At 43.0% G+C, this 144,179-nt stretch overlaps 4 protein-coding genes and 1 long non-coding RNA gene across 6 annotated transcripts in view; 2 read left to right on the plus strand and 3 right to left on the minus strand.

The window, feature by feature from the left end:
• Positions 1-10,581: 10,581 nt before the first annotated feature.
• LOC125394547 (uncharacterized) lies at positions 10,582-17,165 on the minus strand. Its single transcript, XR_007230259.3, has 2 exons — positions 12,041-17,165; positions 10,582-10,866 (listed from the first exon to the last, which is right to left on the minus strand). It is a non-coding gene; the product is annotated as an uncharacterized LOC125394547 (long non-coding RNA).
• A 5,697-nt stretch (positions 17,166-22,862) lies between these two features.
• On the minus strand, positions 22,863-40,723 carry Adat2 (adenosine deaminase tRNA specific 2). Its single transcript, XM_048425452.3, has 6 exons — positions 40,553-40,723; positions 36,293-36,397; positions 29,755-29,905; positions 27,875-27,981; positions 24,251-24,323; positions 22,863-24,149 (listed from the first exon to the last, which is right to left on the minus strand). The coding sequence occupies exons 1-6, from the start codon at positions 40,646-40,648 to the stop codon at positions 24,106-24,108; spliced, it is 576 nt and encodes a 191-aa protein (XP_048281409.1). The 5' UTR covers positions 40,649-40,723; the 3' UTR covers positions 22,863-24,105.
• A 60-nt stretch (positions 40,724-40,783) lies between these two features.
• Pex3 (peroxisomal biogenesis factor 3) lies at positions 40,784-74,436 on the plus strand. The gene is made up of 12 exons (XM_048425451.3): positions 40,784-41,102; positions 47,548-47,679; positions 52,552-52,633; positions 60,093-60,136; positions 61,700-61,824; positions 61,956-62,022; positions 62,119-62,173; positions 62,951-63,119; positions 65,769-65,839; positions 66,795-66,917; positions 70,811-70,907; positions 73,613-74,436. Exons 1-12 carry the CDS (start codon positions 41,030-41,032, stop codon positions 73,694-73,696), a joined length of 1,122 nt encoding a protein of 373 aa, XP_048281408.2. The 5' UTR covers positions 40,784-41,029; the 3' UTR covers positions 73,697-74,436.
• A 1,881-nt stretch (positions 74,437-76,317) lies between these two features.
• Positions 76,318-98,962, minus strand: Fuca2 (alpha-L-fucosidase 2). The gene is given in 10 exon segments (XM_048425450.3): positions 76,318-76,777; positions 80,088-80,126; positions 81,253-81,420; positions 82,541-82,649; positions 90,075-90,265; positions 90,555-90,765; positions 93,722-93,783; positions 93,785-94,062; positions 96,674-96,861; positions 98,404-98,962. Coding segments are annotated over 8 exon segments (1,395 nt in total). The 5' UTR covers positions 98,619-98,962; the 3' UTR covers positions 76,318-76,777; positions 80,088-80,126; positions 81,253-81,279.
• A 25,329-nt stretch (positions 98,963-124,291) lies between these two features.
• Positions 124,292-144,179, plus strand: part of Phactr2 (phosphatase and actin regulator 2) — a 269,580-nt gene continuing 249,692 nt past the window's right edge. The window contains exon 1 of one of the 2 annotated variants that reach the window (XM_085688639.2): positions 124,292-124,891. In XM_085688639.2, the coding sequence (XP_085544765.1) occupies positions 124,669-124,891 (223 nt within the window). In that variant the 5' untranslated portion in view covers positions 124,292-124,668. The remainder of the gene's footprint in view (positions 124,892-144,179) is intronic. The other variant, XM_085688637.2, reaches the window with a different exon arrangement.

Genomic DNA, 144,179 nt, shown 5'->3' on the forward strand with positions numbered 1-144,179 from the left:
GGTAGAGGGCTTTGCATCTCTAAGGGAAGCAGCCTGCTGCTAGGAAGACTTCTAAAGAGTGACAGCAAAGAGATGTTGATAATGAAGTTTAGAAAAGAGAAAGAAAGGATGAAAGGAAGAAGGGAGAAAGTGAGAACAGAAAGATTCAAGCAGTATGCAAGGGAAAGCAAACGTTAAAACTAGTGAATGCCTGTATTTGAAATGTTTACTGGCTCTATAAACTAATTAATGTGTATTAATTTTCATCCCAATAAAAGTATATGACTTTTCACACATCTGTGCTGACTTTAGATATTCATCTTTTACATGCGAGAGATTCCGGCAATGGTTCGCCTTAATTTTCATCAGCATGTCCCAAATGGTTTTGGAGGGAAAGTGTGAGTCACGTGCCTGTGCCTCCATCTAGAAGTCTCTTGAGGTTGGAGAAGGATCCTTAAAAGACACGTGAGTGGCATTTTCTATTGGGGATCAACCGATTTGATATTATGACATTAGACTTTTCTGGCATTTTTGATAGCATCTGCTTAGTCATCAGAGATAGAGTGACTTTTGAAAATGACTATAGGATCAAAGCTTTGCTATGAGGATTCTTCAACATGGAGTCATCCAAAGACACAGACAAGGAAAGAAACAAATCTAAGAAATCATAGAAACATAATTCAGGGCCAGATATTCCATGTATGATGGGAAATTTTTTTTAAAGAAAATATCTTTGTTCTAGGAAAGTTTGAAGATAATTATTTAGGGGTCATACTTTGAGTCTTTGAAAGTCCATGGTTGAACATCACATGAGCAAGCAATCCTTGGGCATCTACATGCACTGTTTGCTGTCCTACTTGCCAAGTAAATAAAAAAGCACCTTAATTTATCATGAGCTCGGGGACAAACAGAAGTGAGAACAATCCTGAATCGCTCATCACTTCGGAACTGTGTGCCTGTGCGGTTCCTAAGTGTTATAATCATTGCCTGAAGCAAGGGCTAATCACCTGCCTGCTTAGAGAGCCAGGGCTCTGCAGTCCGAGATCCCTTCCCCTTCCTTCCACTTCTCTCTACAATTAATCTGTTGGCATCAATCCTTGATAACCCAACCGTGCAATGATTTGGAATGCATCCATTATGACCTAGCTGCTTTGGGCTAGGAGCAAGATGGGATGCTGCATAGGGTTAAGGAAATAGTGGGCTTCCTTCACGGGAGACCAGAGGTTGTTATATACCTGTCTACAACCACACGCCATGCTGGCTTCTGCGCAAACCGAGTAAGTGTCATTCCACAGATTTTGTTACAGTGTGCAGAACATCTGAGTCTGCTTTTCTTTGGGGGGGGGGGAGAGGAGAGGACGAGTGCAGTGCGTTTGAGTCAAGAGTGGGAATGATGGAGCCCCACGAGCCAGGAGTCGGGTGAGAGTGAGGCAGAAGCCACAGCTGATGCTAAACTACAGGTCCTCACTTTCCACTCAGAACTAGGGTGGTTTCTTATTATTAAAAAAAAAAATCAAAGCTGAAACTGTCACCCCAATTTTTTAAGCCAGAGTTGTAATTCCTTTAATATCTTCGCTTAACAGCCACAGCGCATTAAAGAAATCTCTGGCAGGGACACCATGCTGAAGGGTATTTGAGGAAAGGAACCCTTCATCATCTCCCCGAGGGCTGAAATAACCCAAATGTGAGCATTTGCATCACTCTCAGCCCTATGCAAATCAGAGAGAAGCCTGCTGGGTACCCTTGTTTATTTTGGTAAATGTGTGGGCAGCTAAAGGAAAGGGGCTGTTTAAAACGTATGCGAAACTTTTAGTTTCAAGTTGTTAAGCTCTCCAAGAAGGAACTTGGATTCCTCAGGAATAAAATCACGCCTTACTTAAGAAATATGTAAAGCATAAACATTCTTAAACTCTCCACTGAATGTTTTATTTTTAAGTATGTAGCGTGTTTTGTTAGCACATGTGTGTCATATGTATGGCTAGTACCCAAAGAAGCAAGAAGAGTGTATCTAATCTCCTGAAACCAGAGTTACAGGCAGTTGTGAGCCACCCTGTGTGTGCTGGGAATCGAGCCTGGTATCTCTGGAAACGCAGTCAGTTCTCTTAACTGCTGAAGCATCTCTCTTGATTCCACATTTAAACTCTTTTAATGTCATGTTGCTGGCAGTTTGAACAAAGAATTGGGAACTTTTTCTTCCAAATGTGTAAGATAATGTATCTCACCTGAAGGGAGAATATGTGTGCTCCTACGTAAAGCATGCTGGCGCCTGAATATCATAATTCTAGGTCCCGCTTTTTTTGTCCTTCTAGGCCTAGGCATGGTTTCTGTTCATCTAACCTTGATTCTCCAACCAACCATGACTTCAATACATAGAACTTCTCTGGAGTTTGCCTCCTGTCTCTGAGGTTTCCCTCACTGTATCTGAATTACTGATGTTTTGTCCTTTTCCCTTCTCTAACACTGAATTCCCGTTGGTTTAACTAGTCACTATTAATAAAATATGTGTTTTTGAAACCCAACAGCAGCTTCCTTCAAATTTAGCATCACATAATTGAATTATATGAAGGTTTAATATCAAGTTGTTATTAACATTAATGGGGGTATTAGTTACTTTTCTGTTCTGTGATAAAACACCATGAACATGCTGGGTAGTGGTGGTGCACGCCAACTAATCTCTGCACTCAGGACACAGAAGCAGGTGGATCTCTGTGAGTTTGAGGCCAGCCTGGTCTACAGAGTGAGCTCCAGGACGACCAAAGCTATACAGAGAAACCCTGTCTCGAAAATTAAAATAAAAAAAACACCATACAGAAGGAAATGTATAAAGGGAAAAATCTATTCGGGCTTCCAGTTCCAGAGGAGTAAGGGCCCACCATGACTGGGGGGCATGGTATCAGGCAGCATGGTGGCTGAAGCAGAATGCTTACATCTTCAGATGAGAGAGAGCAAGAGAAAACGATAGGAGGCTTTAAACTCTCAAAGTCTGCTTTCAGTTCATACTTCCTCCATCAAAGCCACACCTTCTATACCCAAACAGCACCATAGCTGAGGACTAAGGGCTCAAAGACAGGAGACAGTGGGGCACATGCTCATCCAAAGAACCACTGTAAGGAAGACAAACAGAAAAGAACAGATAATAAACCTATTTAAAGAAATAAATGGGGCAGGAGAGATGGCTCAGCAGTTGAGAGCACTGGCTGCTCTTCTAGAGGACCATACCAGATTCCTGACAGCCACATGGCTCAAACTGTCTGTAACTCCAGTTCTAGGCGGTTGGATGCACTCTTTTGACCTACAGAGATGCCAAGCATACATGTGGTGCATAGACATATACGCAGGCCAACAACTCATACATATAAACTGCAATAATATATATTTTAATTTAAAAGAGAGCACTACAAAAAGAAATTGATTCAACCGGACCTATGACTATTGTAAGGTTTCTGCACTTAAAGCCCCTGGTATTGGTCATTGGATGAGATGTGCAGAGCCACGGGATAGAGTAAAAATCCTCCCAGGAAATCTAAGTCATAAGGAAACTCTGTGTGTGTGTGTGTGTGTGTGTGTGTGTGTGTGTGTGTGTGTGTGTGTGTGTTTGTGATAGAAGGGTCATATTAAATTGCCAAGACAAAATAGAGGAAACTGTAACCACTAAAAGAAAGATAAAATGTGTATCTCACACCAAATACAAGAATAAACTCCAAGCAAATAAAAATCTCTACATAATCATTTAGTGGATACAACTACCAGAAAAAATAAGGGTGAGTTCCTGTTTAACCTTGGTATAAAAAGCAAAAAAAAAAAAAATCTAGAAAAAAAATAAAAGACTGAAAACTAGGGTTTCATAAAACTAAAAAGACCATGTACAAAAACATCAAAAGAAATAAGGAAAAACTATTTGTAACATATACCACAGGCAAGGGACTATAAGAATTCATGAACTACCAGAACCAAAGCAGCAAGCTCAGGGCCTACACAGGTTTGAACTGGGTCCTCTGTATATATGAGTGTATTTAGCTCAGGATTTTTATGGTACTTGGTATTGTGAGAATGAGTGAGTCTCTGATTCTTGAGTCTGTTCTGGAACTCTTTTGCTTATGTTGGGTTGCCTTGTTCAACTTCACTATGATGGTTTTTGCTTTACCTTTTATTTTATTTTGTCATGTTTGCTTGGTGTCTCTTAGAAGCTTGTTCTTTTCTAGTGAGAGATGAATTGGAGTGAATCTGGAAGGTAGGGGAGGTGAGAAGGAACTTGGAGGAGTAGAGGGAGGTAAACTATAATCAGGATATATTGTATGGGAGAAGAATTTATTTTCAATGAAAGGAAAAATGAAAAAAATCTAAAAAAGAATCCATGAACTATCAAAGTAAGTAGAAAAATAAGAATAGATCATGCAAAGACAATTTCAATGTATTTTAAAGGATACATGACATTTAGGGCAATAAATACAAGCTATATAATATAAATACTGCTGCTTTTCTCATCAGGAAAGCAAAATTAATTTGAAGTATGACAACACATTCCATTGGCAAGGCTAAAGGGAAGCACGTACGTGGGGACAGCCACGTGTGATAGCTGATACAGCCACGTGTGATAGCTGATGCAGGTCCACTTAGCCCTTTCTGAGAGAAATTTGGTAGTGACTAACAGCAGGATTCACACACTCACCTTTCAAATGAGCACTCCCACCTCTAGGAATCTCCTCTGAAGGTACATTCCTAAAAATGCAATGCTTATGCTTTGCAGAATTGGTTGGAAACGGATCAGATATTCATGAGACAAGGTGAATAAACTCCACATACAGACAGACAGTCAACAAAGTGCTATGCAGCTGTGAAAAACACGTGGTAAGTATCCTGTGACGTATGCTGTGCTCAGTAGGATATGACGCTTAGAGGAAAAGGGTGAAACGTTGAGCAAATGGACAAAATGGGCAAATCAATCTCTTTGCAACAGATGGAGACCACAACAGAAAACCACAAGCAAACACAACGCAGAGTTGTGGAGCCTGTTCCTAATGGATACATCTTCAAAACACGCACGCACCCCAGGCTCGGGTAATGCTGCAGAGGAGGGAGTCATGGAAGGATTGTAAGAGCCAGAGGATCAAGGAGTTTGCTGTGAGACTTTGTCTTGTAGCAATATCAGAAGCTACATCCATGAAGTCTCACCAACATGATTGCTCAAACATGACCTGAACAAGGATGGCACCGATGAACAGGCCAAACTGGACAGAGAAAAGCCCATGAGACCTCAACCCTACATAAATAACTATAGTCAAAACCGAGGAAAGACAGGAGTGGAGAAGTGGTCTTCCCAGTGACAGAGAGTCATCCCTGGAAACGTGCCTACAAGCAGCATTATATGGACTGAACAGGCTATATTAGGAACATCTGTGTATATACATATACATATACATATACATATACATATATGCATGCAATAAAAATTAGTGAAAAAAAGAGGCCATGGATTTGAAAGAGAAGGGAGGGTCATATGGGGGACTTAGAAGGAGGAAAGGACAGAGAGAAATGTTTTTATTAGATTATAATCTCAAAAACATTTACATAATGGAGAAACTATCAAAATGAAACAGGAATACCTGAAGGGATTATTATATCCTGAATATGAGGGAATTTAAACAGCATAAGGTTAAAAATAGGCTGTTACAGAATAAAAACATCCATGAATTTTGCCAGACATGGTGATGCATGCCATAAAACCAGCACTCGGGAGGCAGAGGCAAGCAGACCTCCCTGAGTTTGGAGGCCAATCTGGTTTACATAGCAAGTTCCAGGTCAGCCAGGGGTACATAGTGAGACCCTGTGTCAAAAATACATAAATCCACGATTTTGTTCTGCCATAAATAACTTTTTTTTTAAAAAAGGCAATAGATAAGGGAAAGCTTTCCTGCACAATAGGATTCCAGTTAGTAAGCACAGAAACAACAATGAGGCAGAAGACCAGTATCTGTAAACCCTCCCCAGCACTCGAGAGGTTGGGAAAGAAGCATCAATGAATGATAGAATTAGAAGGCAGGACAGTCACATGGCCTCAAAATATGTGCCCCACAAGCACTCGCCAGTTACAGGGAAAATGCCACAGCAGAGAAATGCAGCTGAAACCACTTTAACCAAATGATCAGCAGCAGAAGCAGCAGTAGAGACTGAATGAGTTAAAGCTGGACAAGCCTTATGAAACAGTAAGGAACTCCTAACGGGACTTCAAGAGCAGTTTACAGAGGCATGGCCCAAATTTATTCACGAAGAAACCTTAGACAAATCTAAATTTTAAAAAAAAATCGGTTTTAAAAAACAAAACAAAACCTGTCCAGTAATTTTCAAAAGAGTCGTGGATGATAAAGGAAGATTGTGGGAGCCTTCTGGACTTCAGCAACAGCCGGAGCGAGCAAAGCAGCCAGGGCACAGACTGAAGGCGGCCTTCGTGCTCAAGGCCATGCACTGCAGGACTGGTCTTGAAGAAGACCTGACAGGAGCACGTCATTCCGGCTGAGAACCGGGGATGTAGTGGGGAAAGTGGGAAAATTGGCGTAAGGCGTGCTGGCCCGGAACAGAATTGTATCAATATTAATTTCCTGGTTTTGATCACCGCAGTTATGCAAGATGTTAACCTCTGCTTACTATTTGTATGACTTTTTTATATGGGTAAAACTCATTTAAAATGAAAGTTTCAATTTCGATTTTAAAATTCTGAAAACAGCAGCAAGGTGAATAATTTCTTGTTGAAAATCTAGCATAATGGTATATATGGGGCTATTTAGTAAGAAAGTAATGACGTAGGGGGATGGGCTGGGCTTTGAAAGCGTCCAGGTGCAGGCTGGACTCAGGCCTTCTGGGATGCAGGCTAGTTCATCTCTATAAGCCTCAGTTTCTGTGCCTGTGGAAGGGTCGTCATAATAACACCTGCTGTATAGGATTCATTCTTACTGCCAATATTTATATCTATACGATGATTCTTTATAATAGCTAATGTTTGTGAGGAACTTATTGTAAGCTTAGCCAGCAGAATTGTTAGCAGTTGTCATTGTGATAGTGGTCGATGACCAGCTGATTCCTTATAAACGAACTACCCGCTGTACCGACAGGTCTCTTAAAGCCAGAGAGATAACCCATAAATTATGCTTCTAATATTCTGAGGTACCTCCATGTAACTAAATACCATAGGTGGACACCTGAACTTACAAAACTCACCAAAGTTGATTGTATTTCTTGAAACCTGATTTATAGGCTTCTCGTGAGGCAAGCAGCATCTGGTTTGCTTTTAATTTTGGAGTGACAGATCCATGCCTCAGGACAATGGTTTATGTATTTACCTAAGCAGACTGAGAAAGGGCCACCACTGGGTGATTTAAGCCTGTGGAGATGCTGGCTTAATACTAAGTCTTCTCGTTGACCCTTTCAGAGGGGCAAAGAGAAGCCAAACTCCCTGGTTTGCCTTTTCTAAGCAGGACTCTGAACTCCTCAAGTGTGATGACACAGATTAAATATTTGAGGTTAAGGATTGCTTGTAGGTTCATGCTTTCTCCTTTAATCCATTTCTTGAGGTAAGTCCAGGATAAATAATGAGCAAGCACAGAAGGGTGAGTGTGGCTAAACACGATCCTGCCTCAGTGCTAAGTCAAACACTGAAATGTCTGGTGTTTCTAGCAATGCACTCATTTCCTGAGGAGGACAGAAGATCAAGGGTCTTCCGTGGCAAATAGCCCATTTGTAAATGAGGAGTGCAAACCATCACAAGCAAAACATACCACTCCGCTGTCTCGTAAATACTTCCAATAACAATTTAAGGTTAAGAACAAAGGCTAAATTCCTGAATAAATCCTCTTATCTTCCAAATCTGATCTAAGGTTTTAGAAACCCTCCCTTCTGGATATTAACCAAAGAGAGTTTCCATCCAGTCCCTGAGAAGGGAAGGTCAAATCGATGCTAATTTTAACCTAAGCAGAGACATTTTCTAATCCCTGAGTCCTTGTTGATCCCTGTACTCTGATGGTGGATCCCAAAGCTCCTCTGTGTGCCTGGAATGACTTCTAACTGTAGCTAACATCTGGGGTATCAAGCCAGGACCATCTAAATTGTCACCCCCATCGCCATGGTCATCCAACCTCCCGGTTCTGTACTCTAGCCTCAGAAACAGCAGAATGTCACATTCACCTTCATCTTGGCTTTGAAATTTCAAAACTAGAAGCTTCTTCCAGTGGGTCCCTTGCTTTCCTGATTATCACCTTTCGTCTTTTTGTTTCATTTTATTCTACCTATTGCTTTGTTTGCTTGTTTCAGACAGGGTCTTGTTATGTATCTCAGGTAGGCCAGAAACTAATTTTTCAGCCCAGCACAGGCTCCCGTTTGTGGCAATCCTCCTGCTTCAGACTCCCAACAAGACTCTCTACTTGTTTGTTAGTACTGTTTATGTTCGTTGTTCGGTTTCATTTGAGGGAGAAAAGGTTGATTGTGAACCACTAAGGTAGGTTTCATAAGTAAAAGAACTCTGCCTTATGTAAATTATGTATATCATAATTAGGGTATAAATTTTCACTGAATCAGCAAATAGTACTATATTCACTATTACTTCAGTTAAAGTCCATCTTGAGCAACTCAACAATTTATGTAGTTCCTATAAACTGCACAATAAGTGTGAAAATCTTCATCTATAAAACAAAAGGACTGTAGTGAGGAGCTGCGGGCAGGCCTGCTTTTCGCCTCATCCGGCTCCTGCACGGCTAGCTTAGTCCCAGAAATAACAACACACAAATTGTATTCATTTAAGCACTGCCTGGCCCATTATCTCTAGAGAGTTAGTTCCTGACTAACTCTCATATCTTGATATTAACCCATTTCTAATAATCTGTATCACACCATGAGGTGTGGCTTACCGGGAAAGATTCAGCATGTCTAACCTGGTGGCTGGCTCCATGGCGTCTGCCTCAATTCCCTCTTCCCAGCATTCTGTTCTGTTTACTCCGCCTACCTAACTTTCTGTCCTATCAAGGGGCCAAGGCAGTCTCTTTATTGACCAATGAAAATAACACAATAGACAGATAACCCTCCTCCATCATTTCCCCTTTTTCTGTTTAAACAAAAAAGAAAGGCTTTTATTTTAACATAGTAAAATTACATATAACAAAACAGTTATCAAGCAAGAATTACAGTCATAATATTTATAACTATATCTTTATCATAATAATGGAAAACTATAACTATGACTATCCATTCTTTAACTCCATCAAAGACTCCAGAAGGATATATTACCTAAGTAAACAAGAAGTAAGCAACTTCCAAAACTCTAGAAATGACAGAGACATCTCGCTACCTGTACAGTCACCCAAAGTTCCTCTGTACCGTTGGGGTATCCATCTTTAGCCATCAGGCCCATAGTTCCAGCAGACATTTCCATGAAGCAGGAACTTTTAAAGACAGTTCAGTCATTATCTGCTGTGTCCTGCAGAATGTGTCGTAGACTCTTTCATGAATCAGGAACCCCGAAAGATCATCTCACCTTTAGGCAAGTTCAGCAGTCCTCTCTCTGTGGGTTCTCTGTGTCCAGTTTATACAACAGTCCAGGCAAGAGCAGTTTCTTGCCCAAATGGCTAAACAACTCCATAAGGAGCCTCTTCGATGCCCATCTTCCTCTTAAAGTAGATTGGTGCTGCCAGGAGCAGACGTGTTTTATTGTCCTAAGTTATTAAAACATTAAATGCTATGTTCTGTAGTCTTTGAAAGATATGAAGAATGTCTCTTTGAAATATATCTATGCACATCTAGAAAATCAGACTAACATTACTACAAGCTTGACTATTATCGATGATTATCCATTAACAACCTATATTTTTAGTTATACATTGCATTTTTAAATGAACTACATAATCAAAATCAGAAATATATACACATATAACAAAATTGACCTTAAAATCCATACCAATGCAAATTATTCATATCTATATCATATCCCCCTTTAAATGTAAAAGAACATTTATAAGCAATATTTGGGAATATGGACGTAGTGGGCGCCATCTGTAGTGAGGAGCTGCGGGCAGGCCTGCTTTTCGCCTCACCCGGCTCCTGCACGGCTAGCTTAGTCCCAGAAATAACAACACACAAATTGTATTCATTTAAGCACTGCCTGGCCCATTATCTCTAGAGAGTTAGTTCCTGACTAACTCTCATATCTTGATATTAACCCATTTCTAATAATCTGTATCACACCATGAGGTGTGGCTTACCGGGAAAGATTCAGCATGTCTAACCTGGTGGCTGGCTCCATGGCGTCTGCCTCAATTCCCTCTTCCCAGCATTCTGTTCTGTTTACTCCGCCTACCTAACTTTCTGTCCTATCAAGGGGCCAAGGCAGTCTCTTTATTGACCAATGAAAATAACACAATAGACAGATAACCCTCCTCCATCAAAGGACTAATTACCTCAGACAGTTTTCATAATTCTCTTGCTGTTGAGGATCACTCACTAATTTCATCCAAGCCTTAGCCCCACCTTTCCACCCCTGCTCTGCCTTGAGTAGAGAGTTTCCTTAGGTTATCCGGAGCTGCTTTTTGCAGTTTGTTTCTTACATAATCATAACACCTGGGCTTAATTTGGAACTTTCATTTCTGAAACATTTTCAGATATGGCAGACAGCTTGTTATGCTGGTTACACACATGGAGGAACTACAGGCGAGTCACGTGACCGGGATCCAACTCAGAACTACAATAAGAAGGAAAGTCCTTTAATAGCCATGTTCTTTCTCCTTCGCCATAATCAGTAAGCTTTCCTTCGCGATGCAATTAACTATTGGAATTGTATTTTATTGATCTCCTACACTGTTCAACTTGTGGGCACTCCTGCTGCACGAGGCGAAGGACGTCTCTGAGTTTCTGCGAGAGGAAGACAACAGAAGCAATAGTTGGTTACTGTATATTTGCCAACAGACATACAGCGAGTGCCAAGGACAACACTTTGAGCCACCTTCAGACAGTAAAAGCATTCAGATTTACACAGCTCTTGCCCTAACTGCGGAAGTGCAGGCCAGTGCTACACAAGACGGGAAACCAGGATGAGCAAGCGCAGCAACACACTGGAGTGGCCCCGATGTTTATAGCCACCAGGACACAGAACTGAATTTCTCAGATTCCCTCAACCGTTGTACACTGGCTGAAACTGATCAGCCTTGCTTTTCCTCCTCATTCTGCAGGTGGCATCCCTTCATTTTAAGTTATCTCTTCCAAACAGTTCTGCATGTCAGGGGTGATCCCCGACACTGCCTTAGGCACAGACCACTCTCAAAGATCCTGAGAGATCCTCGGCAGTCTACTTAGCTCGCTAAAGTTATCCTTCCCTGAAGAAGCAGACAGTTGTCTCTGTTATATTGTCAATGGTGCAGGACAGGACCAGACAAACAAGCACCACAGGATACATGGTGAATTTCTTCCTTAGAATTACACTTTGGGCAAGCAGTGTATCTTAAAATGCTCAAGTTCATGCTATTTTTGCCTCCAGAGTCAACGGCAGCATATAAAGAATTCCAACTTTCTTCAGAATATGTGCCATGAAACTAGCTTAATGAAAAAGAATAACAATATAACAGGCAAGTTATACAGCAAACCTAGACTAAGACACTCGCAGAAAGGGTGTTTGAAAGATAAATATAATGCCATAGGCTCATGGTGCCAGATCTTGGAAGGTAGAAGAAGAAGGATCAAATGTTCAAGGCCAATCTGAAGGAAAGAAAGAGTATTTGATAAAGAGACTGGACTTCCAATCAGCTCAGAATCCTGCCTTTATCGAGTGGCGAAACGCATAGCATTGTGGACTGACTTAAGGATGCTGCCCTCATTTTTTTCTCAAAAGAGCAATTTGTGCAGTGTCTCTTTTTCCTGTATAGATACTGCTAATATGGATGGATTGGAGAATTGCTGAGATGACTGGAGAAAGAAAAAAGAAGTCATCAGATTTTATCCACATTACATATCTGAGCTACCACAGGTAAGAGGCAAATGAAAGGATACAACATGCAAAATGAAGGAGGGCAGTGATGAAAATTCTGTGCACCTCTTTCATCATCACGTTTTTTCAGAGACGTCGATAAGAGCTCCTCACAGCGTTCATATCAGGCACATATCAAGCGACAGACACTGTCTCCATTTGTGAAGGTATGAAAGGGAGTGAACAGACTTGCTACCTGGAAAGGAGTTGGAGGAAAAAGTCAATTTCTAAAACCTTCATTTGGTGCACATGACTAAGAGCTTCTGGTCTGGAGAAGGGAACCCATCCTTTCATATCCAGCCCTGCAATTTATACCTCTTGTCACAAGGTTACCTAATTATGGAAGTCTCAGTTTCTTTATCTGCAAAGTGAAAATATGCTAGAGATTGAAAGAAAAAAATGGTTGAATTGTTCACCATTCTTGGTATTCATTCTTTTTTATTATTCATCTTTATTGCCTTTAATCACATATATAGTGTGTGTGTGTGAATGCAGTTGCCTCCAGAGTTCAAGAGGATGGCAGATGTCTTGGAGCTGTGATGTGGGATTCCCCTCTGTAAATACCATTGGTTAATAAAGAAACTGCCTTGGCCTGTTGATAGGACAGAGTAGAACCAGATGGGGAAAACTAAACTGAATCCTGGAAGAGTCAGTGAGAAGCCATGTTGCCCCACCAGAGACAGACGCTGGAACTTTACCCAATATACCACAGCCTCGTAGCGATACACAGATTAATGGAGATGTGTTAATTTAAGATATACACTTAAGCTACTGGCCAAACAGTATTGCAAATAATATGGTTTCTGAGTGATTATTTCAGGGCTGAGTAGCTGGGAACAAACAAGCAGCCCCCTACAACAGAGCTAGAGTTACAGATCCAGTGTGGGTAACTGAGATTTGAACTCATGTCCTCTGCAAGAGCAGTGCCTGCTCTAAACTGCTGAGTCCAGCCTTGCCAGTATTCGTTCTTCTGGCATGCTATTTTCCAGTTCTTCTAAAAGGAAATTAATGGGGCATTTATTAAGCAACTAAGCTACATACACACTAAGCCTTAGTGACGTGGCTTGGTTTAGCTAATTAGCTATTAACATGGATGTGACAAGCAAAAGGATGGAACATATCACTAGATTATTCAGTGCTTGAGAGCAGAGCCTATACCTCTGCAGTAGCTTACTGAACATAACCAACCAGCCCGGCATATTGGAGGATGAGGGACATGGAGGAGCTGACCAGTTCCGGTTGCCCCACCTGAAACCAGGCTAGATCGCACTGCAGCGAGCTGAACTCTTCATAGTGTAGGTCAGCCCAGGCAAGATCAGTAGATCTGCTCAGCCCAATATGCCAGATGTGCAATATGACCACAAGGTTCTATAAGCCTTTTGGTAAGTAGTATTGGCGTTATGGTAAATCACTGACATCTGACACTAGTAACTACCAACTCTGCATCTATGTCATAATAATAGTAATATTGATGTGCTATTTCTTTCAATGAACAATTACACAATATGCAAATGTATGGGAAATTCGTCTATGAATCTAAAACAGACAAGTATTCCAAAACATGTCATTTACCAGTTTTTGTGAAGGACCAAGAAGATTCAATTATATTTTTAAGCTAATAGATATCCTGAACTCTGTTCTACAAGCAGTTCATTCCCTTCTACAAGATTTATATTGTTAAATATTTTTAAAAGCAAAACTAACCAATATCCCCCCCCAAAATGCATACACCCCACAAAGACATTCAAACCCACAGTCTACCAAGAGAAGCAGGGCCTGGCTTCATGACTAACCCTGAGTTAGAGGATTTTGCTGCATGGGAGGGATGGGCAGGAAACAGTGTTTATCACCATCTTTCCTTGTAGCCTATTTGGGCAATCCTCTTGAGGTGGTTTAATATGATGGGAAATGGGAGCTTTGGATCCTAAATTCTGGCTCTGCCCCCTCCGTGATCTTGAGCAGGTTAAACCTTGGAGACCTGGATTACCTCATTCCTTGAATGAGAATAAAAACAGGAACCTCCTCAGGTTGCTGCAAGGCTCATATAAAGTTATAGCTGCAAAGCCCGCACAGCTGTGCCTGCACACAATAAACAGTCAATAAATACCTATGATCACAAGCTACTCCACAGTGGAGTTTGAGGTCCTGCAGCTCCATTTCGAGCCGTGCTAGGTTCTGTGGGCTCCACTCCTGTCTATGGTAGGTGAACCTAAAAGGACTTGACTCCAGACAGGTCACCAGCACTGTGGCTGTCACCGTGCTCACTTCAGAGGAAGAGCCACAGGCAAAGGCATAAAAGGAGAAAGGGCCAAGGAGAATTCGGATAAACGTCAGGAATGATGCTTTTGTTTTCATGGATTCTAAGTCATCCCACCCAGCCTCTTGGAAGAAAGAGGAATTCAAAGAGACGTTCAACTTCATGCAATAACCGCCCGTTACCACTCAGACAAATCAAATGACCTTCGCCTAGCCAGCTAGGCAAGCAGAGAGACCAGTTGGCCTTGCTGGTGTGAACTACTTCTCTCATTGATTCAGTAAAACTGATAACTGGAGCTATAACATACTCTTAGCGTCGCTGTGCTTCTCATGTAGGGATCAGAAGGGTCGCCACCAAATTATACTTTCTTCTTCACCCTAGTCTTTGCATCTCTTTTCCAACCCCTCCCCCCCCCATATCAAGGAGATGACTGTTCAGCCTCTACAGGGCTTTAGCAAGTTCTCTTGCTGTGGTCTCTAGATGCTCAGGGAAGTCAGGACATCAATGCCAGTGCCACAGATATTGCCAGTTCTCCTTCTGAATCCTGCTCAGCTAATGCTCCACAGCCCCGCAGGATGAACAATGAGTACCAGATGAAAGTGGGGCCCACATCCCATGCCAACACTATAAAATTCCTGAAATCACTGCCACCTTATAAAAGTTAACAATACAAACGTTCTCCCGTTATCAATTCAATCTGTTGCTTCCACAGGCAAACCTTGGTCCAGAGTTCGGCTCCACCATTTCCCCTCCCTGGCTCTGTCACGGGCAAAGAAAGCATTTGGGGATCTGGTGGAATCCAGGGGCCTCTGGCAGCTGTGCGCTAGGCTGCTTGCCAGTGTAATTAGACTAGAGACTTAACACTGGCAGTCACTGATTATTTCAACCCCACATCCCTTTTCTCTATTCTCTAACATACCTAAGGGTCAAAAGTACACACAAAGCTACCACAGCATCAGCCTTCACCCCTCCCCCAAATTCAGAAGACAAACCCACTTCCAGTTCATAGCACAAACACTGATTTCCATCTGATGACAGTTCCCAAGCAGGACAGACTTTCCTAGAGTCCAGCACAGGTCATACACCAGATCCCTACTTGAGGGCCAGTAGCGGGCCATTGTACAGACTTGGGGGTGTCCAGGTTTTCAGGGGAACAAATGAAGAGGCATCCACTTCCTTGCACTGATTCCAACCATGGAGATTGTGCCAACTGTCTGAATTCAAGACTTGGGAAGTCACGTGGGTGAAAGAGAGCAACTTCATCAATACACGAATTGTGCCATGTGCTCCTGGCTGAGCTTTGCCAGCATAGCTGGGCTTCCAGGCACTATGGAAATAACAACTTGAAAGCAAAGACTCAAGATGATCTGCCGCATCAACTGCCTGCTCCACTGTTGCCAAAAGTGATCAGCACGAAGAGATAACGCCATTGGTATTCCCATTTAAATGTTACAATAATAATAACGCCTATGGTCGCCTTCAGGTTAGTTTATAATAAAAACAGCTTCTCGATCCTGGAAAACTTATCCAGTTTCTTTCTCCTTCTCCTTCTCCACTTAACGACTGAAGCTATTATTTCCATGGTGGTCTCCAAAACCACATTTGGTTTCTATGTAGATTGGCATGTCACCTCCAGCAATTTTACTGGCTGACTTTCTTTCTCAAGAGGCTATGATTAAAATATCAATCCAGTTTCTGAACTAAGTTAGCAGAAGAGTTATATAAATACCTAACACGGAAATTCTTCACTAGGGTCCCCTCTTCTTTTTTAATTGTCTCACGGGAAAGTTACCAACGTGGAAACAAACATTGCGCATCTCTGTCCCCCTCTCCTTACTGTCCTTCCCAGTGCCTCCAGTGTGAAAACGGGAGTGAGAAAACTCACCTCCCGCATGTAGGATTCCAATGAGCATAAACGAACTGGAGAACATCTGGAATCTAAGCCATGCTACCTTGGCTGCTCAGCTGTCTGGCAGCGGTGGCCTCTGCGAAAAGGGGGCATTAGGCAGAGGGCTTGCCCAGTAATCCAAAAGGACAGCAAACTCTGGTAGTGCTAATTCACCCATTTGTCCTACTGCCTGGAAACCATCCAAAAATGCAAATCCATCACTCAGCAAGCATTAACTGAAGCTGCCTCTGGGCCTAGTATTGGGCTAAATCCTCACTTTTGAGCAGCTTACAATCTAATTACTGTAATTAGAGACCAATTGAGTATTAAACTATGTGACAGTAAGTAGGAGTTTGAAGCAAATGATCACAGTGGGCTGGGGTATTTGGGAGAGATCTCAGAGATTGCAGGCCTGTGAGAAAAATAACACAATAATGCTGAGGTTTCCACTGCTGATAAAGAAAGGGGCTTGGGATAAAAGATCACCGGTGGGGTGTTGAGTAGAGTGGAAGGGACCCATCAGGGAAGGTAGATGCTGGCTCTCCTGGTACCCTGCCAGAGTCCCTCTTTACAAAGAAAATGGAAAGAAGTTCAGGGGAGGGGAGTCAGAGAGACAACTCAGCAGTTAAGAACCTGTACTGCGCTGACACTGGGGACTCCCAACTGCCTGCAGCTCCATCTCCAAGAGGATCCAATCTGTGGGCACCTGCACGCAGATGTACATGCCAACACACAGATAAACATGGACAAACATGAAACTAAAAAAAAAAAATGAAAGAGGAAACACAATCTCTCCTGAAACCATTTATCCTTTGAATCCATGTTGGTGACATTGCTAATTTATTTAGCTTCTCTTATAGAAATAGCTCTGAATGAAATGACTTCCTACCAATGCCCGCACAGGCTGCGGGCAAAGCTGAAGGCATGTTGCTGCAAAGTCAGGATGGGTCATTCCCCAAGGGGCAAAGGGGATGAGGGAGAAAACGGGTGAGACCCTGGGTAAGGACCAGCACGTCCGAGCAGCAGGAGTCCATCTGCGCCAAGAATTTTCCAGAGCTAGCGTGCGAGTTTTGAACTAATTAATTAATGGAAGGAGCAATAGTTTATTTCCCTTTAATTATGAACTTTGCATTCATCAGAATATTTTAAATAAATTATGAGCATTATGTGAGAAACTCCCATCTGATGAGCACTGTGTGGTATGGTTTCGGTTTGCTTTTAATTTGTCTAAAAAAAAAAGAAAGAAAGAAGAAAAGAAAGCTGAAAAGATTTGACACTACAGCAACTGTCGTTAAAGAGGACAAATGCTTGAAAACCTTTTGACATAACTCTAAGTAAAATGCATGTTCTAAACCCAAATAAAACAGTACATTATCTTTTCTCCTTGCTACTCTTTAAAAGTAGTATATAAAGAAATAACATGGTTAAAGCCAAAATAAATATTTCAGTGTCTCCAATCTCACATCGATATTTATAAACAAACTTTGAAGAAGTCATGGTAACGAGGTAAAGCTGCACTCTGAGCCACATAACCCAGCTGCAAAATCATGGAACTTCAATGAGCAGTGCGGAGATCCAGCCTCGTCACCTTTCCCACCCTCCACCAGGAGACAGGAAACGCTTTCCGAAGGGCCAGACACTATTACAGACCTTGTGACCGGAGTTGCCCCTTCTGCTGTATGTGTCCTTGCAGTACCAAAGTCAGCACAGACAGAAGCAAATGGGAGCTGCTGTGACCCCGGGAAGATGTAGTGAGATTTTGTTTTCATCTTAAGTTCACAAGCCCCTAAATATTATTCAATTGTTTTTTTTTCAACCACTTAGAAATGTAAAAACCTGTCCAACTGAAGAGTACACAAAAACAGGCCCTAGAGGTGATTTGGTCCACGGGCCATCATTGTGGGTTCCTTCTCTAGATTTTAGTTAGCGCTCTCAACTTGTTAAAAGCAAAGTTTATCCTGGCACTTGTGAAAATAGGAAAGACAACTTCATTCGGGATTAGAGCGCTATCAACACTACTGCATTTGTGGTGTGAGACTGAGCCCAGACAGAAAAACAACAGGGACTTTAGAACCAGAGAGCAGGAGAGACAGGTGGGAGGGGGAAGAGGAAACAACTGTTGGCCCGCGGACTCCTGCTGAAGGTAAGACAAGATCACTTACACCAGCTGTGGGGGTGAAAAACTGAGCTTCCTCTTGAGAGTGGGGGAAAGGGTCCTCTAAGGAGAGCTAAGAGGACCCTTATAAAAAGCGGTGCAGACCCGACAGGCAATGCAGCCGGTGTCGTGGCCTGCTTAAGAGGCCTTGGAACCTGACCAAAGCTTGGCCAAGGACAGCCTTCGTCAAATCAAAGGTTTCTCGCTAGTTGGCATTGATAGGTGGTACCTGCCCAGTGTGTGAAAGTCCCCTTGAAAATCAGGTGAGAGACGATCGCATAAGCCTGTCTTTATTAGCTCAACACACAAAAATGTAGGATCCTAAAAATGTCAAACTTTCACCACAACTCATGCCCGTCTGACCCATAAAAACAACATCACCCATCAGGCCTTTCCTCACTACTCACAATTAGCGCCCTGTGGAGTAAGGAAATAGCTGGCAGTTGTCTGCGTGGATGAAGTCAATGCAGTCTCATTCCTTTGCCAAAAGGCAGGGAAATCAATTGCTGATGTCTCTCCTCAGGCTTACTCGAGGTCAGCTGATGTGGAACAACCAGGCAAGACAGGGTTTGGCTTCCCCAGGGCCTTTTTTTTTTTTTTAACAGAGAATCTACACTGCTTTTTAAAAGAAATGAAAAAGGTTTTTAGAGTTGCAGCTTTTGCTTTTACCTACCTGCCAGTGGTGGGGCTTAAAACATTTTAAGTTAAGATGTCTCTATGGAAACACACAGACATACACAACTTATATTTTATGGCCAGGTGATTATCAGCCTAGACTTCAATGTCCTATTGTATTACCATAGGCCATCGGTGATGTCAGCAACACCCTGGACAATTTCCCACAACCCTATTAGTTATAATGGAATTTATGTAACTATTTCTTCTACTGAAAAGAAGTCTAAAGTACTTCGCCCTGAGGTTTCCTTTTAATTTTCATTAACAGTGTATTGTTTAAAATATTCCTACCAAAAACATTTTTTATGAATTTTGGGACATACAATGAAGAGGGAAAAATGAAATCAAATAATTCAACAGCAGCTTTTGGATTTACATAATCAATTTTCCTTCCGTCCCTTCCATCGGGGTCAACATACTTTGTTAAAAAAAAAATTACAAGTTCTTTCCCCCACAGACTGCGCATTCATCACAACCAAGAGGGAAAAAACTTAGTACGCCGTGAATAAATCAGACATCTTGACCAAGTGACTAAAACTAATGTCACCTGTAGAAACTGCTGGTCTTTGTGGGCCTCCACATGAGAACGCAGCAAATAAAAAGACACCTCTGTTGTGCAGAAGATGGATGACAAACCGCAGCTGTGGCGACAGGCGCAGGACAGGTATGAAAAAAAAAAAACCTGTCAGAGTCAGCGAGGAGGGAGGTGTGGTTCAGCTAAGAGCGGGAGAGTGTGCAAGGCCCGGGCTAGCCCCTGTGGCCCCTGGGAGCACTGAGGAAAGAAAACAGTGGCAATGGGAAAGGCAAAAGAAAAGTTCTAGGTTGGGAGGAGATGAAAACACAGAGCCCAAGCGTGGGCCCAGGGTTAGGGGCTGGAGGAAATCCTCTCCAGGGTTTAGCTGAGCCAAGTGACCCAACCAGAATGCCAATGCCAGGTGAAAGCATAAGAAAGTTAAACTCATGGATCTTTAACCACAGAGTGATGATGGCACCCGACCAAGAGCACTTTATGCTTAAAAACTGAAGTGCTTAGGGGTAAAGGACCCTGAGGATGTATGCACAACTGCCACCAAAACAAACCAAACAAATAGAAGTACACTGAAGGAGGGCTGTGGATGTAGCTGGAGTGCTTGCCTGACAGTCATGAAGTCTGAGACAGATTCCCTGGCATTCACAAACCTGCCACAGTGGCAATCACCTATAGTCCTAGTCTCTAGTAGAGAAAGGGGAATGTGAAATTCAGAGTTACCCTCAGCTGTACAGTGAGTTTGAGGCCAGCCTGGGCTATGAGAGAAATAAAATATGGGGTGGTGGTGGGGGGGATTCTTAGAAAAACAAGCAATCTTGCCTACATTTGAGACTGTGTTCTCCGTATTTGAAACATATGACAGGAAGAAAAGTGCAGATATCTTGACACATATGACCTTTCATCAATGACATGCATGACCTTTCATCAGTGATTGAAGCCTGTCACAGCATGACATAACCGCCCATTCTCAAAATTTGCTAAAATTATTTTATTTCATTTATTACTTTTTATTTTTGCTGGGCACTCCAGCAGCTTTGATGTAACCATTTCTCCCTAATTCCTCTTAACAGGACAGTGGCTCTACAGCTACCCTGTGCCCTGCGCCTTCCTAACCATCTCATGCACAAAGAACGACTCAGTCTCTTCTGAAGGCACAACCAGTATAGTTCTGTTGGATATCTGGTGCGGGAGAATTGTCTGTATTCTGTCAATCATGTATTTTAATAAAACGCTGATTGGCCAGGCAGGAAGTATAGGTGGGTCAACCAGACAGGAAGTAGAGGCAAGGTGATGAGAACAGGAATATTCTGGGAAGCAGGAAGCTCCCTCCGCCATTCCTGCCCAGACCACCAAAGAGGCAACATGTGAGCTGTCACACTGAGAAAGGTACTGAGCTGTGTGGCTAACATAGATAATGATAATGGATTAATATAAGTTACAAGGACTAATAAGAAGCCTGACCTAATGGGCCAATCAGTTTATAATCTTATGGAGTCATGTGTGTGATTGATTTTCTCTGGGACTTGCCAGTTGTGGGGTACCGGGCGGGAACAGATACCCCAACAAGCCGGCCCTCGTGCTACAAATATCAACTTTTGAGCTGGTCTCTTAATATTTTAAGATATGGCTAAGACTGCTGGAGAGAGCGGCCCTCGAGACTGTTTTACTAAATATACATCTATAGTTCCTCACCATCACGGGGATATTGCTTTTTAATTCTGCAGATTTGGTGGCTATGACATACTAGCGATACTGCCCGGCAGTGGCAGTGCTGGTTCCTAGTCTACAACAACCAATGCAAAGTGATCTTTCCCATAGGAAACTATGCCTGTGTCCAAAAACTTTTTGTTAGTGACTGGAAAGAGAATGTTAAAGGTGGTAAAGGGAAATTAAACCTTTCAGCCCTGCTTAGGAATCAGGAAATGTCACTTAGCCATCTGTTAAAATCGAGAAGGGAAAACACGCTCACAGCTTTACTTTCTGGTATTATCTCTTTGCTTCCTAAGCAGGGCTTGTCTTTGGGATAAAATGCCCACACACTATTTCTGGCCCTATGCTTTTAGCTTAGTCTTTTTTTTTTTATGAATTTCTCCCTAAATTCAAACTAATCACTTCATTAAAAGCTTACCATAAAGCCACAGCCAGAAAGACCCGGTGGTACTCTACAGAGGAAAGATCCCGGGTTGCTTTGCCTACAGGTAATACCCAGAAAATGATATGAAGTCAATAAACGATGTCTGCCTGTGGGAAGGCACAGGAGCCAGGGTGAATTATGGCCAGCTGCAAAAAGGAACACACTAGTCAAGGCACTAAAATTTAATGAGAAGACAATTTTTAAAGTAGATAGAACCGAAGAGAAGGTGCACAGACCATTATTGTAAATTTAAAATCGTGCGTATTCTTCGCCCATAAAACTTCTGAAATGCCGTTAAAAAACACACACGCACAAAACCACGCAATTATAAATCCTCTGAAGCATGTAACTGTGATTAGCTGCTCCCCCCGGCAATATAAAAATACTACCGCCACAATCACATTCCTGCCTGTAATGTAATTCAAAACAAACAAGTCGGAGACAGCGCTCAAATGGCAGAGTCAACAAACACAGCCGCTTTGCATCAAGGGCTTGCGCTGGCACTGTGGCGGCGCGGGCGCTGGCACAGGCCCTGTGGTGGAACGGCGAGGCCCCCTGTTGGGCAGAGTCCCGCACTGCGCCCAGGGAAGCTCAGAAAAGCTGCACTTTGCATCAGTGATCCTTCTTGGAGATTTTGTTCTAAGGTCAAATTTTTAGCCACTCAATTTAAATTTTATCAGTTGTGTTTCAAAGAGTAATGGCTTTGTCATTTCGGATTACATGGACCATCTTATTCAATCCCATAACCATCATTCCTGCATTCTTATTCCAAGTATCACCTGACGGTAATTGGGGGGGGTGGGCAGGGTGGGTTCCTACACAGCTCAGGCTTGGCTTGAATTCCCCATCCTCTTGCTTCGACCTCCTGGTCAGTGTGTACCATTAGCCCAGTGCACCTACCATTCATTCTCCTGCAAGTCATATCACTTTTCACTCGTCTCTGTGAGAACGCGAGGTCTTGGTTTGGAGAGTACAACAACAGACTAGTTCCTCTATTATAGGAAACTACTTCACTTTTGGTTTTAGCTTTTAAATTTTTTTGTGTGTGTAAATTGTGGAAATGTGTGCATACTTAAGTGTGCCCTTGGAGTCCAGAAGAGAGTATTGGAGCCCCTGGGACTGGAATTACAGGAGGTTGCGAGCTGCCCAGTGTGGGTGCTGGGAACTGAACTCGTATCCTCTGAAAGAGCAGTGTTTATCCTTAACCCCTGTGCCACCTCTCTAGCACCCACTATTTAAGACCACTCCTCTTCAAAGAAGGCATGAACACAATTTTATTGTAGCAATATGCTAGGATTCAAACATGACTCGTGGGCACTTCCTTTAAAAGCATCCATTTTATCTAAATACTTCTAAAAAAAAGTTCTAGGGTTGGAGAGAAATCTGTCAGTATAGTGGCAGAAGGACCTGAGTTCACTCTCCAAAACTCACATTTAGAAGACAGGAGGGAGGGAGGGAGGGAGGGAGGGAGGCTTCCACAGGTGGAAGGAACCCTGCACATCCTGGCTAGCCTGTCTAACTGAATGGAAGAAAGAGAGAGAGAGAGAGAGAGAGAGAGAGACAGAGAGAGACAGAGAGAGAGACAGACAGAGAGACAGAGAGAGAGAGACAGAGAGAGACAGACAGACAGACAGAAAGGCAGACAGCAGGAAGAGGGTGGCTACCTGAATTGTCCCTTGCTTCCACACCCACACGAACCCCCAATATGCACGGTTGTATGCATATATAAAGTCATATTACAAACTAGCACGGCCCCAGGTCTCCATGCCCTGCTGGAGTCGTGGGCAGAAGTGGGTTTGAATACACTCAGTAATAAGTCGAAGGCTTCCTTTCCTTCTCCTTCCTCTGTGGGTCTTGCTCGATCTTCCGAAGACTTGTCTTTTTGTTCGTTTGCTTTCTTGCATGTGCATGTGTGGTGTCAATGTGTTTGTACTTGTGCTTGGGGGTGCATCGTGGGGTCCTCCTAGATCACTCTTCATTTCACTCATTGAGGCAGGATCTCTCATCTGAACACGGAGCTCACTGATAAGGGATCACCTAACTAGTAGCTTGCTTTGGGATCTTGGAAGCCCAACTCTGCCTTCTAAGCACTGGGGTTACAGGCAGGCCGACAAGCCCACCCGACATTTATGGGTGCTGGGAACTGAGGCCTCTTGCTTGTACAGCAAGTACTTTGTCACCCAGCCATCGCCCCAACCCACAAAGAGCTTCATTAAGATGGGGCTGAAGCTGTGGCTGATCTCTGACCTCAAGCCTGGATTCCTCTTCCCCGTCCGGAAACACTCTTTCAGCTTGGGAAGAGCTAATAGCTGTTTACATTTGTCAGACTTTAAGAAGGGCTCATTTGTTTCCTTAACAGAGCAAATGACATGACGAGAGACACCGTTTTCCCACACAGAAACAACAACATATAAACACGGCCAGCAATGCCAACAGCTCTCGATTGGGGATTCTCTGCAGGTCTCCTAAGGCAACGAGGCTTTCGTCAGAACATCAGGATTTCTGACAATCCTTTTTCCGAACTTTTGATTTTGGTGCTGAAAAAAAAAAGAGGGAGAAGCAGGAAATGAGGAATGCCAAACTTGGCTCACACCGGGTTGTTTTAAGGCGGGACACTGTGCACCTGGAGAAAACTGACCATTTGGGTTTTCTTGTTTGTAGAAGGTCTTTAGGAGCTCCACAGCCTCCTCAGCACGGTATCCAGGGACGCACTGAGGAAGGGAGGAACATGAGGTGAGTGTAGGCAGCGACCCAGCAGTAATGTATACAATTACAACACGAACAGACTCCACACACTGACAAGTCAAATATTAGCATGGATAAAGATACACATTTCTAAAAGAATGGGTTCCCAGCCTTAGCTCCCATGTCTCTCAATCAGTCACTACTGTTGGTACTTAAAGTCTCTACGGTATGTAACAGGACTGCAGAGAAATGCTGTACTGATCACCTGAGATGCTAAACAGGTGCTCATGGAGCCTGAGCTGTTTTCACCTGCGATTATTTTCTAGCGTTTCACCAAGCATGGGCTGCTATTCACCTAGGGCAGGTAAACTATTATTGGTGGAACAAATCCAGTCCACAGTTAAGAATGACAAGCTAGCAACTGTTTGTACTTTTAAGAGTTTGTCTATCATTATTACTATTATTAAACAAAACACTATATCACAGAGACATGTTTCTCACAAGAGCTAAAAATATTTACTATCCGGTCATGTACAGGAAACACTTTTCAAGTTTTGCAATGGAGGATTTAAGAAAACTGCTGAGTTTGTTCTCGCTCTGGGATCTGGGCAGAGGGGACGACAGTGTGTGGAAGATCAAAGGAGAAATGAGAGCTGCAAGGAGCAACGAACGACGTTCTGGAGACGAAGATGAACTGGACATTAGAGAAGCAAGGAAGCCGCTTTGGGAAGAGTGGGGGAAGCATGGGTTGTGTGTGTGGATGCAGGCTGAAGGGCCTGGTAGGGCAGGGGAAAGCAATCAAAGGCATCTGAGATGGCGCCAAGTGCTCGGGGGTTTTGGCACTAGGCTGGAGAGACTGGGAAGGCTCTAACCCATCCTGCTGAAGTTTATGGAACAATTCAGTCATCCCTCAAAGTGGTGCCCAGCCAAGCACCTGCAGACTGGAGGCCAGCCTCTCTGGGGCATTGCTGAGAAGGCACAACCCTTCCTGGATCCTCAGCTGATGCCTGGCTGGGATCTTCCCCCATGGTAACAGAAATCTTCTTCTCCCTCCGCTTCCAAAATATGTCCCTGCTCTGGCCTCAGAACATTCCAGACTTCACTGGCCATCTCATTTCCTTTTCCTCTCATCTTTACTGTCTCATGCTCTCAAGACTCCACTGTGGCTGCTTCCCAGGCATCACAAGGCACTCACTGAGGCAAACATGGCCTCCTTCCCACCCCAGCTCTGTGGTCACATGATGACTGGACACACAAGGTTCATTTAGAATCCTGTCCTCCCTTGCTTTCTCAGTCTGCCAGGCTGGCACTGCTGCTCTGGGTGTGCAGGGACTGGTGCCCTCTCGCACCTCTACCTTCACTCTGCCAATGTCCATCCAGCCCACCAGGCCCTCTTCTCCAGGGACTGGTAATGCACTGTTTCTCCATCATTGCTCTCCAGTATAATTACATTATACTGTGTATAATGCTCTTCCCCACCTTTTTGTTCATCTGACCCAAGGTCTGAGCACAGAGAAATGCAGAATCCCTCCAGGAGATTCCAACCAAGGAGAAACACGGACAAACACGGAGGTGGTAAAAATAATAAAAACTATGGGTCTAGATAACAAGATGGTATCCTAAAATACCAACCAGAGCTGCCCATGTGTGGCTTTTATCAAAGATAATATTCTTATAAAAATAAATGTTTTGAACAAAAGAGGTAATAAAATGAATAATGAATAGGCATTTTTTAAAACAATAGTTCCACAGAATTCTCTGTGAATTTTTTGCTGCTTTTAACACAGTATTATATGCAAAGAATCCTTAAGTGTGATGTGAGATGCCACCTCCCCTCTGTCCTTTATACCATGAGCTCAGCCAAAGAAAAGGAAGAGAACACAGCATCCAGAAGCCGGGACTACTAAAGCCTGGCTTTAGCACTGCAAAAGACCTCCTTAGGACATAATTTGGCATTAAGCTTTGATCTATGCTTTTAAACCATGGGCATTCATTTTCCACTGAGCTGGTACGGCCATATAGATGAACTGTAAATAAGTTTTCAGGTTGAGAAAGATTGACTGCACTAAGATCCCTGAGAGAGAACTGCTCAAGACTTCATGCCACCAACATTCTTTTTATTTGTGTGTGTGTCCATGTGTATGTGTGTGAGAGATGTGCACATGTGTGTGTACAGGCTAGCAGGCAAGTGAAGCCCAGGACAGCAGTTCTAGTGTCTGCTCTCACATTCCAGCTTACTGAGACAAAGTCGCTCACTGTTTGTCACTAAGTACAGCAGGCTAGCTGGCCAGGACTCTCCTTGCCTCTGCATCTCATCTTACCACAGGACCCCTGGATTCCAGATACCTGCTTCTGCATCTGGCCTTCAGTGGGATCTGGAAATCCAAATTCAGGTCCTCGTGCCATGCAGCAAACACTTTACCCACTGACTGAGCTAGCTCCTCACCTACATTTTAGAGAATAATGTTCCACCCATGTCTGATCCCCAAGGACACATCTTAGTTTTGTCCAGAAACTCTGAGAAATTACTTAGGCCGTTCTCACAGAGGAAGTACCACATGTACAGAGCCAGCAATCCATGCACAGTTATATAAGCAGTGTTCGGGCGGCTCCTAGAAACAACTGGAAAAATGAAGTCACTCTGCAGCCGTCTTTAATAATCAACCTCATTTACTCCCCATCACTCTGTTACAGTCTCTTTCTGACATGATGTTAAAGACGCCTGTTCTTAAACACAACAGTAGCTGGGAAAGCTTCTACGCAGCTGGAAAATTCAAGGCAGAATGCTTTACCTGACTTGCTCTGTGCAGGATTAGGGCTCTGTAAGTCCTCACCACAGCCTGCAAACACATGAGGCCTTCAAGGGAAACTCCAACTGAATCTTTTTCTTATTTGAGTATAATGCTGTGGGATTAACCCTCCATCTTGGAGAATGAACCAGTAGAGAGAATTGGGTATGCATCCTGACATGTGGGTTCCTAATGCTCACATTTGCAACAACAGAGCTTCCAACAGTGTGATAAAGGTTCAGAGGAAAGTAGAATTTCTATCAGCTAAGGATGTGTAGGTTCTCTGGTCTAAGATAATGAAATTGCAATGATGACCGGATGGTAACCACGGGATGTGACAAAGTGATGGAATTTGTGCCTAAACACTATCGGTTGTGAACAGCATCCTGGCTGCTGACGCAGGCCGAGTTCCATCATCACAGTTACAGAGCTAGTATTGACTCCAGCAGAGAGAGAGTCTCTAAGCCCACACAAAGTGCCGAACCCCCTTAGGAGCTAACAGTTCAGGAAGCTGCAGACTGCCCTGCAGGACAGATTCTCGAAATGGAGAAAGGAACACATTTTCCTCCAGTGAGCGGTAAAGAACTCAAGTCACGGCCCCGAGGTACTGTCGGATGCTGCCATGGCTGTTTGGAATACTTACAAATAATACACAATTGGTAAGTCCATCTGGAGATGAATAAACAGAAGAAAGTGGATGGAGATAGGGAGGGAGGAGGGGAGGGAGAGAAGAAGGGAAGGAGGGAGGGAGGAAGGGACAAAGAGAGGGCATACACAGATTCTATTACCTGAAATGGTCTCCCAGTATTGGGTAGGTCAGCAGAGGCAATGTTTAGGACGGAACCACAACCACCAAACCGTTCATTCTGACAGCCATAGACGACCAGCGGGATTTATGGTACAGAATTAAAGTCTGTCACAGTATGCAGAATCATGGCAAAGAATAGGCTAATGCTAATGACCTAAGAAAACTCAGTCTAGACTTAAAAGCAAAAAAAGTTCATGGTTTAAAACAGTACAAATCAGTTGTACAAACGAAGAAAAAGGGGTTTTAAGTATTGAGAAATCAAAATCTAGCATTCGTGGGTCAGCAAGACAGCTCAGCTGGTAAAACCCTCGCCATGCAAGCATGACAACCTAGGTTGATCCCTGGAACGCACGTAATGGTGGAAGGAGAGCCAACTCCTCAGGATTCTCACCGTTGCATGATGCCATGGCATGTTTGCCCACATAATAATAATAATAATAAAAAACATAATTTCAACAAAAGACGAAAACCTGGCTATTGTAAATAGAACAGAAACTAAGGGTTTTTACTTAATATGCAGTTTAGCCAATTCTCTGCTCTTTCCAAAATCACTTTTTCAGAATCATTGTAAAATTAAAAATTTAATTCAAGAATTTCACCTTTTAAAACATGTAGTTTAATCCCTGGAGCCCTCTGCAGAAGAAGAGAACAGACTCCTAAAGGTAGTCCTCTGATTGCCACACAAATGCCATGGCATGTCCATGCCCCTCATAATAAATAAATAAATTCAATCAAAATGTAAAAAGGTGGATGGTAGCCTGGGGTGGTGGCATGTGCCTATATCCCAGCACTTTGTGGGTGGAGAATCCCCATCTTTAGGGCAACCACCACTGTGAGTGCCATGCCAGCCTGGGCTACATGAGAGCTAGCCTGGGCTAGACCAGTCTCAAAACAAAAATACAAGTCAAACCAAAATAATCACCCAAACAAAAGCCAAAGACCCAGCCTCATTGTTCCCTGTTCTTTCTGCAAGGCAGGATGAGGAAAACGGCCTAATAACTCCTCTAATAATGGGGTCAACAACTCTTCTCACACAGAGACAGTATGCTTTATTGTACCCAAGAGGCCCTCTGCATTGTTTTACGTGATAAAACCGCACATAATTTTAAAAGCAAGTGAAGACGCACGAATAAAGAAGAGTTTGCCTAGCATTCCCAAGGCTCTTGGTGGTATAAAATAAATAAACAAACTGTAGAGATGGACGTCAGTCAATATACACATTGCTCACTCTGTGCAAGACACAATCCAGCCACGGAACACTAGCTTACTCATGTCCATGCATGTACAATGATAACATCCGATGACATTTCCACTTCTTAGTTACTTAATGACTTAGTTACTTAATGACTTAGTTACTTAAGTTGAACTTAATCTTTTTTTGTACTTTGTGATAGGGATTCATGACAAAAGCAGGTTGACAGAAAATATTTAAATTACCCATAATCTGTCATCCAAGGGCAAAGCATATGTTCCTCAGAATGTGTCCTGTGCTCTAACTTAATTTAAACAGAGTTTAAGTTGGTTCCAAGCATTGCTTTCTGTAGCGTATGGGTTCAATAGTTTTGAGGTTATTGATACAGAGAAAGAAGAGGTAACTTCACTGTGTAAAAATCCTCCTTTGTTTCTGGCTGAACTTTCCAATGTGTTCCATAACTGTGTCCACACATGAAGAAACTGAAAGCTGGGGAGGAGTGCAGCTCCATGACAGAGCGTACACTTAGCACGAGCAAGAGCCTGGTTTCAATCCTCAACACTGAAAAGAAAATCAAACAGTGAAAAGAGAAAAGACATGTTATGGATCTGGCCATTTTCTTTCTGACAGGTGAGGTAAAGACAGAAAACTCAGAAGCCAAAGGATACTCATGAGGCGGAGAGCAGCTGCACACATGATACACGGCTCCACGGTGACGTACAGCACGGTGTGTTCAAACACGTCAGCAGGACGATGGCTGTGTTGATGGCACCAAGCCAGGACCTGATCAATGGCCACCATTTCAGCATGCCGTGTAGCCTTGAAAGAGAGAGACCAGTATTGATATTGCTCATTTCATAACTCATGTCTTTAAAACAAGCAAAACAGAAATTCAAAGAGCATTCCTATCATTCTGTCTGAACTGGAACATTCCTGGTTCCCCAGTTCACAAATCATTACCTCACCAATGGGGATAACTAATCCGAGATAATATACAAACCTTGCTCCAGTTTTAGGGAAATTCCCACGTAGCTTGGGGGACAGTTTTCATTAAAATATCATAGAGAAAATAGGTCTCAAAAAAAAAGATGTCTATGGTTTCTGAATATTTGAAGGGAAGGTTGAAATTTTCATAAGCTCATGCCCTCACTTCAGACAGATCTTCAACTGAGCTCACTAAAATATCACCCTGTGCACAGCAGGGGATGAGATTTTCTAACACAACTGGCTCCATAAAAACCACAGACCTGAGATCTCAGATAGTTCGTGGGAGACGGCGTACTACAGGAGAAACCACCCAGCATGTGGAATCAATCACATTGACATTTGAATCCTGACAGAGACGCTCTGTTGGTCTCAAGCTTTGGATCCTCTGGGTCTCGAGTTTACTGTTATCTCCACTACAGCTCCTAGAGCAATCTGAGTCTCCCCAGGCACAATGTGGCTTGATGCTATTTAGATTCTCCTCATCTCTTTCCCCCTTATTAAAACAGTTTTAGAGCAGGGGTGAAGAGGCGGCTCAAAGATTAAGAGCACTTGCTACTCTTGCAGAAGACCACAGTTCAGTTTCTAGCATTCACACTGGGTGGCTCACAACTGTCCCTAACTCCGGTGAGCTCCAACATCCTTTGCTTGTCTCTGAAGGCACCTGCAGAGACACATGGTACATATATATAACACTCAGGGGCACTCATGTGCATGCACACACATACGTGCGCGTGTGCGCGCACACACACACACACACACACACATTGTCGTGTACCAGTTTCGGCTGAGATCAAGCCTTCTACTTTAGACATGAGTTCCTGAGGACACAGGATGTTCTAGAGCAGCGGTTCTCAACCTTCCTAACGGTGCAATCCTTTTATACAGTTTCTCATGTTGTGGTGACCTCCGACCATAAATTACTTTCATGCTACTTCAGAACTGTAATTTTGCCACTACTATAAATCATAATGTAAATGTGTTTTCTGAAGGTCTTAAGCAACCCCTGGGAATGGGTTGTTTGACCCCCAAAGGAGTCGTGACCCACAGATTCAAAACTCTAACCTGCGAAGAAGCTCCTTAGACTCAGGAAGTAAACAACTCAAAGTCCCTGAAACCTGTCTAGACAGCCCCTCCTTCCTCAGGGGTGGTTAGGCTGATAAGAGACACTCTTAAAACCAGGTGCTGGTGACACTCCTTTAATCCCAGCACTTGCGGAGGAAGAAACAGGCAGATCTCTGTGAGTTCAAGGCCAGCCTGGTCTACAAAGCTAGTTCCGGGACAGCCAGAGAAACCCTGTCTCAAAAAGAGAGAGAGAGAGAGAGAGAGAGAGAGAGAGAGAGAGAGAGAGAGAGAGAGAGAGAGAGAAACTCAAGACTCTTAGGCCAGCCATACTATCTAGAAGAAGCTCAGCACACCTGAGGCACTTGAAAGACATGCTCTCCCACCTGCGGAGCTGTCTTAAGCTAGTGCACAGTCAGGTTTCCAGCTCTCAGGAGCTATCACATAGGCTGGGGCAAGCTTTGTGGTGTAGCTGTTACAAGTCATTTCTGCTCTTGTAAGTAACCCAAACCAAATTAATAGGTTCACCAAGTGTTGGTGATGCCCCTATTTTTGGTGTGTTGCTGGTTTCTTATCTGAGGTGAGCATTTGTTCACATCTCCCCAAAGGAGTGTCACACAGTGCACGCACGCGCACACACACACACAAGCAAAAGAAAATAAAGCTTTAAAATAACTTAGTGCAAACTCCTAAACACAGGTAATTAAGTCAAGAAGATGTAGACAAATTAAACATATAGTAAGTAATGAAACTGAAACAATAATCAAAAGTCTCCCATAAAGAAAAGTCAGTAGACTCATGGCCAAATTCTACCAAACTTTTAAGGAAGACCTAACACCCATATTCGTCAGACTATTCCACAAAATAACGGGAAAAAACATTACTGAACAGCACAATGCCAGTCTCCTCTGATATCAAAACCAGATGAGGATACTGCAAAGAAAGGAAACTGTATATCACCCTTCTGATGAACATAGATGAAAAGTTTCTCAACATTCTGACAATCCTAATGTGAGAACGTAGTAGTTTGCACATCACAATCAAGCTGGATTCATTCTAAAGGTGCAAGGTTGATTCAACATATACAAATCGGTAATATACTTTATAAGTATATTATAAAATACAATATACTTTATAAGTAGTCTTAAAGATATAAATAACACAATCATCTCAATAGATACAGAAAAGGAATTAGACAATGTTCAACATACATTCATGATTTAAAAAAAGTCCTGAAGAAACTAAATCTTTATAATAACTGTCATATATGGCAAGGCTACAGCCAACAAACTGAATGAGAAGAAAACTTAAAACAAAATCACACCATGAGACAAGAGTGACCACTTTCTTTCCTCTTATTCAAAACAGTGTTCAAAGTCTTAACTAGAGCCTTGCTTACAGTTTCAGAAGGTTAGTCCATCATGGCAGGGAGCATGGCACCGGGCAGGCAGACACAGTGCTGGAGCAGCAGCTGAAAATGACATCCTGATCCACAAGCACAAGGAAGTGTGTGTGGTGGTGGGTGGAGAGACTAGGTCTGGCCTGGGCTTTTGAAACCTCAAAGCCCACCCCTACCGACACATCACCTCTAACAAGGCAGCACCTCCTGATCCCCTAAGCAGTTCACCAACTAGGAACCAAGCATTCAAATATTTGACTCTATTAGGGACATTCTTATTCAAAGCACATAAGTGCATATATGTGAAGGTGCACCCATCTGCACGCATATAGAAGTTAGGAGAAGACGTCAGCCGTCCCATCCATCACTCTCTGTCCTGATCCTTTAAGATAGAGTCTCTCACTGAACCCAGGCATGGCTGCAGCAATCCTCGTTACCTCTAGCCCCTCCCCCACAGCTCTGGAGCTACAGGCACCTGCACGGCTACACCTACTTTTTTAATTGACTTCTGAAATTGAAATTCAGAGACCTTGTGCTTGCACAGCAAATCATCTTACCACGTTTTCCCAATCCCAAAAGTTTTATCTTACACAGAGTCTCCCAGATTCGAAATAGATGTTTTCTTTCAAAGATGGAACAAAGATTTAAAATTTCATATATGTATACATGTAAGGGCACAGACCACAAAACCATGAAAGGAAAGTAAGAGTTGTTAAGGGAGAGTGAATTGGGGCAGAGGAAAAGGAATGAAAAAGAGAAGGTGCACGCTTTTAATCCCCGCGTATGGAAGGCAGCCACAGGCAGATCTCTGAGGTCAAGGCCAACCTGGTCTACAGAGAGAGTTCCAGGACAGCCAGGGCTACACAGAGAAATCCTGTCTTGAAATACAAAAACAAAATAAACAAACAAACAAACACACACACACACACACACACACAAAAGGATCAAAACCAAAACAAAACAAAACCCAAAACCAAAACCATCCAGAGGGCAACAGACTACCTGTGACAGAAAAGCCAGAGTGGGCGAGCTGGCTGTGGAGGGAGGGCGAGCTGGCTGTGGAGGGAGGGCGAGCTGGCTGTGGAGGGCGAGCTGGCTGTGGAGGGAGGGAAAGCTGGCTGTGGAGGGAGGGCGAGCTGGCTGTGGAGGGAGGGCGAGCTGGCTGTGGAGGGAGGGCGAGCTGGCTGTGGAGGGAGGGCGAGCTGGCTGTGGAGGGAGGGCGAGCTGGCTGTGGAGGGAGGGCGAGCTGGCTGTGAAGGGTGAGCTGGCTGTGGAGGGCGAGCTGGCTGTGGAGGGCGAGCTGGCTGTGGAGGAAAGGGACTGGAACTAAAGGCTGGGAGGAGGCCACTAAAGAACATGTATAAAAATCTCAAAAAACAAAACAAAACACGTATTACTTTGCACAACTAATTTTAAAAGAAAACTAGCAAAAGAGTCTAAAATAAAAGCAGTTTAATGCAAACCACCTATGCAATAATTTATAATATCTGTGGCAGTAACACTTATCAACAATTGATACTGAGTGTTAACTTTATACAGGCTAACTAAATTCTACATGTGATTAAAAAAAAAATTCTGTCCTCAACAAGCACACCACTGAGCAAGGCTAAAAGAAAGGTGCTCATTTTCCTGTGACCTGGAACACAGTGAGGAAAGAGTTGGCAGGGGCCCACAATGCTGTGGTAGCCAGTGGCAGACAGGAGCTAGCCTGAGTGGTTACAGAATCAGAAACCCAGGGACAGAGGACTTTATAGAAGAGAGTATGTTTCTGGATGCATACCAAGACAACAAGAGAAGTTAACACCAAAGATTCTTCCAAATGGAGTCTTTAAAGCTCAGATTCACTGAGAGATGGTGTTCTCACAGCTCTCGATAAATACCAGTAGAACTGAAATCACCTTGGCCAAATTGCTCTATTACCGCTAAAGAAACACAAGCTAAGCTGTCTTACCGTGCACTGAAAACACAGGGAAAGGGGAGCAACAGAGCAGGGTTGATATCACAGCCCAAAGCAGAACTCTGGGCTCCTCACACTGGAGTCCAGGGACTTCCTATGCTGCATTCAAAGGGCGAGTCTATGAGACGTGACAGTCGAATAACCTTGGTTAATTCCAAAGTGTCTAAAAAGTCAGTTAGTGGGGATTAGGTCATGAGTTCTCATGTGAAACACATTATATCAAACCATGCAACACAAAGTAGACACTGTGGCAATTATGTAAAACAGAACTTGGAGGTGAGTATCAACATAACCTCTACCTGCAGCATGTATATGATCTGTCTCCAAAGCTTTTATGCTGTCATAACTGCTGTGTGCATCCGGGTTCCTACTTGCCATGAGTTTTGCTAAACTTCGAGGTTATAAAGGCTCACAGCCCCAGTGCCGACAGTAGACTGGTCTATGCTGCAGAGGCACAGAAGATCAAAGTCCGTGGGAACGGCATTACAGTTATGTTATTCTTCTGTCCACCTGGCACTTTATAACCCGAAAAAAACAGCACAGCGCTTTCAGTTACTTCCACTTCCCATGCATGCCCACAATGGCACACCGACATGCCGCCATGTTTAAGAAGCACTGCTTTAAACCATGGACCTTCCAGTCTGACCACAAGACGTCAACAAGAGGCTGAAAGGCACGTAGCTGAAGACAGCTCATCCCGAAGACCCTATCCCATTGACTATCCAAAAACGTTTTCTCCAATATAATCCTTTTGTGCTTCCCTCTAATTTGTACATTGAGAGTCTTTTGTCCCCTCTAGGATAAAAATAAATCAAAAAAAAACTAAAAGGAATGCATCACAAGTGAAATGGATCTTCTCTGAAAAGGTTCATTTTCAGGTTGAATTTGTCACAGTGGATGTGGACTCCTTTCCTCTGTGCTGACATTCTGATGTAACAAAATTCCTTCTTGGGTTTCACTCAAGTGTTAAAGGGAAACATAATGAAATAAAAACCAAAACAGCTGAGTGCATGCCGCACACACCTTTAATCCCAGCACTCAGGAGGCAGAGTCAGGCAGATCTTTGTGAGTTCGAGGCCAGCCTAGTCTACAAGAGCTAGTATCAGGATAGGTTCCAAAGCTACAGAGAAACCCTGTCTCAAGAAAGCAAAAACAAAACAAAACAAAAAACAAACAAACAAATGCAAAACATCTCTTAGCTTTTTGGCTAAGATCACAAATGTAGAAATAGAAAAAAATAGCTTCATTGAACTTTTCTGAATATTCGCTTAAAAAATCATTGGCTATATCACTGTTATAATCAGGAAAATGAATTTTACAAAGGAGAAAAAAAAAAGATCTAGGGCTGAGAGATGGCTCGGTAGAGAAAGTGCTTGCTGGGAAGGAATAAGGGCCTTCCCCCAACAGGCATGTGAACACCCAGACATAGCCACGTACATTCACAGACAACCCCAGTATAGAAGAAACAAAACATGGGTGCAGGAGGGAGCTCCTAGGGTTCATTAACCATCTACCCTAGCTGAACGGATGAGCTCCAGGTGCAGAGACCCTGCCTCGAAAAGTAAGGTGGAAAGTGATAGAGGAAGGCATCTTGTCCTCAACCTGCACACACACAGACACATACACAGAGACGCACAGACATGTACACACGTACATACAGACACACACACACACACACACACACAGGTACGAATAAAAGTGTTTGGGGAGAGGCACTGACCCACAGGACCCATTTGGTCTTGTCTTGCCGGCTGGCCCCTGCCATGGCTATAGTATGCTTTTGCATTGATATTTCTCAACTCACGTTTTTTGTTTGATTCACTTCATTTCTTCCCTTCCCCACGACTTCATTGTTATAGACCATAAGGCAGCCAACAGGAACTTCAGTATTTTCAAGTGCTTCTTTGGCCTGAAACACAAAGTGGAAAATCTCAGAGGTGACGTGTTGGGGAATATTATTTTCAGGTGTGACTTTTGTTTACCCTGCAGTTCTTTAACTCTGGGAAGCTGTGTTACCAGGCCTGTCTAAACATCTGACGGTCTAATAAAGAGCTGAATGGCCAATAGTGAGGCAAGAGAAAGGATAAGTGGAGCTGGCAGGCAGAGAGAATAAAAAGGAGAAACGAGGAAAAAGAGAAGAGAAAAAGGAGAAGACGACACTAGGGGTCAGCCACCCAGTCACTCGGCCAGTCATGGAGTAAGAAGGAAAGTAAGGTATACAGGAGTTAGAAAGATAAAAGCCCAGAGGCAAACGGTAGACAGGATAATTTAAGTTAATAAAAGCGGGCAAGAAGCAAGGCAAGCAAAGGCCAGGCCTTCATATCTAAGAATAAGCCTCCATGTGTGATTTGTTTGGGAGCTGGGTGGAGGCCCCCCAAAAAAATCAAGAGTAAAACATGCCACAACAGTTATGTGTGGTGCTTGAAAGGCTACGCAAAAGAGAAAAAATGCGAGCAGATGCGCGGATAATGACCAAGACAAATCACGCCTGTGCTTCCTCGTCTCGGGTCTGGTATCTTTGTGCTGTGTGGTGCTGTGTTCTCTGCTGGGTGTCTATGTTCAGAAGGATTGGGAATGTCTCCCTTCACAAGCCCTGAGCCTCATTTTCTCTCACTGGTAGCACAGGTAATCAGTGGCTTTTGACTGGTGTTTTTAAAATTCCAAAGCCACCCCTTCTAAGACATGATATGTATATTTACAAAGAGGTGAGAGAACACATATCTAAATATTTGTTACAATACTTTCCCTTGATTAAATTCTACTTGATTGCTTTTTTCCCCTTTCTTTAAGAAGAAGAAATGATCCCACGGAGTATCAATAACATAAAAAGGATCAGAGTGGATGTCTCTCTGTCCCACAACTTCTGTTCTAAGAAACATGTGCAAGTTTAGGGATATTTTTTATGTAAAAATGGCATAAACTTGGAAAATATTTTGGACATTTCTTTTAAAAACCAATATGCATAAAATCTATGATCCACACTGCACAAACATACACAGTAAGCTGATGAAACTTTAATAAGCTCTTTGGAGTGTACCAACGAGATTTCCCTGGCTCTGATAGTGTACCACAGGTAGATAAGCTGTAACACTGAAGAAAATTCATGAGTGAATCCTCTCTATGTACATTTTTACTTTTTCGCAGTTTCCTGTGGTATAAAATGATTTCAAAAGGGCAAGATAGTACCTATAACTAAATAAGAATCTAGCAAGTCTATTGAGGGAAGGCCATACTATTGACTGTTACAGAAGAAAAATAGAAAAATACAGACCAAAAAGGAAGGGGATATTAGCTGGGGCAGACCAGTGACAGAAGTAATTTAGATGAAATGGCAGAAAAAGAAAAGCATTGTCTTGAAAAACAATTTCCTGGGGCTGGAGAGGTGGCTCAGCGGTTAAGAGCATTGCCTGCTCTTCCAGAGGTCCTGAGTTCAATTCCCAGCAACCACATGGTGGCTCACAACCATCTGTAATGCAGTCTGGTGCCCTCTTCAGGCCTGCACGTAGACAGAATATTGTATACACGATAAATAAATAAATATTGGGAAAAAAAAGAAAAACAATTTCCTGTAGTTCAGATTCTCAGCTTCCAAGTGGACATTTCCAAGTAGCTCTCTTAAGAGGCAACACGCTGTCTACACCTTATCCTCAGAGGTGGAAAATTAAGTTGTTCTCTTGTTTTGTAAGTGTGGTTTGATATGGGACTATTTAATCACTTCATAACTATAAATCCCTTTTTGTTAATAATCCTAAAGTGATGGGGGACACGGATCTCCATTGTGCAGATGAGGAAACTGAAGTGCTGGGAAATCATACACCTTGGTCGTCTGAGAGATTTGTAATAAAAGTCTCGGAAGTTTGACTTTCCTCATTACACACTTCACAGATTATTGGAGCAACTGTTAGCATCAGATGCTGGGTTCTCCGCATCTTCCTCTCTAACCTCTCTTTATTAACCAACGACTTCACTGATCAGACACTTATCTGGTTTTGGGCTTAGAGTGGGTCAAGAGACAAAAGGAGACACGGAGAGTTTGAAACTAAAAACTGTAAGAGGATAAACAGAACATGAAGAAATGGAGCTGCGATGGCAGGAGGAGCTTCAAACACAAAGAACAGAATCAAAGACCTGGCCAGGAACATGGTTCAGTAGGTAAAAGGGCTTGCTTTGAATGCCTAATGAACTGAGTTTAATCTCTGGATCCCACAAAGGAAGGAGAAAACTCTGTCCTATCAAAAGTTGTCCTCTAATCTTTATATATGTGTAACTTGTGCATATATGTGTGCACGCACATGCACACATACAACACACACACACACACACACACTAGTTTGTAAACTCCCCAACCAAATAGGAAGTAACTAGGTAGAAGGAAAGAAATAGGGAGTGCTAAGAGCCCTGGTCACTGTGCACCTGACATGGCCCATGGCACTGCTGCCCGGTCAGCCTTTCTCTGCTGCCAGGTCAACAGAGGACTGGGCGTCATGGTACCTAGTTCCTCTGGGTCCTCTCTTTTTCCTTCCAGTCAGTTTATCTCCCTAGAAATGATAGGATGACCTAAAAGAGACAAGCAGCATTGCTGATAAGGAATGGTCCTATAGGCCATGCTGAGAGTGGGTGTGATAGCAGTCCAGAAAAAGGGAGCTGAAAATACAAAGCCTGTGCGAGTTGGTTTAGAGGCATTGTCTTCCAACGCATTTCCATGAAAGTGTGCATACGTTTCCTCTACTGACAAGTTCAAAACTTGTACGAAAGCCGGACATCCATGTCACTCCATTCTATCTCAGACTTTCCAGTGCCCCTCCCACCTCCTCTGGCCAGTCCCTTCCTCCCGTCACAAGTGCAAGAGAGTTCAAGCAAAACACGTCTAATAGTGTAGAGGGCTTTGAACTTTAGAAGCTGGACTTCTTTGGAAGAGGCCAAAGCTTGGCCACTGAAATGGCCATTTGATCTTCCATAAACTAATAAATTCTCAACTTCAAAACTGAAGAACAAAAGCTCTCTTCTTCCCACCCTAGGTTCTGAAAAAGACGACCAAAAAAAAGTGTTAATAATAATAAAAAAGAGAATGCATTTTCCATTAATGAATAAAATGTGTGCTTCTGTTTGCACAAGGACAGAAATACAAGAAGCATGCTCACAAAATGTCCTCAATGCTATCTCTGAGGTCAGGACTTTAGGTAATTTTTGCCTAATTTGTTAAATGTTCTAGACTTTATTTTATTATGAATGTGAACTTTTATAAACATTAGAAGAAAAAGTTGAAATATTTTAATTTTGTAAAAGAATAAGCAAAAAGAACATTCCAACATCAATGGCTGAGCTGTTTTAAGGCCTTTATAAAGATGAGAACAAATCGGTGTGTAGATGGCTATACCACCTAGATCCCTGTTAAGTACATCCTTAATGCTCACAGAATGAAAACCAAGCACTAGAAAAACCACACACACACACACACACACACACACACACACACACACACACACACACAACCTATCCCTGTTACATATTAATATAGGTAAAATTAAGAACAAGATGTAAATACGACCAGAGCCCTCCATAATTAGCAATCCTTAAAGGGATCGAAGAAAAGAATACAAGGGCAGAGAAAAGTATTGTAAAAAGTAAGCGAATGATAGGTGAGAATTGTACAGGTACACGTTTTCATATGACTCTCTACCAGAAACAGCTTCAGCTTCCTTTCATTTTAAATGTTCAAGGGTGTCGGGAGCAAAGCACAAAATAACGTGGCTGTGTGGATCTGAAAGTCTGTGTCCATCCATGGAGAGGAAGGTAGGCAGGTAGGTAAAACAGCAGCTAGGGCTACGTGTAATACATACGGCACACCAACCGTTCTCTGTATTTTCCCTCAACCCCAATTACTATGAGACAACGCTAAAAAAAAATTTCCCGAGAATAAAACAAGCTGTTGATTTAGATATTTTGAGAGCCGATAGGCAAAGGTGATGAGAAAGTGCGCCAGCCACATTTGCTCAACTACCCGGGTCAGGGTATGGCCGGGAGAAAGTTTGCACCCTCATCATCCACCTGCCGGCTTCCTCACCATGCGCATCGCCTCCTCCATCCACTTTTCGGTCTCCTGTGCCGACACCAAGCACGAGCCGTCTGGAGCAGTGGAGAAGTCCACCTTTTCCTCCATGGCGCCGTCAGTCAGAGGCCCGGGCCGAGGAGCCAGAGAAGACCAGACAGCAGCGGAACGCGGAGGGCACGGGCTCTTGCTTCCGGGAAGACAGAAAAGGGCGAAGCACCCGGGAGCTATTTGTGGACGGACCCAGGCGTCCCGGACTTTAGTAAGCGGCGGCGCAGGGAGGGCCGAAAGCGCTGCTGCTCTGCTCTAGTCCACGCCTCCTTCCTCCGCTCCGGTGAGAACCTCTGCGCCAAGAAGCGTTTGTGCTTTCAGGAGAGTACCTAGCACCTCCGCCGCTCTTCGGCCGGAGGTCTGGCCCAGGTAGACGAAGACACGGTTTCCTGGTGAGGCAGCCCCTCTCCCCTAGGTAACCCACACACCCAGGGTCTGAAGATGCTGAGATCAATGTGGAATTTTCTGAAACGTCACAAAAAGAAATGCATCTTCCTGGGCACAGTTCTTGGAGGTGAGTGACAATGTGCTTTGTTGGAAGGGGACTTTGGCAGAAAAGGAGAGACAGAGGTGACTTCTAAAACAGGCAGGGCCCACCGGTCCCAGTGGAGGGATTGGCTCAACCGTCAAAGAAGAACCTCTGGGGTTCTTTTATCTCGGCTCTCTGTGCCCTTTGCCCCTCATTCTGTCCCCTGCTCCCCCCCCCCCCACGGGACTTTGGAAACCTACCCCCATGAAGTTTCTTTTCGAAGCTCTATTCTTGTATAGATACATTTGCCTTCCTATTATCTTCTGCTGCTTTCCTGTTAGATTTCTTCATTCTTTTTGGCATCAGTACTCTGGCTTTTAACCTTTCACAGGAGTTTCGAAATATTCTGGGGCAGTTAGCTTAAGTCTGCACTTGGGGTGGTGTTTAAAGTTAACTTGAAAACAGGTATAACATGCTACTGTAAGATACCCTAAATAAATGGGGGGGAGAGTATTTTTGATTCTCTAGTTTCAAAATACAAATTATGCATCAACAAAACGCTTAGGATTGGGTTAGTCGCTTTAGTGTTGTCAAAACTGTCATTGTTGGTCATTGCCTGTTTTGCTGATATAGTTGAGTTCACTGACTGAGAGGAGAGTTAGAAACACATAGAATATAAAAAAAATCTAGATGATGGACTTGTAGCTTTGTGATAGAGTGCTTTCTTAGGCTGACAGCATTAGATCTCAGGCAGTACACACACACGACTTTAAATCCCTTGTCTTCGTAAAACACACAGTTCATAATTCTGGGATTTTAATAAGGGAATTGAAAATCTTTTGAGTTACACAAAAAGAAAACTTTGGAACTTTTAAAGAATTTTTAAAACTTGAGTTTTAAGAAATGTCATCACTATCCACTTATCCTAAAATAGTAGGTCACTGATATGGCAATAGTCAGTCATGTTCTGCTTGTCTCTGGTTTGTCTCTGCTTGTCATTGGATAACGACTGATAATCACCCTTGAGAAATACTTTATAGATACAGTATGTTTTCTGTTACCTTCAGTGTCTACTATCTAAGCTATATTTAAATTGTACCAATATTACAAAATACATATGTGAAAGATAAAGATGTATGTCTCATAGAAGACATATAAATAAAGATTTTGCTCTGCCAAAGGGGAAAAAATGTCTCTCACAATTTTGGAGGGGAAAGCCCACCCCGTAATGGCAGATCAGAAAAATTCATAGGAGAAGATATGGTAATAGATTTTCTTTTGGAGCTCTAGTGAGAGCTTCATAATTGCAGATTGAGAGGAAGGAAAAAGCTGGGTGTGGTGGCACATGCCTTTTATCCTCGCACTTGGAGGCCGAGGCAGGCAGATCTCCTGAGTTGGAGGCCTGGTCTACATAGTTGGGTCCTAGAACAGCCAGAGTTTCATAGTGAAACCCTGTCGTGGAAAGAGGAAAAAAAAAAGGAAGGAAGGAGAAAATACTTATAGGCATAATAGAAACACTGCAACTTTCTAGCAAAACAGAAAGTATTAAAAGTTCATATCTACTTTTGATTTGTAAAGAGATCATATTTTTTCAGTGTCATGAGGAAATGCCTATCTTATATTTCAGTTTAAGAAATGTTTATTAATTGAATGTACTGCTGGAAGTAGTATACAAGTTACAGATTTTTAATCATTAACATTTATTAGAGACCCACTGTATGTTGAACACTGTGCTATGCTCTTTCCAGCCAATGGAAACTACAGCAGGATAGTTACATTTATGCCATTTTTAAAATGTAGAAATGAGAGCACATAGAATTAAGAAGCTTGCCAAGGGTTTGAGTTACTACAAGGAAGTAAGAATTCAGCCCCAGGTTTGTTAGAACCCAATGCACGTTATTATTCCGTACTTTACCACTCTGCCTTTGTGGGTTCTTTGATCTTTTAAGAACTGAGAAATAAGTGAAAGACCGTGATATTAAAAGACCATGAGAGAGTTAAATCCAGAACATATTGATATGTAGCAATATGCAATTGTACAAAGTAAGGAAGGATTTCACAAGAGGAGTGACACATTTGGACAGACTTGAAAGCTGACGAAGGTGTTGTACATGCTCAAGGGAGTTGAGATATTTAGTGCTGGAAAAATACAGGCAAACAGAACTTTAAATAGCATGGCTTCAAAAGTTAGAATTTCTATTTCCCTGTATTTTGGATGATAATTGCTTCATGTCTGTCTATGAAGTTTGATCATTTGAGACGGGCCAAGAGCAGTGGTTCTCAAACTGTTTGATGGGAAATCTCCTTTGTACTCTTAGAAACTAAGCCCCTCTCCAAGATACCTAAGTTCTGTATCTATTAACTGTTTTAACTTCAAATATAAGAGGGTTTTAAAGTGTTTATTAGCCCATTTGTGATAACAATAATAAGCATGTCAAATATTAGCATAAGACATCTTCACGGATAAGAATGATATTGTTTTACAATTGCAAAACTCTTTATTTAGTTTGGCTTAGCTGCAAAATAAATTTGTGTACCTTCTGTAGTCAGTCATGTGTGAAACCACCCATTAATTAGCTTCTAAATTCTCCCCATCAGGAAAAGAATGTAGAATGCCAGTGACAGTATTTTAGTATGACAAAAATATTGTGGACCTTACAGATGCCTAAACCAACTCCAGGGATGTCCGGACCATAGTTTGAAAACCTTTGTACAAGAGAAAGTGTTAGAAACCGAAGGAGCTAGATGCATATTTATTGTCTTACTGATAAAAAAAAAAAAGCACAGAACACTGAGCTGTATCTTAAACCTTGTAATTTTTAACCTCTTTGGGTTTTGGGTTTTTTTTTCTTATTTTTTGTCATTTATTTGCTCAACATTTGAATAAGAATAAGGCCTACTCTAACTATACTGGGCTCTGACTGTACAAAGAATAAGACAGCATTTCTGACTCTGAGGAACTCATGGTCTAGTCTGGAAAATAGGGATAGAAGTAAGTAGAAGCAGTATGAAGTGTGGAAAGCCTTCCTAACTATGCCACTGTGTTTGATGTGGGCAGGGTTGTGTGTGTGGTTACGCTCAGACTTTACTATGGATGAACCCATTGAAGGAATTTGGAAAAATATAGAACTCTACCCTTCACATTCTAGTCCTTCAGATGTAGTACAGTTCAAGAATGCCTCATACTGGAGGCATTGGAGATGTCTCCAGGTGGTATAGCACTGGACTCCCATGGACAAGTTTATTAGTCAGCACTGGAGAAAAAAAGTGAAAGAGAATCAAAACATCAGAACTTGGGATCTGCCAAGTTAGAAGTGATATTGGTTAATTATTTTCAGATTGCTGTAGAAAATAATTGTGCTGTAGTAATATTTACCCTGAAAGACAAGACTAAGAGGTGGTTTTAAAGCAGATGATTTATACAAAGACTAGAAGATATTTTTGCTTCACTAGCCATGAAAGGAAATGTCAAAACATTTTCACTTATTTTTTTGGGCATTTAATAGATATTTTCATTGCTAATAAAGAAGGTTATAGTTACAGAGAAAATCTGAAACTATTTGACTTTACACAGATGTATGCCCAGAGAGAATAAGTCACCTGCTCCAAATCCCCTCACTTGCTGTCATTTTCTAGTTCAAGAGTCAGGCTACCAGTAAAGTATATATAGTCCTGAGTAGTATAGCTTAACTGATGATATGTTTTCTTTCATTAATATTTTCTAGAGAAACAGATCTAAAGAAGTCAATTTGTGGATTTTGTATATGGGATCCTAGTGATCTAGACCTTGAATAGGAATGAATATCAATGCTGGCTAAAAGAAAATAGTGGGTCTAGGGCTTAAGCCTAATTTCACGTGTCACTTTTCTAGGGATTCCACAGTGAAGACCTCCAAGATGAGTACCTTAAGAAACCGAAATTTATCTTACAGTTTTGACAGTTAATAGTCCACTATCAAGGTGTCAGCAGAGGGTGTTCCTTCTGTCATGTGGCCATCTTGTTTCCACAGTCTTCTTACAACAGAAGTCTGACTGCCATGAAGCCACAGAGAGTCTCTAGGAGCCTTCCATTGCCTTCTCTCTGTGCATATCTGTCTAAATTTCACTTTCTTAACAGGACATTGGTCATGTTGGTTTGGGGTCCATTGATCTTTGTATTGACCTCACATTCTAAGGTGCTTAGCCGTCAATATATTAATCTGGTGCAAAGAGGGAATGGATAGAATTCAACCTGTAGCAAACCATTTCTCTTTTGAGCTTTAGCTAGAGTATACTGCACTTCCCAAGTAAATACAGAATTCCTAAGGTTTTATTTTTTAAATGAGATTTATTAAGAATATGATGAAAGAGACAGGCCATCTCCCCAAGAAAATACACATGACAATCAAATTTACCACTGTTCCAGAAAAATTATGATCTATGCAAAGAATGTCACATCAACAAATCAGTTTACAATATAACTTGAGAGATAATAATCATTGTGTATGTAACTTTCAGTAATGTGTTATGGAGATAAGCTACAAGCAATGCATTAAAAACTAGTTGCACTAGAATTGCCTGTTGGAGGGTCACTTTGCTAAATATAAGTCAGTTTCTTCATTTTCTTGGGATTTTAGTGTGGAGAGAATTGGAATAGGTTCTCACAGAACATCCCAGGCTGCCCTCAAAATGGTGATACCCCTGCGTCAGCTGGAATTATGGGTATGAGCCACCATGTCTCTCTTATTCTAATGATATTGTGTCTATCCTGCTATGACGTTACAGAAAATGCAGCCATTGAGCAGCTCTTACAAATTTCTCTTTGCTCTTCAAGCTTAGTTAGCACGCCTGTATTTATACACACACTAGCAGTGTATACACTGTTTCTGTTTAGCACACGATTTTGTGGAGCCATCTAAGGATATGTAGCATCTTAGAGCATCACAGCATCTTAGTGAAAATAATTTAGGATGTGTTTGTTTTGCAGTTCCTATGAAAAAATAAATCCAGCTACCTAGGTCATACATAATTCCGGAGGTCCTTTATTAGAAACTGTGAGCTACAAACAGTAGAGATAAATGAGAAATGGTTAGTCCCCTTTACCCTTGCTGCCAGATTATAATGAAATCAAGTTCTGGCACATACACAGGCATCTATTAGCAAACAACGATGAAACAGTAGCACAGTCTGCTCTATAAGCTTTGGCACTGTGGCAAAATCATGTACCTAAAACAAAGGCGACACTATTGTTGCTGTAATTCATTTGACTTGGAAGACATTTCTGGGTTCCAGGTTAAGCCTTCCCGGGGGAGAAAGATCTGCAGATTCATGTTCACAGAAATGGTTCTAAATTATTTAGCTAATCCTGTGTCTAGAACACCTACTTATGTATTCCATGAAAATCCAGTTCTGCTCTTCATTGTACTAAGCAAAATATCTGATGCTGACCAGAGATGGTCAGTTAAAGCAGACCATCTGGTATGGGGACTGCTGGGGAAAACGTAGATATCCAGGAGAGGGAGGGAAGTGAGTAGGTGGGAAATAAGAGTGAGTATGGGGGTAGTGGTGGTTGTGATCTCAATGCATTGGATACATATGTGGAGTTGATCAAATTTTAACGCTAGGTGTTTATCATATTCCCAGTTAGGAAAACCAATGTCCACTCATCCTACATATAAACATGTACCCATTTATATCGTATCACCTGTGCGTACATGTGCTAAAGACTGCAGGATACTGCCGTAGTTTACATTGCTGTGTTGTGATGCTGTCCTCCTGCTCTCTTGTAGTTGAGTAGTTTTTAGATGATAGCAGTTATAGTTTCTTTTTCTCAGTTTTTTTTTCTAATAAATGGGTGGATAAATACATGACTTCCCAACTATGTACCTTTCTCTCATTCCTTTAAATCTCTTATAGAGACTTTTAAAATTATTTGTTCATTGAATAAAATTTGGAAAATAGAGAAAAGCAAATAAAAGTGAGAAACCACAATTATTACAGTTTACTTTACTTTAGAAGTAAACTTATCTGTTTCTTTTCCATTATAATACAAACTTCCTGAATGTTCTTTTATCACCTAATAATGTAAGGTAGATATTTCCTCAGTCATTAACTATTTAGCAATGTGGTTTTTAATAGATACATAAGATACCATTATGTGGACAGATCATAATTTATTGAAATAACTTTCTGTTGCTGGACATTTAGAATATCTCCAGTTAACTATTAAAGATGCTGCCAGGCTTCATAAATTCAGTGCCTTTCTGCTTCTTGTCTGCCAATTACTTCTCTTGTTGCTGGCCATATTAAAATACATTTTATACATATAAAATAAATAAGAAAATAAAATATGAAGTCTCCTTTCCTTTTTCAGTTCTTTAATGAAAGTTTTTTTCGGAGCTGTAATATTGTCCCTAATATAAACCTTATAATTTAATCAGAAATGCCTAAAAAAATTAGTTGGGATTTTTAGTACTCTAATTAATATACTTGTATGTTTTTAATGATTTTAGGAGTATATATCCTGGGAAAATATGGACAGAAAAAAATTAGAGAAATACAAGAAAGAGAAGCTGCAGAATACATTGCCCAAGCTCGGCGACAGTATCATTTTGAAAGTAACCAGAGGACTTGCAACATGACAGGTAAGCAGAGATATAGATGTATTTATGTGGAAAAGTGCTTGTTGGTTTGTATTAGTGCACATATTTTCAGACCTCAAGTTATGGGAAAGACAAGAAAAGATGCTAAATTCTTTTAATTCTATTAACAGAGACATAAAATTTCAATGTGAATTTTTAAAAACAGTATAAATACTCATTTATTCATTCAGCAGACATTCTTGGTGCCTACCCGTGAGGAAGTAGGCAGTAAAGGAAAATCCCTGAGCTCTAAGGTGTACGTTCCGGTGAGAAGATGATAAGCACAGCAAATAAATAACCCTGGGTAGTGGTGGATCTGTAAGGGGAGAACACTCTGAGGAGTGGACACCTGTCCTGCCTCTGACCAGATGTTGTGTGTAGAGAGGCCGCACAGTACAGTAGAGAGAGCAGATGCCTGAGATGAGAACATGGAATGGATGAGGAATGGATGGGTGCGAGGAAACAGAGCTCCAGAGCTAAGCCAGACCCGCATGGCCTCAAAGGCCACAGCAAGGAGTCAGAAGTCTGTTACCTTTGCAGCAGGACACTGCAGGATGTGGGCATTACATAATGGCGTCTGCTCAGTCACTTAATTAATGGTAATAATGTAACTACCAGAGCTAGAAACCTACTGGGAAAATGGCATAATAAAAGCAGCCTGCTCATATTTGGAGAGAGCAAGAGCATTACACCAGCTAGAAAACTACCAGTTGAAAACTAGATAATCAGTTATATGTCAAGCCTGTTCTTTTCGCTGTTTAAAGCTCATTTTTTTTCTGTAACATTTTCTTCAAGAATAACTAATTTAGAAAGAATTTACCAAGCAAGCTAAGTGCTTCTTGTTCAGCTTACATGTAGGACTTTTCTCTAGATTTAAAAGGACTTTATTGCTAGCTCACTTGCCTCATTTCATAGATAGAGATGCTAAGATAAAAAAGAAGAGATAGTTCACAGCCATATGTGAGTTTTATATTTGAAGTAATCCTATCTAACCATATGCTTCCATTCTGTGAAACCCTAGTCTTGTCTGTAATGACAGCTCTCATGTGCACAGCCAGGATGACAGAGCCTCTAGGGAGGGGCTGAGCTGACCTAATTTCAGATTTGTATTATCTGTGTTCTGTGAGCTAAGCTAAACATCAGCTCTTTCTATATAAAACCCCAATCATAAACTTACTTCAGAAATGGTTTGTGAGGGACCGGGTATGTATCGCAGTTGGTGAAAGTGCCCCCGTAGCATGCATGAAGCTCTGAATTAAATCCATATCCTAGCACTGAGGATCCTGAGGCAGGAGGATTGTTTCAAGTTTGAGGACAGCCTCCTCTACATAGCAAGTTCTAGAGCAGTCAACACCATATAGCATGTCCCTGCTTTAAAAAGAAAGATGAGGCGATCACAAGCTGATGGACATAAAGTGCTTGGCACATGGGTGCTCAGCAAATGATGACCTCACAGATCTCACTGAACTAGCTGCTACTGCTAAGGACATTTCCGTGAATTTTTAGAGAATATTAATAGTCTGAGATTATTATGCAATTTTTCATAAAATGGTAAAAGGTCACTCTTGGGATCTCAAAATATATCTCAGCTTGACAGGATCCTGAGTCAGATTGGGCCTCACGTGGGATGTGTGAGCAATTTCTTGGGGAAATGCCTATGAAGAATAATAGCAAGGTGGTTAAGGAAGATCTCTGACACTTGTGGAAGGGAGGAGTTGTAGGTAAGAAGAGCCCCAAGCTAGGCATGGTGGTGCACACTTTCATGCATAGAGAGACAAGTGAGCTAGCAATCCCAATATTATAAAATCCCAGGGGACAGAGGCAGACAGTTCTTTATGGGTTCAAGGGCAGCGTGGTCTTTTTAGCCATGTTCCAGGACAGCTATAGTGAGACCAAGTCTAAAAAATTAAAAACTTGAGATTACTTGCCTCAGCTTTAAGGAAACTCTGTAAGTTAACAGGCGCCTACAAGCCCCGATTCCCTGGTAGGAGTCCCCACCCAAGTACTTATTGCCTAGGAGCAATTCAAACCTAGTAATGAATCTGTAGGTTAATTCTGCTGCTCTTATACGATGTAGCTGACACATGCCCATGGCCGTCACAACCCTCAGCAGACTACAGGCAATTAAAATAGCATATCATGATCACTAGAAGGTAAAATATACATTCCCTGGAAAACATGACAAACTAACTTCTGGTATTTATCTACAAGGAGGCTACAAATAATGTGATTAAATTTTTATCATAGAAATCTTTGGTGATATCCAGAGGTGCTAAGGACATTAGTTTGCATACATGAGAGGTCTTTGCCTTGAGTGTTGTAAAAGCTGCTGTGCTCTGTCCGTTTTCTTTATTGTGTTTGTGAGTTTAAATTTACACGACATAATGCTTGCTTATGTTCATCGCTGACATCACTAATAAAGTTTCAGACTATAAAATACTCTTGTTTTATTTGGACTGTGATAGACATTTTTTTCTGTATAATGAATCAATCTTACAGATACACAATGATCCAGAATATTGAATAAAGATTGGGAATTCTAATGACTTGTAATGAACAAACAGTACACTATGACTTCTAAAAATACTTATTAGTTGACTACAGTAATTGGGCTATAGTAATGAGTTATGTAGTTTGGATAAAGAACTGACCTCTACTGACTCCTGCATACACATGATACACAGATATACAATCAGGCACATGCAAATACATATGAGATAAATTACTTTTTAAAAAATTTTGTTGAAAGCAGATGACTGAAGATACAGAAACTTACTCAGTTTTCTTACAGGTGGCTAGAGGAGAATAGAATTATCAAGAGATAATTTAATAATGAAATATGTAATAGCATATATATATTTAAATATATAAAATATATATAAATATATAAGTAGATATATAAAATAATAAATAATAATCAGAGACTCTTCAAACTAGATTGTCATATCCCATAATCTTTAAAGTAGTTCCCCCACGCGCCATTCTAAATGTGGGATTAGGGCTTTGTTCTTTCTTTGTAAGGTAACATATTTTCCCTTAGCCATCAGGAAGAATTGGTTCCAAGAGGATGTGCAACTGTTACATTAAGTAGCCTAGTATTTTCAATAACCTAAACTCGTCCTTCCATATACTTGGAATCATTTTTAAAGATTTTGATTATGTAATAAAATATAACTGGTAGTTATTTTTTTAGAGAATAATAAGAAAAAAGTAGGTTCATGTTTAGTACAAACACAGTTTTTGAATATTTTGATCTGCAGTTGTTTGAATCTATAGGTGCAAAGTCTACCGATACACGGGGGGGTGGGTAACCATTTAGAGTAGACTTATGTACCACCTACACAGAGCCAGGATACTCAGATTCCGAGCCACTTCTTTAGCTAACTGTCTCAACAACGTAAGAAGATATAAATGTGCAGGCTGAGGACATTTACCAAAACTATAGAGTATGCAAGATTAAAGTACAATATTGAGCATTATAGAGCCTGAAATTCCCTATATAAGAATGGATTTTCTTGTCTCATCAAAAAAGAAAAAATGTATTTCCAACTTTTGCCTTCTAAAAGGCGGTATTTGTAATCTTTTGATTGTTTTTTTAATCATTCCTTGTCTCATGCTAAAAGCTCCTTAGTTTCTTTTTTTTAATTTTTTAAATTTATTTATTTATTTATTAAAAGTTTCCACCTCCTCCCTGCCTCCCTTTTCCCTTTCCACCTCCCCCTCCTTCTCTAGTCCTAAGAGCAGTCAGGGTTCCCTGCCCCGTGGGAAATCCAAGGTCCTCCCCCCTCCATCCAGGTCTATAAAGGTGAGCATCCAAACACACCAGGCTCCCACAAAGTCAGTCCATGCAGTAGAATCAAAACCCAGTGTCATTGCCCTTGGCTTCTCAGTCAGCCTTCATTGTCAGCCACATTCAGAGTGTCCAGTTTGATCACATGCTCCATCAGTCCCAGTCCAGCTGGCCTTGGTGAGCTCCCATTAGATCAGTCCCACTGTCTCAGTGGGTGGACGCACCCCTCATGGTCCTGACTTCCGTGCTCATGTTCTCCCTCCTGCTCCTCATTTGGACCTAAAGTCCAGTGCTCCAATGTGGGTCTCTGTCTCTATCTCCATCCATCACCAGATGAAGGTTCTATGGTGATATGCAAGATATTCATCAGTGTGGCTATGGGACAAGGCCAGTCCAGGCACCCTCTCCTCTGCTGCCCAAGGAACAATCTGGGGACCTCTCCTTGATTTCTGTGTGTACATTTCTTATGCTACATGTAGAGGCACAGTAGACTTGTGACTTTGTGTATACTCTCCCCCATAGAGTTCTGTATCTCCTTTTGTCTTCATATTATTCCTGGCACTGATAGATAATACTACAGCCATTAGCAAAACTTAAATTGAAATTCGGGAGCACTCAGTGGGTAGATGAATGCACCATTACATATATTATAATAAATGTAGTCTTGTTGTATTTAACAAATAATATTTTTCTAGAATTAGAAATCTGAAACAAAAGATATGAATATAAAAACCTTGGCTTTGATCACTTTTATTATACCAGAAATAAACTTAACATTGAGAATTTTGGAGTATAGAAAAGAAGGAAAAGGAGCTATCCATAGACATCATCCACACATCCCCACTGTTCCCTTCCTGTCTTCGGCATGTTCTTGATTACATCGCTCTGATTATGATAAAGTGTTGTTGTGGTAATGCAAATAAATGCCTGCTTTCTTAGTTTTACATAATTAATTGGAATTCTTTAACTTGGATGGTTCCTCCCAACTCCTGTTAGTTGCCATTATACAGCTTAAAACATACGAATATCTCAATGAGTGTGTTCGTGTCATCTGTGAGTGTCTTTATTTTCTGTTTGCGTTACAGTGCTGTCCATGCTGCCAACTCTGAGAGAGGCCTTGATGCAGCAGCTCAATTCTGAGAGTCTAACAGCTTTGCTGAAAAACAGGTAAAAGCAAGTTATGTTCTTTGCCTTATTAGAATGCAGTCAAAGTTTACAGAATGAACTAAATACTTTTAATAAGTGATTGTTTCCTTACTTTTTAGTTAAAACTTGCATAGGCTCAGTTTAAAAAAAAATAAATGTTTATATCACTTAATTAATATTTCCTTTTATTTTAGCTCTGCCTCATTATACTAATCATGTGAGCAATAGTATGTATTGTTTTATATGAATATTTTATATAATTTTTACATTATTCAGCAGTTTACTTATTGAGTGTTTATAGAATATAGTCCTGCACAAGAAATGTAAACCTAATAAAATTATGGTCAATATCGTGCTTCTCATAGTGTTAGGAATATAGTAGACTATTTTACATAAGGCACATAGTAACTGACAAATTATATACGATTATATACAATTATAAGTAACTGACAAATTGATATACAAATATAACATGAATGTGTAATGCTGACAAATTACTATGGCAGTAGAAAGCATTGCTCATATTTATAACCTAGTATGTGGCCACACACACAGGCATTAGAAGTTATTAGTTTGAGGAGACTTCTGGAAAACAAGTGACTGCTTCTTTTGATGAGCAATATATGGGCAGTAATGATTTCACTAAGCAAATTTTGTGACTGAAGGAGAGGAGGAGAGAGAGAGAGAGACAGAGGATGGAGAAAGAGAAGAGGAGCTAGACACAGGTGAGGCCCACACCCAGCAGCCTGTATGTGTTAAGTACATGCTGACCAACGAGTTACACTCCAAACAGAGTAAGTCTTAGTAACGAGGTTAATCTGAACATCTGCTTGGCTGTACTGAGCCTCCACGTAGTCGTGGGAAGAAGTGCTGTCCAGAGGCTGTGGCAGCCCTGGTGCTAGGTGCCTTCCACACATGCATGCTCTCATGCAGTTTTCACAATGCGTTTGTGGGGCAGATGTTATCATCTGTGCTTTGCAAACAGAAACTTAATACTCGGACAGGTTGAACAACAAACTTGACCAATTTGTTTTCTTGTTTCTTTTATTGTACTGGTGAGTGGACCTATAGCCTCACCCACATAAGGCAAACACTTTGTCGCTGAACTACAGTCCCAACTTTCTTTGAAATTGGTATCCAGAGAGTACATGCCAAAATAACAATGAACTTATGCTAAAACTTTGTATCTGATTAAAATATAATACCAGTGCCAGATGATTGTCATTCTCAGAAGTAGACTGAATTTAATCTCTGCTTTATAGGTATAAAATGTGACTTACAAAATAATCTGTATAATTATACGGGAAGGTGTATATGGACAAATTAATCTCAAATAAATAGCTAGTCACTACTTGCATGGGCATAGTAAAGGACAAAACTAGATTTTAATTGTCATAACTTTTAATCTTATTTAGGAAGCAAAGACAAATTAAGTGAATAGGACTTTTATTTTTTTAAAAAATAGATGGATAGATAACAGTTATAATAAACGTGGTGGTATTCCTCCCCCTTGGCAAGCTTGTTTCCCATAAAGCCCTCCATTCTAAATGCCCATATTTATGACATTCTAAATGCTTAGAAGGGCTCTCACTGATTGAGATAGGGCCTCGGTGTACAGCTCAGTGGTAGAGCCTGTGATTAGCATTCTTAAGGCCCTCAACTCAATCTCTAATACCAAGAAGCAGACGAATAAAAACATAATAAAATACTTCTAAGTTTAAGGTTGAATTGATAGCCAAAAGGGGAAAATGGGTTAAATATAGTACAATTCAAAAATGTTAATTACATGGTAAAAACAGACACTAAAGGAGAATGTAGGAGTTTAGAAAAAGGTTGGCTTTGCAAAACAATATGAAAACTTGACTCAATACACAAGAAAAAGTTTAAAAGGTACTAATGAAACCTACAATTTAATGAGTTTATTTTAGAGTCCAGTTATCTCTGAATTCATATAAACCTGCCAAGCTAGTTGGTCTTCTTTTTAGACTAGTTTGTTCATAATTGATAAGGGATGAACAAATGATCTGATAGCTTTGTTTCGACAGGTGCATGGTAGCAATAAAGAACCGCCAATGGCAGAGACTTGCATGCCCTTATCACAAGCAGCAGCATGCTTTAGCACACATTGGCCAAAGTTTTAGGTAGATATTTTAGTAACACTGAAAAGTCAAGTTGTTTTTAACTTGGACTAGATGTCTACTTGAAGAGTCCCTTTGAACAGAAACTACTTAGAAAGTACATTCCCTGCCCTATGCGATTTGAAATCAGAATTTCTTAAAAAGATATTTATGAGTGTGTGTGTGTGTGTGTGTGTGTGTGTGTGTGTGTGTGTGTGCGTGCGCGCGCACATTTTTGTTTTGTTGTTTTGTAATCCTGGGGTCTGAACCAGGACCACGTTTGTGGTAGGCAAGGGTTCTTTCTACTACTGAGCTTAAAACTACAGATACAGTCTTCGGGTGACTGCCAATACACAGGCACTACCTGGGTTGCTCACTCTGTTCTCACCCACCAAATTCCCCCAATGAAATATGGTTTAGCATGTATGACTTCAGTCCCCACACTCTTAATCTGTCATTTTACAGATTGCTGCTACTAAGTCCATCCTGTCTTGTTATATTGGCTCAGCTTCAATTGTAATTCTAACTCTGAATTTTTAAGGTTTATTATTTGTGCAGACATGCACATACACACACATGTGAATACTGGTGCTTGTGGAGCCTGGAGACATCTGATGCCCCTGGAGTTACAGGCAGTTGTGAGCCACCCAGTGATGAGGGTGCCGAGAACCAAACTTCAGTCCTCAAGAACAGTAGTATTTTTTTCCGATCCTCTGAGCCATCTCTCCACCCCATAGCTCAGTTTCTTATTGAAACACAAATTTATGTCCAGTTATAATAAGGATAATTGGCCTGTGTTTTATATCTTTGTATTCTAGTAAATAATATTTATTATATTTTGTAAAAATATTTTTGATAAATTGAAAATAGTAAAAATCCCAGTCCTTTGAAACAGGTGCCTTGGAAAACACTGCATTGTATCTATATAGCACAGGCACACACTCTAGTGCTACACCGCATCTAAATACTCTATTATTTTTATTGCTTTGTACTTATTTATTTTGTGTGTTGAAGGATAATTTTCAGGAGTTGGCTCTCTCCTTTTACTGTGTTAGTACTGAAAACAAATTCAAGATCATCAAACTTGGGAGCGGGTACCTAATACCCACTGAACAATTTTGCTGGCCCATAAATATGTTTTTAAACAAATATGCCTTTGTGCTACTATGGACTAATCTCCTGGATATGTTGCTATCTTATTTTTAAGAAAATAAAGTATGTAGTATGTCTGCATTTATTTTAAAAACAATTTGAAATGTGTTGAATAATACATACATGCTTATATAAAGCATTACAGTAGAAGAAAGCATATCTAAATAACCTTTGAATAGGAGAGAAACATGATACTCAACATACAAGTTTGTATCAATTTGACTTTATAACCCTGTGTTTTCTGTAATTATAACTATTTTTAATTTTTGAGTGATATCAAATATTTATAGTAAAATAAATAACCTGAATGTTTTCTAGTTGGTGGTATAACCACAAAGACAGAAACTGTATTAGGTGTCTTTAAATCAGAAATTTAATTAAATGTCCTTAGTGGGATAAATACTCCTGTTACCTAGAACTTAATTACTCTAACCCCTTTTGAATATTGAAACACTATTTTAAGACCTCTATTCTTGAACTGAGGGTTGAAACAGATTAATAACTATATTGTTTTCACTGATTTCTAGTGTGGGCCAAAACAAATGCATATATAAGATGAATAAAATTAAGCTAACATCTTATAAAGTTGACTTTGACTTAAACTACAAGCTTGTGACATAATTTATCTTTAAATATGTGTGTGTAAATAATATATGTTGGCAGAGGTTTCTGTCCTGCCTAGTGCCATGGTCATTTAGTCCCAAAGAAACACACAGAGGTCTAAATTAATCATCAACTGGTTGTCCTGTTAGCTCAAGCTTCTTATTAACTCTTAAATCTTAAATTAGCCCAGTATTCTTGTCTATATTAGCCACGTGGCTTGGAATTTTTTTATCAGTGAGGCAGTCTCATCTTGCTTCCTTTGTGTCAGGCTTCCTCTGTGTCAACTTCAGACTAACACTTTCCTCTTCCCAGAATTCTCCTGTTCTGGTTGCCCTGCCTATACTTCTTGCCTGGCTACTGGCCAATCAGCGTTTTATTAAAATGCAAGTAACAGATCTTTACAGGATACAAGACCATTGTCCCACAGAACTCCCCCCATCTTTTTCAAAACAGTAAACAAATGCCCCTAACGTGGACAACTGAATCCTCTTAAAACCTGAGACATTTTGGGAAGGAATTCTAAACACAAAAAGAACAGAGTTAAGCATGGCTTCTTGGTAGCAGCATTTTCTCAGGTGGACTCTATTTACTAGAGGCAAATGCATCTCATTTAAGAGAGGCATCGCTTTAGCTGCAAAAACCTTGCAGCCCTTTTAAGAGGCTCTACCACAAACCACTTAAAAAGTGTGTATGAATAGCCAACAGCAGGTATTTTGGTGGCGTCAGGGACCTTGAAACTCCATAAGAGTTGTGGCAATAAGCATGGCTCCAGCCAGTACTTCTGCCATGAGGCTAGACTCTCAGAAAGCTAAGGAATGTGGTGGCTCTAGCCGGTAAAGCCACGGCTTTAATTTTAGCCATATCGCTTAGTAAATTAAAGACTCATGTGGACAAAAAAAGAGAAATATACAGTAAAGATAGATTCAAACAAAAAAGCCTCTGAATGGTTTAGAGTGTGTTTGAAAATATATGTAGACTTGGGAGAGAAAAGAAAAAGGATAAAGTTGATAGATAGATAGATAGATAGATAGATAGATAGATAGATAGATAGATAGATAGATAGATAGAAAGAAAGAAACTGGGTGTGGTGGCATACACCTTTAATCCCAGCACTTGGGAGGTAGAAGCAGGCAGATCTTTGTGAGTTCAAGGACAACCTGATCTACAGAGTGAGTGCCAGGACAGCCAAAGATACACAGAGAAACCTAGTCTCAAAAAAACAAATATTAGGGCTGGAGAAATGGCTCAGAGGTTAAGAGCACTGCCTGCTCTTCCAAAGGTCCTGAGTTCAATTCCCAGCAACCACATGGTGGCTCACAACCATCTGTAATGAGGTCTGGTGCCCTCTTCTGGCCTGCAGGCATACACACAGACAGAATATTGTATACATAATAAGTAAATAAATAAAAATATTTTAAAAAAACAAATATTAAAATTAAAAATAGGGGCTGGAGAGATGACTCAGTGGTTAAGAGCATTGCCTGCTCTTCCAAAGGCCCTGAGTTCAATTCCCAGCAACCACATGGTGACTCACAACCATCTGTAATGAGATCTGATGCCCTCTTCTGGCCTGCAGACATACACACAAACAGAATGTTGTATACACAATAAATAAATAAATAAATATAAAAAATAAAAATAAAAGAAATAGAGTTTCAAATAAAGCCACGTAAATATGAAAAATACAGAAAGTCTGGATACTATATATTATTGTGTTATCTTTAAATTGTTTGATGGCTGAGGAAGGAGCAAAAGCAAAAGACATTTGATTATAAATGTTGTTGGATTAATCCAACATATATATATTGAGAATGCCTTGGCTTCAAAATTTAAGTCAAAAGGTATATTACTTTGAAGAAGAGGTTTTGCTTTTGTTGTCACAGGAAATGAGAGGCTGTGGATTCCTTCTGGGCTAAGAAAAATCAGATTTGGTCAAGGAAGATCCCCTGAGAAATCTCCAATAGGAGCAGATGGCCCAAATGTCTGAGTTCTACATTCAGAACAGCCTCAAGACTGCTGGCTGAGATGATCAAAAAATTTTTTAGGTTCCTGTAAAATTATCAGTGCCCCCAATCAGCAGAAAGTAGCCTGGAAAACTATGCCTGTATTCCCCCCAAAAAATGAATTATGGATGTTTTTCCTTGTTTGGAATGTTGATTGCAAGTTGTTATTGATAATGGTTAGAAAGAAAGCTAAACAATGAGATTGGATTCAGAGTTCTTGTTTTGAATTTTTAAAAAGGGGAGGGAAGAAGTGCTGTGGAACAATGGTCTTGTACCCTGTAAAGATTTGTTACTTGTATTTTAATAAAACACTGACTGGCCAGTAGCCAGGCAGGAGATATAGGCAGGACGACCAGAACAGGAGAATTCTGGGAAGAGAAATGGCTCATTCTGCAGTTGTTACACAGACACAGAGGAAGCAAAATGAGAATGCCTCGCTGATAAAAGGTGCCAAGCCATGTGACTAACACAGACAAGAATAATGGGTTAATGTATGATATAAAAGTTAGTTAATAAGAAAGCCTGAACTATTAGGCCAATCAGTTTATGATTAATATAGACTTCTGTGTGTTTCTTTGGGACTGTGTGGGACAGAAACCTCTGTCAACAAATATATACATATCTAACAGCTTATCCATCAGTTTTCACTTATAATAAAATTCCTACAAAGGGGTTGTTTGGTTTGTAATTTTTAAAGTTCCAGTCCAGATTAGGCAGATCTGCTGCATTGAATCTCTGATGGCAGTTGTGGGCCAGGAAGCTGCCACCTAATGACTAAAAACACAAGAATAATACTAGATGTGCCAGGGTCTCCATATCCCCTGGTAGGCCTGTCTTTAAAGGCCTAGAACTTCCCTGTAACCTCCAACTCTTAAAGGTTTTTCTACTTCCCAGTTATGTAGCCTGACTGCCAAGCCTTTCATATACAATAGTTGGAGATGAAAGTAAGCCAAGCCATAGCACCAGATGAGCACACTGAAAATGTTGAGAAATATACCTGACCCAGGAGTCATGTAGTTTCTAACATTTCCCACCATGACGAACCAGGACTCTTAAAGAAATGCATAGTTTCAGATCAGCAGCAAGCTTAGAACAGGATCAACTCAGAACCTCTTTCCTTTTTAAAAAGTAAAGAGTAGTGGGCTTGTGCCAAAAGTTTTAAAAGCCAGCTAAGTAGCCCTCCTGTGGTGATTTCAACAGCAAGAGGGAAAATAACTTCAGTTTGTTGCACATCAAATATGCCTGTCAATTCATGTGCTTAAAATGAAGCTGCAAAGCAACAAAACAGTGGTACTTACCTTTGAATGATCACAGAATCTACTTGATTATGTGTAACATAAGCAGAGGGAAGAAACTCCCTTGTTTTCTTTACTGTTTTGGTATTTCCATGCATGTGCTCAAAGATTAAAAGGATTAGAAGAATGTACACTGGTAAAAGTGATTGTTAGCATAAAAGAATGCTTAAAAGAATTGCACTTTTGCTATCTTATGGGCTTTGTTTCTTCAGTATTTGTGTGTTGTTTTAATTTTTAAAGGGAATATAACTGTGTAGTTCAAAGTTATATTTGCTTATACTGATTATTATTTTCTGATTTTTTTCTTTAGGCCTTCAAACAAACTAGAAATATGGGAAGACCTAAAGATAATAAGTAAGCCTGCATATTTTTTGTAATAGCACATCCTTAAGATATTTATAACAGGAACTTTTTTTTCTGGTTTTTTTTTTGAGACAGGGTTTTTTTATAGCTTTGGATCCTGTCCTGGAGCTAGCTCTTGTAGACCAGGCTATCCTCAAACTCACAGAGATCTGCCTGCCTCTGCCTCCCAAGTGCTGGGATTAAAGGTGTGCACCACCACCACTCAGCAACAGGAACTTTTTATGCCATAGTGCGTACATGACTCTTCTTTTCCTACCTCATCGAATAGTCAAGTTTAAATATAAATCTTCATAAGGCAGAGAAATTAAAGTCTGTTTTTAGACTATACTAATTCTGTGATGGTGATATTAGTGTGCTTATGTTAGGTATTATATTTTTAACGTTGTATTTAAAAAAATTATCTAACCCAAGTAGTGCCAACTTTACTTTGCTATTATATGAAAAATTTCATTGGTGATAAAAATTTGAATCAAAGAACATTCCTAGAATCTTGTATCAAAACTTCATACCAGCAAGCTCTCCTGATTCTTCATTTCAGCTAATATATCTACTGATTGATGATACCACAGTCTTCACCTCTTGGAAGACAAATTCAACCTCTTGAGTTCCTGTATTTCCTTTCAACTTTTGCCCTTCCTCCCATGCCCTGGGAGCAGCTATTTCTACATTTTCTTTCTACATTTCTTCACTCCTGCTCACTCTTTGATACCGCACCCTAATTTCTGCTCTTGCTTCTACTCAAGCAGTCCTCATAGGCATCAGAAGTAATCTCTGATGCCCTAATCCACTGGGGCTATGGACTCACCACACTTCTTGGCACGGTGGACACCTGTGCTCCCTTCTCTGTCCTGAACATTGTGTTGTGCTGCTTGGGGGCAAAGTCTTCCTGTTTCCCTGTCCTCTCTGCTCCTCCAGTTCTCTGCTGGGCCTCTTTTCCTTTACCTGACACTGAGAGCAGGAGTCTTCCGTGCTCCGCCCTCCTTTAACTCTAAGCCTGCTCTGGAGTCTGGGTTCTGAAGACACAGCTTAGTCAGGTCTGACTTTGCCTTGCTCCAACCCTGTGCCCATGCTCGAGATAGGTACAGGGCCTGTGAACACTAGGAACCATAGACCACCAGAGTCACATACCCAAATTTCTTTGCTTTCCTTTCCCAGCTTCTAACCTGCAATTCCTTTTACTAATAAGCATTTTTTGAACAGTACTTCGATTGAGAAATCATACCTAGGCAAGCATAATGACACCAGCCTGAAATCGTAGCAATTAGGAGGCTGAGACAAGAGGACCCTGAGTTCAAGGCCAACCAGGGCTACTTAGTAAGGTCCTGCTTAAAAAAAAAAAAAGGCTGGGGAGGAGAGTAGGGAGAGGATATAATTATTCTAAACAGGTTTAAAGAGATAAAGTTTTTTTAAATTGATCTAGTTTTATACTTGGTCCATTTACAAATGTACTTGCTAAAGTCAGCTTATTAAAAGTAGTCATAGGGTTAGGTCATGGTTTTATATTTTTGTTGGTGTTTTAGTAACAACATCAAAAGATTTCTTTCCTCTCTGAAGGTTTCACAAGAAGTATTGTAGCTGTATATAGCACATGTATGCTGGTCGTTCTTTTGCGAGTCCAGTTAAACATAATTGGTGGATATATTTACCTGGATAATGCAACAGTTGGCAAAAATGGCACTGTAAGTTTACCAGACTTGCCTTTTCTATTTCCTGACTGATTGTTGTCTTGGGAGAGCAGACTTTTTGGCACATTAAAGACTCTTTTCCTTTAAAAGCTTAGCTCGTTTAACTCTAATTCTGTTCCATGCAGACGGTTCTTGCTCCCCCAGATGTACAGCAGCAGTATTTGTCAAGTATTCAACACCTCCTCGGAGACGGTAAGATCGCAGTGGGCAGTGTGTGTGTTTGTACACTGTGTGTGTGTTTGTTGCGAGCGGTGTTAAGGGAACACGGCTCTGCTTTCCCTCCAATAGGCCTGACGGAGCTGGTCAGTGTCATCAAGCAGGCTGTGCAGAGGGTTTTAGGAAGGTAAGCTGCTTCTCCTTTGACTCTTCTGACTTCCCGGCTCCGGTGAGTGAACTGAGAGGGAGAGCTGGTTGTGGTGGCACAGTTCTGTCTTCCCGTCCTCAGGAGGCTGAGGCAGGGGGACTCCAGGCTCAAGGCTTTGCTGGCAGGTAGAGTTGAGGGCTGGCTGGCCTAGACAACTTAATGGCCTCTGTCTTCAAACTTAAACACAAGAAAAAAAAGTGGGGGCCGGGTGTGCTTATCTAGAGCATTTGCTTTGCATGCATGCTTGAGGTCTCGCATTCGTTTCTCAGTAGTGCAGAGTAAAGGGGGGCAGAAGATAGAACTGTCCTAGTGAATTGGGTGACTGGCCAGTTAGTGAAATCCTTTGTAATCAGATACAGGCACCAACCCTCTGTATTTGTTACAGATCTGCCTTAGCAGTGTCAGCCTCTTCATTCTGAAGAATATGGTTCAGATTTTATTGTTTATTGATTGATTTCCAAATGGATTACAGTGAGTCACTAGAGTAAGAAAAAATATTTAAAAATCTGCATACCTCCACCTTAAGCTAATAATAATGTCTGTAATTACGACAGGACTTTCCTTGTGAGATCTGTGCAAAGGCTCACTGTGGCTGTGTACTGACGGCCTCACCTGGAGGCTGGCTACCCAGTCCTTCCCAGTTCAGCAGTTCCGACTAAATGAAGCAGGGTTTCAGATGCCAGCTTATTAAGAAAGGAGCACTGTGAGGGAAGCTGTGTCCTTTTTCTTTCACTTACTCTCCTTTCTCTCTTCTAGTGTTTCTCTTAAACATTCCTTGTCCCTTTTGGACTTGGAGCAAAAACTAAAAGAAATCAGGATTCTTGTGGAGCAGCATAAGTCTCCTTCTTGGACTGATAAAGATGTATCCAGGTCCTCACTGTGCCAATACATGATGCCAGATGAAGAAACGCCATTAGCAGCTCAGGTACTTAATTCATAGCCATTTCTATATTTCCTGACTCTTACTCCATATTTTATAAATCTGTTACTTTCTCTTGAAATATAGATTTCTAAGTCTTGTATTTCAGCAATTTAAATAAAGCCTTAGTCATTAGAAAAACTATAAATCTAATTTATCATAGCACTTATAATATCAAATTTTTATCACATCATAGTTAGGTTTCAAGCACTGTGATGTATGCTATGAATCAGGAAAATACAAGTTCATTACACTTGGGAACTGAAGAGACAAGTCAGTATGGCTAGCGAGTTTGTATAGGAGCAAACAGAACCCGGAGGAAGATCATACTGGAGACAAGATCACGACAAGCTTTGTGTGTCTAGATAGAAAGACTCTGCTTCAGTTTACAGAATTAAATGTTAATGAAACGAGGGCTACATTCAAGTTTGCTTAAATTCGTAGCCTGTTTTTTTAATTGTTGTGACAGGTGTGTATCTCTCTGTCTCTGTCTCTCTCTCTCTCTCTCTCTCACACACACACACAGAGCTATGTAACAAAGGAAAAAAGAGGTCTTGAATTTCAATGAGAACAAGGCAGGAGGGTACATGGGAGGAATTAAAAGGAGAAAAAGGGGGAAATATTGAAATTATAATCTAAAAATGTAAGAAAATAAGAGACCAGAGAGATAGCTTCACAGTGAAGAGAACTGACCTATCTTGTAAAAGATCTGAACATGGGTGGATAGCATACAAGCACTTGGAACTTCAGCTCCAGATCTGTCTTCCTTTTCTGTTCTCCTCAGGCACCTGCACATACATGCACATGAGCATGGCAGACAGACAGACAGACAGACACACACACACACACACACACACAAAATTTAAAATAAAATATTTATTTAAAAAATTGAACAGTTACTGTGGGACAGCAGACTGAAGGAATCTCTGAGCTCTCAAGCAAGAAGCAAACAAGGCCTGTTATAACACCAGCTCTGGTGTTACTATACCCTAGTGTGTGCTGGCAGATGTTATAGATACTTAGTAAGAAAGTACAAATCCCAAAGGTTTCTGGTTATACATTCAGCTTGTATAACTTATTTTTAAGTTAGTTTTCATTGTTTAAGAGTTTTCCCCTAGGGACTCTAATGGTTATCTTTTTGGGTGCTGAGAGGCTCTAGATTCAAAATTAGGCAAGGAAGGGAGGGAGGGAGAAAATGAGAGAAAAGTAATCTAGAAGGGAATCTTAGCCAGGCGGTGGTGGTACACGTCTTTAATCCCAGCACTCGGGAGGCAGAGGCAGGCAGATCTCTCTGAGTTCTAGGCCAGCCTGGTCTACAAGAGCTAGTTCCAGGACAGGCTCTAGCGCTACAGAGAAACCCTGTCTCGAAAAACCAAAATAAAAAAAAAAAAAAGAAAGGGAATCTTATGAGTTGAAAGATTAAATTGAACAAAGAGGAAAGGTGAGACAGAATTAATGAAAATGCCAGCCATGGTGGTACAATCAGGAGGCTGAGGCAGGAGGATCACTTGTTTTAAGATATCCAAGTTCCAGGCCAGGTTGTGCAACATAGGAAGACCTGATCTTAAACAGAAGAGAGAGTTTAATGAAAAAAAAATCAAAATATCATCAAATTGTTATAAAATAGAATCTCATTGAAATGCAACAAAAGCCTTTTAGCAGTCTACATTCATAAAACAATTTCCAAATTTTAGAACTTAACAGTGGCACAAAGTAAAAATGATGTGAAGGAATGAAAGGAATGAATGAAGAGAGGAATGATGACCCAAGTCATACTGAATTGAATTAAAACATGAAACTGTAGATAAAAGGGACACACAATAGTTTGAATAGAAGGAAAGATGGGGGAGAAAAACCTCACGCATCCTAGTAGAATTTCTCAATAGGTTAAGAAAAGAAAGAGCTTTTGTTTGGTGTGGGTTGGCCTGTGTTCCATCTGTGTGGTGTAGGTGTATGAGGCATCCATGTACAAGCATGTGTAGGCAGTGTAGATGTCTTCCTTTGTCACTGTGTACCTTACTGCCCTCACTGAACATGGAGCTTGACATTTTGGCTAGGGTAGCTGGCCAGCAAATTCTGAGATCCACTTATGCCTGTTCCTTACTGCCAGGGATATGCACTGGGGATTCACACCCAGGCCTGCAGGGCAAGGACTCTTACCCATTAAGCCAGTACCCCAGCCCTATTAGTCATTTTTTTTAAGATTTATTTATTATGTATACAGTATTCTGCCTGCATGCATTCCTGCCAGAAGAGGGCACCAGATCTCAATTCATGAATGTGAGCCATTGCCTGGTTGCTGGAAATTGAACTCAGGATCTCTAGAAGAAGAGTCAGTGCTCTTAACCTCTGAGCCATCTCTCCAGTCTGCCCTATTAGTCTTACTATTATTTTTCTTTATCTATAGATGCTAGAAACATCCAAAACAAACCAAATAAATAAATAAAGCCTTACAAAGTATACCTCAATTTATGTTTTAAATACTACTTTCATGTTTGCATAAACCTTGCTAATTTTTTTTTTAATTTGGCAGTTTTGGTTGTTGATAAAGTAGAGACATCCAGATTTCCCAAACCCTTGAATTTTTAATGTGATTACTTCATTCATGATTTGATAGTATTTGAAACACTGATATCTAGAACTCTTATTTTACAGGCCTATGGGCTTTCTCCAAGAGATATCACCACTATTAAACTTCTCAATGAGACAAGAGACATGTTGGAAAGGTATGTAGAGTACATAGAAATGCATTTGTACTTTCGGTGCAACTAAGACCATTTTCTAATGTTCCTGATCAAATATTCAATAAATATTGCGAAAATTAAAATTTTAATCTATTCCCCTCCAATCCAGGTGGGATTGCCTGTCTAAACTGGAAGGAAGTTTACATGTGGCTTACATTTTCATGCAAGCTTGTATTGTACTTGGTTTCTATCCACCATGCCTTCTTCCTGCTCCTCTGTCACCAGTTTCCCCAACCAATAGCTTCATTTGTTCCCCTAGACAGCCTTGCTTCTTCTGTTGTGTATTATGTAAATATACAATTTATGTGTCTACATAAAATATAGGACCCACAAATGAAGAAAATGATGTACATGTCTTTCTAAAACATGATTATCTACAGGTGCATCTTTTTCCTCCAAACATTACAATGTGTTTTACATTTTCTGTATTCATTCCTCTGTTGATGAATGCCGAGGTTTGGTTGCATAACTGAGCCATCTTAAATGATGCTGCAGTAAACACCAGTGTTCAATAGTACCTCTGATGTGTTGACTTGAACCCGACTGGATAGAAACTCAGGAATGGCCTTCATAGCTGAAACACGGGCTGGGTCTGCTTTAGTGTTTGAGGACCTCCATACTGATGTCTGTAGTGGATGGATTCATTTGTGTTCTTGCCAGCTGATATTTTTTTAAGATAACATTGTACAAAATACATATTAATATGAAAAAATATGTGACAGTTGGCAAATAGTCTCATCATGTCAGGCTAAACAATACAACTGTTTGTTACACTGAGTTTGAAGAACTGAGTGGTAAATTTAGACAGTTTTTCATGCGATGAAAACCAGATTGTAACTGGAAATGTTACTGATTCTGAAAGGTAACCACATAGTTATTGAGTTTGTTTTCTTTGTCCACTGGGAATCTAAAAAGAAATATTTCTTATTTTATCTAGTCCAGATTTTAGTACAGTTTTGAATACCTGTTTAAACAGAGGGTTCAGTCGACTTCTAGACAACATGGCAGAATTTTTTCGGCCCACTGAACAGGATCTGCAACATGGTAACTCCATAAATAGGTAAGATGGTATATTAAACAATATAATATGACCAAATGCTCTTGAAATGTGATGACTTTGATATAGTTAAATTTTCGTACCAAATAAAAAGAAATCTTAAATGATAAATTATACCTTGAGTTTTCCACAAATTAAACTATTCTAAACCAGTGACTCCATTATTAACAGAAATTTCTTCTGAATTTAATAATGCTTTTCTATCTCCACACCTTTGGTACTACAGTATTTACGTTGTGAAACTTCCTTTTCATCTAGTCAAAATCCAGTTTTTAAAATTGTTTAGAATAAAAAGCTGATAATGTAGCCATTATTGGCCTATATAAATTCCTTGGTCTGATTGTGGTAATAACCAGGCATTCTTGTAGATTCTTGTCTGATGAATTGTTTCCATATAGTCATATTTAGCTTATATTTAAACAGTCATTTCCAAAAATGCTTATATATATATTCATTTTACATCATTATAGAATTGGGAATACCTAGTTGGCTCAATTATTGTAACTTGTCAATTCTGACTACTGCTACATAATGGACTTGTGTTGTTGGAATTGTGTTGTTGAAAGCTTCGTTGTGTCTGTCATTTTGATACAAGGATGCTTGTTTTCACATTAGGCCCCTCATTCTTTAGGAACCTCTGGTTTTGCATCACACTTGAAAACCAGTGCACTACTAAATCAGTGCTGATTAATTGTGAATGCACCTGCTAAAATTTAAAGAAACAGTAACTGGCATGTAACGTAGATGTGGGGTTTCTAATGGAATTCTTAGCCTAGGCCTAGCAAGGCATTTTTCTTGCCCAGTTCTCAGGGATCCTTCTTTTTTTTTTTAAGATTTATTTATTATATTTACAGTGTTCTGCCTGTATGCTGGAAGAGGGCACCAGATCTCAATACAGATGGTTGTGAGCCACCATGTGGTTGCTGGGAATTGAATTCAGTACATTCAGAAGACCAGGCAGTGCTCTTAACCTGTGAGCCATTCATTTCTTCAGGGATCCTTCTTTATTGTTCAGAGAATAATAATTTGTTATTAATGGTGCACATTTGGAGTGCTCATAGTAGTAAGGTTTACTCTTTAAACAATTTAAATCTTACCTTAAAATAAATTTCATCTGAGGACTACTCTTATATAATATCTGTAGTCAAGATACTCAAACTAATGAATTTCCAGTGTAGCCTGTACTTAGCAGGGTGCAAGTTATTTCCCAAGTTTAAAGAATTGCAATACTTGGGTCTAGAACTGTAGTAGTTCTAGGCCAGCCAGGCCTTCAAAGTAAGACCCTATCTCAAAAAAAAATCTTTATAATTGTATTAATTTGTGTGTGCATCTGTGTGTGTGTGTGTGTGTGTGTGTGTGTGTGTGTGTGTGTGTGGTGTGTGTGGGGGGGGTGGCATTTTCAGGAGCTGATTATTTCCTATCATGTGGGTCCTGGGAATCAAATGTGGGTTGTTAGGTTGGCAGCGGGCACCTTTTCTCATGAACAATCTCCCTGACCTTCAGAAATGGCTGTGAAGGCTAGAACTCCTATACCATGTTATACAACAGCAGTGACAGATGACGTGATGGAAATGTCTCTAAAACTGTTGAAGCATAAAGTTGGTTATTGACATGAAATAGAAAAGCATGGATGGGAAACATGAAGTATGTGCTAAGTGAGAGAACACAAGGCCGCTAAGGGGAGACTCAAAATATAGCTGAGAGGTGAAAGTCCCAATTCAGTGTAGCAGGTGTTGGCTGTACAGGAAAGGGCAGAAAATGCTGCAGGCATTTAGAAGGCTGGGTGATCAAGAGCTAATGTGGCTGCAGTGCAGTTTTTATAACTGTTCAGTGTTTGAGTATGTGTGTGTAAGAGAGTATGTGCCATATGTGTGCCAGTCGTTGAGGAGGCCAGAAGAGGGCATTGGAACCCCAAGAAATAGAGTTACAAATGGCTGTGTGCTCCCTGGTGTGGGTGCTGGAAATCAACCCTGGTTCTCTGCAAGAATAGCCAGTGCTTTTAACCTCTGAGCCATCTCTCCGGCTTCCACCTTAGACAAGTCTTAAAGAAACTTAGGATTTTTCTCCTTTTCAATTGATAAGTAAGAAAAAAATTATTTCAGATCTAAAGCCTAGGAAAGCTGAATGCTCAATAACTTCTGACTGATGTCAGAATATAGAGTTTTAGTTATACTTCAAAATCATTACTAATTAGGAATACTATTAAGAATGAAAGAAGGGTTAAAGTGTTAGGAAAACTACCACAGTCAGTTATAACATAATGTTAATAAAACAAGGCTTGCGGGATGGCTCTGTGGGTAACGGCACCTGCTGCCAAGTCTGCTGACCCTAGTGCAGTCCTGTAACTCACATGGTGTGAAGAAAGAATCGCCTCCGCTGGTTTGTACCCTGACCTTCCCTTGTATACTCTCATGTACACATACACACACAAGCACATATGTACACTGAATAAATAAACTATTAATAAAAATATGTTAGCAGGACACAAATCACCTTTACTGTTGTTGAAAAGGCATAGACTAAGAAATTTTTTGCATCTTATTATAAATAAGATTTGATGCTCACCTTCCTAGATCTGGAGGGAGGGGGGAGGAACTTGAACTTCCCACAGGGTAGGAAACCCTGACTGCTCTTAGGACTGGAGAGGGAGGAGGAGAGGGAGTGTGGGGGGGGGAGAAAGTGGGGGGAATGGGAGGGTATGGGGAGGAGGGAAGTGGAAATTTTTATAAACAAATAAATAAATAAATAAATAAATTTTTAAAAGCAAAAAAAAATAGCAGAAAGAACCTTTCTAAGATACATGGTCTATTTATTCTCTGACTTCCAAACTTATGTGTGTCTAAATATTATGCATAAGCAGCAATAATATATTAATAAACTGAATATAAATAGATGTGTTTCTAAAAAAATTGAAATTAAAAGCAAATATACTTATTTACTAAACAGGTTGATTTTTATTAAACTCAGAAAGAGCGTGATAATCATCTGGGATGTTCAGCATTGAACTTTTGCTCTTTCTGATGAGTGTGACAAGGCTAAGAAAAGACCAGTCTTGAAGACCAGAATGTAGGAGCATCATTGAATTTTCCTGTATTGTAAGACAGACAACTAATAGACTTAGTTGACTCTTAATTTCCTAAATTAAGTTAAGCATAAACTTTCAAAATATAAGATCATTTTTAATTGGAAACTTTATTTTCACAAACCCAGGAAGATTAACTAAAGAGGTTAAATTTTTCTCCTAAAATTAATCTACAAATCTAGTCAAAATTCCATTGATACCCCCACTGGAGACTGGAAGACAGTTACTTTGATGGCATTAACCCTGTCAAGTGATGGTAAAGGTGACTGTCAGACAGTGGACTGAGACGTCACAGAATAAAGATATTTCTGCCTGTCAGTCAGCAGAGGTGCAGGAGTTCCACACCAGTGAAGCCGGAGCTGTCTGACGGTGGAGACTGCAGACCTTCTGTTCATACATGGGAATTCCATGTTTAGACAGACACTTAAATACTAAGAAAACCTGGGCAAGAATTCAGTGCCAGCTCTAAGTAGCTGGTGACGTTGTAGTCCCTCATATGGACTGCCATATAAGCACTGAAAACAACAGAGATGTAGATGTTATGAAGAGTACTTATAGCAGAAATATGATTGATGGGGTTTTAAGTTGAAAAATAATAAAAATGTATAAAAATCACTAGAAGAAAATATCCATGAAGTCAACTACAGTGATTTTTACATGAGGAAATTATATTTTAGTTTTCATAAATATATTAGGTATATTCATGTAAATATTCTTCAATGATATGTGTGTACTTTTATAATTAAAATGTTAAATGCATATGATGTAATTTCAGAAAATAACTGTTGTGATGATGTGGGTTTTTGTTTTTCAGTCTGTCCAGTGTTAGCCTGCCTTTAGCTAAGATAATTCCCATAGTAAACGGACAGATCCATTCGGTGTGCAGTGAAACACCTAGTCATTTTGTGCAGGTAAGCAGGAAGCTGTGTTCATGCTGTGGTTGTTTCCAACACAAAAGCACATTCCCTGCTGTGTTAATTTGCTTAAAACAGAAGCTTGCAACCATATTCAGATGATAGCACGCTTGCAAGAGTAGCAGTGCCTGACAGTAAATTCACTGCAATACCTTCCCATGCCGCCCAGCTCTAGCTGGACTGCACTGTGGTGCAAATGGTTGGAGGGTTGGCCAAATCTGTGTAGCATTATGCTTTGCATTAACAATGCAGTTCTTCACAGTTTGAAAGAAACTGAAAAAATGTCGCAAAGTAAGGTGTTGTCATCTAATAAAATAGTTGTTGATAGTGCCCCAGTGGTCTGTTAACGGAAACATCACAGGTATGGAAAGTTTTCATTCGACTACTTACAGCTCCTTTTTTTCTTCAAACTTTATTTGAGAAACATTTTATTAAAAGAATGACAAACTGGGGACTATATTGTAAGTTTAGAATGTGTTACGGTGTGCCTCAGTAGCAAAGTGCTGCAGGGACGTGCCGTGCAGAGTCTAAGGCCTGCACACGCATGCCAGTCTGTTAGTGCCATGGCCTCAAACAGTTTAGTGCGTTTCTATGTAGACTTTACCCTCTTGGCACAGTGCAGAGTGCCCATACTTAAGGGCTGAGCTTCTTCCTGCCCTGATCAGACACGAGCCATCTTTCCATCCAGGTGGCCCTGCTCTGTCATGCTTCCCACCCAGCAGCTGGCCACTCACCCTGCAGAAGAAGCAGGAAAGAAGGCTGATGGCATGTCACTGAAGTGCAAGCCATCATCTTTGTTATAACCCGGATGCATCCATTTTGACAAATTCATGAGAAATACAACAATATATATATACATATATATGTGTATATATATATATGTATATGTATATATATATATATATAATGCTGTAACCACAGCTTTAAGACCTGAGTAATTTGTACATTACATTTTAATCAGTTATACATTTAAGCCTGTATAACTGATAATCGAAACAAAACAAAAAAGTTCAAGTTTTATTGTCTGCATTTGTAGTCATGATTCTGAATGAGGGTCCATGGGCTTCACCAAACTAAAAATGGATCCATCTCAGAGGTTGAAGCCTCTTTGAGAATGAGGGATGCAGGCTTTGAGCCTGGCCTCCGTTCTCCTGTGACATGCTCAGCTTCAGGTGTTCAGTCCAGCTACCCTAAGAAACGTGCTTTCAATCCGTGCTTCTTCAGGGTTTATAGAAATGGCTGCAGGAGTCCAAGAGGGGGAAGTTTATTTGATACCTGTGGAATTAGAAAACTCAACCCCACACAGGATCAATTACAAGATTAAAACGTCCCTGAATTTAGGGCACATATCTGTCTTTATGTGCATGTTCTTATTGACCTACAGAAGTGTTCCATTGTGCTGTTGGATTAAGGAGAGCTACAGGGAAATGAAAAAAAACAGCAACAGGAAAATCATTCATGTGACAGTCAAGTCAGATAACTCACTCCCATGTAGGAATGGCCCCAGATCATTTGGGACAGATTGATTTTTAAAGAGTCCCACCAGACACTCAGGTGTAGAAGCAGATTGGATGTGTAAAAACATGAGTGCCAGCAAGATAGTTCCATATTCACACTAGATCAACAAATTAGTAATGATTGACTTTAGTTAGTAAAGATGTGTTGGGTTTTGTAGGGTAGATTCCATTTAATGGTAATATTTTTTGTTTATTTTTGTGAGTAGCTCAGGATGCATTCAAACATATAATTCTCATAATCCTCCTGTTAGTCTCCAGAGTCCCTGGAATTTCAGGATGTGTCACTCCCTGCTTGTGTTTTGGCTTTCAGTTATGGAAAGGCTCTACACTTAAGACATTATATAGTTTTTCATGTGCACATTAAAATATCGTAAGCACCAGCAGGTGTGCTGCACATCTCTGACCCTAGTGCTCAGGGGCTGAGCAGGATCAGCAATTCAAGGCCAGTCTGGATTGGACAGCAAGACCCTATTTCAAAACCCAAGCAAAAATATCTTAGTATTTGAGTACTGACTTTCTTTTACACTTGTAAGAGGGCGTGGGCGTGTGAGATGCATTGCTACTACAGTACAGAAGCAACCTCAAAACAAGTGCAGACAGGAACACATGCTTTCTGTCATTTTATTCATATCATTTTAAAGGAGAACACTTACATAGTTTTTGAAATACATTTAAAATTAAATTTAGGAGGGGGCAGTGTTGCTTCTTTCTGAATTAAGTGACAAGATGTAACAGACATCCTAATAACTTCCACAACTGCCGTAGGGAATTTTTAAGGGGTCTGGTTTATATTGCATACAGATTCCCCTTTCTCATTTAATACTGATGCAGTTTGAGGCCGGTGGTCATATTTAAAGGAAACATGACATTTCAGTTCATGAAAATAAAAAGTAACTTCCTCCCACAGCTTTATATTCACCATCAGGAGACTGAGAACCTTTGCCATAAAGCTGGCGTGCATGGTTTGTGTATGCGTGTTTATAGAAAATATACATATCCTACGTAGCCAAGAATTTTGGCAGGTTTTGTAGAAATAAGAAACTAACCAGTATTTCCTATGGTTTAGTTTCCTTAGTTTCTTCTCGTTCTTAAGTACACAAAGCTTCAAGACAGACTCATTGCTCATAGAAATGAATTGCACATGTCTTTATGCCTTACAGACTGTACTGTTACTATTTTTGCTAGGACCTTTTGATGATGGAGCAAGTAAAAGACTTTGCTGCTAATGTGTACGAAGCTTTTAGTACCCCCCAACAACTGGAGAAATGATTGTCTTTCTTCCTTTGAGAAAAGCTAGCACGGGAGTCATCTACATTAAAAAGTACTGAAGTGGCCTATACCTGGAATGACAATTCGCAACCAAAATGCCTAATAAAGTATGTTCTTAAGCAAAGTTATTTCATGATGAAGTAGATTCATTTGGCACCTTACTGTATCTTTAACTCATCAGCAGTCTACTTCATCAGGTGTATCTAACTGGTGCACAGACTACAAACGTCAGGATCATCCATGATCTGTTACAACCTGGATAGCAGATCCAAACCAAATAGATAATTTTATACGTACATGTGATGGAATGTGGTGTCCTTTCACACATAAAATGAGGGAAAATCTGTCTTGAGAAGTAGATCTAGGATATGTGGGCTCTGAAAATATAGTGCTTAACTAATCATGAAGTTCCCTGGAATCTAAAGTAGGCGAGGGCAGCCGGACTCTCTCCAGTCAGTGATTTGTCTTCACACACCTTGACAGAGGGCTATCTTCTAGGAATCAGTGGACTTTAAAACCTCTGGTCAGCTTTTTTTCTTTGCTTTTTTCTTCAATATTTATTTACAGCGTTTTCTAAAGCTTTCTTAGCGCCCTCAACATTTGCAGGTTAATGTTGTGTTCATGTTGTTTACTCACAATTATTAATTACAGAGTTTTATTCATTTGTGTATAAATAATTTTAATAACTTTGTATTGATTTTGAGTACAATAACCTGTTGCAATAAACTATTTTAATACAATATAGTTTTGTTCAGTTAATACTTTTCAGCCATTAATTTATTTGTTATCTAGTAGTAAAGAGAGCATGCTAGTTTTAAGATTTAGCTAGTCTTTAGTCGGTGCTTTCTTCTAACTTTTTTTTCCAGAAAAAATGTAAATAAAAGTAAATTATTCCTTGTCTCTAGTATATCTGTGGTTCTTCCTTTAGAGGGGCATAAAGGCAGAACTGACCGCATCAAGTGTCAGCAGTGGATTAGCTGAGCCCAGTAATGGACTGTTTGCAGAACATAGTTGTATGTCTCTCCCACATAATATAATCTAACTAAGCGGGAGATGGTAGAAAATGAATTGTGAAGGGCTTCCTAAAGCCTAACTGAGTGCTATAACAAAACAACCATGCATAAAGATGGAGTAGGGTTTGCACCAGGAAAACTTTAAAATTCTGCAGAAATTATCACCTAGGTCATCAGCATCTGTGGAGTCAAGACGATTGAAGAGGTGGCAGGGTTTAAAGGAAATAAACTCAGCTGTGTGTGTGAAGGTGATTGACAGTGCACACTGCTAATCTGCTTCTATTGGTGTTGGAACCTTCTTGTCTAAAGCAGTCTGGCTAACCTAGAAATTTAAAACAGGTTGTCATAAACCCTTAGACATTTTAACTTAAAATCCAAACACTCTTAATTAGCAAATATTTCCCCTAGTGTCGCGTCTCACTTTTCAAGTGCATCTACTGATAAATGTTCTCCATTGTCTTCCTGGCACAGATTACATGCAGTAGCCATGCAGCTTTTATTAGCCTTCCCCATCTGTCAGTACTATCTTAGTACTATTAGTACTATTTCTCTTACATTAAACAAATGGGTTTTTTATTATTTTTATCTTTTTTTTTTTTTAAGGCAACACTCTTTCTTCTAGCCATCCCACAGAGTCAGCTTAGCTGCCAAGAAAACTACAGCTCTCCGGTCATTATTGTCTTCTGCAGTCAAGATAATAAGATATTCCACTGGCATAATTAATTTGTATTGGTCTCCTAGGGCTGCTGTAACAAATTATTGTTAAATGGGTTACTTGAAACATCAAAATTCTCTTTCTCTCACTTCTGGTGTGAAATCTAACACTAAGATGTCCCAGGACTATTCTATGACAGGAATATTCTATTCTATTCTATTTTATGTGGGGAAAATCCTTGAGTGGTTTGCCTGTTTCCATTAGATTCTGGTGGTGGTATCCCTTCGTAGAAATATAACCCTAATTCTGTGTTTGTGCCCTTTTCCAAGTTCTAAGGATAGTGTCCATCCCCTATCCAATATGAGCTGCCTTCAAAACTTAATTATATTAATAAAGATTTCATTTCCAAGATCACGTTTTAGAGGTTTGAGGTGGACATGTTCTTCCCATTGCAGCCATATAACTAATCTTTGGTTAATACACACCACCCATGGGAGTAGAAGTGGATGGTGTCACTCACGGAAAACCTTTGCTTATCCTAGACAGTGGTCAGCAGGAAAGAGCATCGGCTAATTAGTGCATTGGCTAAATGGACTTTAAGTTGCTTCTACTTGTTTCCCCTTTAAGACATATTAAATATACTTGATATTACACATGTATAAAACTTTGAAAGGCATTTACTTCACTTGGAAATAAGGCTGGAAAATTTTTATCTAGTAGTGTTTTTAACTTAACAAAAGTAAAATGAAGTTTTTCCTAATTCATAACTGAGTACTCTGACCCTTTAGGACCAGTGTTGCCTCCATATGGCATTCCTAAGAAAATGAGATAAATTCATATATTTAGTATGTTAAAGCCGGCATCAGCACCTATTTTATTCAACCCAGTAATCTACTTTGGTTTGCCTTCAATATCTAGATAGTAAGCCCCACAAAAAGACCACCAGTCACGTATGCAATCAACAAGAGTGTTTAATTTGAGAATAAAAATACCTGCATGCAAGGGTGGCAAAATAGCCACACCGAGAGAAGCATGCAGGCTACTTTTAAACTGGATTAGGGGAATTACTGGGAGGGAAGATTAGTCTGGGGGCTGATTGGTGGGTTTAAACACAAAGTTCATAGGTTGCTATAAGATTGGTTGGTGGTTCAGTGGTTAGGGACTCTCCAGCAGCAGGGTGGGAGAAGCTATTTTTAGCTATCTCAAACTTCCATAAAGCTGCGGAGCACTTACTGCTTGGTTATACCAGAGTTGTGGTCTTTCCAAGAGCTGCTTGTTCAATTCCAGTAAACCGAAACAGGCCTGGTCCCTGGCAGGCCTGGAGTCTGTCATGGCATTGGTTTGGCTCCTTGGCTCTTTCAGCAGAGCTAATGGTGAACAAGTGTTTATCTTCCAGCTTCCTGACGAGTCCACCTGTGTGAAAGCCAAAGTTTTAAGTTTTAAATGGTCTGTGTGTGAAAGCCAAAGTTTTAAGTTTTAAATGATCTGCCTAAGAGATCCACGAAACAAAAATGCCTCTGCTCTGCAAGCCCCTGGCCCAAGGATAGATGGTTCCTGGAATTCTGGAGGCTGTGTTTATGGGCGATAACAAGCTATGTGTTTTCACTCCCCTAAACAAGTTTGTTGGACCCATCTGCAACCTATGTGCTTGATCACTGATGGGCGGGATGTTTGGGAGCAGGAAATGCATCAGGATATATGTTTGGGGATGATTGGATGTAGGCAGGAGGCATGCAGGCTAGTAGATTGGGATGTATGCTTGCTCCTGATTGGACCTCATAGAAAACTCAGGGAATTGTGGGTTACAGGGTTTCTCTGGGTAACAATCCTGGCTGTCCTGGCACTCACTTTGTAGATCAGGCTGGCCTCAAACTCAAAGAAATCTGCCTGCCTCTGCCTCCCAAGTGCTGAGATTAAAGGTGTGTACCGCCACGGCCCAGTTTGTGGGTTTTGCCTTTTTAAAACCCTGAAAAATTTCTGGGAGTCATTTCCTGGGAACGTGGGTGTGGACCTGGCTAGAACCTATCTACCTGGCCGGTATTTAAATTTGCTTCAAATTTGACTTTAAGATGTGGTCATAGTCTTATTCTTGACTGGTGGGATCTGCTTCACCCTTCTGCCCCCATGCTTTCCCCATGGTAGTGGGCTGAACCCTTAAACCCTGAGCGAAAAGAACCCCTTAAGTGGCTTTTGTTAGGTATTTCAAAGCCAGACAAAAAGGTCTACAGAAAACTGTTATTGACAAGTGTGGCCTTTGATATAAGAAACTTCACCATGTGGTTCATAGGCGTTCAGAACTGGTTTGCAGCGGGTTACAGTAGAGTTTGCTTCCTGCTGAACAAACACTAGATACAGGGCATGCATAGGTAGGACTTAAGGAGCCAGTCTACTGGGAATTCAGAAAGTCGGAGTGCCAAGACGAGTATAATGAAGTCCCAACTCAGAGAGCTTCAGATGGAATGGAGATTCTTAGGAAACAAAGTCCCCCTTTGCTCCTTTCTGCTTGGGGCCTGAAAATATAAGTGGAGCTGAATTCTAAAGTAATGAAAACTTTGCCAGAGAAAACCTTACGACATCGTAACAGCAACCATGGCAGGTTATTGCTGCTCTGAGCTCTACAGTCAGAGCAGAATGGTAAACAAAATGCAGTTTGGTGAGGAATGTGCTTAAAGCTTCAGACAGGGCAGGTGTGAAGAAATCAACTGCAATTGTTGCGGTTTGCACTATCAAATTGCACCCTCTGTGCTGCTATAAATAGTAATCGTGCCCTGAGGGCATGGCCCCACCCAAGGACTTCAACCTGTGAAAGTGCAAGTTAATTTGAAAAGTGACAGACTAAACTTAGAACGACATTAAAGGGCTTCTCTATAAACAAACAAACAAACAACCAGGTTCAGACACCAAGGTAAGAAGAGGCCACCAGAGTGGCAAAAGAAGCCAGACTGCTTCTAGAGCAAACAGCAACATCCATACAATTTTTCCAAACATGCCAAATGCAAGTGTTAGGGAGTCATGGAGGCTTTCAGCACAGTTCCAGAAAGCTGCTAAGGTCCTGAGGCCTGACAGTGTGTGGCAGTATTGGAGTTCTTTCAAAAAGACCTTGAAAGGGCCATTAAAGACCATTGCTTGCAGTTGTAAAAATGAAGTATTCCTGGTAATAGAAACGTCAAGATGTTGGAGATGTCAGGTAGAAGGGACACAAGTGAGGAAATCTACAACTTGGAAGTAGAGTTAGACTGTGAGACAGGCTACAAGTGCTACAGTGATGAAACTCCAGGGATAGGGATGCTCTAGGCTGCTGGAGCCAACACGATGATATTAAAATCCTCAGATGCTGAAGATAGAGCTTCAAGATTGGGCAGCTGTTCTGCTGGGTTCCAGTTTTACTCTGACCCAATCTTTCCTTTTAAAACAGGGATGTTCTCTGCCTTGTGTGTTGGAAATCTGTAACTTGGTTTTTGATTATATTCTTGTTGCAGAATATTTGTTTAACTATGTAAAGATGTGTTGCATTTGTTTAATTATGTAAAGATGTGTTGCTCTTTTACCTAAGAAAAAGCTGAATGGCCAATGCAAGGGAAGAGGTATAGATGAGACTTCCAGGCTTGAAGAGTAAGTTGGAGGGGGAATTTAAGATCAAGAAGGAAAGGAGGTGACAGGGAGATGGCAGGGGGCAAACAGACAGATACAGAAGAGGAAAGAAAGTAGGACATACAGAATGAATGAAGGGTAAAAGGCCCCACGGCAAAATGTAGATCAGTAGAAACAGGTTAAATTGAGTTAAAAGGGCTGGTGAGACAAGCCTAAGCTAAGGCCGAGCATTCATAATTAAAATAAGTCTCTATGTCTTTGAGAGCTGCTTAGCAGCCCAAAGAAAATTCCAACCACACAGAGTAGTTCATAGTTAAACAATACTGCCTTGAGTCTTGGAAGAGGTTGTTGGCTTTAGATTTTGAACAGCGCTGAAATTCATAAGACTATGGAAATTTCTAAAACCTAGGCTGAGTGCATTGCATCCTGTATTGTAAGCCATGAGCCTATGGGAATGTATAAATTTCCTCTGAGATTGAAACATTCCATCCCTTAGAACGTTCCTTAGGCAGGACAGTGAACAACTTACAATAGCTTCAGAAAATTCCTGAAACTGACAGGTTCAAGCTTATGTCCAGATTTCAAAACTCACCAATCCCTGGGCTTGCCCAAACTCAGGACTTGAAATCCCACCAATCCCCACCCTGGAAATTTCTACCCTAGAGAACTCTACCCACAAGAAATGCCATAGAAGCCTATCTCCTGCTTAGGTCCCTGCTCTTCTCACTTGAACAGAGGCGGTCATCCTTCTGTCTTCCCCAGTAAACCTCTTACATGAAGTTTGTTGTACAACGTGACTTTGTGGTATTCCTTGGCTCCTGACTGCCAGAATACCTTCCCCTTCAGAGCTGCAATGTTTCCATTTGGGGAAACCTTCCCCTCAAATGGGTTTCCTACGTGGGGTAGATAGGCATGTGTTGTGTGTCCTCAAGACGAATTTCATCACACAATAGAGGATGAGGAATGGAATGTTAGGGTTAAAAGTAGTGTATTTGTCAAGTTACAAGGAGTATACAGTTATGGCTAATTTTCCTTGTCAATCTAACTGGGTTTCGAAACATCTAGGAACAAGCTTCTGGACATACCTGTGAGGACATTTACAAAGAGATTCAACTTCAGTAGAAAGACTTACCCTCCATGTAGGTAACACCATTCCATGGTCTGGGTCCGACTAAAAATAAAAAGAGAGAAGAGGAAAAAGCAAGTGTTGCCCGAACATTCGTTTCTCTTCATCCTGACTTGCAGACCCAAGGTGATCAGTTGTCTCACGCCCCTGCTGCAACTGTGGTGACTGTTATTTAAGCAGTTCACATTTTTTTTCCCTCTCAAAACACTTTTTCAAACAGATGACTCAACACCTGTAGTAAGATTCTTACAACACTGATTTGGATTTTGGTTTTGTTCCTTTTTTTAAATTTGGATTTGTTTTATTTGTTTGTTTTGTCTAGAATTTGACCATTTAAACATACACATAATAGTTCTCTAGTAAAATGTTGACATTTAGAACTATTTTTTTACTAAAAATAAAAAACAAATTTTTTTTTACATGGCGATTTTGGCATAATTTTGAATAATTGATAGTAGCAGCCAGGTATGGTAGAAAACACCTATATTCCCTGCTACTTGGAGGCTGAGCAGTAAGAATACTTGAGCCCCAAAATTTTGAGTCCAGTCTGGACAACATAGTGAGTCTTGTCTCAAAAGAAAAAATAAAAACAATAGTTGCAAGATTTTCAGCAATGGAAGTCCAACATCAGGGTGTTGGGAGATCTGGTTCCTTCTATGCTCTTCTTGGCTTGCAGAGGGTTGCCTTCTTGCCATCACTCTACCTGGCTTGCCCCTGTGTCCTTGCATTTTTGCGGTCTCTTTCCCTGTAGGGCACCCAGATCCTATAGTATTAGGGCTAGCTTTATGATTCCTATCGTACTAGGGCTAGACTTCTGACTCAGTTTAATCTTAATCATCTCTTTTTAAGTGTTCTGTTTCCAAATACAGCCACAGGGGAGTGTGGATGTTAGGACTTGGGAGAAATTCAGCCCACAGCATCACCAGTTTCTAAGTTCTCTAGAACAGGCTCTGCCACCTGGGAGTCATAGGAGACATGAATTCAGTAACAGGAAACTTTGTAGGAAAGCACAGAAATGTTCAAATAGTAACATGAGCTATTTAGGAAAGAACCTAGGAAGAGAGGGAAAGGAGGCTGCATTGCCTAATGACTTGCTTTTTCTTACCATTTCCACCCCGATTTCTTTAGTGCTCCTATTAAAAACCCTGCCACTTCCTGGGGTTAGAGGTACCTGTGGTGTACATCTCCTAGCTGCAGGTTAGGTCACATTTGTTAGTGCGAGTGTCCATCCCCATTTACAGGGCATCTGATGAAAACTTAGGTGTGGCAACTCCACTGTCATCCCACTGGGCTTTGAAGAAGTCCAGGTCAGCGGTTGCCCATGGCCCAGGAGTTCAACCTGTAATTGGAGACATGGACAATGTACAAATGTTCCCAAAGGTATCACCGCGACATTTCTAAGGGGTGACTGAACTTCTACAGAAGTACTAGACACAGGACCATTTTTATCTTTAGCACTCACGTGTCATTTTACACCTTACTCCTCTTCCCATGTTACCCTCCGGAGGTAAACACACATGTACAGAGAGACTGGGAAAGGAGAATCCAGTGCCGGAGTGGGGGAAATGCTTGAAGAGAGGATGAGAGCGGTAATAATCTGGAGCAATTTGCCCAGTTCAGGCCTGCCCAGTTCTCACACACACTTTCGAGTAAAGACTTCCTTCTCCTGGCCAGGTCCTACTCTCAGATTTCCCGGCGACCTCCAATGATCAGTAGCATATGAATTCAACCAAAGATACAGTCTTGGTCTTGTTCATACAAAGTGAATTCACAGAAGTAATTCTGTACATACTCAAGGGTTATCTGAACCATGACACTTTATCACATGGAACAATACAAAAGAAAAATCCTAAATTTTAATTGTATTAATTAATGCCATGCAAGGCAAAGTTGAAAAGGGTAGCTGCTGCCATATCCAGGTCTGAAATGTGCTTTAGCACTGGATTTAAAAACTGTCTTTCCAAAGGTCAACCTCCAGTGTTGGAAAGAAAATCTAGAGAGCTGACACAAGGAAAGTCACATGACTCCGTCTAAAGAGATTATCAGCTTCATGAAGGCCCCAAGATACATCACAGTGCACTCCATTGGGTCTGAGGACAGCCCTAACCTCTTACTTTGATTCAGATGTGTTCCTAGTGTAGTGTCTGGGGGTAGCACTCAAAGGTCTATGAAAAATTCATTTTCAATGCACGGCATGAACTTGAACACCACAGGATAACTATGAAAAACAATGCCTATTTTACACCATCCTGCAGGGAGGTGTTGTGGTTTGTAAGTTCGGTTTTCTTAGATTTCCAAAAGATTGTGGCTAAACTGATGCCATTATCGCACTGTCTAAACTCATTTTAAAGTAAAATAGGATAAAATTAGGTACAAGAGGATCATATGAAAGTTGTGTTCTCCTCTGCATGTTTCAGTCAGCATTTTAAAAGAATCGTGAAGGTAAAATTCTTTCTTACCTCTGTTTCCCCCAGACTACCTACAGGTTGTCCAAGAAACAGCTTTCCTGAGATGGGCCACGTAAGAAAAATAGCATAGACTATTTTTTTCTCAGGTTTAGTTGTGTACCTGGTTAAAAAAAACAAGCAAACAAACAAACAACATAGTTAATAAGTTATACCCCATGTTTCTCCTTATTTATGGATTACGTTTGCAATTGTTTTACAGATATTTGACAATGGAACCACTAGTAATAAAAAAAGACCGACTTTACCCCCGTGGTATAAATGTGCCTCTCTTTTCCAGGCCTCCAATAGTAAAGGAAGTTGACTTTTACTCTGTTTTGTAACAGGGTCTTTTTATTTATTTATTTATTTATTTATTTATTTACCTTTGGTTTTTGGAGACCAGGTTACTCTGGGTAGCTCTGGCTGTCCTGGAATTCCTTCTGTAGATCAGACTAGCTTTGAATTTAGAGATCCACCTACCTCTGCTTCCCAAGTGCTGGGATTAAAGGCAAGCATCACCATTGCCCAGAGTACAGGGTCTTAATCTGTAGCTAAGACTAGTCTTGACTCTTACCTCGCCTCTTCAGTGTTGGCATTACAGGCATGTGGCCACACTTAGCTAAATGGAAGTTCTGGGGAGGGGCTTCATGAATTACTATCCCTATCCAAACTGCTCACAAGGAGATGAAAATGGAAGTATTGAAAGAAGCTGCATGGCTTGACTCCCGCTGACTCAGAGACGCAGGGATATGTAGTGTGCTCTCTATTAGGGATGCTACAGAAAGACAAACAGTATTCTTGTTTTCATGTGGCTTAGGCTAGAATGGAAAAGGCAGTCGATCATATAAATAACAAAGTGTGAGTTTTGAATCACAGTATAAAAGAAAAGAAAACATAACAATTGTAATAAAGGTTGTCTTACTTAGGTTTCTATTGCTCTGAAGAGACACCATGACCACAGCAACTCTTATAAAGGAAAACATTTAGTTGGGACTGAACTAGAGGTTTAGTTCTTTATCATCTTGGCTGCACATGGTGGAGTGAAAGCAGACATGGTGCTGGAGAAGGAGCTGAGAATTCTACATCTTGATCCATAGACAGCAGAACCAACTGTGGTACTAGGCTTAGCTGGAGCATAGGAAACCTCAAAGCCCCCTCCCACAGTGACACACTTCCTCCAACAAGGCCACACCTTCTAATAGTATACTCCCTATGGGGACATTTTCTTTCAAACCACCACAAAGGGATTTTTTTTTTAAAGATTGGGACATCAGATGGCTTCTTTACCAAGAAAACCACATTTAACTTGAAAGTCACATCATAAATGAGAACAGTAGAAATGGTAAGAGGAATTCACTCTAGACAAAGATACAGTCGTGTGTTCACCCAATTTCTCACCAAAGTATTTATAGAAATCTTTCAACAGTTGCCCGTGTTGTATGGCTAGAGATACAGCACTGGACACAGTTCCTGACTCCATGTGCCAACATTCCAGGGAAATAAACAAGAAGGACCACATGAACGAACATGAAGTACTAACTAAGCATGAGGACATAGGCGTGGGTGTACATGGCTTTAGTTCCTGTCTAGGTGAGGGTTTCTAATGCTGTGTCAAAACACCATGACCAAAAAAAAAAAAAAAATTAAGCTAGGGAGGAAAGGGTTTATTTGGCTTACACTTCCACATTGCTATTTATCACCAAAGAAAGTCAGGACAGGAACTCAAACAGGGCAGGACCCTGGAAGCAGGAGCTGATGCAGAGGCCATGGAGGATGCTGCTTACTGGCTTGCTCATCTTGCTTTTTTGTAGAACCCAGAACCACCAGCCCAGGGATGGCACCACCCACCATGGACTGGGACGCCCGCCATTGATCACTCTCATATGTAAGGCATATGAGAAAATGCCTTACAGCGGGATCTCATGGAGGCATTTCCTCAACTGAGGCTCCTTCCTCTAAGGACTGTAGCTTTTTTCAAGTTGACACCCAAAATCAGTCAGTACAATCCCCACAATCGGGCAGATCTCTGCGAGGTCCAGGCTAGCCGGGACTACAAGCAGAAAGACAAGGCCTACCAGTATTAGAAAAGTAGGCCTCAGGTGCAGCATTGAGCAGAATAGGCAGGGACAATCCCTCTGAGCAGGCAGCCATGAAACCCAAAGAACCCTTGCACTCCATGCAAGCATGTGGGAAAGCCTTCCAGGCTGAGAAACAAGCACAAAAGCTACAGAGTGTGCTTGGCTTGCAGATACAGCAACAAGAGTCCAGGGATGGGGGATGGGGCGGGGAGGTGGGGGGGAGAAAGGGAAAGCAGACAGAACAAGGGCCGGATTGCATAAGGCCAAGGAGACTTCTATAAACCCTTACTTCTCCCTTGAGACTGGAAGCCTTGGAAGAATTTGGGTATGGAAATACTCTAAGCCAGGCATGACATCAGCCTGGGTTACACCATGAACTGCTGACTAAATAAATAAATCATAAATCCATGGTTTTCTCTGATTGCTCTCTGGAGACTGCATTAAAAGGACCAGGGTGAAGGGCTGGGAGAGGGTTCAGCTGGGATAAGTGCTTGCCTCACAAGTGTGAGGGCTTGAGTTTCAACCCCCAGATCCCACATCAAAATAGGAACGCAGCGGTACATCTCTAACGTCAACAGCAGCAAGATGAAGACTTAGAAACTCATGGGTCAGCTGGCCAGGTCTCTGTGGTAAAGTTCCAGCCCTGTAAGAAAGAGAAGCTGGCTCACACAAAAGGTGGGAAGAGTCTGAGGACTGAGGCCGAAGGTTGTCCTCTATTGGAATCACATGGAATCATGCATCCTGTGCATATGTGTACATTGTGCCCACAAGTACATGCACATGCCCTGATCCCCACCCCTAACCAAAGGAGTAAGAATAGAAAACAAAGGATAGGGCAGAAAGAGGGTCAGTCAAGAAGGCACTGAAATAGCCACGGGTGAGGCAGTGAAGAGCCACGGAAGAACCACCACAGGGAGAATGAGACATGGCCAGAATCTATACGCACTTCAAGAAGTAAAAACAAGAGATGTGACGATGAATCGACTGTCAAATGGAAATGGCCCCCATCGGCTCACAGAGCACTATTAGGAGCAGTGTGACCTAACTGGAGCAGGGATGGCCTCGTTGGAAGAACTGAGACAAAAGTCAGTACCAGGGACTGGGGTGTTGCTGTGATAGCCTCGACCATGCTTCTGTTTGGAGGAACGCGGACTTTCAGACGGGGTTAGAAAAGCAGTTGACACTTGATGTGGGGCTCAATAAGTCATACTAGTTAGGAGCATGAGGGACAGTGGTGCTCAGGGTGGTTTGAACTGTGGGACCAAGCTCATGGTGTTTCTAAGGAGCACTTTAGTATGTGCCCTAGAGACTGTTCTTGTGATATTTTATGAAGAGCGTGGCTGCTGTCTGCCCTGTCCCTCCACCCAAAATCTGCCCGAGGATAAACTTAAGAGTGATGGATTAACAGTTTTGACAGATTTCAAAATAGCCTAGCATTGACTGTGTCATGTGTCATATTGGTGGCCACGCTTATGAAGATCTATATTGAAAAGGAGCAAGCTGAGCAAGGAAAAATACAAAAATGTACTGTTTGCCAAGAGGGGCCCCAGTAACTTAATGCAGCTAAATCCCATGTTCAAGGAGATAAAAAAAGACTCAGAAAAGCCTAATGAAGGGAGTGGTGACCTAAGAACAAGACCCCACCCAGCTAAGCTTCCAATTTGTAAACAAGAATTAAAGAAAACTTAGGGCCCTATATAGTGGTACAAGCCTTTAATCTCAGCTCTAGGGAGGCAGATGCAGGCAGATTTCAGAGTTCAAGGCCAGCAGGGTCTATAGAGCAAGTTCCAGGGCAGCCAAGCTTAAGTAGTGAAGGAAATCCTCTCCAACATCTTGAGGCTTCACCTTCACAGCTTCGCACAATGGCCTCTTTAGAAACCCATGCAGTGACGCCCCAGCCACATGCCTAGCCTCAGTAGCTTTCATCGGTCACAGAGGGAGAGCCCATAACCCCTTTCTTTTATCCTCGACTCCAAAGCTAGAACCACACGCCAAAGCTGCCAAGTTCTGCTGGGGCTGGAACACGGCCCCTTGTTCAAGGACATTTTCACCTGCTTTCTGTCTTCACATCTAAGGAAAACAGCTGAGGACATGCATATGGGCAGGGAGTCCCTGCATGGGGGCCCACAGAGGCCACTGTGTGAAGGTGAAGGTGAGTCCTAAATTGCCTTGGAGGACACTTTGACATCATACAGGAGATGCAGAGTTTACAGCTTGCCCTGGCCGATTTTGGTCTTGTTTCAGTCCAGTATTTCCTCAGTTGAGTTTGTACAGTAATGCATATCCTATGCCATAATTTGTTGGAAGTAGTCAAAGCTTTTTGACTTTAAATTTATAGATGATTACAGTGAAGAGATGGCCATGAGTCTCAGAAGAGACTTTGGACTTCTAAACAGAGTCCAGACTGGGATAGAGTATGGATGGGAACTTTTAAAGTTGGACTGAATGTAGTTTTGCCTTATGACGTGTGTGGCTACAAGCCTATGAGGGTCAGAGAATGGAATGTGGTGGTTTGAATGTAAACAGTCCCTATAGGATCATAGGGAGTGGCACTATTAGAGAGGTGTGGCCTTCTTGGAGGAAGCGTGTCCTCCTTGGAGGAAGTGTGTCCCTGGTGCTTGGCTTTGAGGTGTCAAATGTTTAAGCCAGGCCCAATGTCTCTCTCTTGCTGCTAACCTGTATGAAAAACACTCAGCTATGTCTCCAGCATCATGTTTGTCTGCACACCATTGCGTCCCACCGTGATAATAATGGACTAAACTTCTGAACCTGAAGGCCAGCCCCAGTTTAATGTTTTCCTTTAGAAGAGTTGCCATGGTCATGGAGTCTCTTCACAGCCGTAGAAACCCTAACTAAGACAGCTGTGGCTATAGAAAAAAAAAAAATGGGGAGCTATCACCAAATGTCAGTTGGGGAACTAAGATAGAGAAATTTGGAAGCCCAAGGACACTTCAAAGATTTAGTGATTGGGAAGATTAAGTACAGGAGACTAACAAGGAACAGCCAATGAGTCTGAATCTCTGAGGCAAATCCTGCCGGTCAATTCAGAAACGGAGCACCAGCCACTGGGCCCACAAGGGAGAGAGAGCACTGTAGTCTTGACAAAAGCGATCTGAGGAAGAGCGGGATGGAAGTCCACAGGAAGAGAACGGCGCTCCAACTAGAAACAACCACTAAAAACTGTTCTGTGAGCTGTTTTATTATGAATGTAAAGAGAGAACGGGAAGGCAGCTGGAGACGAGGGCGAACTTTTAAAGACAAAATAAATAACATGTCTGTTTGTGGGCAGGAAAGGAACTAAGAAAGGGGGGCTGGAAATGAGGCGTGGAAAAACAAACTGTGCTGTAGCCTTGCCTAGAAGAGCTGGGATGTGAGGGAGAAAACCAGGGCTGGGCTTAAAGCCAACTGTGAGCTAATTTGACATTGTACGTATGTGACCGACGGTCCAGGGGCAGCCTCAGAAGGGACAGTTGGAGGGAGCCAGAGGCAGGCTCCTGTCATAGGAGTATAAGAGAGAGAAGGAGGGCTCAGGAGTTAGGATACAGATGATGAATTAACTGAGCAGTCGGCCACGCTATAGCCCGTAAACAACTCTGCATTCTCTCCTACCCTAGCTCCTGTCTCCATGATTTTGATTGCTCTAAGTAGCTCATTAATAATATTTGTCTCTTTGTGACTTGGTCTTTTCACTTGACACCAACTCCTGAAAATTCATCTGCGTTTTAGCATTTCTTTCCTTTCCAAAGCTGAATATTCTACAAATACCACAGCGTGTATGCATACTTAGCTTGACCATGAGTGGACTCCATTGCTCTTACATGTCACTTTCTGGAAATATAGTTCTTCTGGTACCATTCTTTTGCATATCTACTCAGAGGTAGGATTACAGGGTAGTGGAGTAATCCTATCTCTAATGTTTTGAGGGGCGGACATATTGTCCACATATTAGCTGTGGTTTTGTGTTCTCACAACACTGAAATGTACTGGAATTCCAGTCTCTTCAACATCATCAGCTGTGCCTTAAAAAATAGTAGCCCCAAGGTACAGGCCCAAGCAGGCACAGAAGGGCTTCCTACCAGCAGTGGGAACATCCTCTCCACCCCCCTTACTCAGCAGAAAGTGACTGCAGATGTGGGCTCTCATGGCTCTGCCTTGCCATCAGAGGACTTCAGTATCCCAGGCTGGGCCACCCTTTTCACTCGCACTAAATGCACTAACCTGCCACAGTATAAGCCCAACGAGCAACAGATTATCTTTGCTCCAGGAGAAGCTAAGCAAGCCCACAGGCTGTTCTGGTCCCACCTTCCCTGCTCCCACCCCAAGCCAACATGTCACCTGTAGAGACTTTCATAAAAAGAGTTGGGACTTGGGACTGGACTATTTCGGTTGGTTTCAGGCAATTTCCAAAGGTGGTAGATGAGCCTAGTCATGTCTTCCCTCTTTGGAAAAGCCAGCAACAGTGCAGGATGCTTGGTTAGGCACAGGGGACTTTAAGAAGGGAGAGGAGGAAGCAGGGCCTTCCCTGGTGAGTTGTCACGGGGTTGGTGGTGACTCTTGTTTGGAATTATTATTTTTTATTATTTTTTACAATTTAAATAAAAATAGAAGTGTCTATTTGGAAAAAATAAAATAACACAAATAGTAGCTATTCTAAGTCTGGTGGTGGTGGTACATGCCTTTCATCACAGCACTTGAGAGGCAGAGGCAGAGAGTTCAAGGACAGCCTGGTCTACAGAGCAAGTTCCAGGACAGCCGGGGTTACAGAGAGAAACAAGCCCTGTCTCAAAAAAATAAATAAACAAACAAACAAACAAACAAACAAAAGAATACCTTTTCTAAAGAATGTGAGATGATTTCCGGTTGTAGTTTCATTTTACCTCACGGACTTAATATGACGTTAAATATCATTTCTGATGCTCATTCACCAGTGTACAAATCTGACCACCACAGCTAGTGTCTCTGCAGGGGCAATTGGTACTTCTTATTCTACCATTTCCTCAGAATCCTGCTTTGGCTAATTTTAATTTACTGTTGGCTTTGCCCTTGGATATACTTTGCTTGCTAATTGCATGGGATTTAATATCTGAAAACTAGAGACTTACTAGTGATTAAACATGAGTCTGTTATACATCAACCACTCGGCATTCTTTTTTTACCTTCCGATTTTGTAAGCCTTTACCTTCCGATTTTGTCTTCCGATTTTGTAAGCGTCAATTTAGCTAAACCTTGCCCACCATTAGGGGATATCTAGGTATGATTTAAGCAGAATTTAATGAACATTATGTTCAATGACATAATTCTCATCCCTTTTCTTTGCATTTCAGTCATGGGTGGAACACGTGTGGTACAGGTAGCAGCCACTCAGTCTGTGTGTGTGTGTGTGTGTGTGTGTGTGTGTGTGTGTGTGTAGCTCAGATAGTAAGCGCTTCCCTCTATCCAAGCAGCACTTGTCAATTAGGAAAACTTACCATACATCTGGAGTGGCAGTGTCATTCTGAGCTCTCCAAGGGTGTGTTTCATAAATAGCTTCCCCGTTGACTTTGAGCCACGTTCCCATCTGCCGTAACCGCTCCTCAAAAATTACAGGGATGATGCCATCTAGTGTGGGACCGATATTCATCAGAAGATTTCCTCCACATGCGACTGTTTGCACAAGTTGCTAAAAGAAAAATAAATGAAGAACAAGTTTGAAATAACTCATCTCCCATGTGTCAATCCATATATGTGTATATGTATATATATTTATGGTGTGTGAATATATATATGTGTGTGTGTATATACACATATACACAGATATGTTAAATCACTTCATAGAAACAAACACAGAGAATAATGCCCTGAGTCTGTGACACTACACTATCCCAATCATAAGAAAAAAGAATCCTTGTCACCATCTCATCATTAAGAACATTCCAGAGTCATAGCCCCCACAGCATGTTTTACTGTACCTTCACCAAATCTTCAATTGTAAGATAATCACTGATTCCAGCCTCCCGCCTGTAGCCCCAGGAGAACCGATCGATTGTCATGCAGTTTTCCCATTTATGTGGCAAAAGATGTCCAGGATTATAGCGGTCACTGCAGGTATAGTAGCCACCATGCTGGCAGATGGAACCAGCTCCCCAGCGATCGTTGGTGACGACTGTGTTCCGAACTGGGCTGAAATGAAAAGCAGAGTTTCTCTTCAAGAAAAAACAAAACAAAACAAAACACTCTTGAAACAAAAGGAAATGTCACACCAAACATCTTCACATCCACTCCCAGCAAATGACCATGAGAAGTCAGAAAGCCTCTGTGTCCGAGGCCGACCACAGCCATGGTGACTGGAGCCCTGACTCTCACAGTCCAGCTTCCAGGCCTGAAGCAAATCCCTCAGCTTCTCTGAGGAAAGAATTCCTTGATTGTTGTTACAGTGCGGACAACTGGCACATAATCCAGAGTCCAGTGAGGAGGATGCGCAGGAGACCCTGTATAGAGCGCAGATTAGACACTGTATAGAGCGCAGATTAGACACTGTATAGAGCGCAGTATAGACACTGTATAGAGCGCAGTATAGACACTGTATAGAGCGCTGCATAGGCACTGTATAGAGCGCTGCGTAGACACTGTATAGAGTGCTGCGTAGACACTGTATAGAGCGCAGTATAGACACTGTATAGAGCGCAGTATAGACACTGTATAGAGCGCTGCATAGACACTGTATAGAGCGCTGCATGGACACTGCATAGAGTGCAGTATAGACACTGTATAGAGGGCTGCGTAGACACTGTATAGAGCGCTGCATAGACACTGTATAGAGCGCTGCATAGACACTGTATAGAGTACTGTATAGACACTGTATAGAGGGCTGCGTAGACACTGTATAGAGCGCTGCATAGACACTGTATAGAGCGCAGTATAGACACTGTATAGAGCGCAGTATAGACAGTGTATAGAGTGCTGCGTAGACACTGTATAGAGCGCAGTATAGACACTGTATAGAGTGCAGTATAGACACTGTATAGAGTGCTGCGTAGACACTGTATAGAGCGCAGTATAGACACTGTATAGAGTGCTGCGTAGACACTGTATAGAGCGCAGTATAGGCACTGTATAGAGCGCTGCATAGACACTGTACAGAGTGCAGTATAGACACTGTATAGAGTGCTGCGTAGACACTGTATAGAGCGCTGCATAGACACTGTATAGAGCGCAGTATAGACAGTGTATAGAGTGCTGCGTAGACACTGTATAGAGCGCAGTATAGACACTGTATAGAGTGCTGCGTAGACACTGTATAGAGTGCTGCATAGACACTGTATAGAGCGCAGTATAGACACTGTATAGAGCGCAGTATAGACACTGTATAGAGCGCTGCATAAACACTGTATAGAGCGCTGCATGGACACTGTATAGAGTGCAGTATAGACACTGTATAGAGGGCTGCGTAGACACTGTATAGAGTGCTGCATAGACACTGTATAGAGCGCTGCATAGACACTGTATAGAGTACTGTATAGACACTGTATAGAGGGCTGCATAGACACTGTATAGAGCGCTGCATAGACACTGTATAGAGCGCAGTATAGACACTGTATAGAGCGCAGTATAGACAGTGTATAGAGTGCTGCGTAGACACTGTATAGAGCGCAGTATAGACACTGTATAGAGTGCTGCGTAGACACTGTATAGAGTGCTGCGTAGACACTGTATAGAGCGCAGTATAGACACTGTATAGAGTGCAGTATAGACACTGTATAGAGTGCTGCGTAGACACTGTATAGAGCGCAGTATAGACACTGTATAGAGCCCTGCATAGACACTGTATAGAGCGCTGCATGGACACTGTATAGAGCGCTGCATAGACACTGTATAGAGCGCTGCATGGACACTGTATAGAGTGCAGTATAGACACTGTATAGAGGGCTGCGTAGACACTGTATAGAGCGCTGCATAGACACTGTATAGAGTGCTGCATAGACACTGTATAGAGCACAGTATAGACACTGTATAGAGCGCTGCATAGACACTGTATAGAGCGCTGCATAGACACTGTATAGAGCGCTGCATGGACACTGTATAGTGTGCAGTATAGACACTGTATAGAGGGCTGCGTAGACACTGTATAGAGCGCTGCATAGACACTGTATAGAGTGCTGCATAGACACTGTATAGAGTGCAGTATAGACACTGTATAGAGGGCTGCGTAGACACTGTATAGAGCGCAGTATAGACACTGTATAGAGTGCAGTATAGACACTGTATAGAGTGCTGCGTAGACACTGTATAGAGCGCAGTATAGACACTGTATAGAGTGCTGCGTAGACACTGTATAGAGTGCTGCGTAGACACTGTATAGAGCGCAGTGTAGACACTGTATAGAGTGCTGCGTAGACACTGTATAGAGCGCAGTATAGACACTGTATAGAGCGCAGTATAGACACTGTATAGAGCGCTGCGTAGACACTGTATAGAGTGCTGCATAGACACTGTATAGAGTGCAGTATAGACACTGTATAGAGCGCAGTATAGACACTGTATGGAGCGCTGCGTAGACACTGTATAGAGTGCTGCATGGACACTGTATAGAGCGCAGTATAGACACTGTATAGAGCGCTGCGTAGACACTGTATAACACCCGAGGTTCCCATTCTCCTGCTGTGAATGGTAGACTAAGCTGAATCTATACTCCAGACCAGGTTTCTCCCCCAAGACTAAACAGCCTTATGCATCCTAACCTTTCTCTTACACTTTGAGCCTACTGCTGAAAAATCTCTGAAAAACTGAGTGTTGACATCATGTGAAATATAATCCCCAAATTTCTTTTGTGTGGTGGATCAAGTAGAAAGAACAGGCAGGGCTCCACTCACAGGGCAGTTTGACTCCCGAACTGAAGGGCATGGTCCCAATCGTTCCTCGGTGATGATTTTTTAAAATTGACTACAAAACCAGTTTGGTTGTATCTGAAGCCTGACTTCTTTACTTTTGATTACTAAAACTGACTGAGCTAATAAACATTGTTTATAATGATTTCTTCCACCCACACATAAATGTGCATAAAACCATAGAAATGTAAATGCTTACATATCCTTTAGGAGTGTCTGAGGCAAGTCCATGTGCACAGAAGTGTACAGACCTTTCATTGTACAGCCAGGCTAAGAAGCCAGTACTGTTCCAGTAGTGATCTGGTGCGCCCCCCGTCTCCATCCGCCCACAGAACGTCGGGCTGGTACTCATTCACTAACTCATAGAGCTCAGGCAACGTCTTAGAAGTGGGAAAGTGCCGCTTCTCGAACACACTGGCCTCATCTTCCAGGAAGAGCGGGTGGAACCATTCAAACAGGGAGTAGTACAGTCCGAAGCGCAAGGCGGTGCTGTTCCTGACGGCCACCTCAAGTTCCTTGACGATGTCCCTCTTCGGCCCCTCATCAACGGCATTCCAGTTCCAGGAATACTTTGAACCCCACAAGGTAAAGCCTGGAAAACGACAGCAGGAAACCCCCGGAAGCATTATCACCTTGACCTTGATAAAGTTCATCCCATGAAACAATTCAAACGGAACCCACAATTCCCGGCCTCTCCAAATAACCATCCCTTGGCAGACTTTGCCGTCTGTCTGGTACTAAACAAACAGATGAGAACATAAATAATGTGGGATTGGTGTTGTCAAAACAATTTTCAGGGTGCATTGTAAAAGCTCTACACTCTGTCTCCAGTTACAGAATCTGGGGTTCTTGGGTAGCAGCATGGTGTCATGGTGTCCGCAGTGGTTTCGGCTACACACTCCTGCCAACTGTTAGCGCAGCAGCTAATGCAATAAAGATAATCAATAGTAGTGGATGGTCTCTAAGAGGAGGACGCTGCCCACATGATCACACTGAGCAATCATTTTCACTGTATAGAATGAAGACCCAAGATGTATCTTCTGCGGGATTGGCATGTATCTTCTGAATCGGTGGGTAAGCTCTCTTGCTTAGATGGATGTCATTACCACGTGAATCTCGGAATACTAGCGAGGACAGGAAGCAAACCTCTGGTGTCTGATAATTAATTTAAATGGAGAGTGAGAAGATAGGCTATTTCCAGTACTTCTGGACTTCTTACCTCCCTCAGCTTACTCTAAAGCCATAAATGGGGTTGTTTTTTAAAGTGCCCCCAAATGACTATTCTAAGAACTAAAAGGGTATGAAAAATACACACAATGTTACAGTCTGAAATAATTCACATTTCAACAGGGATTGTCATCTAGATTGATCACCACTCTATATAAAATGTTAGAAGAGCTATCTAAACTGGGTTGCTGAAGAAATGGTATAAAACCCTCAGGAATTTTAGCTCATGCCTTAAGAACTTCGTCTCTGTCTCACTCAAGTCTTAAAGCATCTAGAAGGACAGACCTCCTTTGCAAGACGCCATGCCCTTCACTTCACTATTCTGTCAGCACAAGTCTGAGAAATGAGTCTCTGTAAATTCAGTCCCTGAACTGTTTGCACTTTCCCTAAGGATGTCTGTGGGAAGCTTGAAGCCAGTGTTTAAGGCCTGCCTAAACAATTGTCAGCATGGGTCCTTGAACCTGAGCGCATACTGTCTGCATCCTGTTCTCATAGTCTAAAGCAGTGGCCCTCCAGCTGTGAGACATGGCCCCTTGGGGAGTAGAACGAGTCTTTTATGGGAGCTGCCTAAGACTATTTTAAAAAACACAGATATTTACATTCGATTCATGGCAGTAGCAAAATTACAGTTATGAAAATAATTTTATGGCTGGGGTCGCCACCACATGAGGAAGTGTATTAAAGGGTCACAGCATTGGGAAGGTCGAGAACCACGAGTCTAAAGGTATTTGGGCTTTTTGTTGTTGTTTGTTTGTTTGTTTTTCGAAACAGGGTTTCTCTGTTGCTTTGCAACCTGGCCTGGAACTAGCTCTTATAGACCAGGCTGGTCTCGAACTCACAAAGATCCATCTGCCTCTGCCTCCCAAGTGCTGGGATTAAAGGCGTGTGTCACCACCACCTGGCGGTATTTGGGCTTTCTTTTTAAGTAACTCACTGTGTGTCAGAAAGTTTGGGAAAGCTCCTAGACAGCGAGAAAATGACACATTCCCATCAGGAGAAACAGCGAGAGGAAGAAATTGTGCAGCTACCAGACTGTGGCTGAAGCGGAAAATACTGAAGATAAATAACCGCAAACTTTTTGTTCATCTCATCAGCCTCCTTCCCAACCCTGCAGAACATAATAAGGCAGCTTTTCAAGATAAAGGAGATCGTGCAAAATAAGCTACCTTGCGCATTAACAGGAGTGTGGGACAACATTCGCCAGGGCTTCTCTGGTCTTAAGGACACTGAGTGGTTATAGCAGAACGGATTCACAACGCTTGGGTTGCCTTTTATGTTTTTGGTATTTCTGGGCACTATTAGAAACCCACCTCTTTCTCCTCGAGGTCTTTCTTTTTCTTTCACTACCAGCAAACCCACCATCTAAATGTCGGCCCAAAGTACAGCCAATTGTGTGTGAAGTCAAGACTAAGGCAGCATAAGCCCCAGGAAGGTTTTTACAGACCGCATTAAAGAAGAGAAAGGGAACCCAGCGGTGGTGGCACACGCCTTTAATCCCAGCACTTGGGAGGCAGAAGCAGGTGGATCCCTGAGTTCAAAGCCAGCCTGGTCCACAGGAGTTCAAGGACAACCAGGGTTACACAGAGAAACCCTGTCTCAAAACAAAATAAAGCAAAACAAAAGAGGAACGGAAAGGAAAGTGTGACTCTGAAGTCGTAAACTTACTGGCTGCACTCATCCTCTTCAAAGAGCTTTAAGTAAATCTGGTTATTTATTTAAATGGTTAAATGGGCACATAAAAACCTGTGCTCATCTTTCCTCCATTCTATGAAGTAATAGCTGTCTGAATTATAATGCTTTCCAACTGAAGTGGGACAGATGATCCTTAAACTGAAAGCAATACTCAACATCCACCTATGATTATTCTGAGAGAAGCCTGGTTTCATAGGATTTCTTTACTTTAATGTTTCCGCCCCAAAAAAATGACCTTACATTCCTGAACCATGGTCAGTAGATGTTGTATGTGCTCTGCTTACCTTCGTGATGTTTGGAAGTTAAGACAACATATTTGGCACCAGAGGCCTGGAGAATGTCTGCCCAGTGGTTGGCGTTGAAATACTTGGTTGTGAACTGTACTCCAAAATCTTCATATCTGAAGCCAGGGGGGTAATTATTGTTCATAAAATCCACGAACTTGGGTCTCTTTTCCTTTTGCCAATACCACCTGCGAGAGTGGAAAAGAAAGAGCCCACAGATCAATGCTTGAAGAAATTGCCTGGGCTCACCCCGCGGCGGCGGGGTCTCCCCCACACCCCAACACACAGATTATTACCAGGCTCTTTGTCATCTCTGTACCAGTGTGACTTTGCATTGAGGGCAGCTAATGCAGACCAATACTCTCGCCTCCTTCTCCGTCTTGTCCCTCGTGAAGCCCTCTGGCTATCCGGCCACTGATTCTCCTAATTCTTCACGTCATATGACACAACCTTTCCCCTCACACTCATAGCTCACTGTGGAAGCCAAGCAGCTAAGATTCCAAGGCAAGACAGCAGGCCTAAAACATAACATGCTTCTACCATATCCATTAACAGAAGACATTTTGGGGAGATGAGGAAAGCAGTTCCATAGGCTGAGCAAACCCACAATCAGCCCTGTCTCCCCAAAGTGGGACAGCAGCTTTGTGTGGCTGAGACTACATCAAAGGACTTCGCAGACCGCAGCAGCATGTCCTATGCCTGGCCCAAAGTCATACACGTACTCCACGAGCATCCATCCCAGCGACCCATGCTGGCTAGTGGATCAGACAGATTCTAGGACTTCCTTCTTTGTTGTTGTTGTTTTTGTTTCTCTGTGTAATCCTGACTGTCCTGGAATTAGTTCTGTAGATCAGGCTGGCCTCAAACTCAGAGATCTGCCTACTTCTGCCTTCCAAGTACTGGGACAAAAGTTGTGAGCCACCTAGCAATTCTGAGAATTTTTTTCTTTATTCCTTATTCTTTTTTCTTTTTGGTTTTTCGAGACAGGGTTTCTCTAACAGCCCTAGCTGTCCAGGAACTAGCTTTTGTAAACCAGGCTGGCCTTGAACTCACAGAGATCCGCCTGCCTCTGCCTCCTGAGTGCTGGGACTAAAAGCTTGTGCCACCACTGCCTGGAGGTTCTGGGAATTTCTAATGAACAGAGAAACTGGTTAAAAGAGTTAAGGAGTTTATGCCCATCTACCATCATGTGACTTTGAAGATAAGGGGACATAATGCACCTGTATTATTACCCCTTTATTTGCTTTGTGGTTTTGTTGCTTTAGCATGCAAAGAGCTTAATTTCATAGCTGATCCATGAAGCACTTGTTTTAAAAGATTGTATCTTATTTTTAAATTACACGGTTATGAGTCTCCCTGTGCGGGTGCTAAACACCAAACTCTGGTCCTCTACAAGAACAGTATGTGACTTTAACCTCAGAGCAATCTCTTCAGCCCCTTTGATGTATGTTTTCTTTTAAATACTGAGACTGGCACTACCCTATGCACACAGGCACAGCCAGGCCCACCTACAGGGTGCCTAGGAACTCAGGGGAAGCAAATATATTCCATGTCGATACAGGCAAAACACCCAGTCAAGAAACTATGTATTCAACATCTGGAAGTGCAAACCGATTCACGACCAAAACAGTGACAAGCAGGCAGCATTCACGCCAGGTGGGCTGGCTACTGACTGCCATTGCCTGGGTGGACACAAAGCACATGTGTGTTGGGCAGGGGTATTCACTTACCAGAACCATTCACTACCGAAGCTGGGCACGGAGAACACTCCCCAGTGGATGAAGATGCCAAACTTGGCCTGGTCGAACCAGGAGGGCAGAGGGCGGCTGTCCAGAGACTCCCACGTGGGGTCGTAGCGCGGGGGACTCGTGGCCCTGCATTGTGACAGGAGCGGTAGCAGCTGCAGGAGCAGCAGCAGGAGTGCCAGGCGCATGCGCATCAGCATGGGGGAACCTCTGGGACCAGCGTGTCACCAGGACAGCCCCTGACTTTCTTGGCCACCTTCGGAGGCTGGTGTAGCACTCCCTGGTCTTCCGTCTTCTGCCAAATGTGCTCCGCCCCTGTCACCTGACTAAGACCAGCACGGTCAGATGACTGACTGTTGTGGGCCGCGGAGAGTTGGGCGTGGCTGGGTCTGCTGAGTTCAGATTGCCTAAGGACCCCGAGAAGGTTGCTTCACTCAGGTGCACAACCAAGGAAGTCCGTTACTAGTCAGTCACAGCATTTTACCAGCCCTGGTTCTGTTTCCCAGCCAGACCTGATCTGCTTGGCCAAGACTCCGGATGTGCCTGCCGTGAGACAAAAAACCCGAGGGTGATCATTGATCCCTGTCTCTGACCTCCCTCCCGAGGGAGGGAGGGGAAAGAGTCTTACAGAAACCTCTCAAGAGGTCAGCGCGACTGCCGGGTCCTGATGTCTGCAAGTGTCAGAGCTGTGTGCCCCACCGTGGTCTTGGAGCCTGAAACAGGAACCCCGTAGCCTGCCCCTCTTGGCTCAGAACTTTTGAAACAACCCCTAGGGCTCTCAGTCTATGAATCTACCTCTGTCTGTCTTGAATTTACAGTTGAAATCCCAAGTTTTGGGTTCAGTCAATCTGGATTGGGGTTCAGGAAACAGGCATTTCTACTCGGGCTCTTGGTATTTCTGATTTTGCTGGTTGGTGGAACAAACTTTTCAGAGAAACAAGGCCACCTTAGTAGAATGAATCTCTTAAAATTTACATAAAAGGAGGGGCCAGGGACCTGCTTGGTTGGCTGGACTTGCCTAGGGCGCAGGAAGCCCTGGGTTCGATCCCCTGCACCTAGGGAAGCTGGAGTGGTTGTAACCATGGCAGTATAAAAAGGGAGACAGGAGAACCAGGGTTCAAGGTCATCTTTGACCAGAGTGAGAGCTACCTGAGACCCCCTCTCAAAAATGAGGGAGGGAGAAAGAAAGAAAAGAAGGGGGAGGGGAATAAGGAGGGAAGAAGGGTAAGTGTCCTAGGTGCAAATGGGGCGGGGTGGGGGTGGGGGAGAAAGAGAAAGAACCTGCATGAGATGAAGAAAGGAGCCAGGCACTTAGAATGATCTCCAAAGCAAATCTTCAGGAACTCATAGCCCCGAGCTTTTTAAAGGCCTCTGACTTAAAGCCAGAATCTCCACTGGTGCTTCGGCAAAATCCCTGTCCTACTTGGTCCATTTCCAATGTCATCTCTTCCAGGATGCTTTTCGTCACCCCTCCCATAGCATCCTATTCCCCTGTGTGCCCCCAGGACACCTTATCCTCACCACTAGCACAAGAATTCACTGGCGATTTTGGAGCTGGGTGGCAAGAACTCACATTCCTCTAGGCAGTGACCGTCTTAAGGACATCCATGGGAACTTGTGTCACATCATGGTGCCCTGCCTTTAGGAGCTGCAGAGTCTGGCATGGCGCAACACTTCGAATGTGTTTTCTGGAGTTCCTCGGTGGGCTGGAGTTCTCCTTACTGAGCAAACAGAGAAGGAAGTGACACCAAGTAGCTGTTGCTTGTGGTTCCCTCTTCTGCACAGCTGGGAACAACTGATGCCCCTGTCTCTACAAGCCTGCGGACACTGCTCCCCTCCATGCAAGGCTGATGGCTCACCAGGACCCCAGCTCCACCAGAAGAGACCCCGACAAAACTAACTTACAGAAAGAAAAGTTTACTTTGACTGAACAGGAAGTGTCTGTTAAGGCACTAAAGGCCAGAATGAAGTGGTTGGTGGCATTGCATCCACAGCCTGCAAGGGGACAGCAGTGAGCACTGGTGCTCAACTCGCTTTCACCCTTTTCTTCTTCTCCCAGACCTCAGCCTATGGTATGGTCCCACCTACAGTTTCTGTGGTGTTTTGAATGAGAATAGCCCCCGTGGGCTCATATATTTGAATGCTTGGTCCATGGTAGTGAGATTGCTTGGGAAGGATTAGGAGGTGTGGCCTGGTTGGAGGAGATCTGTCGTTGGGGGTGGGCTTTGGCCATGCCATTCCTAGTTAGCTCTCTCTTTCTATGCCACATGCTCATGAATCAGATGTTACCGCGGCAGCGCAGGCTGGAACCAAGTCTCGGCGGAGGGTGTCCAGGTTGAATGAATCCACAGAGCACGAGGTTGAGGTAGAACAGCTTCTTTATTGTTCTGCTGGGGCTAGCTTTTATACCATGGCACCAAAAGAGGAGAGGGTTGCGAAGGGACTGTCACCTGACCCCAGCAGGGATCAAGGAATGATCACCATGCACTCAAACTTCCTTTCCCAGCAGAGGGAATTTATTATGTTTTCTTTGCAGATAAGCACCTCAAATGGGGGCAGGGATATGTAACTCAGGGCTGCAATTCCCATAAGCTGTGAGCTCTCTCCTTACATCTACCATTCCCGTGCTATGCCTGCATGCTGCCTGCTGCCATTCTTCCCACCGTGGTGGTCTTTGTCTTAATTAGGGTTATTCCTAATGTCATGAAACACCATGACCAAAAAGCAAGTTGGAAGGGAAGAGCTTATTTGGCTTCCACTTCCATATCACTGTTCATCGTCAAAGGAAGTCAGGACAGGAACTTAAGCAAGGCAGGAATGTGGATGCAGGAGCTTATGCAGAGGCCCTGGAGGATGCTGCTTACTGGCTTGCTCAAGCTGCTTTCTTTTAAAACCAGAACCACCAGCCCAGGGATGGCCCCACCCACAATGGATTAGGCCCTCCCCCATCAATTACTAATTAAGAAAATACCTTACAGGCTTGCCTACAACCCAATCTTGTGGAGGCGTTTTTCTTAACTGAGATTTTTCTCCTCTCAGATGACTTTAGCTTGTGTCAAGTTGACATAAAACTATCCAGCAGAGTTATGGACTCTAATCCTCTGGAATTGTGAACCTTCAGTTAAATGCTTTCTTTATAAACTACGTTGGTCATCATTTATTATGAAGACAGAAAAGTCACTATGATACCCACCTCTACAAAAGCTGACCCAAAGATCTGCTCTGAGGTTTGTCTCCTGGGTGAGTCTAGACTCTATCCAATTGAAAATCAGCATTAACCACTACAATTGAGCTCAAGGAATCTGGTGTGCTATGAATGATCATTGGCCCCAGTTTCACTTGGAAACAATGATAGCTGTTGGAATCTGGTCTCAAAACCCTGTCTTAGCCAATGTTCTATTGCTATGAAGAGACATCATGACCACGGCAACTCTTCTAAAGGAAAATATTTAATTGGGGCTGGCATGTAGTTCAGAGGTTTAGTCCATTGTCATCATGGCAGGAAGCATGGTGGCACACAGGTAGACATGGTGCTGGAGAGGTAGCTTAGAATTCTACATCCAGAAGGAACACAATCGTAAGAGAGACGCTGGGACTTGCTTGGACTTTGAAAGCCCACCCCCAGTGACCCCCTTCCTCCGACACTGCCACAGCTCCTGTAAGACCACTCCCTGTGTGTCTATGGGGGGGCATTTTCACTCAGTGCACCACAAACCCCAAAAATTTTCTAATCCCTCAGGCTGCTCATCCCCAAGGCGCACTCAAACAAAGCAACAGACTTCCTGACCTCTGTCTGCATCCTACCATGTTCCTAAGTCAAGGTCTGTTCAATGAGTACAAAATAACATTCAGTTTTGTGCCATGTGCCGGGGTAGGTCCCAGAGACATTATTGTTCTGACTGCGGTATGGGGGCACCAGGTGAACCACAGGTAGCAAAATAGTTCATCTTTTAATAATTATCTTAGCAGGTCTGAATTACTTATATTTCCATGTAAGATTTCAGTTTAAGACTGGCCATCAGACCTGAGTCCCTGAAATGCCATTTAGGTCATTTATATCATTTCATATGAATGCAAAGAAAGGCTGAGTTAGTGCACACAATCTTATCCTGAAATTCCAGTCTATTGGAAATCGTAAAAACATCACAGCCCCCATGTAGCATCCTGGGAGATTCATGGAAGCAGGTTGGGATTATAGCCTAAGATCATAAGGCATGCCAAACAGTATTGGAAATGAAAAGAAAAAAAAAACTGTACTGGGGAGAGGGGTGCTAAATGACAGAAAAAAAAATGTAATCTGTGAGATGTTTGGACCATGGTCCCCGATGGAGAGGCCCACCTGTAGCAGACTCCATGCCATCTTTTGACTGCTAAAGCTTTGCCAGGCTAGACATTGTGCTTAGAGCCTCTGCTCCCTCAACAGCGGAGCCACAGGCCACAAGAGTTTCCCTCTGCACTTATCGAGAGATCTGAAAACACCGGGTTTCTGCAGGCATGCATGGCTCATTTAAAACTCTTTGGGGACCCTTGGACCTCAATGGGGAGCCCAGCTAAGGAGTCCTGATACGGCCTTGCTTGACCGATGTCACCTTGAGGTGCCAGAGGGATTAAGAATGAGGTCTCTGTCCCCGCATCAACAGATAGGTCCCTCCAGGCAACAATAAGTGTTGACAGCCCTGAGTGGGTCAGAGCGGTTGGAGGTGGGTGGGGGAGGGGCGGTTCTCCATAAATCTTGGTGGCTGCCAAGAGGAAGCAGTCCTGCCGCAGCCATCCTTGGGGACGTCACCATCTGCTGAGGGTGAAGCTGGCATTAGAGCGAAGCTCTGGAGGACCCACTCTGGATTTGGATTTGCGTGTGTGAGCTGGATGGCTGCCACGGACCACTATCAGCACTGCTCTGAAGAGGACAGTGGGAGATGGGAGCTATTTGCTTCACAGCTGACATCAGCACACAGCTTCTATCTCTCTCTGGAAGTGTGGGAGAAAAGCTCCAAGAACCAGCCGAGCCCTGGCCAGCATTTATTTGGTAAATAACCCAGGTTCTTGATAGGAGGAAAACCTTCCTTTTCCTGGTCCATGGGAAGGGAAACAAAGACAAGGAGGAATACAGGGAATAAACCAAAGAGACACAAAACGGGAGAAGCACCCAGAACACAGATTGTGAGCAGCCAACCCACTGGGTTAGCAGACACTCTGACAGAGATGCCCACCTGAAGTAGATGCCATTCCATCTTTTGAGGGCTAATGCTGTGCCAAGCTAGCCTTTGTGCTTAGAGCCTCTGCTCCCTGAACAGTAGAACCACAGGGTACAAGAGCATCTGCTCGGCTCTTGTGGATGCCAAAGAGGGCCAAGAAATCACAGATCCTCTCGTAACTCTGAGCTATATTATTATGGCTGTTAGAGAGAAACAGGGAGCTGGAGGGAAAGACATTTTCATCTCGGTTTCCAGCTAGGATTTCATGGCAGCTGTAGGCTGATGGGCAAGTTTCATAAGGTCGGAGTCCCGTCAGACCCAGCGCGCTTGGCTTTTTACTTTTTCCTGGAGTGGTTTTGATAATGGAGTGACATATACAGGACCCAGAAGTATCTGGAAGCCTGGCAAGAAATCTGTCCTGAGTGGCTCTCTGTGGCAGGCTCTCTTTGCCAAGATTGGTGTTCACAACCACAAGTCAGAGGATGTGGTGATATTTTGTTTGTGCTCTAACAAATAAAGCTTGCCTGGAGATCAGAGGGCAGAGCCAGCCAATAGTTAACCATAGAGGCCAGGCAGTGGGGGCACACACCTTTCATCCCAGCCCTTGAGAGGAGGAAAGAGGAAGGGATATGACTGGGCAGAGAGAGGAAGAGCTAAGGCAGGACAGAGACAGGAGCTTGACCCTTTTTTGGCTGAGGAGTTGGCAAGGTAAGAGATGGCTGTGGTTTGCTCCTTTGTCTCTCTGATCTTTCAGCATTTACCCCATATGTGGCACCAGGTTTTTATTATTAAGACCAATCAGAATTTGCACTATAAGAGGACCTCAGCATACTCCAGGCCCTACACAGGCAAGATTGTACATCACAGAAACGTCAGGCTTCATCTGGGAATAGCTAAAGGGTGAGCACCCCACAACCAAGGGGGTAAAAGCCTTGTGCCTCATCCCCACACCTGGGAAATGCACAACATGCCTGACCAAAGTGCAGGGCCCAGCAAGGCATCTTCAGTACTGAACAGTTTTGGCCCAGAGAAAGACCAAATATTTGCTGATGGACTGCTTACCTATCAGTATTTGAAAATGTTTAGTACAGATTGAACAATGAAATATGCTACCAAACAAGTAATATGTATGTGACAGTGTAGGGTACAGCCATGACATGCTCAATAGAGGCCTGAGTTTCAGGTTACCTGGTTCCAGGAAAGACCACAAACTGAGACCACACAGGCACCACCCAGGAACTGACCTTCCCAAGTACCTAACATTCCAAAGTAAATCCCTAACATCCTAACCATTGTAGATAGGATCACCTGATGTCCCTTAGCCCAGCACACACCCATCCCCTTTCACCAGGACACCCCTAAATAAATGTCAGCCAATCAGGGGACCTGAACCTTAGAAATCCCTCACCCCAACCTCTGCTATGATTAAAAAATTGCACGCCAGGGCCGGGTGGTGGTGGTACATGCCTTTAATCCCTGCACTCAGGAGGCAGAGGCAGGTGAATCCCTGTGAGTTCAAAGCCAGCCTGATCTATGAGAGCTAGTTCCAGGACAGCTAGGACTATTACACAGGGAAACCCTGTCTTGAAAAAAACAAAACAAAACAAACAAACAAGCAAACAAACAAACAAACAAAAAAACACCCCAACTGTGCTCAAGGCTCTCTGAATTGTGCCAATACACTGGACACACGCAGAGTCCAAGTTCAAACTTGAATAAAGACTCTTGGCTTTTACATACAAGACTTGGTCTCTGTGGTGGCCTTTTGGGGGTTCCCATGATCTGGGAATAACAATGGCAGAGCCAGGAGTGTACTGGTCCCCCTGGCAGAGAGAGGAGTATGCTGGTCCCCCAGGCAGAGAGAGGGGTGTACTGGTCCCCCTGGCAGAGAGAGGGGTATGCTGGTCCCCCAAGCAGAGAGAGGAGTGTACTGGTTCCCCAGGCAGAGAGAGAGGTATGCTGGTCTCCCAGGCAGAGAGAGGGGTGTACTGGTACCCCTGGCAGAGAGAGGGGTATGCTGGTCCCCCAGGCACAGAGAGGAGTATGCTGGTCCCCCAGGCAGAGAGAGGAGTATGCTGGTCCCCCAGGCAGAGAGAGGAGTATGCTGGTCCCCCAGGCAGAGAGAGGAGTGTACTTGTCCCCCTGGCAGAGAGAGGAGTGTGCTGGTCCAACAGTCAAGTAGCTCAACTTCTAATACAAGAAGGTCCATGTTTTCTCGCTCCCACAACAGGCAGCCACAGGTAGGAGGAAGGTCAGTCTTCACCAACATCATGTGCTTTTGATGGCCTTTGTGATTTAAAAGTGCAACACCTTCTGTCTGCACCAGTCCAGGCAGAGAAGGGAGTTTCCATAGCCCTGGTTAAGAGTGGGAGGGAAGAGGTCAAGTCTCATGAGGAAGAGAACCGCTGAGGAATGAAACAAGAGGAACAGAGGGAGTGTATTTATTTCAAAGGGAAAAAAAGACCTGAGCATAAGAGAACAGAGCCATAAAACCACCAAAAAGGTGGCAGGAGAAACCAAGTGTACCAGAACTGGTGTCAAAAAGCAACCGGAAATTAAAGGGGAGCAAGAGTCATAAGATTCATGAATGAAGATTAGAAAGGTCGAAAGGATAGGAGAAAAGCAGAGTGAGAAACTCAAGGATCAGTAGGACAGATAAGGCTGAACCCTGAGGCTAGACTAGGTGTGAGAGCCTTGCATGAATGGCGCCGGAGCACTCTGAGGGTGACTTGCCAGGGATTGATGTGGGGACTGGGCATGCTGGGGAGCCAGCTGGAAAGAGTAGGCGGATGAGAATGAGACCGAGTGAGATGGGACCTCCGTAAGGCCCAGGGACAGTTGAGAGCGTGGGAGGGTGGATTGGACTTAGATTCTCCGGTGCTAGGATGTCCCTCTCAGTCATCGGTCCTCCCTGAGCATAAAGCACTGCCAAGGTGACAGCTGTGTGACGTCATACAGAGACATCTCTGCTTCTCCTCAGAGTGAAAGGACCGAAGCAGAGGGCAGGTTAAGAACGGCTGGGCACTGTCGTGCCTTGCACTTTGTCCACAAGAGGCTGCCTTTCATAACAGCAAAAGAATAAAAAATATTGGGGTCAGGCGTACATAGATCAATTGGTCAAGAGACTGACTAGTGTGCACCAAGCCCTGAGTTCAATCTTCAGCACCGTGTTAACTGAATTGTGGTAGTTCTATTTGAAATCCAGCACTCAGGAGGTGAAGTCTGAAGGAAGGAGCAGAAGTTCAAGGTCATTCTCAGCTAATAAGTAGTTTTGAGGCTAGCCTGGGCTATGCAGGAACCTGTCTCTAAAAATGTAAACACACACACACACACACACACACACACACACACTGACTACATTGACAGGTAAATATATTAATATTATGTGTCAAAACATTCTCTTTGGTATAAATGTTCTTTTTTCCCATTCTAATTTTAGAATGAATCAAACCATTTCCATGGGTCTCTACGAGTCGTACAGGCACAGAGCCTTTGGTACCTAATCGATAAGACAGTCCTGAACAACTAAGAGTCACAAAATAATAAGTTCTAAAAATACACTGAGATTAAATTAAATATTTATATTGATGTGAGGCAGGTTGAGTGCACTGAGATGGCAGCGATGGATGCAATGATCACAAGAAGTACACAATTCCAGAAAGAGGTGGCTTTTAAGGTGCAGGCCGGCATGTGCTATTTTTGCTTGCAATATGGTAGGCACTATGCCATGTAATTTTTTTCCCATTAAATCCCTATAGGATACATTCAAGTTTATAAAGTATCCCAAAAGGTACTTTAACAAAAACATTTAGTGGGGCCATAAAGATGGCACAGTGGCCAAGAGTACTTATTGCTCTTCTAGAAGACTCAGGCTTGGTTCTCAGCACTCACGTGACAGCTCAGAGCCGTGTAACTCCAGTTCTAGGGTGATCCCATGCTCTCTTCTTTTCTTACAAGACACAGCATGCACCTCATGCACAGACAAACATGCAGACAAACATTCATACACATAACACAAAATAAATAAAAGAAAAGAAAATCTTTTTCAAAACATGTATGTATGTAGGGGTGGGTGTTTCATGCAGCATGGCACACATGTAGAGGTCAGAGGTCAGTGGACAGTTTTTAGAAGTCGGTTCTCTCCTTCTGCCATGTGAGTTCCAGGGATCAGAAGAGGTTGTCAGCCTCAGTGGCAAGCACATTTACTAGCTAAGCCACAATGCCCTCAAAGAACAGTTTTATTGCCCTTGCTCTGCACATGAGCATAGAAGCACATAGACTTAAGACCTCACCAAATAGCCCAGTGCCTGTCTTATTATATGGGGGGAAAAGCTATATAAATTCTTGTGTTGTATGAATTCACTCATTTATTTGGTCATTACTTTTTTTGATAGGTCAAAATATATATTTTATTTTGATAGGTCACGATAACCTTTACTTTGTGCAAGACACTGAGCCAGGAAGAAGAAAGAAAACATTCAAAACTCTATCTTTCATATACCAACTCTCTAGTGGACTTGAAATAAATAGCCTTCTAAATATTATGTTGCAAGCTAGAGTTCATATGGTGAATTTGTAGAATGTTCTCAAAATTTATGTCATGGTACCCTAATTGAACCTGTGTGTCAGAAAGAATTTCCTGAAGAATTAAAGTTTTGATTGAAGCAATAAGGATGGGTAATTAAGTAATGAGTGGGAGTGAGGGTGTTCCAGGTAGGGACAGTCTGGATTAGGTGCCCAGAATGTAAACCCACTCCTTATGAGCCTTTTAAAGTCAAGACAGAAGAGACTCCTGAGGAGGTGCTGGTGTGTAGTAGAGCTGGTGGAGACTTGAACTGGGGAAGAGCCTAAGAGGAGGAGGGGTAGATTCAAATCAACAAAATTTCTGTAAATAAGAATAACATGGAAGATGAAATAAGCCTTTAACAACTTTCAGGAGAGGCGGACAGAGGAGCTTAATTATTTAGAGCTCTAAGGGGCTCTGAGAGTGAAACAGTCCTGTCTTGTGGACATTCTGAGATGTAATAAATTGCTATGACGTTCTCCTCTTATGACCAAAGGCCATGTAAGAGTGAGGTCTATAGATTTGTCTTATGGTGACATGGTGCTGAAAGTAAATTAGTAAGCCTGTTGAAAGGGATGTCCTGCTTTCCAGACTGGCACAAACTCATCCTGCCACAAGAGATTCTTCATATACCTATAAGTATATGAAGTGGCTACCTGGATGGCACACAGGGCTGTAGTCACTCAAGGTTTGCTCTCAGAGGCCACCATTCTTTGTCTTCAGAACTCATCAGAAGGAACGTCACACAGGCTCTCTCGGTGGGGCATGTACGTAATCCCAGCACTTGATCTGGGATACTGTGGCAGGAAGACTGCACACCAGGCTGGACTACGTGGAAAAACAACAACAAAACAAAACCCACTTCATCCCATATCACCATCCTACCCCAGAACTGCTCAAGGGTTCATGTGCTAAAACACGAGGCTACCGTGAACATCGGGGCGGGGGGGAATTTACCCTGAAGATTTTGCTTCCCCAACTTCCTCAAGTATGTACTACTTTTATTCTTGAAAAGTAAAAGACTAAAACCAAAACACCATGAGGGAATACATCAGCATATGAAGCAAAATGGGATTATGGGAAATGTAATATTCATTACAATATTTGGAATCTAACACAAAATCTTCTTGCTTATCTCAAAGGGCAAGGCCAATGCCTTTTTGATGATAGCTACCAATATAAAGCAGCAACAGGGGATGATTCCTAGCTGTTACTGTTGAAAATATCGAAAAAGCAATATTGGACTTATGGCTACACACACACACACACACAAACCACTTAAGATTCCTACAGCTGATTGATTGACTTCCTAATTGCTTTAGAAATATGGAAAGCAGGAGGCTATGAAAAGTAAGACGTAAGACGTGCTCACCATGCAAGACTACTGACCTGAGTTTGAATGCCTGGGACCTTTCTACAATCTGGGTGTGGTGGCCCAGGTCTGTAACCTCAGCATCCCTGTGTGGAATGGGGAAACAGAGATGGGGATCTCCCAGAAACTCTCTGGCTGGCTGGCTCACAGTATGTGGTACAACAGTGTGAACAAGGACACCCTGCCCAGACAGAGTGAAAGGCGAGGACTGACACCAAGGTTGTGTGCTGCAAGGAGGGCTGCTTGTTGGTTCCCAGCCGCTTAGCCGGAAATAATCACACAGAAACTGTATTAATTAAATCACTGCTTGGCCCATTAGCTCTAGCTTCTTATTGACTAACTCTCACATATTAATTTAACCCATCTTCATTAATCTGTGCATCACCACAAGGTCATTGGCCTACCAGCAAAATTTCAGCATGTCTGTCCCCAGCGGAGGCTCCATGGCTTCTCCTGATTCTGCCCTTCTTTCTCCCAGCATTCAGCACAGTTGTCCCTGCCTAGCTCTGTTCTTCTATGGCTCTGCTATAAGCTAAAAGCAGTTCCTTTATTTACAGCACACAGAGGGAAAGCCCACATCAGTTGTGCTGTAACCGCCACATATGTGCTGAACACCCACAGCTCCCCCCAACTTATACACAGAAATAGTTTCTAAAATATGCTAAAATAGAATTTTTTAAAAGATTTTTGTTTTGCTTGCTTAGAATCAAAACTTATTAAATGTATTCATTTAACGTATACATTTTGGGCATAGGATAATAAATGTGTCAAGTCCAGAAGACTTAAGGCTGAACTACAGGTTATTCTTGAGCTGTCTGTCAGCCTGGGAGAGATGAGCTAACATGAAATGGAAAAGATGAAATATGGAGCGAAGTCACAATCACAAACAATGCACAGGGCAGTGAGACGCCACTGCAGAGAAAACAAGCTCATTTACTGCTTGTGAGGGACAGGCACCGTTCTTCTGCTTGTTTTACATACAAAGATGCCATAGCAAGCACCCTGATCTGTTTCCTTAGGACTGTGTCAGACTGAGCAAGTGACAGACTGAGGCACAGAGTTCAAGTCGCTTCCCCGCAGGGGGTCCAAGCTATTTTCTAGGGGATGGGTCTCCATGGTCTTCAGTGTTGGTCACATGTGAGGTAGTGCTCCTGAATGTTAACCTGCTCCTGTCCCTGAGGTCAGGCCTTTTACTTCACACACATGACCATTTGCAGACTTCCGGGGCACTGAGTCACTGCTGGCTCTGGAGGGCATCTGTGTTTTCTTTCCCAGGGAGTAAGGACAAATGCCAAAAGAAGAACATTTGTCTTCTCTTTATAAACCCTCAAACATAGATGACCTTACCAACCCCCCCTCTAAACACAACATGGTAGCTCCTCACTAATTCCCCAAAGGAGGTAATTATCCTTGGAGTGTCCTGGAGGGCCCATGGCCTTTCCAGGGGGACACATACCTGCAGTAACTCAAACTCTCATGCCCCTCTCAAGGTGCCATACCTACACTTCTAGAAGTGGGTAGAACTAAGAGAAAGAAGTCAAACAACCAAGAGGCCACACAGTGTGGGTCCATTTACAGCCCATTTTAGAAAGACGCAAGATGTAATGACAAAAAGCAGATAGATCAGTGGTTGCCTGGGGCTGTGGGTCACCGGAGAAGGGAGAGAAGGATGGCAGGACACAGGAAGCATCTGTGAGGCTGATGGCTATTTTCAGTGCTCTCACCGTGGTAGTTTCAAAGCTGTGTCCATCACCATAATTCACCAAATTTATTTAGAGGCAGATAAACTCTATTGAGTGTAAATTAGATGAATTTGAGTTTTAGAATGAGAAAAGGAACTATTGCCCAAAGGAAAAATCAAAGACCTGTTAAAAAATATGTTGCCCACAACGCAAAGAGGGCTTTCTAGGTTTCAAGTTGAGTATATGGGAATGCTAATGTGCTTTCTACATGAGATTTTGGCATTTTGCTGTCATTTTTATTACTGCCTTTGATAGCTAAGAGAAACCCGACATAATGTGTTCTTTAAAAGGAAACACCTTAGAACAGGATATTCCCAAGGAAGTCAGAAATATCTGTATCAAACCAAGAGGCAGCTGCACACTTAATAGTGAAATTCTAGATGCATTCCCACTAGAATAAGGAAAAGCTGTGGTGTTTATTATCAGCATTTTTTTTCTGGAACTACTGTTTCAAAAATAATCAGAGTTTCATTATTAGCAGGGGTAGGAAAAATGAGGTGTGATGATCCACAGCTGTAATCCCAGTCCTAGGAGATAAAAACAAGAGAATCAAGAGTTCAAGGCCAGCCTTGGTTACACAGTGAGTTTAAGACTGGGCTAATTGAGATTCAAGTTAAAGAAGAAACAGAAGGGAAGAAGAGGAGGAAGAAGGAGAAGACAGAGGAAGAAAAAAATATTTATTTTATGTTGCTACTCTGATTGGTGGTATGAACCTGGGAAGCAGACTAAAGACTCATGGAATATTCCACTTTATTGAGGGCATCAGACAACTTATATTCTGAGTTTATTTTGAGGGCTAAGTAGGGTCACGTGAGCAAAGCGTGCTTGAGTTCAAGTCACCACGACAAGAGCACATGAGTTAGACACAGTCAGAAGGACAACTCACGCTCCTGAATAATAACGGGTGAGATGAGAGGCAGTCTGAAATAGAAGCCACTCCTGTCCTTTACACCTGGGGGGGGCACGAAAACACATTCCAAGAACACCCCATGTTCTGGGGAACAGAGGTCCCAAGACTTATGTCTTATTTATTTGGAGTTTTCTTAGAAAGTGTTGGAAATCTCCTCACACAGCCTCCATGGACCCTGTTCTGACACTTTTACCTCTGTGAACTTGTGAGGGCTAAAGTCATGTTTTAAGTTTTAATTACTGTGCTTAAGAGATCTATAAAACAACCTGTAATCCTTTCTTGCCCAAGGACAGAGAACTTCCTGGAATGCTGGAGGCTTTTGTTCACATAAGATAAAAATCCACGTGATTTCACTTTTGTAAACAGGATTGGTTGCCCCAAAGGCACAGGATGTATTTGATCATAGGCTGGAGATGCATAGGCAGGAAGTGTGTCAGGTTGTGTGCTTGCCCCCTATTGGACAAGGCGGGAAGTATGGAGCCTTGTGGTTTTACCTTTAATAATCACCTGACTAATGGACTTCACATCCATTCTCTGGGAATCCTGGGAATGGACTGGTCTGCTGTGATGTGGAACTCCCCTCTGTATGCTGTGATTACCATTTAAAAACTGCTTTGGATCTATAACAGGGCAGAACTTAGCTAGGTGGGGAAAACTTAACTGAATGCTGGGAGGAAGAAGGCTGAGTCAGAAAGAAGCCATGTAGCCCTGCCAGAGACAGATGCCAGAACTTTAGCTGGTAAGCCACAGCCAAGTGGCGATATACAGATTAATGGAGATGGGTTAAATGAATATGTAAGAATTAGATAATAAGAAGCTAGAGCTAATGGGCCAAGCAGTGTTTTAAATAATATAGTTTCTGTGTGATTATTTCGGGGCTGAGCAGCTGGGAACAAACAAATGATGGACGCCCTCCAGCACCGCTGTCCATTGCCCTGGCCAGTATTTAATAAAGCTTGTTTCAGATCTGGCTCATAAATTGTCACAGTGCTCTTGTTCTTTCCTGGTGGGATTAATACACTATGAGTCCAAAAGGAATCTTAGAGCTACAGAGTTCAGCTTGAGGGGGAAGCTATAGTTTTCTTGTATGCAATACTGTCTCAAAAATGGAGAATATTCCAAGAACCATGGCAGCACAAATGTAAAATAGAAACAGAGAGGCAGACAACAGAGAAGCAAAATGCATTTTCTACAAATATGAAACAATTATGGTCTTCTTGATCGCTGAAGTGCTCACGTAATCGATAAGGCTAAGATCCCTGTGGACTAACAGAGACAGAATGTGGCTATGCAGTTCACTACCAGGGGAGACAATCATCTGCTAGGCACATAAGGAAATATTCAGACATCAGATCTTATTTTAAATAATATAACAACAAAACTTACCATTTTTCTCATCAATTTAACGTTTTTAAAAGAAGGATGGCAAGGAAGCAACACCTGACATATAGTAGCCAGTACCGAGCAGGGTAGAAACTGGTACCCATGAGCTATAGTGCACAGTGCATGCAGTCTGGAGAATGCAATTCACTTTTCTGCTGTTCAGAATAAATTTCATAAAAATGAAAGATTATAGAAAGGATCAAATCAAAGCTTGCTTCTTCTTCATGTGCTTTCTCGTTTACTAGAAAGTGTTTTTTTATCCATATTTGATTGCTTTATGATTCATGGTTTCTTTGCATTTAACTATTGAATCCATCTTTTTATCAGGGTATCTTGGTATATGTGCCAAAGGAATGTTAAAAAAAACATTTTCTGAATACTTTTGAAATAAGACACACTGCAGATTAATTTCCATGGGGTTTTGCTGGTGCCACTATGACGGACTGAGATTTAGATACATCCAGGACCTCTGATCCATACGCTGTTCTGCAGGCCTGGATTTCTGAGCTCCAGCTTCTGAATAAGGAAGGTGTGATAGAGGTTTTTTGGTTTTTTGTTTGTTTGTTTGTTTGTTTTTTGTTTTTTGTTTTGTTTTTTTTTTTGTCTTGCACAGCCCCAGAGCCTGGATCTCTGAGACAGCTCCTTGTAAGCTTTGTGTCTTGGGGCAGTTTCCTCCTTCTGTGCCTTAACTCCTCAGCAGTAAGCAAGCACTACGAGATGCCTGTCTTGTTCTGGCTTAGGATTAGTTCAGCTGTCCATATAAATAGCCAGAGTGGTACTCAGAGCATTGGCCACATTGCGTGACTATTAATCATTATTCATGTGCCAATGCCACGTGACTTTAATACTATGGCTGTGTCTTGTTTCAAAAGGTACTGAATAACACAAGTTGCTCTCATTTCTATTTCCTTTTAAAAAAAATCAAGTTTAATGTCAAGTCAAAAACATCCTCACATGACATCTGTTTGTTTCACCATTTACCTGCAAGTTACTAGTATTTGTTTTGTAGTTGTTATTTTACACTTATTTGCTTATATATGTGCACGCAGGAGGTGGGGGGTGAAGACACATGTATGGAGGTCAGAAGACAACCTGCAGGAGTCAGTTCTCTCCGACTGTGTGGGGCCTGGGGTCTGAACTCAGGTCATCAGACTTGGTGACAAGCACCTTTACCCGCTGAGCCATCTCGCTGATTCGGTATTTGTGTTTTTAAAAATCTAGAGCAATTATGTTAGTTTTTACTTGTATTACTTTTTAAAAAATGTTATATGTATGTGTTTTGCTTGCATGTATGTCTGTGTGCAGTGTGTTTGCTTGGTGCCATGGGAGGCCAGAAGAGGATGTTGGATCTGCTGGAACTGGAGTTACAAACAGGTGTGGGCCCCCTTGTGGGTACAAGGACTCTAACCTAGGTCCTCTGGAAGGACAGCGAGTAGTCTTAACCACTGAGCCACCTCTCCAGCTCTAGAGTAATTATTCAAAATGTGATCTGGCTCATGTCACTCACCTGTTTCAAATCCCCTATCCCCTTCTTCTGGTTGGACTAAAAGAGGATAGTAGGCTGTTCTGTCCCAGTTTCACCTGTACCCCCAACACTCTCTCATGACACCCAGCCCCACTGGTTCCCCACACCTGTACCCCCAACACTCTCTCATGACACCCAGCCCCACTGGTTCCCCACACCTGTACCCCCAACACTCTCTCATGACACCCAGCCTCACTGGTTCCCCACACGGGCTCCGTACAGCCTGCCATGGACTCCTTCCTCTGTGCTCTGGTTGTGTGTATGTGGCTTTGTGGTTCCAGTCTTTTCAAAGCTTCCCTTGGACCAGTCTGGCTAAGAACTGCCCTTCTATGTGCTTCCTAGCAAATGATCCTGCTTGTTTCCTCCTAAGTAGTAACACATGAAAAGCTGCCTTGCTTTGCTATGGCTTGTGTATAATTTGTGTGCTTCTCCCTGGGGTTTCACGTTTTGAATCTAATCCCTAGTGTCAGGGACTGAGGAGGTGGAAATTTCATCTGACTGTAGTGTTTGCTGAGGGAGCCACTGGGAGGGATTTAGGGTTGGGTAAAGTTCCTAGGGCAGAGCTCCTACAATTGGATGTTGATGGCTTTCTAAGAAAAGGGAGAGAGACCAGAAGGGGCCCATATGCACAGGCAGGCTTCTCACCGTCTGATATCTGCATCATCTCAGGGCTCAGCTAGCAAGACACCCCCCCTGCCCCCAGCCCCTGGACCTTGCACCTCTGAACCATGAGCCAAGAAAACTTCTTTTTGTTACAGCTCACTCAGTCCAAACACTAACACCTCGGCTGCTTTTCTCCAGTCTCCTTCTCTGGCACTCTGTGCAATCTACTTCCTGTACCCTCGGTTCCCAAAACAGACCTCGACTTGGCGATCAAACCCTGGGGTGCTGCGACTTAGAAGTACAGTAGGATTAGAAGTTTATCAAGAAGTCACTTTGGTTCCTTTGACTCCTTTCTCTGCAGGTGCAGGCTCATGGTGGGGGTGGGGGCAGAGAGATGCCTGAAGATCATTTCAGCTACTCCTTCTTTGGGAAGTTTGAGCTAAAAAGGAAATAGGTCAAATATTGTCAATGCCTAGTGATAAACCCTAAATTAACCTGCTTTGCCATTTTGTTCTCTCCCCTCCAATTCGAATGCAGCTAGAAATGGAACAAGAGTGACAAAGGAAAGGTCTTCCTCCCTTCTAGACAGGGGCCAGACCTTTGCTTCCTGTAAGTCACGCAACAACACCTTCATGTGTTTAAAGCTTTCCCGTGGGAGTTCAGATTCTCAGGGCAGAGATGTGCAGAACAAAATCAACACACACTCTCTAGCTGTTTCTCACTATTAAAGACATTAGACTAGACTGTCCCCAGAGGGAAGAAAAGAAATCTAATGGGACTCCCCTCTTCCTCTATTTTCTCTCCAGGTATAACTCAACACACGGCAAGTTTCTCTGTCCAGCATACAGTTCTGTGGCTAGTGACAAATACAGGTGAGTTGTCACTGTGACAATTACACTTTAGAACCTACTTCTAAGCAATCGCCAACTACTAATCTATTTTTTAATCTTTTATTTTCTACAATGTTAATTAAGCCGCATGGTGTTCTAGGAAAGCTCAAGCCTTGGAGCCTAGCATCTTCTACTGAGTGGAATGCAAGACTCTCCCCAGGACACAATAGGAGTTCTTATCGTCCTGTTGTTGAGTAGCATTCCTCTGGATTGTCTTCCCCTGGATGGTTGTGCCTACTGAGGTGACTTCCGCTTTGATGAGCACTAATAATGGTTCCATCAGCACTCGCTTTAACAGTTTTGCATGGATGCAAGTGATGGATCCATCACTCAAAGTAGTATGGTTGGGTCATAGGGTGTGTCCTAGTCAGATGTTTCCTTCCTTCTTTCCTTCTTTCCTTTCTTTCTTCCTTCCTTCCTTCCTTTTTTAAAAAATTTTTACTTTATTATTTATTTATTTATTGTCAATTTGACACAAGCCAGGATAATCTGGGTAACTTCACTTAGGAAAAATGATCCCATTAGATTTGCCTCCTGGGCAAGTGTGAGGGGGCATTTTCTTGATTAATTTTCTTCATGGGGGGGGCTCAGCCTACTGTGTGTGGGTTCTGCCCAATGGGCAGATGGTTCTGTGTAGTAAGGATGGCAGCTGAGCAAGCCATGAGGGACAAGACAGTAGGAAAGTGTTCTTCAAGCCTTCAGCTTACTGCATTAGATTCTGTCTCTGGCCTCCCTTCATGCAGGACTTTAAGCATGAAAGAAACCCTTTCCTACCTAAGTTGCTTTTGGTCCTGGTGGTGGTGTGAATAAGAATGGTCCCCACAGGCTGAAAGAGTTGAAGACTTAGTCACCAGGGAGTAGAATGCTTTGATAGGATGAAAAGGATTAGGAGGTGTGGCCTTGTGGGAGGAAGTGTCTCACTGGAGGTTTCAAAAGTCCATTCTAAGCCCAGTCTCTGTCTCTGTCTCTGTCTCTCTCTCTCTCTTTCTCTCTGCCTAAGGATCAGAATGTCAAACTCTCAGCTGCTTCCCCAGCACCATGCCCAACTGTGTGCCACCACGCTCCCTGCCACGATGACAATGGACTAAACCTCTGAAGTTGTACGCCAGCCCCCATGAAATGCTTTCCTTTATAAGGGTTGCTGTGGTCCTGGTGTCCCTTCACTGCAGTAGAACAGTGACTAAGACGGTCACAGTGCTCATCACAGCCATAGAGAGCAAACTAGGTCAGGGCGAAAGGACATTTCTGTCTCGAGGAAACTGCTCCAGGGTTTCCCAACGTGGCAGGGCCATGTCACGTTTCCAACAGCCACAGTTTTAATGCACTGAGGGAAAAGCTAAGGAGCGCCCAGTTCCTAGACAATTCTGATACCAGGTAGTAATAAGGACCTACAGTATTAGAGTTATGCACACGCTAGCCCTCTCCAGCACGGTCTATCTGGAGGAGTCACGGCATGGACAAGGTAGTTCTAGTGGCCCAGCTGTCCAGAGCTTGGCATGTGATGCTGTTGAAGTCTAATCAAAGCACTCCGTGTCTGGTCCTGGGATAGGTGACAAGAGCCACTTCAGAACTACCTTTAGAAGGAGAGGGAGAGAATCAGAAGCAGCACTGTGTTTGACTAGCAACAGAGAAGTGTTGGCCTCTCTATCTAGACCTACGAGCTCAGAAAATCCTTCTTTGAACCAAAGTGCTCTGGGTGGCCTTTGAAAATGGAGGACAACATGCATCCAAAATGTCTTTTTTAATGTTTTTATTGAGCTATATATTTTTTTCTGCTCCCGTCTTTTCCTTTCCCCTCCCCTCCCCTTCTATCCTCTCCCATGGTCCCCATGCTCCCAATTAACTCAGGAGATCTTGTTTTTTTCTACTTCCCATGTAGTTTAGATCTATGTATGCCTCTCTTAGGGTCTCCATTGTCGTCTAGGTTCTCTGGGATTGTAAATTGTAGGCTGGTTTTTCTTTGCTTTATGTCTAAAAGTCACTTATGAGTGAGTACATATGATATTTATCTTTCTGGGTCTGGGTTACCTCACTCAATATGATGTTTTCTAGATACATTCATTTGCCCGCAAATTTCAAGATGTCATTTTTTCGTGCTGTGTAGTACTCCATTGTGTAAATGTACCACATTTTCCTTATCTACTCATCAGCAGAGGGGCATCAGGTTGTTTCAACACGCAAAATGTCTTAAGAGAAGTGGACTGAACTTCCATAGGATGCCAGTCTTTACATATGGCACCTGATGTAGATTTTCTTCAATTGTTAAAGCAATGAAACCAATCAAATATACATACCTCATGTCAAAATTGAAAAAAAAATGATACTGATAGATCAGGTTGTCATTTTGCCTAAATCTTTTAGAGACATGGTTCTCAATCTTCCTAATGCTGTGACCCTTTCTTACAGTTCCTCATGGTGTGGTGACCCCCAGCCATAAGATTATTTTCACTGCTGTTTTACAACTATAATTTTCTGTTATGAACTGCAGTGTAGATATGGTATTTCAGATGGTCTTAGTGGACCCCTGTGAAAGGGTCCCTCGGCCTCACAAAGGGTTGCAAACCGGTTTGGGAAGCGCTGCTCTACAGCCTCGAGTTCATAACTCAGTACTTCCTCTCTCTCCTCCTCCCTACTATTTCCTGTCTTTCCTCGAGCATACCCCACACTCCGACTTAGATAACTGCCATCCTACTCTACTTCCATGAATTTATTATCAATTTAGTTTGTTTTGAGGTAGAGTGTATCTACTCAGGCTAGACTGGAGCTTTCAAAACCCTCCTGTCTCAGCCTTCTGGGTGTTATGATTAAGGTGTATGCCACTGCTCCTAGTTCTTTGAGTTTGTTTTCATAGTGAGAAGAATGGAAGGGAGGAAGGGAAAGAAAGATGGACTAAGTGTCTTAGGTTTTCAGGCAAGTACCATATGGGGGAGTGCCACAAAACCCAGGTCATTTTAATCTTCAAATGAACATAAATGATTTTCCTAGACCTACAATGTCTCAGAACAGAAGAGCCTGGGAGGTTGCCTTCGCCATGTGTTCTCTTTCTGCACTTCCTTTGTGGCATTACACCATCCCAAGGAGCTCAGTTCCTTGACCATCTGTATCTCTATGACCTTGTCTTAGGGTGCCTTGGCATCTTAGACATCTCTTCCTCTAAAAACCCTCCCTTGAGAGTCTAGGCATCTGTTTCTCCTTGGGTCAATGTCCCTTTCATTTATAGCTCAGTGTTGACAGTTACCATGGATTTACCTGTAATTGTTTGTTAATGTCTATATCCCCAAAGACCTCATGGCTAGATTCACCAAACCCAGAGTGGCACTGGGGAAACAAAGTGAGAATCATCCCTTATGGAGCTGAAGGCTCGGAGGCAGTAGGGGAGGCAGATTTGTGCCCCTGTTAAAGTGCAGTCTTATGTGAAGGTGACATTGAGAGAAACACATATGCGCTTGCGGTATGGCTCAGGAGGGGCACTGTGGGTGACCTGAAGGCCAGGGACAGCAAAGCTGCTCAGAGGGGGGACACATGTCATGAGGGTCGACGAATAGTGATGGCCAGTGATGGGGAAGCTCAGCCAATCACATTTGGCTAGAGTGTGGCCGCCTGGGGCCAAGGAAATAAAGACCAAAAAATCCAGGTGCTCGCCCCTTGCTCCCCCCACCCCACTGACTGTGTGCTCACTGGATCTCGGTTGTGTGAGTTTTCTCTATTTTTCCAATTATTAAATATATTATTTATTTTTGAACTGGTCTGGTTAATTCTAACTGCCGATCGACCATGCCCTTCAGGCCAGTTAGACAAAATTAAGAAAATAGGGGAAACGACACTTGAAGTCCAAAAAAAAATGGGAGTAACAGAGGTATTACTCCCACAACAAAACAAAACAAAACACCAAGTCACATTCAGGAGCTATAGTGAGGTCTGCATGACTTGGGAGCAGAATAGCCAGAGTAACTCCAAGAAGAGAGTTTAGGGCAGCGTTCCAGAACACTAGTTAGCATGGCCAAAAAGGTCACCTGTGTGTCGTGGATACTTGTTTTCGAAGAATTTATTTCTTTTGCTTCATCCTGGGTCTTAACGCCAAAACCTCACATGTGCTAAACACAGGCTGCCTCCCTCAGCTACACTCAAAGCCTTCTTGAAAGAATTTACATGGAGGAGCAGAGAGCCCTGCGAGCTAGATTAGAAGATCATGCCGTGGCTGTGATGGAGGTAGAGCAGAAGAAAGCGGCTGTAGGTGCTGAGAGTTTCCACGAGAGAACACGGAAGATGAAGATGCCAGCTATAGAGGGGGTGGGACGGTAAATAGCAGGAGGAAAGTGAGTCTGAAGATTCCAAATGTCAAGAATGGGCCAAGCAGGTTAACGGCCCAGGAGAGAGTTCAGCGTTTGGTGTGTTGACCTCAAAGTGTGGAGGAAACATCAGGAATGGAGACTTGGGGCCAAGGGTGTAGTTCAGTTGGTACAGTGCTTGGCAAGCATACCGAACGTCCTGGATTTGATTCCCAGCACCACATAGAGCAGCTGTAGTGGTGTATGACTGACTGTAAGCCCAACTTTGAGTTTGTGGAGGTCAGAATTTCATCCTTGGCTACATAGTAAGATAGAGCTCAACCTAAGCTGCATGAGATTCTGTCTCAAAAGAAGAAGGGGATGGGGGATGGGTAAGATGTTAAAATTCTTGCTACACAAATTTGAGGACCAGAGTTTAGGTCCCTGGACCCCACACGAATGCTGGGCGAGCATAGCAGCCCATCTGTAGTTCCAGCCTTTGGAGGTGGAGATCTGGATCCCCAGAGCAGGCTGGCTGGAGACCAGCCATATCAAAGTCCTCTGGATGGCTGAGAGCTCCTGCTTTGTTAAAGGAGGTAGAAAAATGATCTAGCATTTTTCTCAGCACTATCCCCTGACCTGTACAGGCATTTATACCCATGTATGTGTACATCCATACATGTGTGCCCCAACTTGTAAACATGCACACGTACACACACGCACACACACACAGACACACACACAAACAATACCTACAACCCCATGCCATGAAAAAGAAAAAGAAAGAAGAGGAAGAAAAAAGGAAAAAACAGGAAGAAAATGGGGAAGAAGAAATAAAAAAGAAAGAAAGAAAAAGAAAGGAAGGAAGGAAGAAGAGGAAGAAAGAAGAAAGAAAGAAAGAAAGAAAGAAAGAAAGAAAGAAAGAAAGAAAGAAAGAAAGAAAGAAAGAAAAGTGAGCTGCAGGAGGAAAGAACAAAGGAAAAATGGCCAATAGATCACCGACTGTTGGGATCCTGAGCCAAGGGAGAAGTCTGGGATGGACACAACTATTTCAGACTCATCTCTGCATAGCTCAAAGGCATGGGTAAGATTTCCCAGCAAAGCTTGTCAAAGGCAAGGACTGCTGTTAGAACTCTGGGCAGCTCAACCCGAGTGCACGTGGAACAAAGAGAGGCAGGCAAGGATGGGAAGGAAGCTGGACTAGAATGACACTAGGGGAGATGAGTGTTCTAGAAACCAGAGAGGCAGAGTCCAGAAAGAAGTCAGTGTTCAAGGGTGTTGGAACCAGATCAAGTAACAGTGGCCTCGACAACTAGGTGCTTTGATTTGACGGCTACCAATGCTGCTCTATGCAATAGCGGAATCAGAAGTCAGGACGCAGCTAGCAAAGAATGCACAGAAGGAGGAGAGCATATGGACACACGAGCAGGGGTGTGGAAATGGTATGGGAATGAAGGGGGAATTAAGGGAAGAATATAGGGTGAGCAGTGTTAGCACAGGGCTTGGCCCACAAGAGGCACTCAACGACATTTGTCAAATAAAAGTTGAAGTGATGAATTCATTGCTAAACAGCTGAATGATGAGTCAGGGAAGACTTCTTGGATTCTGAAGCATTTGATTAGCTATTTAGCTGAACAAGAGATGGCACAGAGGGTTAACCAAAGCATACAGAGGCAGAGCTTGAGCCTGAAGGACATATGCACACTCCTGGAACAAGCAATGGGAGAGAGAGGTGGTAAGTCCCTGAGGTGAGCAACTGGAATGCATGTCTCAGAATGAAGGTTGGCTTGCAAGGTGGGGATAGAACACCAGAGGAAGACACAGACCACCAGAATATAGGACAATCCTTGCAGCAGGGGCAGCAGGCGTAGGATACAGCGGATGGCAAACTAACAAACCTGGTGAGAAGCTCCATTTTAAAGCAAGTTTTCAGGGTTATACCGTCATGGACTAAACTAATTATGATTAGAAACACCTCAAGGAGATTATTGGGGGTAAGTATAAAAATCTATGTGTCCCTGCAACCTATCATTACCCTTCTTGGAACCACAGACATTTTCTCTCCTGAACCAGACAAAAAAGTGGAGTATTTAGAATACTAGAGATTTAATGTTTTACATCGTGTGTGTGTGTGTGTGTGTGTGTGTGTGAAAGAGAGAGAGAGAGAGAGAGAGAGAGAGAGAGAGAGAGAGAGAGAGAGAGAGAGAATAGAACAGAATAGTCATGAATATGCATGTGGATGACACCCTGGGGGAGTCAGCTCCCTTCCAGTATGTAGGTCATAAGAACCCGTCTCAGGGCCTCTAGCTTGCCACAGCACCTTTACCTGTCTAGGCATCGCTCTGGTAGCGTAGATTCACAGACTCGGTTAGCAGAAAATAATTACGACAAGGCCAGATGACGTCGGCTGACTGTGACGATGGATCTGAATCTGGACAGTGTTCACAGCGAAGCTGGGACAATCAGGTCCCCCAGCCCCCACTCCACCCAGGAGCGCGCGGAGTTTCTGGGAGAACAAACCCCTTTTCAGCTGTTGAGGACGCACTGTGAGCACCATGACCTAGTTGATAGGCCTTTCGGGCGGCTTTGCGTTTGTCTAGCTTTACTCTCTTAGTTTTTGTTTCTCTTTTACCTTAGACTTGCGTTTCTTTTCTTGTTAAATGAACTATTCCGTACCAAGTGTCTGATGAATCACCTGGCGTGTGTGTGTGTGTGTGTGTGTGCGTGTGTGTGTGTGTGTGTGTGTGTGTGGTCGTAATGGCTGACTCTGGTCTCCCTTCCCCTCTAGGTCTCCTTCTCTTCCCGCCCTTGTTTATGGTTCATTTGTGAAGCCCAGAAACACTCCTCCAATGCCAGAAACTTACAGAGCCACCCAGCTCTGGTTTGCAGTTTTTCAATTCTGGGCCAGCCACTACTTGGGGACCTGACTGTGAAACTGATAAGGCTGGCATTCCAATTAGCAAAATCACTGCTCCCTTTGCTGTCGACTGAGGCACCCACTGCCAGTCATCTCAGTTGCTCTCCCATTGGAAAGCATCGACTCAAACATCACATCTGTGACATTAATTCAGCCCTTAGAAGGCCGAGCTTTTTAAAAAACCACGACCTTTGCCCGTGACCCAGCACAGACGGAAGCCCAGGAATGTGGGGCTGTGAAAAGCAGAGATGAGCTTTGACAAGGGCAGGAGGTAGTAGAGGGCGGATCAAAGGACCAGACTTGACAAGTGACTCCAGCTCTGCCAGGAATCCTCGGGCAATCCCAGTGCCCTTTGGCGCCAGTATCTCGCACCTGTAAATTACAGATGACAGTCATTGGGTCCTTGTCCTATCACAAGCCGTCAGGTGTGTGCACGCGTGTCCCCGCCCCGCCCCGACTGACTGCAAATGGTACTGTTAATGTTAACCCTGAGCTTGCACCTCAGCTCTGCAGCTTAAACTTCACTTTTCTGAGACCGGGCTGGGAGAGCCTTGCTGGCCCAGCTGCTGCAGACCCCAGCCTTCCGGTGGAGGGGCCGCGTCTGGGGGTGGAGCAGCCGGGCAGGTTCCCGGGCACCAAGGGCTGCAGGCTTGGGGGCCCCGTGTCTGTCACCGGCAGGAGCGAGAGCCGGCTGTAGGCGTCTCCTTCCTGTGCAAACTTTTCTGTGTTCTTCCTCCTCCCGCGCTGCGCACCGCTGCTTGCGGCCGCCTCCCCGCCCTGCCAGCCGGCCGGGGGCTCCACGCGGGGCCGCAGCGGACAGCTCAGCCCTCTGCGCCGGCCCCACCCTGCCTGAGCTCGCTCCCTCCCGGAGCCTAGGGCCGATGGCGGAAGCCGATGGGAGCCCTGAGATGTCCCCGGACCAGCCAGCCGGCCAGGAGGCGGTGGCAGCGGTGGATCTGGACCCCGAGCCCGAGGCTCCCGGCCCAGCCGCTCCTGCCCTGCGCTGGCTGCCCGGGGACCCAAGTCCCCGCGGCCGCTCCCAGAGCGACCTGTCGTCCGCCTCGAGCAGGGGCCGCCCGCTCCGGGTCCACATCTCCGGTTCAGGTAAGGGTGGCGCGGGATGGCCTGGGGTGGTCCAGGAAGGGCTAGCCACGGGCAGGTGGCAGTCACCGTGTGGTTATCATCCCTGGAAACCCGCGGGCAACCGTGGGAGGAGGGGTGCTGAGAACAAGGGCGAAAGCTGCTGTCTTCACATCGCCACCTCCAGCTGAGCTGCAGAAGCTTGGTGTCCCTCGGCTGAGGGGCAGGCGACCAGTGGGTGCGCCCAAGTGGGTGCGCCTATCTCCTGCGCGGGTGCAGCGCGGCGCGGTTTCTGCGAGTTCCCCTGGACTCGCTCTCCGCTGTGCGGCGCCAGGCGATACCGGTGTTGGCTTTGGTTCTTGGGCTAATTTAGTTTTGGGGCTAACCGGTCTTTGGCATGACTGTGGTCCCTCGGAAGGGTGTGGTCCCCTCACTTCAGGGGCTGGCCTTAGTACAGGGCTTGGAAGCTCTGGCGGGCACTCACTCCTGCTTCTGAAATAGAGATTTCTTAGCGGGCTTGCTGGTAAGAGGACCTGGGATTCGCGTTTCCCTGACTGTGAAAGCCCATGGAGGTGTTAATGAGTCCTTGGTCTGGCTGTGTGTATTTCTACTCTCTGGAAAGCCTGGAGCCAGTATTGCTTCTGCGCTGTGTCCTCAGAGGACAGGCCAAAACCAGGAACTTCACTGAGGCCTGATGTTGCCCAGGCTGTGCTGTGTGATGGAGGACGAATCTCTTAACTTTGTCTCTCAAATCTCAGTAGTTAACGTGGAACGATGGTGTGGTATATTGTGTGGAGACACGAGGTGGATTAAGTCATAATTTAAATATCCTAAGAACTGGAGAACTTTGGTCTTTTACTCCAGCCGATGTGTCTAGTTTTCAAGGGTTGTTTTGTAATTCTCAATCTGTGAAGGCTGCACGGGACCAGGGAAACTAGACATGGAGGATGTGAGAATGACCGGCTTCAAGAAATCGCTTGCAGAAGTGAACTGTACCCTCACCGCCCCGGGCTCTCTTTCCAGTGCTCTGGGGTCATGCATTCCTTGACACCCTCCCCCGTTTATTTAATTGTGTATGTGCACACACAGGCACACCTCGGCGTGCATGTAGAAGTCAGAGGCCAATTTGCGCGGCCTTGGTGATGGAATCCAAACCCTCAGACTTGGTGTCAAGTACCCTTACCCAATGAGTCTTCTCCATGATCTTGAACTCAACCTCATTTCTACCCAAAGCCAAGTTCTAGTTTGAAAAGAGCACGTTTCTGTGCATCTGTCTCCACTCCAGCTACCTAACTCTGCTAGTCACCAAAACTGACTGTTTTCTTTTCCGGATACGGTCTTTGCTACCCAGTGTGTTCAGGAAGCATTGACAGTGTTTCTGTTCTGATTTTGAAGATTCCTTTGGAGAGAGTTCAGGTTGTGAGATCTCGTCTTCAGATTCTTCCTCTGAATTTATTTTGTGAAAAGTGTTGGGTGGGAAAGCATTTTGCCTTCTGCTTTGGGGCCAAACAGAATTGGAGCTGTTGATAATCTTGATTGACTCTTAGAAATGATCCAGAGACAAGTGAATAGTAGATTAGTTGGTGCTGGCAGATAAACAACCATAACTGTGTCTCAAGTTTTTATTTTTAAAGATAGGAATTAAAGCTGCATGCCGGCGAATAACAGTAAGAAGTTTCAATGTGCATGTATGCACATGTGCCATGTGCCAGTGACAGGAGCATCTATTTATCTTCAGAAAATCTGGTTTTCCCCTATCAATATAATGGATACTAGGAAGTGGCAGCTTTCAATGCATTTTTCCCCTTCATCCCAGCACATTGGTGCTCAGGTAGGAGAGTGAACTTCTTCCAGGAGGCTGTTTTCCCCCCTTTCAGAACTAAGTTTTGGGTTTTGTGGAGATTTGAATAGGTATGGCCTATTGGCTCACATGTTTGAATGCTTGACCCATAAGAAGTTGCCCTATAATTAGGAGGTGTGGCCTTGTTGGAGTGGGTGTGACCTTGCTGGAGGAAGTGGGGGTAGTCTTTGCGGTCTTATATGCTCAAGCTAGGCCTAGTGTGTCAGTCTCCTTCTGCCTGCAGATCAAGATGTAGAACTCTTAGCTCCTTGTCTAGCACCATGCTGGACGGAACCTCACCATATTCCCATATGACAGTAATGGACTAAACCTCTGAAGCTGTAACCCAGCCTCCATTAAATGTTTTCTTTTATAAGAGTTGTTGTGATCATGGTGTCTCTCTTCACAACAATAAAAACCCAAACTAAGACAGGTCTTTAAGACCTGTGACCTCTCCTTTCTTTGAATCAAGAGGATAAAGAATGAGCCAGTCCCTCGTGGATATGCAGAACATTTCCCATGACAGCCACAGCCTATGAACAGGCTGGGATGACCAAGTTATCTCAGGAGCACAATAAGAAGATCAATCTCTTTTTAACAACAGTTCTTAGGTCTGGTGCTTTAGTAGCACTACTTGCAGGCCCTTGCCAGAAACTCTGGGCATGCTCAGAGGCAGTATCTAGAGAAAGGTCCTATGTAGTTGTCCCAGACCCAACCTTTGCTGCTAAACTTAGTCCCTCTCAAGCAGACCTACTTAATCCGAATCTGCATGCTGAAAGATACCCAGGCGTTTTTCTTTTCTTTTTTCTCTTTCTTTTTTTCCCTCTCTCTCTCTCTCTCTCTCTCTCTCTCTCTCTCTCTCTCTCTTTCTTTCTTTCCTTCCTTCTTTTTGCACTTTATAGTCTAAGAAGTCTTTCTTTCAGACACCAAGTTTCAATCTTAGTTATACATAGGATCATTTGGGGAAATGGAAAACAATAATAAAATAGTTTCTGGATGGGTCTCTCTCAGGGATTCTGCTATGACTGGCATCAGGTGCAGCCCAGGCATAAGGTGACTCTAAGGTGTAGTCAAACATGAAGCTTGCCTTCTTTTGCCTGTGCAATATTGGAATACTGTGACAAGAGTTGGCCTAAACAAGTGGAAGCTTGAAGCATGGATGCCTGCTCCCTCCTCTCTTCTTCACCCCTCTACCACACCCTCCTGAAGCCTTTTTTCTTGCTTCCAATCCTGATTAAGCTATTTATCAAAGTGTTCTTCCTGTAGCATCACTTCTAATAATGAGTTACTTCCCTGGTGTTAGTCCTTGCCATTGGATGAACATCAAGCAGGAAAAAGCTATCTTTGACAATGCCTTAGAGAGGAGGGGAAAGAGAAAGAGGGGATTTCTTTTTGCGTTATCAGCCAATACCTACTCCAAGACAAAGGACCACATTTTCCTGCCTCCACCCATCATCCCACCTCCTGCCTTAGCTTCCGGTCCATCCTTGAGACTCAGCCAACTGCTGCAATCAGGGTCATTCAATGTCAATCACTTTTAAAGGCCTGCTTGGTGCCAGCAGTGTATGGAGACATTCTAAGAACCCCTGCTTCCCTCACTGCCCTGGATTGTTACCGGATTTTAGAATGGAAGATATCTTCCACATGAAACATTTGTGTTTTGTCAGCAAAAGCTATAGCTTCATAATTTAAAACCCATGCAAAATGGGTAAAAGCCCGAATATATACATTCAAATAGGTAGCTTTTAAAAGTCAAACTGGGGTTGCTTTTGCATCTTAAGAGCTCAAACTGATTTTTGTCTCTTTGTTTGTTTGTTTTTAAACTCACAGGCCTTTGGGGTTAACCAAAGTTCCAGACTTCTGAAATCTAATGTTTTGGTAAATAAAGCAGTTTTCAAAAGGGGACTCTTGCACTGAAGTTCTCATAGTATGCACTCAGGGTCTCTCGGTTTTCACACCCATCTTGCCAGTCTTGTTCCTCATTCAGAGCTTTACTGGAGTTGCCTGTTTCTCATGTGTTTTTCTGCCAGGACTGTGCAACAAGCAGAGGCTGCCGGGTTGTATTCCTGTCGTTAGCATCCAGCAAGCCCTGGTTAAGCTTTGTGAGGGACAGACACCGTTTTGGATCCATGAGTCAGTCTTGTCCAAAGTATAATAATGGTCTCTAAGCTAGAGGTACTCTAGGTCAGCAAGCTGCTAATTTCATATTTGTGTAATTCAGCATGCAGGGGGGTTTGTGTTTGTTAGTTTTGGCCAAACAGCGGACAACAGGTCTTACGTTTACTTTCTGTCTTTGCCTGGTCGTCGAAAAGCAAGTCTACCTGGCCGGCAAAGATAGGCCAGTTTGGACCGTGTGAAAACAGACTGGAGGCAGCAGATACCAGATGACCCAAACCCAGCCCACATTCTGCCCTTGTCAGTCTAGGCATCTTGTATAGACACATGTGTCCATCCCATCCTCACAGTCGGAAAGGGAAATGCCCTCATATTTGCAGCTAGGCCAGAGGGTATGCCTTCCACCTTCTCATACAAGCAACGGGGGAGCTCAGGGAGTTCTGAGAGTGGTGTGTTTTAAAAGCCTGCTTCATCTGTGAGTAAGCTGGTCCCTCCTCAGTCAGGACACAACGGACCTGGGTCCAAAGCAAGAAAGCTGTCAAGAATTTAGGCAACCAGTTCCTCTTTCTCTGTCACTTTCTTAAGGCTGGCATGACCTCAGCAGGCCCACAGCTTCTGCTTGCCCCTCTGCAGGCAGGCTTTCTTCCTCTCTAGTTTGAGCTCTTTTCCCGCCCTCATGTGGGTGTCTTCACTCTGTTGTAACACACAGCAAAGGCATTCTACCCACCCCTGGGACAGCCAGCCCGTTCCTCCTGTGAGCTCTCCAGTCGGTGGTTGTGTGGGGAAGAATTCTTTGATCAGATTCTTAAGAAAGGGCCTATGTTGTGAAGCTTCCTTTTAATGAAAACTGTAGATCACAGGTCCCCCTGGAGTCTGTCTGTGGATTAGCTCCCCTTGTGAGATGCCTGTCCAATCCCAAGCTGGTTCCAGAGCGTCCAGGACTCATAGTCGCAATGTGTCCTCTTAACAGGAACTGCACATGCGTGTTGTTCATCCAGTCATTTGGCCTTTCATTCAGCTAGTGTTTCTTGACGTCACTGGGTGCCGGGTACTATTCGAAGCACCGGGCACATGGCAGCAAGCAGATATGATTCTGCAATCTTGGATGTGAGACTTTTCATCACAAAAGCTCTTCAGAAAGGGTATGGCAGCCAGAGACAGGGTTTCTCTAGGGATCAGAGCCCTGTGTCATGAATTACAGGCAATATATTACCTGGTGGTGATAGTCATTTACAGGGAGTCATTTGCCAAGGAGTCTAGCTACACTGGTCATCTTGTAGGAGCACAGAGACTGGTGGTGGGCTGGGCATTCATTCCGAGTCCTATCTGCTGCAAGAGGTGCTTCAGGCACAGGAGTATACCTTGATGTTTCATTTATTTAATCTAATCAGGTGAAAACTAAGTGTCAAACACACAGGCAGCAGAGATAGCCCTAAGAGACCCATGGTCTAGTTGGAGAAAGAGGACAATAAGCTAAACATGGCACAGTAAGAAAGTATGAGCTATGATCAGGGCCCTGTGGTCAGCTGTGAAAATAGCTTGGGGGAAGGTCCTCAGGAAGGGCCTCCCAGAGACTGGGACACACCTGCACACACACACACACACACACACACACACACACACACACACACCCTTTCTCTCTCTCCCTCCCTCTCTCTCTTTTTCTCCTCTGCCCCTCTCTGCAGAAAGTAGACCCTTAACATGGAGCTGGACACCTGAAGGAATTATTTTTTAGGAAAAGAAATAATACATGAAGGCCTGAGGCATGACTAGAGTCTACTTGGTTTTGCTTAATACCAAAAAAAAAAAAAAAAAAGAAGAAGAAAGAAAGATAAAGAAAAAGAAGGCTGTAGCAGGGAGGCCAAGGCCAGAGTCTGAGGGGGCTGTGTCTGACCGGTCGCTCACGGGAGCACACTGCAGGTGGCATTGGCGTGGCATTTGTGAGTGTGAGGCAATACATTTTGAACGTGTTCCTACATGTTCCAGGAGAGGCCCCCACAACGGTGGAGGAACACAGGCAAAGGAGACACAGGATTGTGGTTCTCCTCCCTGTGATCTTGGTTGAGCTACTTCCCCTCCCTGTCCTTGACTTCCTTATAGCCGACCTGGAAATGATTAGTAAGAGTAACACCTTGCTTACTGCAGGGCTGTGGGGGTGAAAGGTGAGAAAAGAGACCTTGAACTTTAAGGTTCTGGGTAAAGTGTGTCATTTGGCAGACTTCTACTGAAAGGTGCTTAAAGTGCATTAACTGAGTACACGGGCCTCTCATCTTTCCTACACTGTGAGACTATCACAAGCAGAAGCCAGGCTTTCCTTGTTTTTGAATTCTTGGTGCCTGGGCTAGGGTCTGGTGCACACAGTACATATGAGTGCCTGCTAGATGTCTAAGGCCTTGATGATAGATTAACTAGGTCAGTTCTTTTAACATCAAACATCTGCCAAAAAATAGCCTAAAGTGCACACACACTCTCACAAACACACACACATGAGGAAGTTGAAGTTTTGATTCCCAAATGCTTTAAAATAAAAAGAACCAAACAGAGGTTCATATTTGCTTTTTCAGAGCTGCTCATGAACTAACTAGGTCCTCCAGAGGAGGGGCTTATTGCACAAGACTCTCTGGGCCACAGCCACAGGAGAAAGTTTGTGGAGAGGAAGTGATGTCTCTCTGTCTCACCTGAGGCCAGTGGAGATGGCATCCCAGACACAGGGACTCTGCAGGCTCCTGGGAATGCTGAGCTGGTACCAGACCCCAGAGTGTGGGCAAGGAGGGTCAGAAAGCAGCACTCTGTGGCTGATGCAGTCTTGATCTGTCTGCCCACACCACAGGCTTCACAGCAACCTCTTAGAGATAATGGCCTGGGGTTTCAAAGGTGGAGGAGGACACTCATGTCCCTTGGGTGGCGGGGAAGTATGGGAGGGACACAGACTCGCATCTTCCTGACATCAGAATGCATACCCTTTTGACTCAAGTGTACCTGAGTGTCTGCCACTCCCTCAAAGAAATGGCTCATGGACACCCCCCCCCCCCCAAAGGGGGAAAGCTGCATCATCCTTGAAAACTCAAAAATGCCACGTGAGCGAGAGCGACAAGGTGAATGGCTCTTTTGGATTGAGGTGATGGCTCTGTGAACAAAAGTGCCTGCCCCATAAGGGTGAGAACTGAGGAAACGCCCAGAATCTGTGTGGGAGCTAGACACAGAATGACAACTGCAGCAATCTCATCACCTACTTCGAGACAGGAGGTGGAAACAGGAGGATGCCCGGGAGTGTGCAGCCACAGCCTGTCATAAGCAGTGCAATCCAGCAAGTTTCAGTCACAAACACGCAAGGAGAGCACCAACACCAGAGGCTGTTCTCCGATCCACGTGTCCTTAGCACATGTGTGCTCACATTTGCACACATGAAAACACAACACATTGAATGTATATGCATAGATACACACACGCATGAATCCAGTGCATGAATACACACACAAACACACATGAACACACATACACAAATACACACACTTGACACACACATGAAGCACATGCATGAATACACACACATGAACACATACATTTGACACACACATAATTTACGTGCATGTATACACACACTCATGAATACACACAAACACACTCAAAATATGCACACATGAATACACACAAACACACTTGACACATACACACATGAATACACACAAACACACACTTGACACACACATGAATGCACATACATGAATACACACAAACACACATTTGATACACAAACACATACATATACATGAATACATATACATGAATATACACAAACACATACTTGACACACTCACATGAATACACATACATGAATACATACAAACACACATTTGACACACAAATGCATACTTATACATGAAAACATATATGAATATACACAAACATACACTTGGCACTCAGATGCACACACACACACGTGAATACATATACATGAATGCATACAAACAGACCTTTGACACACAGACATACACAGACACACACAGACACACCCGCATACATGAATACATACACACATGTAGACACATGAACACACAGGCATGAATACAATCAAAACACACTATACACACACACACTCAATTAAGAAGTTCTGCAAAAAAAAGTCTTTCAAGTCCTTAGCCAATTGGCTGTCTAAGGTGCATGCAGCATGTCAAATTCTAGCAATATTTGACCTTGCCTTTCAACTGAAAACTACTGAGGCTTGCAGTTGTGAGCGCAGCTCATGTATAAGAACCGTAGCCTGTTTCAAAGTTCAAGTGTACTTTCAGTTACGATGAGGCTCAGGAAAAAAAACAAAAAACACAAAACACCAAGGCAGCCTCGGTGGATGAGTCATAATCTTTGATCACACTGGGTGAAACGAGCATGAAGAGGCAGGCTTACTGGCTTGCGTTTGAAACGTGTGTGAGGCTAGCTCACTGTGACCAGCTAGCTAACGCTTGACATTTATAAGCCTTACCTTGCAAGTTTCTCAGTGCCTCTGTGGTGTCTTGGGAAGAAAGAAAAGAAAAGAAAATTAACCGCCGCTTATCTGTCCTACCAGGAAGAATCTTTAAGACTTCTGAAAATGCCATTGTGCCCTTTTAGACCTCTGGACTGTGGTCAAGAATGTTGAGAGCCTTGATAGGGTTTTGCTTTGGATCAGTGCCTCCTGTACATCATGTACGGTTGTGAACCAAGTGAGTGCTGCCCCGAGCTCCTTCAGTGCTCATGCGTATTTTTCACTACCTGAATGTTAGGCTGGTCTTCTTAATTTAAGGGTAAACTTCTCTTGAATAATCATTTAAGTGGCCTAAGCACCAATAATCAAGGTGTTTGAATCTCTTCTTCCTCAACCTACTGGACATCTGGACTCTGAATTTCCATTCTGGAAGACTCAGTTGACAGAAGGGCATGATGATAAAGAATTCAGCTTGATTTAATATCTGAATACTGTCTTTCATCGTTACTCTATCAGAGGAGTGTGTGCTTATTCTAATTATAATATTACTGATCACAATAGTATTTGACATCCAGTACTGTCCAGCTCACTGTTTTGCCTAAGAAAATTTATGACTGATTAAGTGTGACCTCTTACGTTCTATATGTGTGTGTGTGTGTGTGTGTGTGTGTGTGTCTTTTTTGGAGTGTGTATGTGTGTGCTTGTGTGTGTGTGTGTGTGTATGTGCGAAGGTCCGTGGTCAATCTTGAGCTTTGTTCCTCCAGTGTCATCTACCCTATTATTTTTTAAACATTGTTTTAAATTTCTTTAAATATAAATATTTGTATGTATATGTGAATGTGTGTGTGTGAGTGTGTTTGTGTGTGTGTGTGTGTGTGTGTGTGCAGGTCACAGCACATCTATAGAGGTCACAAGACAACTTGTAGGAATTGGTTCCCTCCTTTAGCTGTGTGGGATCTTGGGGACTGACCTCAGGTCATCAAGTTTGGCAGTGAGTGCCTTTACCTTCCGAGTCACTCCAATGGCCCTGTCCGTCTTAGTTTTGAGACTGTCTCTCCTTGGCCTCACCTCTTCCATTAGGTTAGGTTTGCTGGCTTGTGAGCCCCAGAGACGCAGCCATCTTTGCCTGCCTCAGTGCCGAGATTCCAAGCGCACACCACTGTGCCCAGGTTATTTTTTTCATTTGAGTTCTGACTGTAGACCTTGTTGCTGTGCTTGCAAGCCAGACGCTTTACCAGCTGAACTATGAGCCCAGCCTTCCAGCTGGTTTTGTTCCTTTACAAAGGCTATAATTCATTGTACCTCTTCGGATCTGCCTTTGAGGGTCACTGATTACTGCCCCCCAGGAAGAGTTAAGGAGGCATTGCAGACAGGGCAGGGGGTCATGGCCATGGGGTGGGAATATCTTCCTGTGTCTTGGCAGGACTGTTTCATGTTAGTAACAGTTATTAAGATAGCTAGATCTGTCACAGCTCTCAGTCCCGCCCCATTCTGAGAGTATACAAAGATTCAAGAGCAGTTCCTGTGTTGAAGGCCTAGAGACAGGAATTGCTAAGGACACTCCCTTTCCCAATCACCTTGTATTTCTGGAGCGCTCTCTCTCTCTCTCTCTCTCTCTCTCTCTCTCTCTCTCTCACACACACACACACACACACACACACACACACACACACAATCCATCTATTTATCCACTCATTCAGTTATTTCAGTGCATATGAATAGCTATAATAAAATGCCACAGATATTAAAACAACACAGATTAGCTTCTCATAGTCCAAGATCATCGTCTCAGCAGATTGGGTGTGGCTTGGACCGCAGTTCATTTGCTATCAGGCTATCAGCCAACAGCTACCCGAGGTGCTTATCGTATGTATATGAAAACAGGTAAAAACTTGATCTCCAAATGTTCTAAGATGAAAGAAAATACAACCAAGCACAGTTTCGCATTTGCTTTATCAAGAGCTACTCATGAACTAACTAGGTCCTCCAGGGGAGGGGCCCATTACACAAGACTCTCTGGGCCACAGCCACAGGAGAAAGTTTGTGGAGAGGAAGTGATGTCTCTCTGTCTCACCTGAGGCCAGTGGAGATGGCATCCCAGACACAGGGACTCTGCAGGCTCCTGGGAATGCTGAGCTGGTACCAGATCCCAGAGTGTGGGCAAGGAGGGTCAGAAGGCAGCACTCTGTGACTGACACAGTCTTGATCTGTCTGCCCACACCACAGGCTTCACCTTCACAGCAACCCCTTAGAGCCTGGGGTTTCAAAGGTAAATAGGACACCCGTGTCCCTTGGATGGTAAGGAAGTACTGGACCCAGACTCACATTCTCCTGACCTCAAAGTACGTACGTTTTGATCACGTGTGTCTGAGTACATATCTGTCACCCCTCAGAAACTCATGGACACCACATGAAAATGGAGACAATGACACCATAATCATAAGGCTTTACAAATACCATTATGTGAGGGCCTGTTTCATGATTGATGGATGGCTGCCTTCTTAATGTGTCAGCACATGGCAGAGAGATTGAATACAATTTCCTTTATGGATGCTAATACCATTCATTAGTGGGACACACTCCTGACTTCCTCTAACTCTAGTTACCTCTCAAATACCTCACTTCCTGAAACTGTTGCATGAGAGAGCAGAGTTGCAACATGTGGAATGTAAGGGGTTATAGACATTTATTCCATAATTTATCTGCATTATCCATCTACCTATCTATCCCAGAATTTTTGCCTCTGTATAATATGCTCCTACCAAAAATAAATTTACCTGTCTTCAATTCAAACTAGCAGTGAGGCTCACTGGGGCTCTTGGATTCCAGTTCTGAATGCAGCCAGAGTCAAATAAGCCCAGCTCTCTGGTTACAACCTATGTGTAGGGGCATGTGTTGGTGATGTGTCCACGTGGTTGTATAGAGGGCAGTTCTTGAATGGAACATGGGAAACCTTCCTTGTCTCATGTCTAGAAGGCAGGGGAAGTGAGGAATTCCTGGCTTCTTGGAGGCATAGATGTTGCTGAGAAAAGCCAGACATTTGTCTAGGTAAGAAATAAGAAAAGAGTAGACTTAGAAAACTTTTATGACACGAACATGTCTTTATAGCACCGTGGGGCCAGTGGAGGTTTGAGGGTGCAAGCCTCATCGGAATGAGGTGTCCGATGGGACAACAAGATAAGACTAGGAAGGGTGATAGACATCATTGGCTGAGGTGCAGATCAGAGCAATCCTTTGGATCATGGGTCATAAGAGTCAAATTCTATGATTTGAGGATCAGAAATATCTCAGAAGAAGTCTAATATTTTCTCTTCCTGAAGGATATAATGTTCTTCTCGGTAACCCCGTCCTCGCCTGTTTGGTACCTGTAGCCATGGCGCCATTTACATCCTATTTCCATTTAGAATAGCTCTCAAAGGCACTTTGCAAGGCCTTCCTACTACTTTAAGAATATCACATGACGCTTTAAGCCTGTGTCTTTCTCCAAATGGAGTCACATGTCGGTAAGGTCGCCCTCTGGGGACCACATCCTCCCGATGGTGACCTGGCTTCAAGGACCTGTTTAGGCAGTGAGATGGCATTCCTCTGGCTTCATTTGATCAGATGCATCTCAACAAGGACTGGCGTTGGCATGAGTTCACATATGGTGACCCAGATCAAGATTTGAGGGCATTCATGGGAAGGACTGCTCCTTGGGCAGCTGAGAAACTCCCAGAGGGCTGGCAGCTCAGGGCACTCTGCGGCCTTGGTCAATGAGAAACTAGCAAGGTCTGCCCATGGGCAAGAACATTCCAGAGAGAGCCTGCAGCTGCCAAGCAACTTCAGGAGAAAGAAGTGTTCTGAACCCTCTGATGGTGGAAAAATCTGCCCTGCATATTAGGCTGTGCAGGCAAGTGTCCCCACCCCACCACTCCCTCTCAGGCTCCCTGGCTCCTTGCCTTGCTTCTCCTGCTGAGTGTACCTCCTTGAACAGTTGCTCTTTGAGTCTTCCCAAATCTCTCTTGACGTTCATGCTTTGGGGCCTCCTTTATGTTAGCGTATTGATGGGGAGGGGGAGGGGCTGTCTCGGTATGATTCAGCTGCCTCTTGTTTCTTCCCAAGAGAGCACCTGATACTAGATGAAGCCTTCAACCATCGACACCTGGCAGCTCTCGGCTTTCATTGCTTACTTCAACTTGCTGGGGTTGGATTTAGGCTTAAAAAAAAAAACTCAGCTAGTCTCAGTTGGCCTCAAACTCGTGAATTGCTGATCCACCTGCCACCACCTCTGAAATAAGTGAGATTATGGACACAGATCACCGCACCTGGACTTCAGTGTTTTTTGTTTTTGTTTTGTTTTGTTTTGGACGTAGTGTCTTCCTTTGTATTGCTAGCTGGACTTCAACTGGTGATTCTCACGAGCTGACCTTCCAAGTTCTGGGATGATAGCTAGGCGCCATTATGCCCGGCCATGTGCTCTGTTAATAAACAATAGGCTTTAGGTTCACCACAAAGGATGAGAAATGGAGGTCCTGCTTAGCCATACTAGCCTTCTGCTGGATGAGCCTCGAAGGATGCTTCAGTGTGTCAGTGGGTTACTCCAGTCAGCTATACTGGAGGTCCCACCTCAGGCACACATGGGAACTAGTGACAGATATATAAAACAGACTTTCTCACACATTGCCATGCTTATGAAGCGCCTGGAATCTTTTTGAAATGTAAATTTAGGAAGTTTCAAATGAGCTTCCGAGCTATGTCTTTTGCTGTGAGCCCATAGGTTACACTTTGAAGGAAACAATACTCTACTGATGGATTTTAATGAACATGTGAGCCTCTCAGCTGTTTTTAAAGAAGGAGTCTTTTCAGCACTAATTCTACTGAGAGAAAAAAACTATTTTATTTTGTTTTGGTATTGTCACACCACAGTCAACATAGCAGATATCTATGACTCTGAAAGATGAGGCATCTGTCCCTTCCATGAAGACATCTACCAAGTAGGTATTTCTAGTTCAACTCAGCACTAACACTGCCCACCCGGGGAGAGTGACAGAACCCTTGAATTGAGAGCTTAGTCCCTAAGACTAAACCCCTTCAGATCATGAACCTGGGTACTTAAGACTTCAGGCTGGCCAGAAGTTGGGGGCCCATGCCACCCTCCTTGGATTCTATTTGTCCTCCTTATTAGCATGACTTGCTAGACTTGGGGAAACACTACAATTCCATCTAGAGTTCTTTACAAAGGATATTTCAAGGGCCGCAAATGGCTAGCCACGTGAAAGCTATGTAGGACAAGGTCTGCAAGAGCCCGGGGCGCAGGACCTTCTGTCCCTGTGGAGCTGGAGTGTACCACCCTCCTCTGTGGGGATGAGCTTTCATTTCTCTCCCCATGATCTCCACAGGTTAGTCTATCAGAAGCCTCTTCACCATGTCCTGTGGGGGTCTATGGTGATCGCATTGCTTGTCCAAAGCTGATAGCCGGGAAATGCAGAGAGGTCTGTGTGCTTCAGCATCCCGGTATTCTTCTCTCAAGAGCACGGCATAGTACCCCTTTGCGATGATGAGGGTTTTATGGCTTATTATCAGAAAACAGCAGGTTGGAGTATTTCTTTATGGTTATTCAAGATAGAGTGCAGGGGAAGATTAGTGGTGCAGACATTCTAGTTTCTACGAGTTGCCTTAGAGAGGGAGGCATAAGCCAGGAACCATGGACCAACTCCCAAACATCATAATATCCTGCTAATGTTCCTCTACTACCCATAATGGCTCCCATGATGCTTCAAAGACTACTTCTGTTTTCCATTTGGTTAACCGAACTCTCTAGTATGGGGTAGCAGGTGAAAGCCCTGACGCTTTAGAGGGCGAGCCTTAGAACTTCCACCTACACAGAACCCTTTGCTTGAAAAATGTCCTTATGAATTTATTACTGGGACTAAAAATTGGAGAGCTTTCAGTTCACAGGATTAAAAGCTGAGAGAAGATTTTCAAAAGCAAAGATTAAGCAAGATGTTGTGTCTCATACCTATAATACCAAGGGAGTCTGAGACAAGTGGTCTACCCTGATTTTGAGGCCAGCTTGCTAGCAATACATATTGTCTCATAAAAAGGCAAAAATCCCTGTCTAAAACAAAGATGAAAGTCTTTCAAAATTAAAAATTTAAATTAAAAAAAATTTAAAATTAAAATTCACTGAAAACTCAAAACCCAGATCTTCTTACCTGAAGATGATTGGGTACCCAGTGCATGAAGTGCAAGGGTAGAAGATGAGTAAAGTTTTCCAGCCGCATCTCACGGTGCCTGCGACACGTTTGTACACTGCAATTAGGCAATACTGAAGGAGGTTGAGGTTAAGGTTATTGATGTTATACAGCTGGGGCTGAGATAACAGAAATGGAGGAAGGGGAGCCTTGGGAACTGGTGACTTGGTGAGTTGAACACGATAACTTGCTTCAAAGGAAGGCGAAACTGGAATACACCTTAGAACCAGAATTTTGGTGGCGGGAAGAATAATGAGGATTCTGATGAATGTGCTTTAAGACTGAAATAAGAAGACAGGTTCCTTTCGTTGTGGTTGTGGTGGTTTGAAAGAAAATGCCCCCCATAGTGGGTGTGGTGTGGCTAGCTGGCACAGGGGTGGCCTTGTTGGAGGAAGTGTGTCCCTGTGGCACAGCAGGCTTTGAGGTCTCATGTGCTCAAGTTACTCTAGTGTGGACAGACTCCTTCCGCAGCCTGCAGGTCAAGATGTAGAGCTCTCGGCTCCTTCTCCATTATGATGTCTGCCTGCACACTACCTGTCCTGCCATAATGAGAATGGACAAAGCCTCTGAAACTGTAAGCCCCAACTAAATGTTTACCTTTGGAAGAGTTGCCATGGTCATGGTGCCGCTTCACAACAATCGAAACCAAAGACAGTGATTGATGTTTGTAACATCACTGGGAATGTCTCAAACCGATGCATATAGCAAGGGAACAGGCTACAACTCCCGGCTGAGCACTTTGACTTTCCGAGAGTATCAATGATGTAGCAGTTTATTAACATCTTGAATAGCTATATCATCCTAAAGCAGAAATCTAGCTTTTCACGTGAGCGTAGGTTCTCTCTCCTCTCTTTCAGTGCATTGCTTGAGAGCTGACTTTTCTCTTCTCCATGGGCCCCCTTTCACAGCATTATAAAGCATCTCTTAGAAGTGCATCTCTTTGGAGCTGTTTGTTGTCATCTGAAACGATGACGTCATAACTAAATGTGTTTTTGTGAATGTATGCATGTATGTGTGTGTGTATGAAAAGGGGAAGCATTTGCATGGATAGTTAATTAGCCCCATGATCACCTAAGAAAACCTACAGAGTCAACAATAGACACCTTTGATTTGCATCTGACAGAATTCCTAGCCAAGTTTTCTATCATGTTTTTAAAGATTGAGTCCTGAGTCTTGAACATGCCAAGCCCATGCTTTTCCCCCAGCTAGTAAACTATTCAGCATGCCACAAAATAATGTCACCAGCTGAGAGGCAAGCTTCCGGCATATGAGTCCGAGGGCTTTATTTCACACACAAACCCTAACCTGCAGTAACATAAGATTCTGTGCTGCCCTCTACCTGCTTACAGGTGACCCTAGACATGTAACAGGTGTTGGTTTGGAGTAAAATGCAGCCGAGCTTTAGAAAAACCTGCACGATGGCAGTACTTGAGCCAGCAGCACTCACCAAGTGGTTGAGGGCTTGGTCATACTATCGATTTTCTTCAGCTAGGGTTCATTTATTCTTTCTCAAAGACTGCTTTAAGAAATTGTCTGGCTATGTCTGTGCAGGTGTGTGTGAATGAGTGTGGGTTCCCACAAAGGCCAGACAAAGATGCCAGTTTCCCTGAAGCGGGGGTTACAGGAGGTTGTGAGCGGCCTGACCTGGGTGCTGGGAACTCAACTCTGGTCCTTTCTGAGACAGTACACACGCCTCGTGGCTGGACCATCTTTCCACCCACTCAGAGGAGCTTTTCATGCAGGGAGGTCTCTTGTTTCTTTTGACAGTCCCTTTTCCTCAGGACTTGAGTTCTCTGTCTATCAGAGAGCCATCTCTACAGCAGGAAGCTCCACAGTGTGTGTGTGTGTGTGGGGGATCCCACGGGGGATCCCACCCCTAACACTAGGAGTACAATAGTGATCCATGGTACTGAGCCTTCATTGCTTTCTGTTTGTTTTTGTTTTGTTTTGTTTTGTTTGTTTTACTGGTACCTATTAAAGTCAAGTAATTACCCTTCCATAGAGCCTGAGACACGGGAAAGTGATTGAAGATTGGGGCTCTTCTAGTGTTGGAGAAGGTAAATTATTTGAAACTCAAGTTTCTCAGGGCAGCCATTTTTAAGGGTGTTATAGGTCCCCTGAGGGATGTAGACTTGAGCCCTCAGGCTTTACTCAGTTCTTTATGAGCAGGGGCTGAGGCCCAGCCAAAAAGAGATGCCAAACTGAACCGGTAATATACAATTGTAATCCCAGCTCCAGAGGCTTAGGTAGGCAGATCATGAGTTCAAGGCCAGCCTGGGCTACATATCAAGTCCAAAATCAGCATAAGTCACTAGAGACCATGTCTCATAAACTAAGAGAACAAAGGGGAAAAGAAAGAAAAGGAGAGAGAGAAAGAGAGAAAGAGAGAGAGAGAGAGAGAGAGAGAGAGAGAGAGAGAGAGAGAGAAGTTCAAAAGTTTGGCTAGAGTTTGTTCAGGCAAAGAGTCATTGTTAGGGAAGAGAGATAATAATTGAAACCAGGAAAGCCAAGAAGGGGAAAAGAGGTGAAGGGGAAAAGATCACTATTGAAGATGGTGAAAGCAGGCCCTGCTGAGAACGTGACATCAAGTGTTGTCCTCAGAAAAGTGGGGAGGAGGTTTCTGGGTGTAACCAAGGAGAGAACCTCCCTGCCAAAAGAAGAAAGGAGTAGGCCCAGAGGCACAGGCAAATGCCTGTTTCCTCAGCACTGAGCAAGGACTGAGGTAAAAAGTGACTAGAGGGTCCTGAGGCCATTGCGTTCCTGGAATGAGACAGGAAATCAGTAGCAGTGGCTCTGAGCAAAGAGGTGCTATGCCCTTTGATGAAAAGCCAAGTCTGTGGGCTGGCTCTTTCTCTCAGGGCTGTACCAGCGTGAGAGTGAATCCACAAGTATGTAAGGCGTCCCTCCTTGAGCTAACTAATAGGCAGCAATTAGGAGACTAATTGAAAACACTCATTAACACCATGTGACAGTCGCTAACTCATTTCTTAGCTAATAACCAACACCTTGTCAATGACTAAAACAGCTGCCCCCCACTAATCCAGACCCAGCAAGCTCCAAGTACATACATTCCCCCACCATTAGATGTATTCTTAAAATAAAAGTTCAGCTAATACAGATATGTATTAGATAAAATGCATAATTCTGCATTCACTAACCTCATTCCTAGATAACCCAACTCAAGCTTGTCTTAACACATAAATATTCTTTCCTCAAAAATTGGGCACATACATGTATATTCCTTGGAAACTATACTTTTTACTCCAAAGTTTCTTGACTATACCTTCACATTGTTGTAGATGATTATCCTCCATTCATTCTCAAAGGCTGCAGACAGTCTGATCGTCTGTGTGTTTTGTACAAGCGCTTCTCTGTTGCAAGCATTCAACACTTCTGTAAACTTGTAGTATTACAATTGCATTGCTCATTTTTTTTTCATGTTACTGTGACAGACACTTGAAAGAATCAATCAATTTAAGGATTTCAGAGGTTTCTGTCCATAGTCGTCTAGCTCCGTGATGCTGGGTGGTGGTGAGGGCAAAGGTCATTGTTGAAGGATGTTGCCGAGCAAAGCCATTTACCTCCCAGCAGCCAGGAAGCAGAGAGGGTAAAGCATATGTGTGCTGGTGGCTTCCTTCTTCCCATCTTTTCTTCCATCCAGCCTCCCCTTGATGGGGGATTTTGCTCTGTATGCTGTGATTACCATTAATGAATAAACAAACTGCCTTGACCTGTTGATAGGGCAGAACTTAGGCAGGTGGGGAAAACTAAATGGCATGCTTGGCATGCTGGGGAGAAAGGAGGCAGAGTCAGAGAGAAGCCATGGAGCTGCTGGAGATAGACGTTGGGAACTTTACCCAGTAAGCCACAGCCACATGGTGATAGACAGATTAATAGAAATGGGTTAAATTAATATAAACAATAGCCAATAAGAATCTAGAGCTAGTGGGCCAAGCAGTGATTTAATTAATACAGTTCCTGTGTGATTACTTTGAGTCTAAGTTAGCCGAGCGTCCAGGAACAAACTAGGGACCTTCTTCCAACATCTCCTCTCTGGTAGGATGCAACTGTTCACATTAAGAGAGCATCTTCTCCCAAAGGTACTGTCCCACAAGCAATGTGTCTCTGGAAACACCCTCACAGATGCTTCTAAAAGAGTGCTTTATTAGCCTCCCAGGAATATCCCCACTTAGTTGAAATTAACCATCACAATCACAGTGGTCAGTGAGAGTTAGCGTACACATCTTCCCACCTGCATGAACCTAATTCCTTGAGAAGATTCCCAGGTCACAGGCCACCACCAGGTCTCTACATTTGCACTCCCAGCAGAGTGCAATGTCTGTTTTCTTGTCAGGACTGGATATCATTAATATCTAAAGCTTCTGTGGAGGTAAACATTATTCCATAAGATGTGGATAACCGCAAGGATGACTCTACTCAGAACCATTGCTATGGGATTTTCAAGCAAAGAATGAAACACTATGTGTTCCCCCACCTCCACACCAAAACAAACAAACAAACACCAACCAGGCTCAACTCTGACTACAACAATTGTCTTAATTACTCTTCTACTTTGGGATAAGACACCATCACCAAGGCAATTTATAGAAGCAAGCTTGTTTGGGGCTTATAGTTGTGGAGGATAGGGGTTCATGAGGGTGT

This window comes from Myodes glareolus, chromosome 1, assembly GCF_982192425.1.
Source record: "Myodes glareolus chromosome 1, mMyoGla1.1, whole genome shotgun sequence".
In the NCBI taxonomy this organism is placed as follows: domain Eukaryota; kingdom Metazoa; phylum Chordata; class Mammalia; order Rodentia; family Cricetidae; genus Myodes; species Myodes glareolus.

What these genes read in the sequence shown, in the direction of transcription:
- Adat2 (XM_048425452.3), bottom strand. Translation starts at nt 40,648, where the DNA reads ATGGAGGAAAAGGTGGACTTCTCCACTGCTCCAGACGGCTCGTGCTTG. An exon ending in AAGTGAATCAAACAAAAAAC is followed by an intron (nt 29,906 to 36,292) that starts GTGAGTTGAGAA and finishes CTCTCTTTCAAG; the next exon opens with GCTACACGGCATGCTGAAAT. An exon ending in ATACTGGGAGACCATTTCAG is followed by an intron (nt 24,324 to 27,874) that starts GTAATAGAATCT and finishes TCCCTTCCTCAG; the next exon opens with TGCGTCCCTGGATACCGTGC.
- Pex3 (XM_048425451.3), top strand. Translation starts at nt 41,030, where the DNA reads ATGCTGAGATCAATGTGGAATTTTCTGAAACGTCACAAAAAGAAATGC. An exon ending in CAGTTGGCAAAAATGGCACT is followed by an intron (nt 61,825 to 61,955) that starts GTAAGTTTACCA and finishes TGTTCCATGCAG; the next exon opens with ACGGTTCTTGCTCCCCCAGA. An exon ending in ACAAGAGACATGTTGGAAAG is followed by an intron (nt 65,840 to 66,794) that starts GTATGTAGAGTA and finishes TATTTTATCTAG; the next exon opens with TCCAGATTTTAGTACAGTTT.